Genomic DNA, 144,179 nt, shown 5'->3' with positions numbered 1-144,179 from the left:
TCAAAATTATAACTTGAGATTTTTTTTATGAATTAAGATTATCTACTGTGATTCTTTCGTTTTGTTCTTGGACTTAACTAAATAAACCATAATATGTCACTTGACTTCACGATGTTTACAACTTGAGTTTCATTATATACAAATCCTTTGTGTTTATGGTTGTATATCATTTATCGTGATTTAAAAATTGATATAAAAAGAAAAGAATTATAACATTGTATTCTTCCCTTCTTTTTAACAATAGCTAAGGGAGAGAAAGTATTGCTAGCTTATATATTTCAAAGAGAAGAAAACTTGCTAGCTTGCACATTTCAAGGAGAAAAACTTACTAGCTTGCACATTACAAAGAAAAGCAAAATTTCTAAACTTGTACATCTCAAAAGAAGCAAAGAATTGCTAGCTTACACATCTCAAAAGAAAAGCAAGAATTGCTAGCTTGCACATCTCAAGAGAAGCAAAATTGCTAAACTTGCACATCTCTAAAACTTGCTAGCTTGCATGTTCTAAAGTGATGTAAAACTTGCATGTTTCAAAAAACTTGATAGTTGCACTTTCTCATTTTTATTGATGATAAATGAGGAGAAGTTATGATGATGATTTGAATCATGCATGGTATGATGTAACTTGATATATTTTAAAATTATGATAAATTAAAATTATGCATGCAATACTCATGATTTTATGTGCATGCATTGAAGCAAAATTGTTAAATTTGCTCATCTCTAAAACTTGCTAGCTTGCATGTTCTAAAGTAATGTAAAACTTGCATGTTTCAAAAAACATGATAATTGTACTTTTCTACTTTTTGTTGATGACAAAGGAAGAGAAGTTATGATGATGATTTGAATCATGCATGGTATGATGTAGCTTAATATATTTTAAAATTACGATGAGTTGAAATTATGCATGCAATACTCATGATTTTATATGCATACATTGATGTGAAAGTCATGGTTTCAAAGGTTATCATTCTTTTTTAATGAAAGTTTATTTTCTTTTAATATAGCATATTGATAGGGGGAGCTTAGTTTAAACTCTATCATCAAGTTGTCATCATCAAAAAGGGAGAGATTGTTGAATCTTGGATTTTGATGATCAAATCATTTGATGAAGTTATGATCTAATATACGTTTGAGTGATGTAGGACTAACCTCGATCAAGAAAAAATAATTCAATTAAAAGTAGGAAAAAACAAACTTTGGGCCGGAGTAGAACATGTAGAAGATTGGACATCAGGCCGGATGAATGGTCGATGTGCTGGAGGGAGTTCGGGCCATGAGTTCGGGCATCGGGCCGAAGGATCGAACATTGTGCAAGGAGATCGAAAGTTGCGGGAGGTCAACATGCTGATTAAGCAATATGCTAAAGGAGAAGATGATGCGTCGAAGGGTCGAACGAAGGCTGGATGAACTAATGATATGCCGGACAAAGGATTCATACTTTGTAATCATTTATCTAGATCGAAGTAGTTTAGGGGACTAATTGAGTTAATTTTTTATATAATCATGCTAACTCAATTATAAGCTAATTGGACCTAAATTGGGACTGATTTGGGCTTATTAGAAGGCTCATTTAGTGACCTAAAAATTGGGTCAGGTGGTGGAACTGCTTATGAGATGGAAAAGTCAAAAGCCTAATCTCTGAGGCTGTCATGTGGTGATACCATTAGACTGGGCGATGGTACCACCCAGTATCAATGTGACAGGTGATGGTATCGCCTAATGTCAGACTAACAGGTGGTGGTACCTCCCAATACTAGGCGGTGATACTGCCAATACTCCGAAAACCCGAGAATTTAAATTTTACCTTCAATTTTTAAAGTCATTTAGGGTCTATAAATATCCTACTAATTCTTATATGGGAAAGTAAGGAAAAAGAGTAGAAAGGGGAAAATAATCCTTGTGAAAAAAATTGTGTAATCTCTCTTTAATTAGTCTCTTCCTCCTAGAGTTAGAAGTTTTATAATGGAGGAGTAAGATATAAAAAAGATGTGTAAAAGTTCTCTTCTGAGCCTATCAAAAAAAGAAAGAGTTGTAAAAGTGTAGTTGATCTTCGTCAATTGAAAGAAGATCGTTAGTAAACGTTGGTGGCCTCGATAGAAAAGGAATCGAGAATAGACGTAGGTCGCAATGACCAAATCACTATAAATTCAGTTTACATTTTTGTTCTACTCTTCATCGCTATTACTTTCTAAGTTAGTTACTTAGTTTACTTACTTTAAGTCAAGCATGTTAGGATCAAAATTAGTACTAAGAGGGGGGGGGGGTATTAATTAGTGCTTTCAGAGAACTACATCGATTCGAAAATCTCATTCGATAAAATCATATCAGAAATATGTTTAACTTGAAAATATTCATAAAAATATAATGAGCAAGTAAAGTAGTTTGTAACAAAATTAAATAGCAAAATATAAATACAAACCGAGTTTTATAGTGGTTTGGTCGTCGCGACCTACATCCACTCTCGATTCCTCTTCTATCGAGGCTACCAGCGTTCACTAATGATCTTCTTTCTAATGAGCAAAGATCAACTACCCTTACAACTCTTTCTCCTTTTCACGGGTTCAGGAGAGAACCTTTACACCCTTCCATTACAAGTATTCCCTCACATTCTCCTTTAGAACAGCCTCTAAGTATATGGAGGAGGGAACTCAACTTTCTAATAGGGTTTACAATATTAGAATCACAAAGTTTTGTTCTATTTAAAGACTGGGGTATTTAAAGACCTCAAATGGTTTCAAAAATTAGAGTTAAAAATTTAAATTCTCGAGATTTCAGGGTACTAGTGGTACCATTGCTTGCAGTACTGACACTAGGCGGTACCAATACCCAGTCTGATAATACTACTGCCTAGTTTGACAATACCACCGCTTGACATTGGGCGATACTACCACTCAGTCTGGTGGTACCATCGCCTAACATAGTCTTGAAGATTGTGTCTTGGAGACTAAGCTGCTAATGGTTCCACCACTTGAACCAACGATGCCACTGCCTGACCCAACTTTTATGTCACTAAATGGGCTTTCCACTAGGCCCAAAACAGTTCCAACTTAGGACCAATGGGCCCCTAATTGAGTTGACATGATTACATTCAAAACCAACTCAATTACATCTTAACTATGACCAATTAAGACAACTAATTATAAGACTAAAAGTATATATTGTCCGAATGTCATTGGTTCATCCGACACTCGTCTAATCCTTCAACACATCATCCTCTCCTTCGGTGTATTGCCTAATTGGCATGTTGACCTCCCGCAACTTCCGATCTCCTTGGCACAATGTCTGATCCTTTGGCTCGATGCCTAACCTCGTAGCACAAAGTCCTACTAGCATGTTGATCGATTCTCCAGCTGGCGTCCAATCTTCTGACATATTCAATCGGACCCAACATCTGATTCCTCCTACTTTAATCGATTTATCTTTTCTAATCAAAATTAGTCCTATGTCACTCAAAACATAGATTAGATTGTAAACTCGTCAATTGATTTCATTATCAAAATCCAAGATTCAACAAACCATACTTTCATTATCAATTTTCATTGAATGAAATTTTTAAACAGACGTTTTTTTTATAAAAGCACTAATTCAAACCACCCCCTCCTCCTCCTCTCATAGTGTCGATTTCTATCCTAACAGATAAAGCAGGATACAAATATCTTATTTTTATAATAATCTAATAAAAAATTAGTATTCTAACTAGACTTGTCATATCTATTATAAAATTAACTACCCTTGTAATATCTAATAATTTTTATTTTTTTATTGAATTGTTTCTCAACCTTATTTATTACACCTCAAGAGTGTTAATAGTTTAAGACTTTTCATATATTAGATACATAGTAATATATTGACAAGTAATCTATATGTGATCAAATACCTCTCTTAGCTGAAATAGAAAATATGAAATAATTCATATATATCAGTATAAATAATCTCAAAAAGTTCTTTACTTCTCATAGTATTTTTCTTTATATGTTTAGTCTACTCTCCTTTTATGCAATATATACAAACATCAAAATCAGTAAAGTCCAAATATTTTAAAATATTATCTTTCATTAATTTTTTTTAACTTTTATATTGAAGATATACCCCAAATGTATGTGTCATAATATAAATTTTTTTTATTATTGAAATCATGTTTGAATCCAATATTTGATTATAGGGTCACAAATATCTTTACAAACTAAGTTTACCATTACAAAAAGAAATATAATATACTAACTTATTAATTCTATATAGAGAAACTAAATTTCTAGAAATAGTAAGAACATCAACAAAATCCATCAAATGATCCATCTATTGGCATAGGCGATAAGTTCTCATTGTTATCACTTTTGCTTCAAGATGATTCCCCTTAACCGAGTTGAAAAAATCTTTGCATGTTATTGGTCACATGAGTTAAAGTATCAAAATCAATCTATCAAGTATTAGAAGGAACCTTTATAATATTTGATTCAAAACATATAAGAATTGAGTTTATACTTTTCTTTTCGAGCCAAGTCTTATGTTTAATCTAGTCCCTTTTTGCATGTCCTTTTTGTCATAAAAAAAGTAATTTACTATAAGGGTTTCTTTTCATTAGTTTGCTTAGCATCTCTAGGCTCGACAAATTTATTTGAAGAGTGATGCTTCAACCTTCTTTTCTTATTATTAGCCTCTTAAATAAGTCAAAATATTATGAGATCTTTCCTATCTTAATTTTAATTCTTCTTAAAAATACATACTAGTTAGCTTATTCAAGTCTCACTTATTCATATTTTATTATAGTGAACCTTGCATAGACGAAAAAGAGAATTAAGAATGAATTGAAAAAGAAAATATACATTTATATTTATGTCTGATGCTTTAAATTTTATAATCTTATCAATCATATTAAAGCTATGATCCTAAATCCCTCAATTATCATCATATTGAGCCATAGTTAATTCATTTATAAACGTGTTAGCTAATGACTTATCAATATATTTAAATATCTTTTATAGCCCTTAAATATTTCTATACACTAATTATATGTGATAAACAAAATTTTTATGTTATTTGTAATTATCATTCTCATAAACATTAAACTTAGTCTATTAGATTTTTCTTAAGTATTCATTTTATTAATTTATTCTAAATTACATTCATCTGTTAAGTGTATAAGTCTTCAACAAGTAATGCCAAGTCAAGATCTAATACACTCAGTATGAATTATATATACTTTAATTATTCTAAATAATTTAAACTAGAGAGTATAATGATACTAGAAGCAAAAGAGTGTATGAAAATAAATATTATTATAAAATATAAAATAATATTAATATTTTGAGTTTCTCAAAATATGATGAACTATTGATATTATTCATATTTCACTAGTGAAATATAGATATATCCAATTTTCACTCAAAATTATTTATAAAGGACTCGTATCATCCTTGTGGAATAGTAAAATAATATTATTATTTTTGATCATATAATCCTAAACTAAAAGGATATGAAAAATAATATTATCCTACCCCATCATATAATTATTCGAAGTAGATACGCGGGATTACCTAAATCTCCTAATTATATGTACTATGAATATTATTTTCTTAATATCATTTAGAATCAATTCTTTAATATAATTTTCGAAGTTATTGGTCTAAACTATAAGACCAATATAATAATATAAATATAATTTAAAATATTTTATAAATGATAAATTATTTATAATAATTTATATCCCATAAGTTTACCATCCTAATCCACTTTGATAGTTGCCAATTAGATAATACTTAGGGATGTAAGTCACAAATAATATTCACTATGTATCCTTTAATCTAATTTATACCGAATTAGATTAAATAATAAAATAATAATCATAAAAATTATTGAACATTAATAAACATAAATTAAAAACTTACATGACAGTTATAATTAAGTTAAAATATAAATCATGTCTATATATGAAAAATATATGTTATTTTACAATCTCAAAAGATATACATGTGAATAACTAAATAAATATCAAAAAATAATAATTAGAGTTTAATTATCATATGAAAAAAATTATCAATATGTCATATGAGAAAACTATAAAAAAAATATATACTTTATATTTTAAATTTGGTATGAATCCTAAATTAGACTAGTCAACCCTATTGAATTGGAAAGGTCTAAAATTGGGCTAAAACATCAACCTAATTAAGTCAATGAAAAATTAAAGTAAATCAAAGTCAAAATTGATCAAAATTTAACTTTTCTAAATTCGATCAAAACTTGATTAATCAAATCTAAATCCAATCAAGTAGTTAAAATATAGTCATGATCAAGTCCAATCAAAATATTTAATTAAAATAAATTATATTAGTCAATTTTATAATTAAGGACATAAGTTAATTTTATTTATTTTTTGAGGGGTAAAATTATAACTTTTCATAAGATATATAATGAAAATGTATTGTTTATGAAGATTAGAACTATTAAAAGGATATAATTAGAATTAAAATATTTATAAGGGTAAAACTATAATTTTAAAATAAAACCCTAATTTTTTTCTTCCTTTTCCATGATCGTTGCATGAGGCATGCGGTCGTTGTAGAGTATGGCAATCACCTGTGTGTTGCCTATGGCTGCCACTTTAGGTGGTGGCTATCCTTCATTTGTCAACCGACGACCTCATTGGTCATTGTGTTATGTCATGTCTTCGTGCCCATGAGCGATTGTGGACATGTGCCAATCGATGAACCCCGCGATCGTTGTGACACATGACTATGCCCGTGCATCCACCCGATCGTGATTGTTTCAACATCCAATTAATATTAGTTGAAGCCAACAAATGTTGTCGTAGTGGCATTGTTGTAACCACCACAAGCAGTAGCACTACTGCACTCCCCTACAACCAAGGCAAGTCGATCGCTATAAAGCTATTGCACATAAGCAGGTATACATATAACTACCATCAATTGTTGTATGCCATGGCATTTTCATTGTGTATAGTAGCACCTATATACAGACGCTACTTATGATTGGGCTGACGACTATGACAAGCCACCGCCCTCAATAATATTGTTGCCAACAACAAGCTATCAATGGTAGTCCATCGATCAAACATGAGGAACCCGACATCACTCCGCAAACAGGTGGCAGGACGAATTAGGTAGAAAAGTAAATTGATAATACAGATCGATCGTTCAAGCATCATAAATCAAAGTCGAATAACACCATTTCACAACTAATGGGTGTGAATAAATAGATCTAAAGTATTTTATTTTAAAAATATGTCTCCAATACTAATTATTAGACCCATAATTATGCTACTATTATGCGAATAACTTTAATGTCTGAAACTAAATCAAATAACAATATATCAAATTTACAACATATATCTTTCGATATCATTCAAAAAGTTCTTATCTAATCTACAAGTGCACCATCATCGAATCTGAAACTTTCAGCGATGTCGATCTATAATGAGAACTACACTTGTCTTCTCTTCTCTTCCTATCCTTTACATAACCATTATGGACGATAAATTAGGGACAAATGAATATTGAGAATAAATCTATAATCTATATGATTTCGTCCATATGATATTCTATTCTTTTATAGATGAGAATAAAGGATCTATGATAATAATTAAAAGAGTCTCCCATCAAAGTCATCTCTTAAGGAATCTTGCTATGATTAAACTTTCTTTTTATTTATCGATAACCGTAATCAGAATTCAATTAAATCTATAATATATTTTACTTAATTATATAAGTTCATATAATCTAATAGAGGAAGGAGAAGGATGCTAGGTGCAGGGGGTGGAGCTGATGAATAGAGACAATAGGTGAAAGTAGCAAAGGGCGGATGATGTCGCCTTGAGATAGGGTGAAGGTGATAATGATAAGGATAGGAAAAGGGGAAAGGGTATTTAGAAAATGATAAAAAAAAAAAAGAGAGATGTTAAACAAAAATGGGAGGCACCATATTGTAAAAAATGAAAATAATTTTTTTAAAAAAATTACCCTATTATTTTTAACTATAAAATATGATGTTATAATAGATAATGAATGCATATACCTTAACGACATAATTCTTAAGTTATGACTAATTAGATTCACTGATTCTGTTTTAATTATCAAATCACCCAAAAGAAATTTTCGAAAATGTTGTCTCTCATAAACTTAATATGTCGAGTTCAGACCTACTAGCCTCTCAACGTCAAGCCAGTGAGAAATCACATCACTCCGTAAACTTTTTTTCTAAGGTGTGATTCAATCAACCTAAATACCATGATGTTCCCTACCATAGTAATGATGTTCCCTACCATAGTAATTCCACATTTAAGATGCTCAATCTCAATGCATACTCCTTATAGTATAATCTGATCTATACTTTTATGTAACTACGCAAACATGTGTATTTCTAAACACTACTAATTCTCATAGAAAAACCAGGTGTATTTTATAAGTGCCCTTTGTCATATTTCGTAAGACGTGTCCCTATTTTTTCATATTCCTTGAAATACTCCTAAAAACCAAATTGGTCCATTGATTTTAGACCAATCTAATTCTTAATTTTTGAATAGGCTTATAGTATTTTGAAATATACTATAAATATATTTAAAAATATTATAAATGATAAAAAAGTCTCCTTATTTGTTCGTTCTTGTTCTTAAATCAATAATGATATATATTCAAAATTATTTTTATATAAATTAAATTTTATGGGGTATTTAGTTCACTTGCTTCAATTAAAGTGTTTTTGAATTAGGTTTATAGTGTTTCGGTGGGTATGTCAAAAACATTATAACACTATTAAAAAACATTAACTAACACATAACTCCCCATATTTGATTGTTCTTTTTATAACTAATAAAAATAATTATTTAAAATTATATATATAAGTTGATTTATGTTGAATCTCGGATTTTGATGATGAAATCAATTGATAAAGTTATGATCTAATGTGCATTTAGGTGACGTAGGACTAGTTTCAATCAGGAAAGATAAATCGATTAAAGCAGTAGAATCAAAAGTTGGGCCAGAATTGAACATATCAGAAGATTGGACGTTGGACTGGAAGAATGTCAATGTGTCAACAGAAGACTTTGTGTCATAAATTCGGGCATTAGGCCAGAAGAATCAAACATTGCGACAACGAGATCGAGTGTTGCGGAGGTCAACATGCCGATTGGGCAATACGCCGGAAGAGAGGATGATACACCAAAGGTTCGGACGAAGTGCCGGATGAACCAATGACATGCCATACAACTTAGTATTCTTAGTTGTAATAATTTGTCTAGATTAAAGTAGTTTAGAGGGCTAATTAAGTTAGTTTCAGGTGTGACCATGCTAACTCAATTAGGAGTCAACTGGCCTGAATTGGGGCTATTTTAAGCTAAGAGAAAGGCTCATTCAGTGACCCAAAAATTAGGTCAAACGGTGGCACTGCTAGTCCAGGCGGTGGCACCACCAGAGGCTCAGTCTCCAAGGCATAGTCTCCGAGACTGTATCACGCGATAGTACCACCAAACTGGGCGATGGTACCGCCTAATGTCAGGCGATGGTACCGCCAGTCTGGGTAGTACCAAACTGTATCAGGTGGTGGTACCACCAGACTAGGTGGTGATACCACCAGATTAGGCGATGGTACCGCCTAGTGTTAGTGTTGTAGGCGGTGGTACTGTCAGGACCCGGGAAACTTGGGACGAGACCTATTTTGGCTCCATTTTTGAAGTCATTTAAGGTATATAAATACCCCAATTGTTTCTGCTTGGCATAGCACGAATTAGAGTAGAAAGGGGTTGCTATTCTGGGTTGTAAAATTGCTAAGTGTCCTCCTCCTCCCTTTTAAGTTTTAAGATCATTCAAGAGAGGTGTGAGGCTTATAAGGGTTGTCTCCTAAACCCGTGAAAAGGAAAAGGAGTTGTAAGAAAGTAGTTGGTCTTTGCCCATTAAAGGAAGACCAGTAGTGGAAGCCGATGGCCTCGAGTGAAGAGTAATCGGGAGTGGATGTAGGTCACGATGACCGAACCACTATAAAACTTGGTTTACATTTACTATAATCTCTTTACTTTCATTGCAAACTACTTTACTTACTACTTTCACTACGCTTATGAACGTGCACTCTAAGTCAATCTCATTTATGATATCAGCTTTTATCAAACGAGATTTTTGAATCGACATAAAATTTTACATTAGCACTAATTTACCCACCCTCTTAGTGTCAACTTGATCATAACAATTAGTATAAGAGCTATGTTTCTCTCTATTTGGATTAACACCCAAGAGATATGGCTTTTTTTGACTTTCAAGAGGGTTACTCTATCATTCGTCCTTCTATATTCAATGGGAAGGACTATACATATTAGAAAACTCGAATGAGAGTTTTCTTACTTTCTTTATATTTCAATTTATGGAATATCATTGCAAATGGTTTTCAAAAGTTTTCTCTTCTAATGAACGAATGGAATGATTTGGAGAAGAAGACTTTCTTTTTTAATGTCAAAGTTATGAATGCTTTGTTTTGTGCTTTGAATAAAAATGAATTCAATCGAGTTTCTATTTGCGAAATGGCTTATAACATTTGGAACACTCTTAAAATGAAACACGAAGGCATTAGTAGAGTTAAAGATTCAAAAATTAATCTTTTGATGCATGATTTTGAATTGTTTCGAATGAAGCAAAGTGAAATTATCATTGACATATATACCTGTTTTACGGATGTCATTAATAGTTTGAAAGTACTTGGTAAATATTTTTCTAATTTTGAATTTGTTAATAAAATATTAAGATCCCTTCTAAAAAGTTAAGATCTGAAAGTGATGTTAATATAAGAGACAAAAGACTTAAAAAAATTTCCACTTGAAGAACTCATCGGGTCTTTAATGACCTATGAAATGATTTATATTAAATATGATGAACATGAGAACTACCTTCCAAAGAATAGGAATGATTTAGTACTTCGAATAATAGAATACCACTTAGAGTGATAACTCAAGTGATGATGATGACTTTGAATTTCTCACTATAAAATTTAAAAAGTTTATAAAATAATAATTAAAGAATAAAAATGAACTTAAAAAAAGGATAAAACAACTTGCCAGAAGTTGGGTTAGGCAACGACACCGTTAGAGGCTCAGTCTCCAAGACACAATATCTGAGACTATGTTAGGTAGTAGTATTGTCCAGTGTCAAGCGATAGTACCACCCAGACATAGTCTCACTAACTATGTCAGGCAGTGATACCGCCCAACCATAGTCTCTCAAATTGTGTCAAGTGGTGGTACCGTTAGATTGGGTAGTGGTACCACCTAGTGTCTATGCTGTAGGTGATAGTACCGCCTTGTATTAGTGTTGTAGGTGGTGGTACCACCAAGACCCGGGAAACCTAGAATGAGACATTTTTTTGCTCTATTTTTGTGTTGAATCTCATATTTTGTTGATGAAACCAATTGATAAGTGTTTATGATTTGATCTGCATTTCGAGTGACGCAGGATGCTTTTATCAGGGAGAGACAACTAAAGCAGGAAGAATCATATTGGGCTAGAGGAAAACAATGTCAGAAGATTGGACGTCGAGCCGGAGGATTAGTCGACGTATCGACAAATGGCTTCGGGCCATGGATTCGGGAATCGAGCCAAGAAGAGCGGATATTGTGCCAAGGATATCAGAGTTATGGAGGTCAACTGGCCGATTGGGCAATACGCCGTAAAAAAGGACAATATGCCGAAGAATCGGTTGAAGCGTCGATAGACCAATGACATGCCGAACAACATGATTCATGCTTAGTAATAATTGTCTAGATCGAAGTGTGTTTTATATGTGCAGGATTAACTACGATAGCAAGGCATAAAGCAAAATGAAGTCTCGGAGTCAAGAACGCGATTTTGTTGGGAGTTTGAGAGTTCATCGGAAGTCCAAACGTTCGTCGAAAGTTCTATCGGAACTAACCGAGAAGTCCAGGAGTTTGCCAAAGAGGCTTATTGGAAGTCGCCAAGAAGATTGTCGTGAAGTCCAGGAGCTTGCCGGGAGTCCGCTGGAACATTTCTGAGAGATGGTCGAAAGTTTGCCGGAAGTTCGCTGAAAGCTCGCTAGAAGAAACCGGACTTATTTAGCTTATTGTATGCTTTAAATTTTATAGTTAGCACATAATTGGAGTTGGAATTGAGAGGTAATCCCATCAACTCTGTTAAAGGCCAACTAGGCCCAAAGTTAGGTTAGTTTGGGCCGGATTCAAGGCCCAACCAGGATGTTGAAAGCCTAGCTGGCGGTGGCATCGCTTGGGAAACAACTGCTAGTCATAGGTGCCCAGCAAGCCAATCACGTGAGTGATGGCACGTGTGACTTGATACAGAATCTTTTTGCTTATTATATTTTGGCGTATATCACTTTATAACTATTGCATAAATGCATACATATTTTGTGATGTCCTTGGATTTGTGCAATGGGAATCGGATCGTGATGAGATCACGATAATGAGATCGATTCACCTTTAAACACATATCCTAAATGATCCCGGTCATAGGTTACTCGAGAGGGACATCGTGATAACCGGATAGACTGGTGTGCTGTATACCCATCCATATGATGGATGCAGCTGGTCTCATAGCTGCTCGTGTAGGGACACTAGGGATACAGTACAGGTGCTCATTGGAGAATGAGTTCACTGATTGATCCGCTTACGGAATGCTGGATGGTTGATGATGCCTTATTGTCAGACAGCGATTCCGTAGTCCTAGTGGTGTATCTGGTCCTTAGACTTGAGGACACCAAGGATGTCCTGTATGAGTACTCCACTCTTTGATACCAGACTTATAGGTTTGGCTATCCCAAATCTAGTACAACTGGTCATTGGGAGTGGTAGTCGACCTTACGAGGGCTATTGAGTGTCGATAGAGGATCATCCACTCTCGGCGTCATGAGAGGAATATCTCATGTGTTCTTGCTCAGACAAATCCCTGGCCAGGGTCATTCGGGTTGAGAGAGAAAGAGTTCTCCGGGAGAATCCGATTAGAGCGAGACTCGAGTAGAAACCATATGGGTCTGGCAACACCATGCTCGATATACGGTCTCTAGGATATTAGATGGATGAGGGACTATAGGTACACGGTAACTGAGGACAGATAGGTCCAATGGATTGGATTCCCCTGTATCGTCTGGGGACTACGACGTAGTGGCCTAGTACTTCCGTAGTCGATGAGTCAAGTGAATTATTACAGAGATAATAATTCACTGAGTTAGAAGGAGTTCTGACAGGTATGACTCACGGCCAGCTCGATATTGGGCCTAGAGGGTCACACACATATGGTAGGCATTGCGATGAGTAGAGGTTCGGATATGAGATATCTAACGGAGCCCTTGTCTTATTGGATGCAGATCCAATACCCACTAGGGGAGGACCCATTAGGGTTTGACAGAGGACCTCTATAAATAGGAGGGATTCAGAGCCTCATAGGCTAGAGTCTTTGCTTGCCTTTCCTATTCTCCTCTCCCTCTCCACCTCAGAGCAGGCCTGGAGTTTTGAGGAGCGTCGTGGCAACCCTACTATGTAGAGGAGGACGCTTGACCTCCTTCACCCTCTCCTAAGGATCTGCAAGGTAATAGGGATATACGATCTCCCTAGGTAACACAATCTACTTTATATGTAGTTTCATGTTTCGCGGATTTTTACGTACCAATCTTCGCACGACGACGAACATCTTTTTGGGAATCGGGGATTTTGTTTTCTTGTTCTTCCGCTGTGCATGTGATGTCGCCCCCATGATTTCCCAACAGTGGTATCAAAGCCAGGTTGTTCGTGTGAATGATTGGTTTTGAACTGCGTGTGTTGTGTTTAGGAAGAATTTTGACGTCAAAATCGTTGACGCAAAAGCGAGAAAGGGCAGCAACAGTTGCTGCCCTCGATCTGCGTGCGTGAAGCGCAACCGAAGGCGAGCAGCACAGGGGCTGCGTCTGCAGTAGCCGGCCGGCGACCTGCTTGCAGCAGGCTTGCTGCCGGCGGGGTTGGCAGCCCACGGGCAGAGGCGCCGCAGGGCAGCAGCGCTTGCCGCTGCAAGGAAGCGGCGCTTGCCGCCGCAGGGCAGTGACGCCTGCCGCCGCTGCTCCCGCGGGCGAAACCCCCCCCCCCCACAGGGGCGGCCGCCCGGCGGGACAGCACCGCCTGCGGAGGCAGCGACGCCCACACGCAGCGGCAGCGTCGCCAGCGGGCGAACCGCCTGCAGGCGAGGGCAGTGCCCTCGCCCCGCCGCACAGGCCGCCGCCAGCAGGGTGGCGGCGGCGGCAGCAGCGAAAGGTGGAAAGATAGGGTTTTTTTGGGAAAAAGACAATTTTGGCCTCGGAATTTGAGAAATTATAGTTTCTGTCTTTTGTCCAAATTATGAAAATACCCCTATCAATTAAGAAATTCCCTACATGTCTCTGATTTCAGAAAATATTAATTAATTAAAAGGTTTAGTTGATTATTATTTTTATTATTATCTAGTAGTCCTACATGATGATGATTATTTATACATGTGATGTATGATATGTGGACGGATGATCATGGACCGTGTGGTGATGTGTGTACTTGTGACTATTATTATTGAGGTCTGCGAGCCTTCATTATATTTCTCGTTTATTGTCGGGCCTGCGTGCTTATGATTAAGTTGTAATCACATGAGGAGGCGCAGCGGGAGCGTGGATGCGATAGCGGGACCCACGAGACGGACGATCGCGATGCATGAAGATGCATCAAGATGTCGACGGAACCGATGAGGACGAGATGGACGATCACAGGGCATGGAGATGCACCGTGGCACACATAGTGTTAGGATCGAGAGCACTAAGAGGGGGGGGGTGAATTAGTGCAGCGGAAATCTTACAGTAATTTAAAAGCTAAAGCTGCGTTCATCCGATAAAAAACGATTTCGATATAAAAGCAGAATCACAGTGCAGTTTGCGTCTAAGCGCAGTTTTCGTCTAAGCGCAGTTTGCGTCTAAACTCAGTTTTACGTCCAAACGCAGTTTTACGTCTAAACGCTGTTTTGCGTCTAAACGCAGTTTTGCGTCTAAACGCAGTTTTACGTCTAAACGCAGTTTTACGTCTAAACGCAGTTTTACGTCTAAACGCAGTTTTACGTCTAAACACAGTTTTGCGTCTAAACACAGTTTTACGTCTAAACGTAACTTTACGTCTAAATGTAGTTTTGCGTCTAAAAGCTGTTTTGAACCTTGAAAAGCGTTTTACGTATAAAGCAGTTTGCAGTTATAAATGGAATCCGAATGTAAGCGTAAACTGCAGTGTGAAGATCGTACGAAAACACGATTTACGTTTGAATGCAGATTCTGAAAGATCAAAGCTTAGAAACTCGTTCGTAAAGGCGCAGAGGGCAGTAGCAATGTAGGAGGTTTGCAGTAATGATAAAGTGCTCAAGGTAAAAGCAAACCAGAGATTTAGAGTGGTTCGGTCAGTCTTGACCTATTCCACTTTTGGCTTCCTCCTCCAACGAGGTCACCGACGTCAACTAGCTGCCTTCCTTCAATGGGCGAAGGCTAACTGCCCTTTTACAGTTTCTCTCCTTTTGACAAGCTTAGGAGACAACCTTTACAGATCCTTTCTCTCCTCTCTTTACAACTCAAGACTTAAAGAACAGAAGGAGGAGAACTTTAGGACTTTACACAAATTTGAGCTCTTAGAATCACTGAAAAGATCAAGAATTCGATGTGGATCTGTTGTAAATTCAGTGTTGAATGGGTGGGGTATTTATAGGCCCCAACCCAATTCAAATTTGGAGCTCAAAACGATCAAATCCCGGAATTCCGGGATCAGGCGGTTGCACCTCTTGACTGGAGAGGTGGCACCGCCTGGCAGAGCTCGAAGACTGAGCTCAGGCGATTGCACCTCTCTGCCAGAGCTCGAAGACTGAGCTCAGTGGTTGCATCGCCTGGCAGAGCTCGAAGTCTGAGCTCGGTGGTTGCCTCACCTGGCAGAGCTCGAAACTGAGCTCAGGCTGATGCACCTCTCTGCCAGAGGTGGTTGCACCTCTCTGCCAGAGCTCGAAGACTGAGCTCAGGCGATGCATCTCCTGTCCAAAGAGGTTGCACCTCTCTGCCAGAGCTCGAAGACCGAGCTCGGTGGTTGCACCTCTTGGCAGAGCTCGAAACTTGAGCTCTGGCGGTGCTACCTCTTAACAAAGGAGGTTGCACCGCCCAGTCTTGCTTGGAGACAGAGCCCTGGGCGGTAGCACCTCTTGGCTGGGGCGGTTGCACCGCCCAGTCCCGCAGGAAGACATGGCCTGGGCGGTTGCACCTGTTAGGATCGAGAGCACTAAGAGGGGGGGGGTGAATTAGTGCAGCGGAAATCTTATAATAATTTAAAAACCAAAAGCTGCGTTCGTTCAAAAACTATTATGATGCAAAAGCAAATTCTCAGTTTGTATCTAAGTGCAGTTTGCGTCTAAGCGCAGATTGCGTTTAAGCGCAGTTTTGCGTCTAAGCGCAGTTTTGCGTCTAAGCGTAGTTTTGCGTCTAAACTCAGATTTACGTCTAAATGCAGATTTACGTCTAAACGCAGATTTACGTCTAAACGCAGATTTACGTCTAAACGCAGTTTTACGTCTAAACGCAGATTTACGTCTAAACGCAGTTTTACGTCTAAACGCAGTTTTACGTTTAAACGCAGATTTACGTCTAAACGCAGTTTTACGTCTAGACGCAGATTTACATCTAAACTTTGAAACTCGTTTGTATACTCGCAGAAGGCAGTATGCAGTTGAAATCAAGACGTAAACGTGAACTGAAATCTGATGATTGAGCGAGGAAAGCCGATTTACGTCTGAATGCAGTTTTACGTCTAAATGTTGAAACTCGTTCGTAAAATCGTAGAGGACAGATTGCAGTTATTAATAGGATTAAAATGTAAGCGTAAACTGCAAAGAAGCTCGTTCGTAAAAGCACGGAAAACAGTTCTGCAGAATCAAACGTAAACGTAAACTGTAATGTATGAAAATACGAATTTACGTCTGAATGCAGATTTGGAAGAACAACACTTAGAACTTGTTCGTGAAAGCGCAGAGAGCAGTAGTGATGAGGGAGGTTTGCAGTAATGATAAAGTGCTCGAAAATAAACGCAAACCAGAGATTTAGAGTGGTTCGGTCAGCCTTGACCTACTCCACTTTTGGCTTCCTCCACCGATGAGGTTGCCGACGTCAACTAGGTGCCTTCCTTCAATGGGCGAAGGCCAAACTTCCCTCTTACAGTTTCTCTCCTTTTGACAGGCTTAGGAGACAACCTTTACAGACCTTTCTCTCCTCACTTTACAATTGAAAACTTGAAGAACAGAAGGAGGAGACTTAAAGGCTTTACAACACTTTTGAGCTCTTAGAATCACAGAAAAGATCAAGATTTCGGTGTAAGTCTGTATCTTTTCAGTGCTGAATGGGTGGGGTATTTATAGGCCCCAACCCAATTCAAAATTCGAGCTCAAAACGATCAAATCGATCAAATCCCAGAATTCTGGGATCAGGCGGTTGCACCTCTCGACTGGAGAGGTGGCACCGCCTGGCAGAGCTCGAAGACTGAGCTCGATGGTTGCATCACCTGGCAGAGCTCGAAGACTGAGCTTGGTGATTGCATCACCTGGCAGAGCTCGAAACTGAGCTCGGTGGTTGCATCACCTGGCAGAGCTCCAAGCTGAGCTCAGGCTGATCCACCTCTCTGCCAGAGCTCGAAGACTGAGCTCGGTGATTGCATCACCTGGCAGAGCTCGAGACTAAGCTCAGGCTGATGCACCTCTCTGCCAGAGCTCGAAGACTGAGCTCGGTGGTTGCATCGCCTGGCAGAGCTCGAAACTTGAGCTCTGGCGGTGCTACCTCTTGGCAGAGGAGGTTGCACCGCCCAGTCTAGCTCGAAGACTGAGCTCTGGGCGGTTGCACCTCTCGGCTGGGGCGGTTGCACCTCCCAGCCTCGCAGCCCTGGCGGTTTCACCTCCTGGCTGGGGCGGTTGCACCTCCCAACCCCACAGCCCAGGCGGTTGCACCTCCTGGTGCAATCAGGGTCCGAATGGTTCACTCCATTCGGCCCACTTTGAATCTTTTCAGGGGCCCAATTGCCCCAAGATTAAGCTAATGGGATCACCTCCCATTTTCATGCTTAATCATCATGCTAACTACGATTAACTCTAAGACAACTTCTGCAGCTTTGCTCTGATGCGTCAATCGCTTCTTCCGGCGAGTTTCCTGCCAACTTCCGTCGATCAACCGATAACCCTCGGTGATCCTTCTGCGGACATCCGGCATACTCCTGGACTTTGCGACGATCCACTTGGCGAGTTCCGACGAGCTTCGCTTGGCAAGCTTCTGGACATCTCGGATCTGTTCTCGCTGAACCTCCGACGACTGTCCGAACTTCCGTCGAACTCTCGAACTCCCAACGTGATCATGATCTTGACTCCGGCGCAACACCTGCTGCTTGTCTTACTCTCATCGTAGTTAATCCTGCACACTTATCTCAACACATAGATTAGATAACAAATGACAATTGACTTCATCATCAAAATCCGAGATTCAACAGCACCGCCTGGCTGGGGCGGTTGCACCGCCCAGTCCCGCAGCCCAGGCGGTTGCACCTCCTGTCCTAGGCGGTTGCACCACCTGGTGCAATCAGGGTCCGAATGGTTCGCTCCATTCGGCCCAATTTGAATCTTTTCAGGGGCCCAATTGCCCCAAGATTAAGCTAATGGGATCACCTCCCATTTTCAAGCTTAATCATCGTGCTAACTACGATTAACTCTAAGACAACTTCTGCAGCTATGCTCCGATGCGTCAATCGCTTCTTCCGGCGAGTTTCCGGCGAACTTCCGTCGATCATCCGATAAACCCTCGGTGATCCTTCTGCGGACATCCGGCATACTCCTGGACTTTGCGACGATCCACTTGGCAAGTTCCGACGAGCTTCGCTTGGCAAGCTTCTGGACTTCTCGGATCTGTTCTCGCTGAACCTCCGACGACCGTCCGAACTTCCGTCGAACTCTCGAACTCCCAACGTGATCATGATCTTGACTCCGGCGCAACACCTGCTGCTTGTCTTACTCTTATCGTAGTTAATCCTGCACAACAAATCAAAACTTCGATCGAGACAATTAATCCTAAGCAATTAACCAAGTTGTCCGACATGTCATTGGTCCCTCGACGCTTCGTCCGATTCTTCGGCGCATCGTCCTCTCGTGCAGCCTATTGCCCAATCGGCCAGTTGACTCCGCAACTCCGATATCCTTGGCACAATACCCGCTCTTCTTGGCCCGAAGCCTTTTGTCGATACGTCGACCGATCCACCGGCCCGACGTCCAATCTTCTGACACGTTCCTTCGCCACAACATGATTATCCTGCTTTAATTGTCTCATCCTGATCGAAGCATCCTGCGTCACTCAAAACGTAGATTAAATCATAAACATATATCAAGTAGTTTCATCATCAAAATACGAGATTCAACAATCTCCCCCTTTTTGATGATGACAACCACTTGATGACGGAGTTAAACTTAACTCCCGGAGTTTAAACAAACTCCCCCTATCAATATGCCATATTGATAGAACCTTGAATTCAAACTGAATTCAAGTCATTGCAATATTCATCATGAATACTTGCAATACGTCAACATGAACATATGCATAAACTTATGCATCACATGTCATGTCATCAACATACTTTCATCAACATACTTCTCCCCCTTTGTCATCAACAAAAAGGAGAAGTATCACAATCAAGTGTTTGTGTGTGTTATTGGTTCAACTCTTTGCATGAAAATCATAATATCAAGTTTTATCATCATGCAATCTTGGAGCTAGAAGATTTAGCAAGTGTTATATAATGCTTAGAACATTCATGCTATCAAGTTTTAGATATTCAAGTTTTATAACATATAAGATAGCACTTTTGGTAATGTTCAAGATAGCAAGTTCTATATCATGCAAGCTAGCAAATTAGAGATGTTCAAGAAGGCAACTCTTGCTTCTTGAAAATTTTGCTCACTTTGCTAGATGCGCAAGTTAGCATTTTTGCCTCTTGAGATAGGCAAGATAGCACATTTGCTTCTTTTGAGATAGCAACTTTTTGCTTCTCTTTAGACCAACAAGCTAGCAATTTTTATGATATACAAGTTTCACAATATATAAGCTAGCAAAAATTTCGAAAGCAAATGCAAGATAGCTTTCTTGTGTAAGCTCATGATTCTTGCTTCCTATTGCAATGTGCAAATTGCAAGTTTTGCTTCTTGAGATATTCAAGATAGTGATGTTCAAGAAGACAATTTTTCTTTTTGAAATAAGCAAGTTAGCAATCTTTGCTACTTAAGATAGGCAAGCTAGCAATCAAGTTTTTGCATCTTCTTGACTTGTACAAGCTAGCTATCTCCCCCTTTGTCATTGAAAAAAAAAGAAAGAGAGAATACAGTTTTGTAGTTCTCTTTTCCTAAGGATTTCAAAATCATGACAAATGATGAATAATCAAGTTATGGATGTCAAGATAATTTTTCATCATGAATATTTTATCATTGCATGCATCATTATCATAAATTGAAGTATTACATGCATGATATCATATCACCATTCATAATTACATTAATATTTCAATATAACAATTTCTTCTCAAAATGTGTAACTTTGCACTCATAGCATTTTAAATCATGATTTACATCATATGCAATACATCACATCATAATTAGAAAGCACAAGTATTGCATGCATAATTGCACATCATAAATGTTTCATATCATGATGGTATCAATTTTGTCAAATTATATCCTACCATGCATGATCAAAACTTCTCCCCATTTTATCATTGAAAACAAGAAGAAAGTAGGGGGATAGAGCATAAAAGTGTTAAATATTTCAATCATTTCAAGGCATTTATATCATAGATCAAGTCATGATTCGTAATTCATCATAAAGCATATTAGTTTTCAATCATCACATAAGGCATTTTTGAAACATAGGAGAATGATTAAATTAAGCATACAATGTTTCAATCCAATTCAAGTCATGAATATCAATGCTTTCATATTGTGAGTATCAATTCATGAATACCACAAGATATTATTTGTGACTTCAATTTTGCAAGATCAAGATTATGATTTAGATAAAACTTATTCAAATCAAATCATTAACTTGAAATTCATAATCAAGTCATTAAAATTAATTTCGAGATTCACAAAATATCATGAAATCATTAATCTCGATCAGATGGGAAAAGCATTTTTTAAGAGATTCTTTTTCATCTAAGCATGCCTTAGTCTTTATATGCCAAATTAAGATAAGCATTAAAGTTCAAGACATAAGGCAAAGAAATCTTGTATTATGAAATATATGATATCAAGGCTCATGATTCATTCGAAAAGATATAGTGCAAAGAGCAACTTGAAACATTCTTATCAAGATCACATTTTAAAATATTCCAAGTTTCAAGATATCAATATGACACTTCATTGAATTGCATTTCATTTGAAGAACTCCTTTTTGATAAATGTAGGGAGCATAATGAACGATCTTGATTTATAAAGAGCTTCATGTTATCAAGATCATGATTTTAATAATTATTCTCTTTAGCAAAGAATCACAAAAGCACTTTATTTTTGCATAAGAAATCACATTGTGTTATGATTTATAAATTCTTTTTCTACATACGAATCATAGGAGATATGAATGTGAAACAAATCTTTGCAAGCAAAAACACTATCATTCATATTTCAAGATGGAGTTTATAAGCATGAATCATTTTATCAAATCCATTTTAGAAAAATATTTTTCATAAGTGTATGAGAAAATCCGATTGTTAGGATACCAATTGTTAACTGAATCCGAAAATGAAATTAACACTTTCATATATTCAAACATGATTTTTGCTATAGATCTTGAAATTAAGTCAAGAAGATCAAACAAGCTCATGATCATGGATAACTTAAAATCACATGCATAAAATTGTTAATAACCATTTCATATTACATCTTTATGCATTACTTTAAATCAAACGTGATTTCATTCAACAATGTTAATCAAACATGATACACATTATTACTTCTTAACCATGATCAAAATCATTTTGTTTGTTTATCATAAAATATGCAATATTATTTTCGAAATTATCAGCATGATCATAATTTTTGTATTTTTATTTTTAAACATGTAATTTTCAAGAAAATTAATTCTAAACTAAAAAAAAAAATATATCATGAAAGCATCAAGTAATTTCAAAATAAACCAAAGGCATTTTAATTACCTCAACGTCGTAGGCTAGTAAGGCGTAGTTTGCCGCCTCGCTTTTGTTGACTTTCTCGTCTTCAGATGAGCTCGATTCATCCAAATTTTTGTTCTTCTTCTTGCGTTTAAAGCAAGTAGTTCCATTCTTTTTGCTTTTTAATTTTCGTTTCATTTGTAGTTTAAGTTCACCATCACTTGAGCTTATGCTCGAGTGGTCTTCAAATGTTCTATGTCCCAAATCCTTCACGTTCTTTGGAAGGTGGTTCTCAAGTTCTTCACGTGCATTGCACGTCATTTCATATGTGATCAATGAACCAATTAGTTCTTCAAGTGGAAATTGGTTCAAGTTTTTCGATTCTTGAATAGCAGTTACTTTTGAATCCCAAGTTTTAGAAAGTGAGCGCAAAACTTTGTTAACGAGTTCAAAATCCGAAAAGCTTTTACCAAGTGATTTTAAACCATTGACGACATCCGTAAAACGGGTGTACATGTCAACAACGGTTTCGCTTGGTTTCATATGAAAAAGCTCGAAATCAAGCAGTAAGATATTAACTTTCGAGTCTTTGACTCTACTAGTTCCTTCGTGCGTGATTTCAAGAGTGTGCCAAATATCGAAAGTCGTTTCACACGTAGAAATCCGATTGAACTCATTTTTGTCCAATGCGCAAAATAAGGCATTCATAGCCTTTGCGTTTAAAGAAAAATTCTTCTTCTCCAAAACCGACCATTCGTTCATCGGTTTGGAGGGAAGTTGAAAACCGTTTTCAATGATATTCCATAAATCCAGATTTAGAGAAATTAAGAAAACTCTCATTCGAGTTTTCCAATAAGTGTAGTCCAATCCGTTAAAGAACGGTGGACGAAAGACCGAACAGCCCTCTTGAAAAGTCATTTCTCTCGGGTGTAAATCCGAAATGAGAAATACCCCGCTCTGATACCAATTGTTAGGATCGAGAGCACTAAGAGGGGGGGGGTGAATTAGTGCAGCGGAAATCTTACAGTAATTTAAAAGCTAAAGCTGCGTTCGTCCGATAAAAAACGATTTCGATATAAAAGCAGAATCACAGTGCAGTTTGCGTCTAAGCGCAGTTTTCGTCTAAGCGCAGTTTGCGTCTAAACTCAGTTTTATGTCCAAACGCAGTTTTACGTCTAAACGCAGTTTTACGTCTAAACGCAGTTTTACGTCTAAACGCAGTTTTGCGTCTAAACGCAGTTTTACGTCTAAACGCAGTTTTACGTCTAAACGCAGTTTTACGTCTAAACGCAGTTTTACGTCTAAACGCAGTTTTACGTCTAAACACAGTTTTGCGTCTAAACGCAGTTTTACGTCTAAACGTAACTTTACGTCTAAATGTAGTTTTGCGTCTAAAAGCAGTTTTGAACCTTGAAAAGCGTTTTACGTAGAAAGCAATTTGCAGTTATAAATGGAATCCGAATGTAAGCGTAAACTGCAGTGTGAAGATCGCACGAAAACACGATTTACGTTTGAATGCAGATTCTGAAAGATCAGAGCTTAGAAACTCGTTCGTAAAGGCGCAGAGGGCAGTAGCAATGTAGGAGGTTTGCAGTAATGATAAAGTGCTCAAGGTAAAAGCAAACCAGAGATTTAGAGTGGTTCGGTCAGTCTTGACCTATTCCACTTTTGGCTTCCTCCTCCAACGAGGTCACCGACGTCAACTAGCTGCCTTCCTTCAATGGGCGAAGGCTAACTGCCCTTTTACAGTTTCTCTCCTTTTGACAGGCTTAGGAGACAACCTTTACAGATCCTTTCTCTCCTCTCTTTACAACTCAAGACTTAAAGAACAGAAGGAGGAGAACTTTAGGACTTTACACAAATTTGAGCTCTTAGAATCACTGAAAAGATCAAGAATTCGATGTGGATCTGTTGTAAATTCAGTGTTGAATGGGTGGGGTATTTATAGGCCCCAACCCAATTCAAATTTGGAGCTCAAAACGATCAAATCCCGGAATTCCGGGATCAGGCGGTTGCACCTCTTGACTGGAGAGGTGGCACCGCCTGGCAGAGCTCGAAGACTGAGCTCAGGCGATTGCACCTCTCTGCCAGAGCTCGAAGACTGAGCTCAGTGGTTGCATCGCCTGGCAGAGCTCGAAGTCTGAGCTCGGTGGTTGCCTCACCTGGCAGAGCTCGAAACTGAGCTCAGGCTGATGCACCTCTCTGCCAGAGGTGGTTGCACCTCTCTGCCAGAGCTCGAAGACTGAGCTCAGGCGATGCATCTCCTGTCCAAAGAGGTTGCACCTCTCTGCCAGAGCTCGAAGACCGAGCTCGGTGGTTGCACCTCTTGGCAGAGCTCGAAACTTGAGCTCTGGCGGTGCTACCTCTTGACAGAGGAGGTTGCACCGCCCAGTCTTGCTTGGAGACAGAGCCCTGGGCGGTAGCACCTCTTGGCTGGGGCGGTTGCACCGCCCAGTCCCGCAGGAAGACATGGCCTGGGCGGTTGCACCGCCTGGCTGGGGCGGTTGCACCGCCCAGTCCCGCAGCCCAGGCGGTTGCACCTCCTGTCCTAGGCGGTTGCACCGCCTGGTGCAATCAGGGTCCGAATGGTTCGCTCCATTCGACCCAATTTGAATCTTTTCAGGGGCCCAATTGCCCCAAGATTAAGCTAATAGGATCACCTCCCATTTTCAAGCTTAATCATCGTGCTAACTACGATTAACTCTAAGACAACTTCTGCAGCTATGCTCCGATGCGTCAATCGCTTCTTCCGGCGAGTTTCCGGCGAACTTCCGTCGATCATCCGATAAACCCTCGGTGATCCTTCTGCGGACATCCGGCATACTCCTGGACTTTGCGACGATCCACTTGGCGAGTTCCGACGAGCTTCGCTTGGCAAGCTTCTGGACTTCTCGGATCTGTTCTCGCTGAACCTCCGACGACCGTCCGAACTTCCGTCGAACTCTCGAACTCCCAACGTGATCATGATCTTGACTCCGGCGCAACACCTGTTGCTTGTCTTACTCTTATCGTAGTTAATCCTGCACAACAAATCAAAACTTCGATCGAGACAATTAATCCTAAGCAATTAACCAAGTTGTCCGACATGTCATTGGTCCCTCGACGCTTCGTCCGATTCTTCGGCGCATCGTCCTCTCGTGCAGCCTATTGCCCAATCGGCCAGTTGACTCCGCAACTCCGATATCCTTGGCACAATACCCGCTCTTCTTGGCCCGATGCCCGAGTTCACGGCCCGAAGCCTTCTGTCGATACGTCGACCGATCCACCGGCCCGACGTCCAATCTTCTGACACGTTCCTTCGCCACAACATGATTATCCTGCTTTAATTGTCTCATCCTGATCGAAGCATCCTGCGTCACTCAAAACGTAGATTAAATCATAAACATATATCAAGTAGTTTCATCATCAAAATACGAGATTCAACAATCTCCCCCTTTTTGATGATGACAATCACTTGATGACGGAGTTAAACTTAACTCCCGGAGTTTGCGTCTAAACTCAGTTTTACGTCCAAACGCAGTTTTACGTCTAAACGCAGTTTTACGTCTAATCGCAGTTTTACGTCTAAACGCAGTTTTGCGTCTAAACGCAGTTTTACGTCTAAACGCAGTTTTACATCTAAACACAGTTTTGCGTCTAAACGCAGTTTTACGTCTAAACGCAGTTTTACGTCTAAACGTAGTTTTACGTCTAAACGCAGTTTTACGTCTAAACACAGTTTTGCGTCTAAACACAGTTTTGCGTCCAAACGTAGTTTTACGTCTAAACGTAACTTTACGTCTAAATGTAGTTTTGCGTCTAAAAGCAGTTTTGAACCTTGAAAAGCGTTTTACGTAGAAAGCAGTTTGCAGTTATAAATGGAATCCGAATGTAAGCGTAAACTGCAGTGTGAAGATCGTACGAAAACACGATTTACGTTTGAATGCAGATTCTGAAAGATCAGAGCTTAGAAACTCGTTCGTAAAGGCGCAGAGGGCAGTAGCAATGTAGGAGGTTTGCAGTAATGATAAAGTGCTCAAGGTAAAAGCAAACCAGAGATTTAGAGTGGTTCGGTCAGTCTTGACCTATTCCACTTTTGGCTTCCTCCTCCAACGAGGTCACCGACGTCAACTAGCTGCCTTCCTTCAATGGGCGAAGGCTAACTGCCCTTTTACAGTTTCTCTCCTTTTGACAGGCTTAGGAGACAACCTTTACAGATCCTTTCTCTCCTCTCTTTACAACTCAAGACTTAAAGAACAGAAGGAGGAGAACTTTAGGACTTTACACAAATTTGAGCTCTTAGAATCACTGAAAAGATCAAGAATTCGATGTGGATCTGTTGTAAATTCAGTGTTGAATGGGTGGGGTATTTATAGGCCCCAACCCAATTCAAATTTGGAGCTCAAAACGATCAAATCCCGGAATTCCGGGATCAGGCGGTTGCACCTCTTGACTGGAGAGGTGGCACCGCCTGGCAGAGCTCGAAGACTGAGCTCAGGCGATTGCACCTCTCTGCCAGAGCTCGAAGACTGAGCTCAGTGGTTGCATCGCCTGGCAGAGCTCGAAGTCTGAGCTCGGTGGTTGCCTCACCTGGCAGAGCTCGAAACTGAGCTCAGGCTGATGCACCTCTCTGCCAGAGGTGGTTGCACCTCTCTGCCAGAGCTCGAAGACTGAGCTCAGGCGATGCATCTCCTGTCCAAAGAGGTTGCACCTCTCTGCCAGAGCTCGAAGACCGAGCTCGGTGGTTGCACCTCTTGGCAGAGCTCGAAACTTGAGCTCTGGCGGTGCTACCTCTTGACAGAGGAGGTTGCACCGCCCAGTCTTGCTTGGAGACAGAGCCCTGGGCGGTAGCACCTCTTGGCTGGGGCGGTTGCACCGCCCAGTCCCGCAGGAAGACATGGCCTGGGCGGTTGCACCGCCTGGCTGGGGCGGTTGCACCGCCCAGTCCCGTAGCCCAGGCGGTTGCACCTCCTGTCCTAGGCGGTTGCACCGCCTGGTGCAATCAGGGTCCGAATGGTTCGCTCCATTCGGCCCAATTTGAATCTTTTCAGGGGCCCAATTGCCCCAAGATTAAGCTAATGGGATCACCTCCCATTTTTAAGCTTAATCATCGTGCTAACTACGATTAACTCTAAGACAACTTCTGCAGCTATGCTCCGATGCGTCAATCGCTTCTTCCGGCGAGTTTCCGGCGAACTTCCGTCGATCATCCGATAAACCCTCGGTGATCCTTCTACGGACATCCGGCATACTCCTGGACTTTGCGACGATCCACTTGGCGAGTTCCGACGAGCTTCGCTTGGCAAGCTTCTGGACTTCTCGGATCTGTTCTCGCTGAACCTCCGACGACCGTCCGAACTTCCGTCGAACTCTCGAACTCCCAACGTGATCATGATCTTGACTCCGGCGCAACACTTGCTGCTTGTCTTACTCTTATCGTAGTTAATCCTGCACAACAAATCAAAACTTCGATCGAGACAATTAATCCTAAGCAATTAACCAAGTTGTCCGACATGTCATTGGTCCCTCGACGCTTCGTCCGATTCTTCGGCGCATCGTCCTCTCGTGCAGCCTATTGCCCAATCGGCCAGTTGACTCCGCAACTCCGATATCCTTGGCACAATACCCGCTCTTCTTGGCCCGATGCCCGAGTTCACGGCCCGAAGCCTTCTGTCGATACGTCGACCGATCCACCGGCCCGACGTCCAATCTTCTGACACGTTCCTTCGCCACAACATGATTATCCTGCTTTAATTGTCTCATCCTGATCGAATCCTGCGTCACTCAAAACGCAGATTAAATCATAAACATATATCAAGTAGTTTCATCATCAAAATACGAGATTCAACACATAGATCTTGATGTGAGTGATTAGGCCTACTGGCTCGGGCCTAATCACATTAGGTTGTGGTCCATGATCATATGGTGTGATTGCTTATACACATACTAGATATGTATATATATTTGCATGCGATGTAGATATATATTAAATATGTATATGTGTGACATGTCATATTAGGAGACCAAATCATAGAAACATCTCTCGATAATATTAAGTCGGTAAACGTGAGGCAATTAGATTGACCCACGTGGCCTTCCATCGTTATGAGTAGGAACCGATTCCCGGTGTAGGTTGAGTTGGTCGAGTCCCTCGAGACTCACCTATATCGCGATTCGATATCTTACTTACGACATAGAGATGTCACCGGTGACCTAAGGGCATGGTATACTTGGTCGAGTCCCTCGAGGGTATATCATCAAATCAGACTCATCTTGTAACGAAGGTGTTGACTTAACCGAGCATCATGGTTGGTCGAGTCCCTCGAGGCCATGGTGATTCGGAGGCCGAACAGGACGGGAATCACAAGGAGTTGTGATTGGTAAGAGTTGCCTACCTTTTAGGCTTAGTGTGATTGGTCGAGTCCCTCGAGGTTACACTAAGACGCTGATTGGATCCTGATCCCCACTAGAAGTCTGCCGGAGACTTCCGTTTCACGTGTTGAGGGTGTCGCGTGACTCGTTAGTAAAATAGTGGGAGCATATTAAGATAGAAGTCCATATCTTGATAATTTATTTCTTGCAAAATCTGCATGTTATTCATTTCTGCTGCATCTTTATTTTCAGAAAATGTCGGTTTCAAATCCCTTACGTGACATACTTGATGTCAACCGCCTCACTAGTCCAAATTATACAGATTGGCTCCGTAACTTGAGAATTGTTCTCACAGCGGAGAAAATTGTGTACGTCCTTGATACAGTGATACCTACGCCTGAAGAAGGGGCAAACGAGGATGAGATCGCTCGCTACGTGAAGTACATTGATGACTCTACTCTTGCTCAGTGCTATATGTTGGGCTCTATGACTCCTGAGTTACAGAGACAACATGAAAAGATGGATGCCCGATCCATTCTCCTACTTGTCCACAAATTGTTTGAGGAACAGGGAAGGACTCAGCGATATGAGATATCTAAGAGCCTTTTCCGCGCTAGGATGACTGAGGGGACACCGGTTCATAACCATGTCCTAAAGATGATTGAGTGGATAGAGAAACTCACAGGTCTAGGAATGGTCATAGAGGATAACTTGTGTGTGGACATTGTGCTTCAGTCCCTACCAAATTCCTTTTCACAGTTCATAATGAATTTTAATATGAACAAGCTTGAGGTGACTCTCCCAGAGCTCCTCAATATGTTGAGGGAGGCAGAGAGTACTATTAAGAATGAGAAGCCAGTTCTCTACACTAGTGAGACCAAAAAAAAAGAAAAGGAAAGCAGAAAGGTCCCTTAAGAAGGGAAAGGGCAAGGGCAAACCAGGTAAAGCAAAAGTTCCTAAGAAAGACCCAGTAAAGGACAAAGGCCAGTGCTTCCACTGTGGTAAAGATGGGTACTGGAAGAGGGACTGCAAAGAGTACCTTGCAGAAAGGGCGAAACAAGAAGCTTGGTGAAGCTTCAGGTACATTCATGATCAATCTCCAATTGTTAGATTTTTGTGATAGTGCATTGGTATTGGATACCAATATTGCTTATCACATCTACAATTTATTGTAAATTCTAGCAAAGCTAAGGGAAGATTGACGAGAGGAATATTGCATAAAGGTTTGTTTATGCAAGACACTACTCCACATATCATGAATGTAAGTGTCTAAGAGGAAACGAGATGAAGTGAACAGTGCATACCTATGGCATTGTAGGCTAGGTCACATCCATGAAAGAATGATTCAAAAGTTGCTAAATAATGGATATCTAGATCCATTCGACTACGTGTCATATGCAACTTGCGAGCCTTACCTTCGTGGAAAACGGACCAACTCTCCATTTAGTGGAATTGGAGAGAGAGCCACTGAGTTGTTGGAACTCATACATAGTGATGTATGTGGACTCATGTCAACTCATGCCATTGGAGGTTACTCCTACTTCATTACATTTACTAATGATTTCTCAAGGTATGGATATGTGTACTTAATGAAGTACAAGTCTGAGGCCGTTGAGAAATTCAGAGTATAGGAATGAGGTGGAGAACCAAACTGGAAAGAGTATCAAAACTCTTCGATCAGATCGAGGAGGTGAGTACTTAAGTACAGAGTTTACTCAGTTCCTCAAGGACCATGGGATATTATCCCAATGGACACCTCCTTATACACCTCAGCTCAATGGTGTCTCTGGAAGGAGAAATCGTACGTTATTAGATATGGTACGGTCCATGATGAGTTTCGCTGACCTACCCATCTTATTCTAGGGATATGCCCTAGAAACCGTAGCTTACCTTCTGAACAGAGTTCCAACTAAGTCGGTAGTGTCTACACCATATGAGATATAGAAAGGGAAGAAGCCTGATCTTAAGGTTGTTAAGATTTGGGACTGCCCTGCCCACGTTAAAAGACATAACCCCGACAAGTTAGAATCAAAGACAGAGCGACGTAAATTTGTGGGATACCCCAAGGAAACTTATGGGTATTATTTCTATCATCTCGAAGACCAAAAGGTCTTTGTAGCTAAGAGAGTAGTGTTCCTTGAGAAGGAACACATTCTTGACGAAGATAGTGGGAGAATGATAGAGTTGAGCGAGGTTGGAGAACCAAGCTCAAGCACCACTCTACAGCCCAAGTCTGTTCAGGTACCTAATACACAAGTTTCAACTTTACGCAGGTCTGATATCACATCCTCCTGAGAGATATGTGGGACATATTAGAGGAGAGGATGTTGAGGATATTGATCCTCAGACCTACGAGGAGGCTATTATGAGTATAGACTCCGGGAAGTGGCAAGAAGCCATGAATTCTGAGATGGATTCTATGTACTCCAATAAGGTTTGGAACCTAATTGATGCGCCCGAAGGTATTGTACCCATCGGTTGCAAGTGGATCTTTAAGAAAAATATCGGAGTAGATGGAAAGGTAGAGACCTATAAAGCAAGGCTAGTGGCTAAGGGGTATCGTCAAAGGCAAGGTGTTGACTACGACGAAACCTTCCCACCCGTAGCAATGCTAAAATCCATCAGAATTCTATTGGCTATTGCAGCACACTATGATTATGAGATCTGGCAGATGGATGTGAAAACTGCATTCCTCAACGGGAACCGCAAGGAGGAGGTGTATATGATGCAACCTGAGGGATTTGTGTCCAAGAACTGCCCAGATAAGGTGTGTAGGTTGCTTAGATCCATTTATAGACTAAAGCAAACTTCCCGAAGTTGGAACATAAGATTTGATGAGGCAATCAGATCTTATGACTTCGTTAAGAACGAAGATGAGCCTTGTGTATACAGAAAGGTAAGTGGGAGCGCTATCACCTTTTTGGTGTTATATGTGGATGATATCCTCATCATTGGGAATGACGTAGGAATGCTATCCACAGTAAAGGCTTGGTTATCTAGACACTTCTCCATGAAGGACTTAGGGGAAGCATCCTATATCTTGGGGATTAGAATCTATAGAGATAGATCCAAAAGAATGCTTGACTTGTCCCAGTCCAGGTACATAGAAACCATTGTCAAAAGGTTTGGCATGAAAAATTCCAAGAGAGGTCTCATACCGATGAGACATGGGATATTGCTTTTTACGAGTATGTCCCCAAAGACTCCAGAAGAAAGGGCAAACATGAATATGATATCTTATGCCTCAGCAATAGGGTCTATCATGTATGTCATGCTATGTACTAGGCTTGATATAGCGCATGCTCTGAGTGTCACGAGCAGGTATCAGGCGGATCCAGGCTTGGAGCATTGGAAAGCAGTAAAGTGTATCCTTAAGTACTTGAGAAGGACTAAGGATCTTTTACTAATATATGGAGGTAATAGCCTTAAGATTGAAGGCTACACTGACTCAAGTTTTCAGTCTGATGTCGATGATAGCAAGTCGATTTCAGGGTATGTGTACACCTTGAATGGAGGAGCAGTGTGCTGGAAGAGTTCCAAGCAAGATACCACTGCTGACTCGACCATAGAGGCGGAGTACATTGCTGCATTAGATGTAGCAAAGGAGGGAGTCTAGGTGAAGAAGTTCATCACAGATTTGGGAGTCGTGCCGGGTAGCGAGGAGTCGATCTCCTTATATTGCGATAACGGGCGATTACTCAAATAAGGGAACCCGGGTATCATCATAAGTGTTCTGAGGAGGTTCCAACTTATCAGAGAGATCGTAGCCCGAGGAGATGTAGTAGTGGAAAGAGTTCCATCCGAAGATAACATTGCAGATCCACTGACAAAGCCGTTGTCTCATATTGTCTTTGAGCGTCACAAGGGTCTGATGGGGATCAGACACATAGGTGATTGGCTTTAGGTCAAGTGGGAGATTGCTAGTCATAGGTGCCCAGCAAGCCAATCACGTGAGTGATGGCACGTGTGACTTGATACAGAATCTTTTTGCTTATTATATTTTGGCGTATATCACTTTATAACTATTGCATAAATGCATACATATATTGTGACGTCCTTGAATTTGTGCAATGGGAATCGGATCGTGATGAGATCACGATAATGAGATCGATTCACCTTTAAACACATATCCTAAATGATCCCGGTCATAGGTTATTCGAGAGGGACATCGTGATAACCGGATAGACTGGTGTGCTGTATACCCATCCATATGATGGATGCAGCTGGTCTCATAGTTGCTCGTGTAGGGACACTAGGGATACAGTACAGGTGCTCATTGGAGAATTAGTTCACTGATTGATCCGCTTACAGAATGCTGAATGGTTGATGATGCCTTATTGTCAGACAGCGATTCCGTAGTCCTAGTGGTGTATCTGGTCCTTAGACTTGAGACACCAAGGATGTCCTGTATGAGTGCTCCACTCTTCGATACCAGACTTATAGGTTTGGCTGTCCCAGATCTAGTACAACTGGTCATTGGGAGTAATAGTCGACCTTACGAGGGCTATTGAGTGTCGATAGAGGATCATCCACTCTCGGCGTCATGAGAGGAATATCTCATGTGTTCTTGCTCAGACAAATCCCTGGCCAGGGTCATTCGGGTTGAGAGAGAAAGAGTTCTCCGAGAGAATCCGATTAGAGCGAGACTCGAGTAGAAACCGTACGGGTCTGACAACACCATGCTCGATATACGGTCTATGGGATATTAGATGGATGAGGGACTATAGGTACACGGTAACTGAGGACAGACAGGTCCAATGGATTGGATTCCCCTGTATCATTTGGGGACTACGGCGTAGTGGCCTAGTACTTCCGTAGTCGATGAGTCAAGTGAATTATTACAGAGATAATAATTCACTGAGTTAGAAGGAGTTCTGACAGGTATGACTCACGGCCAGCTCGATATTAGGCCTAGAGGGTCACACACATATGGTAGGCATTGCCATGAGTAGAGGTTCGGATATGAGATATCCAACGGAGCCCTTGTCTTATTGGATGCAGATCCAATACCCACTAGGGGAGGACCCATTAGGGTTTGACAGGAGACCTCTATAAATAGGAGGGATTCAGAGCCTCATAGGCTAGAGTCTTTGCTTGCCTTTCCTATTCTCCTCTCCCTCTCCACCTCAGAGCAGGTCTGGAGTTTTGAGGAGCGTCGTCGCAACCCTACTGTGTGGATCACCGCTAGAGAGGAGGACGCTTGACCTCCTTCACCCTCTCCTAAGGATCTGCAAAGTAACAGGGATATACGATCTCCCTAGGTAACACAATCTACTTTATACGCAGTTTCATGTTTCGCGGATTTTTGCGTACCAATATTCGCACGACGACGAACATCTTTTTGGGAATCGGGGATTTTGTTTTCTTGTTCTTCCACTGCGCATGTGATGTCGCCCCCATGATTTCCCAACAACAACACCCTAGGAATTCTGGACAGTGGTACTACCTAGTGGCAGGGTGCCAAGCGGTGGCACTACCCTTGTCAAGCGATGGTACCGCCCAGTGCAGTGTTAGTGCCAGACTGACACTAGCGGTGGTACTGCCCAGCACAGGCGGTGGTACGGCCTGTACCCAGGAAACCCGAGATGGGATATTTTTAGGCTCCAAGTTTGAATCAACTTGAGGCCTATAAATACCCCTCTCATCCCTGGTTAAGAAACACAAAAATTGAGAGTAAAGAAAGAAAGAAACACTGTTGCAATCTTGTGTGAACTCTTCTCAAAGTTTTAAGTGTTAGAATAGTTTAAGAGAGGAGTAGCTAGGAGTGTAAGGGTTATCTCCTAAACCCAGTAAAAGAAGAAAGAGCTGTAAAAGATGGTTGGTCTCCGCCTATTGAAGGAAGACTGATAGTGGATGCCGGTGGCCTTGACAGAAGAAGAATCGGTGGAGTGGATGTAGGTCATGACGACCGAACCACTATAAAAATCTGGTTTGCATTTTATCTTGAGCAATTTACTTTAACTGCAAACCACTTTACTTGTTTATTGCTTTCAATACATTTACGAACGTGTTTTAAGTTAAGATCTTTACGAGACGATTTTCGTCGGAATCAGTTTTAATTGAAATGAAACGATTTGAACCTGTGATTTTACCGCTGCACTAATTCACAACCCCCCCCCCCCCACCTCCCCTCTTGGTGTCGATTAGTTTCTAATATTTTGAAGTCATTTGGGGTCTATAAATACCCCAGTTATTCTTGCTTAGTATAGCATGAATTAAAGCAGAAAGGGATTGTTATTCTAAGTTATAAAATTGCTAAGTATCTCCTCCCTTTAGATCATTCAAGAGAGGTGTGAGGCTTGTAAGGGTTCTCCTAAACCCGTGAAAAGGAGAAAGAGTTATAATAGGGTAGTTAGTCTTCGTCCATTGAAGGAAGACCCGTAGTGGAAGTCGGTGGCCTCGAGTGAAGAGGAATCGAAAGTGGATGTAGGTCACGACGACCGAACCACTATAAAACTCGATTTGCATTTACTTTAAGCTCTTTATTTTCATTGCAAATTGCTTTACTTGCTACTTTCACTATGCTTACAAACGTGCACTCTAAGTCAAGTTCATTTCCGATATCGACTTTTATCGAATGAGATTTTTGAATCGACATAAAGTTTTATGATAGTACTAATTCACCCCCTCTCTTAGTATTGACTTGATCCTAACAATTTATACTAAGTTTTGAATTTATTTGCCTTATTTATAATGTTTTTGTGGGTTTTTTTTTTAGGTACTAAAAATACTATAAGCTTCTTAGAAAAAACTGACTATAAGTTAGTTTCTATTGTGTTATTCATGTTCATAAACCAATAAGGATAATTATTTGAAATTCTATTTTTGTATATAGGTTGGTTTCTATTGTGTTTTGAGTCAATATATTTTAATCATAGACCTCTGATGTTTTGATGAAGATATAAAAAATGTCATAAACCTGTTCAAAATACTTTGTAAATCTTTTACATTGAAGATTGAATTGGCTCGATCAATCCATAAAATATGTTGGGTCATGTCGACGATATTATGGAGATTATGAAAAGGTAGGGAGCCAAATTTTGAAAAAGGAGACATCCCGGAAAATGTTTGAAAAATATTATTTTTTGGAAATTCACCCCTTCTAAAAACACAATTACTTTTTCAAAACTAAGAAACTCTATTAATTAGAGAAATATACTCAAACTACTTCTTCAGTGTCCTCTTAATTTAATCCTTAATTTATAATAATAAAATTAAATTAAAAATAGGATCCAGCGAATCAATCACAACATCTACATATTCATAAGTCATAGTGAAAGCATACCTTTCTATAGTGTTTTAGTTTCCCTGCTCATGCAATATAAAGATACCATTTCTATTTATTCATGTCATATGTTACACCAGTGGCCATCATGGAAGCAGGACGTCTCAATGTCCTCCTTTCCATTGTCAATCTTGGTGTGTGCGTGTGTGAGAGAGAGATTTGATGGATTGCGTTGATATTAATCTGTCAGATGCACGCAATCTGCTCACAGTGCTTCCTTCGTCCCTGTACGTGACTACATGCATGCACAGCAGAAAACAGCGTACGATCCCCCCATCTACCATCTTTCTCCCTGTCATCTGAGCGCTGCCTTCTCTTGTCCCTCTACTCTCATCAACACCGCACCAAATCAAGTACTGCAGATTTTGAATGGTGGCTTTCCATACGCATCTTTCCCCTTCCCCACCTCCCACAGAACGAAGGCCTGTTCATTTTTAGCATGCCTTCCGTTTCCCTCCTCCCATTTAACTTCTTCTGACCGCAGCAGGCGAGAACCAGATCACAAGCACAACATGCCCAATGAGCATGAAAAGAAAAGAGGGGAAACCACATCACGTGAAGTGGGAGTACTTCAGAAGCTGGATTGGACGCATTGAAGACGGAAGAGAAGACCGAGTGATGAACCAAGACAGTCTCCATCTTCCGATCCCTGGTTTTGCGGCTAGTCAAATGGTCATCCTTTAGAGCAGTGTTCTCCACTGTGGACCTGCAGAGCTTTAGATAGATATTTTGAGGTTTTCGAGTTAGTGAGCTCGGTCTGGGCGACAGGAATTCAGTAAGATCAACCCTGCCCAAGCCCCAGAGTGAGTGAAGTCTGCTGTTGTTACAACTGTTGCAGCACATAGAATCCAGTACATGTGTGTCAATCACATGAGAAGTGCACAAACTGGTACGTACTAATGATCACAAATGACTTCAGAGATTGGAGGAGACAAAAGCATGCGAATCTTACGACCCAACATGGCAAGCATAGAGAAGAATGTACCAGTATGGGAGGAGAGATAGAGAGTCATTATTCCGTTTCTAACCTTTCTTTCTTCATGCTCCGTCGAATATGCATCCATCCATGCATGGGTTGAGAGAGAGGTGGAGAAAGAAAGGGCAGTGCACGCCATATGACACCAACCATGGAAACAACAGCACGAGGCTCCTAAGTACTGATCAATTAGCAAAGCTTCCTAAGCAACAGCAAATTTGATGCTTTCATGTACCAAATTCTGCTCCCTCGGGCCTACAATGGAGTGATCTCCTCTTCCTCCAGGTCTTGAGATGCTTTGAAGCTTCCCCTACCTGATGCCGGGAAGGAACATGGAAGAGGTATGGAAAGACATCAGCCTCAGCACTCTCCACCAAGACGTGCCTTCAACTCCCGTCCTCGCCTTCCACCCCGCCACCACCATCTCCTCCTTTCGAGCCGTCATGCTGCAGGACTTCATCGCCGATGCCTTCAAAGCAGAAAATCGAGCTTATTCTCCGAGCACCCACAGTCCTCCTGCTTCGCTCAGTCCCACCTCTGACAACTCCCGGCAGTTCTTTGGCTATGATCTCAACGCCAGTGCCAGTGCCAGTGGCAGTAACGCAGCACAGTCTGAGTCAACGAAGAAGCGGTCGCCGGAGAAGCGGCCGAACCGGAGCGTTGACAGACAAAGCGGCGTCGAGCAAAGGAAGAAGCGGATGATCAAGAATCGAGAGTCGGCGGCTCGATCTAGGGCCAGGAAACAGGTGCTATCCCCTCTCCTTCTTCTCAAACGGGTTCAAGGACTCTAATCTTGAGCGCCTTCTACGAGACAGGCCTACAGGAACGAGCTAGAGCTAGAAGCCGCACGTCTGCTGAATGAGAACGAGATGCTGAAGCGAGAGTCCGAACAGGTAATCTTTACCACTATCAAACAAAACGATCCTATGCTTTCTTACAAGATTCTTCAACCTTTGCGGCAGCTGCGCATGACAGTGGCTGCTCAGAACCCCACGGCTTCCAAGCCTACGCTGCAGAGAACCTTAACAGCTCCGTTTTGAGTGAGAGAACTGATAGAGAGAAGTTTCCTTTCACCAGCAAATCCTACACTTCCATTGTCCACAGTAAGCTCAAGTGTTCCAGATTTGTGATCGCCTACATATAGCAGAGTCGTCCAACAAAGAACAGACCAGTTTTAGGTACGCGTGTGTACATGTATACGTCTGCAGTGTTTGCCTTCTTCCAACATGTATAATTCTCGCGATGCTGTTTGGTTTGTGCTTGTGTTGATATGGCAAATTCCTAGAACAAAAGTACAGCATTTTAGTTGCATAATGGTCTATGTTCTTTACGTTTGCCAGTGGTCGCACTCTGTGTTTATTAACCTTGCATTATTGTATTTCTAGCCGTTGTTCTTTTATTTATTCATTAAATATTTTCTTTTTTTTAGTTTTTTGGATTAGATTGACTTGGACAGGTTTTAATGATGTTGTATAAGATGGTAAAAATTAGCTGTTTGATGGCTTTATATGATATCTTTTCTCTTGTCATCGTCCTTTCCGACCTAATGTTTTTTTTTATCTATTTGTAAAATTTTATATATTTTTATGTTTCGAATATGAGACATAATTATATTTTAAAAATATTAAACATACATCCATGGGATCAACTAATGATTGAATGACTTAGATTCGACCTAATCGATGTTTGATTCGATTCTGATAAATATGATTTATCGTCTTTTCAAGTTATTTGAAGTTTGAATGCATATGTAATTATTGAGGTAGTCTGCTCGTTACCACTCGATCAATGTAGGAGGTGGAGTTCCTCAGCATGCACACACCTACACGATCGGTTTTAACTGGTTGGAGTATTTATTATTTGGATTGAAATATGGTTACATTAAAGGGTACATCATCCCTTGTCATCATTTTTATTCTAATATGTCAAATCTACATCTATCCATGGTGTCCGTATGTATACCTTCCAACAGCAATAGTATCAAGAACAACAACAAGAATTAACAACGCCAACCACAACAATAAATGATTAACATCACTATCTTAATTATCATTATCGTTAGCCCTATCAACAATAGCAAGAAAAATAGCATCATCTTTATCATCATTATTATCAACAAAAGCACCACCATCCAAAAAACATAAAAATAAAAGAACAGATCATGGTCAGTGAAGTGGAAAGCTACCTCACCTGTGCATAATAGTTGACAGGGGAGAGAGAGAGGACTACCTGGTTGGGATGAGAGAGAGTTGAGGGCGCATATACAGAGATCATTTGTTGAAGGGGGTGAACGGTGAAATAAAAGTTTTACAGCCATGGGTGGAAGTTGAAGAAAAAGAAGAAGAAATCAGAGGTTTTGGCATTTACTTGCAGTTCAAAAATCAGGTGTACTTTATTCGCAATGGTCAAAAAAAGACTAATACTTTATTTGAAGCAAAGAGTCTCCATAGCATCATCATCCATCTCAGGTGTCAAAAAGAAGGGGAAAACATATATTAAAATTAAGTTATGATCTAAAATTAACAATCGGGGAGATGAGGCTCATTTAACAAGAAAAAGTCTAATGAAATGAGTTCAACAGCTTATGGTTCAAAAGAACAAAAAATTCAAGCAGCAATGAGCAAGCATGACAGAAGATAAAATGGCCTATGGTAATCAAGCAAACATGTGCGCAAGTAGTAACTATAAGGTCAATAGAAAAGTAGAATTAGCAAATAAACCATATCATCCTGAACAAAATGATAAGGAAAGAACCAGGGAAAACTTGAGGATCAAGCCAAGCATTCCAGTTGTGACACCCAGATTCTGGTGATTTTGAAGAAAAATCCTCAAAGCAAGCAACTATTGCAAACTTAAAAAGCCATTTAAGTGAACAAATTGAAATACAATAAACTCAGTATACCATCTTAGTGCAATGAAAATAAATCCAAACAACAGTCCCTAACATTAATGTGAACTAGTCATCCGAATAAGGAACATGCTTTGCCAGGTCAATTGCAGATCACCAAAGTCAAAAGGAGAAACAAACCATTTGACGCACTGATAATGCTGCTGCATTTGTTGGTTGTGTGCTGGTACCAAATTCCCTGAATTTGAACGAGTCGCTCGAATAAATCGCTGGCTACCACCTTTTGCACGCTAGATTATCACAATATGGAGCAACCTTTCTGTTGCTTTTTTTTCTTCTTCTGCTTGGGTGGCTGAAGCACGACCTTGATGGCCGCATCGAATACCGCCTTGACATTCTACATCACATAATTTTACATTGCGGCAGGAATCCATCAGAAAAATGGAAATGGATTAAAAACGATCAAGAGGAAAAATTAGGGGAACACACTTGCTGAGTCTTTGAACTGCACTCTATGTACGAAGCAGCACCTATTTGCTTCCGCAGCTCCTCCCCCTAGAACATTGTGAGACCCACTTATTATTGTAAGAAATTCTGATTGAAAAACCACAAATAAGATGCATATTGACATAGGAACATGGTTAAGCTTTCTAACATGTCAACAAATTTACCTGAGCGGTACTTATGGGAACAGCACCTGGGTGATCTATAAAGAACTGCTGCTCATCCCGAAGATCTGCAAACAAATCCATTGCAGTTATTGTCACATGAGAAAACTGTGAAGCCATAAGACGGGCTGCAATGTAGCATTGTTAAACATAAAAAGTTATATACAATTAATTCCATAGAAGAAAGACAATGAATAAGCTTGAAGCAAAATATGTGAGACAACAATGTTGTAGAAAATATGTGCTCTATTGGAATTCCATCACCCAAATATTAGCTCTTTTGCACGAAGATCACCACTTGGCACTCTGAAGATGTAAATCATCATATATGTGACAACAAGAAACTAGTGTAGCATCCCTGTCGACATTAATATCTCCCCTGTGTTTTCATTGTCAGCAATTAAAAACAATAAAACATTCATTAAACCAGAGTTAAGAAAAAGAAGGGAACTTGTGCACACATAAGGAAGATTCCCTTGAATATGCTACATATTGCACAATATATATTAACCGAGAAAAAATGTGAGCATAACTAGGTCTATACATGCCTTTGAACTTTGTCAAGTTTTCATAGACATATTCAACTAAATCATCATACTTATTTCCTCAATTAACCCTAATTTTTCCAGTTCCACCCAACTCTTCTAAGTGTTACCAATTGCATCCATTTAGTGTGAATATCATGCGCCATCATCTTAGTGTCAAAACGTTCCTCAAAATAATCAAAAACTTTAGTGAGATACATAAATCAAATGACTCCGCTTCTGTGAACTGTGTATGAGAATTTCACCTCAAACTGTACATAGATGGACTGACGAAAATTACATAAATAATTGACAAGGGATCTTTTCTATGTAGTTCAATCAATCAAGCATTCCAGTCTGCAGAGTTATCCTTAGATAAACTCTTGAAAATCCTTTGGCTAGCCAAAGGATTTTCAAGGCAACTTAACCAAAATGCATGATATTCATTTTTCCATTTGATGTTCACTGCCTCATTGCCAAATATCGAAAAAACGATTCTGCTTCACTCTAAACACGATCATCATCAAAGACCTGACATGCTCAAATATCATGTAGACATTATTTTGCTCAGATAGAACATATCTTATCATCAGTCACATAGCCAACCAATAAAGTGTCAACTATTTCAAAAAAAATGGAGAAAAAACACAGCTTTGACTCATCTATTGTTATAGATCTCTAACATTCGCCCAGGCTCCTTTGTTTGTTCAGTGAAGTGCCAACATAAATCTTTATTAGTATCCCTTGCTAACTGCTTTCCTCTATGACATTGTGATGTTTGATTCTAAACCAAAGATTACATTCCATATGAACACTATAATTTGGTTATACGAACTTCATGCAAGTAATTTCAGAAGCATCCTTCACAACCAACTTCATAAAGAAAGCTTCATAAAGAGGGACAATATACACCAATTCTTTACCTGACATTTAACTTGTTTGGGAAGCATATGGAGGGAAGGAAAAATCTAAACCTTAGACAACCAAAGGCTAATAAAATATTCAACTTTTCACCAAGTTCTGCAAACCTTAGTCTTATAATAACGAAAAGGATCAAGAACATAGAGGGCAATGAGAAAACAAAAAAATAGATCCAATAGGAAATGACGCTACAAGAGGGAAGAACTAAGTTCTTTTGATAAGATAAATGAAAAAAAGAGACAAAACTAGAAAAAACAAACAGATAGTAAAAAGTTATATAGATAAGCATGTGTTTCATTGCATGGAAACTTCAATGGGAAACTATTATACCACAAAACCTTCTTTTCCAATGTTTGACCAAAAAAAATCTGGAAACAAGAATTCAGATTTTTATAAAAATAGCCTTTTGTTTCACTCATTTTCTCTAGAGATTGAAAAGGTTTCTCTAAGACCCCCCCTGCTTATGTCTTTCCAACGGTTCTTTCTAACACAAAATAACTTCTTTTCCTGATCAGGACGATCTCAACACCATTCAACCAATTTGGCCGACCCCTATACAAGGGCACCTTGAAGACTCAAATCCCTGGTTGGCCAAGCAAAGCCCAAGTCTCAGCAGCCCACTTAACTCAATCCAAGTCCTAATATGACTCGGATTAGGAAAGCCCACACCCCAATAGAAGCAACCACCAAGTAAAGGGGGTGTGGCAACCCTACAAGGAAAGTACTAGTTATGCACACTTTACAAGGAAAGTCCTTAAACTCCAAGGACTTGGGTCATCCCTTACCCTATAAAACAAGGGATGTACCCCAATCTAAAGGCAATCAAACAAAGTCCCATCAAGAGCCCAACCAGCCCTAGCTATTCTAACCTCAAAAGAAAGAAGAAAGGAGAAGAGAAAAGAGAGAAGAGAGAAGGGAGGAACTCTGCAAGGTGCAACCAGTCCTTCCAGCCGTAGCCTTCTTCCATGAGTTCTAACAGACAAAGCTTTACACCAAGCTCTGCCCAGGTGCAGTGAGAAGCACCCAACGCCTGATGCTTGTTGTCCAAACCTCAGGAGGTGCTTCCAACAACGAGAGAGGAGGAGACTGAAACCGGCAACGACAAGCAATTTGCCAAGAGCACTCAAGTGTTGTCCAAAGACAATCTGCATTCTATGCACCTATTAATCTCCTTATGTGCTTTTAATTCTATTGCCTCAAGTCTTGTAGTTAGCACTTTAGCTGTATAAGCAATAGAAGTTGATCTTTTTTCGATTTTATGCTTGAGCTTCTACCAGTAGTTCTCTCTGCCAAAAGTTACATCCGAAAGATGATATCAAGTCGATGGATCATCGAACTGAACCCCATATAGATCAAGTGATATCATAGCAATGAACTCGTGGATGGTGACCATGAGACACAAATATGAAAGATTAAACCAAAAACTACAAGAGTTGGAGTTCACGATATACTCACCCGGAGGAAGAAACACCAACGGGATGGTGGCCAACAACCCAATAGCCTTGGTCAACCTTACTGCCCAGATGGCAATATTAGCCCAGTAGAAAGAGAGGGTCAAGCCAAACCAACCCTATAGCGAAAGATGACCAAGCAAAGAATGTCACTACAAAGGAGAGAGAGTCGTCTCCATCAGAGATGTGCAATCAGGAAGAAGATATTGTCAAACAAAATATCGCAGCAAGAACTCAACCATTTTGAGCTGAGGCACGCATAAACATACCCTCCTACGATGGCTCGATCAACACTGAGGTATTAGACTCATGGATTTATCAACTCGATACTTACTTTGATCTATATGATTACAACAGAGAGGATAGGATGATGCTTGTGCAACTCAAGTTGATTGGACAAGCTCTCGCATGGTAGAAAGCCTATCTTTGAACCAACGACGACGAAGACGTGTCATGGACACGATTCAAAAGGCTCATACAAGAATTTTATCCTATGGGGTATCTCAAAGAAAGATGGAGGAAGTGACACTACCTATGCGAAGGGACCATTATGTGCAAGAATGCACCGTCGATTTCGACAACAAGCGATAGCACTCGGTATCTCCCTTGACATTCACTCGATAGTGATGAAATACACCACCGGCCTCCATGCCCAAATCAACACAGAACTACGTCTCTTTAAAACTCACGACTTCACGACGACAAGTGTGATGGCAGTGACAATTGAGAAGAAGAATAGAACTTGTATTGAGAAGAATGGGAAGAAGGCTAAGGGAAGCACCCGAAAGCTAAGAACACCGAGAGCCATAAAGCCACATCTTCTTCCAAAAGAAACGATTTATTCTATGATCAATCAGAATCAGAATCACGAGAGAAGTGTTGGAAGGTCAAACTTAAACTCTTCCCGATTAAGTGGAAGAACAATTAGAATCAGTATACAGCAATCGCGACCGAGGAGATATCAAATCGAACTAGCACCGGCTTCACACTCGAATCCGAGTCTCTCACTAATGGCTAGACCAAAGGATATAGACTCGAATCCGACCCTCAATCTAGAAGTTCGAGAAAAATGGTTCACTCTCAAGATACTAGTGTAACAGATGCAATCGTCGACACTGGAAGCCAAAAGAACCTTATCTCAGCAAGCTTGATGCAAAAGCTGGGACTCGAGACCACTCCTCTATAAAGTCATATCCTTTGGTGTGGATCCACAAATACGTCGAGATGAAAATAGATCACCAATGCAAATTCAAATTTGCGATCACCAACATGTACAACGACAAGGTGACATACGAGGTGGTGCCCCTCAACATATGTCAAGTCATCTTCGGGAGTCCATGCTTGTGGGACCAAGAAGCCATCTACTATCATCGGCCCCAACAATACATGTTCTGAAAGGACAAAAAGAAGTTCATCGTCAAGAAGGACAGAAGCAGATAACCAATCAACTTAGTATTGATCGCCCAAGCAAAGAGGATGGTGGACGCATGCCGAAAGTTTGTGCTCCTACTCAACCGGCCAATTACAGTAGTGACACAAACATTAGCCTTGACTTCGGCACACAAAACCACAAAAAACAAAGGCCTACAGTAGCCATAAGCAAGTATCCAAATCTTTTTGAAGAACACAGTTGGTCTTCCCCTACGATGCCTAGTGGAGCACGAAATCTAGCTTATTTTTGACCTTTGTTGTATCTTAGCATGTACCAGAGTTCGATCATGGAGAACGACGAAATCCAAAGAAAGTTGTTGAGCTAATCGAGAGTGGTGTCATTCAACCAAGCAATTCCCCTTGCGGCTCACCGATGGCTCACCGATGGTGATAGCGCCAAAGAAAGACAAAGGTTAGCACATGTGCGCCGACTATCGTGCCTTAAACAAGATCGCAATGAAGAATCAATAACCGTTGCCACGGATCAACGATTTGCAAGAGCAACTACAACCTACCATGGTCTCCTCAAGGCTAGATCTCAAATCAGGATATCAAGTTTGAATCCAAGAATATACCTGGTAAACAACATTCAAGACAACGAGTTGTTCGAGTAGTTGGTGATGCCTTTCGGCCTATGCAAAGCATCGACCACCTTCATGCGACTCATGGACGATGTGCTGTCATTATATCGGAGATTTCGTCATCGTCCACCTCGATGACATCTTCATCTATAGCAAAAAGAACATGTTGAACACAAGCGACTCAAACAAGGTCTTGATGAAACACCAACTGCGACTCAACCTAAAGAAATACGAATTTGGTAAAAGAAAGCTCATCAACCTTGGCTTCATCATTGGTGGAGGAAGAATCTAGATCGACGATCGACTCAAACAAGGTCAAGGCAATCCGAGAGTGGCCAAAACCAAGGACGATCACAGAAATTTAAAGCTTTCTAGGAACACACCAATACCTAGTAAGTTCTCCAAAACTTCTCTACTCTTGCGACTCATTTACATTCCCTCACCAAGGCAAGGCAAAGATTCAAGTGGATGGAAAAGCATGATGATACGTTCTAGTGAGGCGCCCATGCTAACCTTACCAAGTCTGCAACGACCATTCCAGTTAGAGGTGGACACATTGAAATATGCAATAGGAGATGTTTTGATGCAAGATGGCCGACCCATGGCATACCACTCTAAGATATTCCTAGGATCTCAGAAGTCTTATCCCGCTTATGACAAAGAATTGCTCACGCCACACCAAACAATCAAACATTAGCGTGTGTATCTTTTGGGGAAGGAGACGATTGTCTACACCAACCATCGACCAGTTCAATACCTTTGAATGTAATCCAAATTGTAGCAAGCACGGCATACGAAGTGGATGTCATATCTGCAACAATTCAACTTAGTGATCAAGTACAAAAGGGTGGGCAAAACAAGGTAGCTGACATGTTCCATGATCCTCGATCGTGAGTCTTTACTTGTCAGTGCATATGTAGGACGAATCTAGTTTTCACGAAGACTATGCAAACATATACATTGAAGACCCAAAATTTAAAGACATCATGGAGAAAGTCAAATCAAGAATTGACATGAAATTCATGCTCCAAGGAGTGCTCTACAAGGGTGCTTAGCTTTGCATACCGCAGAAAGCAAATCACATGAATTAGATCCAACAAGCACACTCATCAAAAGTCGTAAAACACTTGGTGTGAACAAGACTTTGATGAACCTACAATGACATGTTTACTAGTCTCGGATGCAGCAAGATGTGGCGTAGTTCGTGCGAGGATGTGTCCTTTGCAACACTTTAAAGTCGACCAATCGAAAATTAGAATTGTACACTCTATTGCCCGTTCCATCACAACCATAAAAAAGCGTATCTATGGACTTCTTGGGAAGTCTCCCTACGATGAGACAGTGACACAACTATCTCTTTGCGGTGGTCGATAAGTTATCGAAAATGGTGGTGCTCATGCCTAGCAAGAAGATAATCACTGGAGAAGGAATAGCCCAATTATTCTTCTAACACATGTGGACACACTTCAGCCTTCGGAGTTCCATTGTGTTCAACCGTAACAAGCATTTCTTGACCAACTTTTGGAATTCATTTATGGACACCAAACTGGAAAAGAGCACAGCCTTCCATCCACAAATCGACGGCTAAACCATAGTGAACCGCACTATGGCTCATCTCCTTCGAGAATACAACTTCGACACTCGAAGACATGGGATGAAAGCTTATCGTACCTTTAGTTTGCTTTCAATCGAGCAATGCACAATTCTAGTAACAAATCACCATTCGAGGTATGCTCGAGTTATTTATCGCAAAGTTCTTTCGATCTGCAATTTATAATCGATTCAGAATCAGTTACATCCAACAAAAAGCAATGCAACACAACAAGCCTAGAAATTTCTAGAGAACATCCACAAGGTGCATGAAGAGATTGTGAAGCAATTTCAACGAAGCCAACAAAAATACAAATGACACAATCGACACCGTGTCAAAGGACGATTCCATGAAGGAGACCTTTTTTTGCTACACTTTGGGAAAGAAAGACTCAAAAGAGAAGGAAAGAAGCTAAAGGCCATCTGATATGGACTGTTCAAAGTCTTGGAGCGGATTCAAAATAATGCATGCCAACTCGAGTTGCCACCTTATATGGAGATGTACTCTGTTGTGAACGTCGAGAACTTGAAATCGTTCGAGCATTTGATGTTAGACGATGAGATGAATGAGACGCTATCATCCATCGAAGACTTGGTGACCGACCAAGAGAAGCCACTTGAAAAAGACACTATCGTCGAGAAGTTCACTACCACCCGGCAAGGCATCAAAGTTGTCTTCCAAATTGGACGCAAGGAGTAAAAACCAAGTGCAACAAGATGATTCTCCAAAGAAGCTACCGAAGCTAAGTTTTCCAAACTTCAAAGCAAGATTCAATGGGACGTGAATCACCTAACTAGGGGAGTCATAATCAAAGACGATCTTAACACCATTCAACTAGTTTGGCCGACCCCTATCCAAGGGCCTCTTGAATACTCGAAGCCATGTTTGGTCAAGTAAAGCCCAAGTCCAAACAACCCACTTAGCTCAATCCAAATCCTAATAGGACTCGGATTAGGGAAGCCCTCACCGAAATAGGGGTAGCCACCAAACAAGGGGGTTTAGCAACCCTACAAGGAAAGTACTATCTATGCGTGCCCTTCAAAGAAAGTCATTAAACCCTAAAGACCTGAGGCACCCCTTACCCTATAAAACAAGGGGTGTGTCAACATCTAAACTCTAAAGGCAATCAAAATAGTCTCTAGCAAGAGCCCAACCAGCCTTAATTGTTCCAATATCAAAAGAGAGAAGAGAGGAGAAGAGAGAAGGAACTTTACGCGGTGCAGCCAATCCTTCTGGCCGTAGACTTCTTCCTCGAGTTCCAACAGTCGAAGCTTTGCATCAAGCTCTGCCCAATTGCTGTGAGAAGTCGCCAACGCTTGTTGCCTAATGTCCAAACCTTAGGAAGAGGTTCCAGTAGTGAGAGAGGAGGAGACCGAAACCGACGATGAAATATAATCTACCGAGAGCACCCAAGTGTTGTTCAAAGACAACCTACACTCTACGTACCTATTAGTCTCTTTACACACTTTTAATTTCATCGCCTTAAATCTTATAGTTAGCACTCTTACGTTACAAACAATAGAGGTTGTTCTTTTTTCGATTTTACACTTGGTCATCTAACAATAGTTCTCTCCTCAGCCAAAACCTCCATCCGAAAGGTGGTATCGAGTCGACGGATCGTCAAACCCAAACCCCATACGAATCATTTCCTACACCTCAAACTCGGAAAAGGAAAAGGAAATTGATTTTCATTCCTATTTCCTATAAACCAAACTCCAACTAATTTTTTATGGAAAAAATTTACTGAAAAAAAGATTCTACCCTTTTCCTTGTATTCAAATAGGTCCAAACTGAAGAAACATATAATATCCGATCAGCCAAGAAAATATCATTAATCAAATTCCACCAGTACAAGACTTGTATTGTTAACCACTATAGATTTCATAATCCAAGATAAATTTATGTTTGAAAAAAATCATAATATAAGAAATCCTACATAAGGAGGCCTTTGCAACTCCCTAAATCCTAATCTGACAGTTGATATGACTCTAAAGGCACAAGAAAACTACCATAAAATTAATGACTAAAATACATTTGAAATTTTCTAAAAAATAAAAAAAAGATTTAGATAACTTGAACCTAAGCTCAAACTAACTTGATTATATCTAATTGAACTTGTCATGCTCATACACCACCATATTGCACATCCTTATTTTGGGAAAGACACCAAAATCACCTATAGAATTACATAAAAATGATCCTATTAGTATCACCAAGTTCTCAAATGCTAAATAAGAACACGTCATATACTTCCGACTTTGTAAGCCAACTTGATATACCTCCAACAGGAAACATTCATACACAATCAACTCTATGAAAAATAACTCAAATGACAGTTCTAAGATGCAAGAGAAGACGATATAAGAAGATGATAAAAGCTAAATGTGACCGGTCGTTCATAAAGAAATAATGCTCAGCGAATCATAGTAGCTCAACAGGGTGAAGATCAACAATGATTATACACTATTGTCAGTATCATCATCAGTGTAGGATGTGCAAGGATAAACATCAAAGCATTGCAATTTAATTCTGTAGCAACTTCACCGCAAGCATGTGTCAAAAAAACCTGGACAAACCACAATCCTCACAGATAACAAGAAAAGTAAACACAACAGATCCAAGTTTCAAAAAGTTACATGACTACTTTGGGTTGCATAGGTTAGGGTCGAGCTAGTGTTGAGTCAACATAAGTCTTGACCAGGTACGAAATCATGTTGAATAAATTTGGTCCTAATCTTAAAGGTCGCTGATATTTCCATAAGTCTGTAATCAGTCTTCTCAGAGTTGTAACAGAAATCAAACTATTGTATGTTCTTTGTCCACTAGCAATGGTTGCTCCAAGCCATCCTTACTTTCTCTCCATTCATTTTGCACTGAACATATAGTTGTCAAAGTTCTGTCTGGCTCATAACTACCAACCCTCAAAACAAAATTCAAAAGCAACTAATCTTGAATCTGATAGTTGTACACAAAGCGGATAGGAGACTTCTAAGTCACCAAGTCAAATTCCACCATAACCATAACAAGAAAAATGAAAATAAGAAGTGAAACAAATTAAAATATCATAATAACATTACCAAGCTTTGTTCCAACAAGAATTATGGGCACACCAGGTGCATAGTGCCTTAGCTCAGGAATCCACTGAGAAATCAGAATCAAAAAAAAAGAGGAAAAAAAGGAATCAGCAAACCATGCACCTTTTTTGTAACAAGTTGGATACTTTTAAACAAAGATGTAAGAATGAGGCAAAATCCATCACCTTCTTGGCAACATTTTCATAGCTGGCTTTACTAATGAGAGAGAAAGCAAGCAAGAAAACATCTGCACCACGGTAGCTCAAAGGTCTTAATCTATTGTAATCCTCTTGGCCTGTTTAAAGAAAACATAATATTTTACTAGTGTGGAAACTAAAATATACAAGGAATGCAGGGATTAAAACAAAAAAGGAGAGAATCAACAGGCAAAAGAGAGAAATAAAATTCAATGTACCTGCAGTATCCCACAAACCTAAGTTAACTGTGTTACCATCCACCACTACATTTGCGCTGAAATTGTCAAAAACGGTAGGAACATAATCCTGTTCAGAAGATAAGGAATATAAGTATCTGCAATTGTAGGCCTCCATAAACTCTCGTCCCTCAAAATGTGGACTTAACAATGATAGTCTCCTCTAGGAATAAAAGCCTTGAGTTAAAAATCCTAATTCAGGACTTATAAGGCCATGATTTGCACATTCTCATCCCTCAAAGACAAAATTAACAATAAAAATTTATCAAGAAATGATCATCTTGAATGAAAATCCTCTTTCAAAGAGGCAAAAGTCTAAAGTTATGGTCCATAAAGTGCAAACTAACAGTTAATAAAGATATTAAAAGATTGCCATTATAGAGACCACACTTCTGTCACCAGATAATGAAAAAGAAGGTGGATACGATGCTTAATTGGTCCATAAAGACAGTTACTAGAAGCATTAATGATTTTCCATTAAAAAGATAACATTTTTTCCCCCACATGATGAAAAAGAAGGTGGATTGGATGCTTGAATGGAACAACTAAGTGAAATGGTGTTGCCACATATTTTGCAGCATGGCATACAATACAATGTTCGACAGAAACTAACGGATTCTTTGGGAATAGAGAAATCAACATAGCCCTCAAACATATGGACAGCTTTCCTCGTAAACCAATAAAATATCAAACTTTTCAAGAAAACAGAACCAGGAATCATTCTGGCGTCTCCAGATCTTCAAACTACTGCTATTTTCAACATCATTTCCAAAAAAAAAAAAAAAAAGATTCAGAGGTTTCTTTATGCTATGCATAATAAAGACACATCCGTATAATTCACATACGTCAGTCCTGAAATACGTCCTAATTAGTTCAAGCGTACCATTTTCTATCACAAAGCCCCTTTTTCTAATCAGCAATCCACAAATTTGAATAGAATAATCCCACAATTCTTCGTTTCGTCAAATTATACACCTGAGAACCCTAGGGATTTGAAATTTCCCTCAGAAGGAATTTTACTACGAACAAGAGGGGAACAACAAATAAAACCTTTTCAACAAAAATTCAACCTCGTCAAGAGCAGATTTTTTTTTTTTTCCCCTACACCACGAGTGTCTTCCTCCCACAGGAAAATATCGAGAAGGTGACGGAAGCAAGAAAAGAACACAAAAAAAAAAGATCGAAATTTTCAGCACGCACCGTGGGGAAAGTGTTGCTGGTGTAGGAGATAAGCATGCAAGTCTTGCCGACGGCACCGTCCCCCACCGTGACGCACTTTATAAACCTCGACGCGCTCATCTCCTCCGCCGATCTCCTCCACCCTTACCCACCACAACACAGAACTCAAGGAAAAAAAAAAGGTAAAAAGAAAAAAGCCCCTCACTCTCTTCTCGGCCTCCAACTCGGCCGCCCGCTGCTTCTTCAGCTGCGCATCCGAGACAAACGTCCCGCGGCCAAATCAAAGACCTCCGCCATCGACGACACCGAGAAGGCAAAACAGAAAGGAGCGGCAGCCCTAACTCTCAGAGGAAGAGGAAGCAGATCTGCAAAAGAGATCTCCTTCTCTTTCGCGTTCTCTCCGAAAGAGAAAGAGGAGAAGGCCGGGAAATCGTGCGTTCAAAGCGGATTAGGGGAGAGAGAGGGCGGGGAGGGAGGGGGGGCGAGGCGGCCGGGAAATCGTCCGCTCGAAGCGGTCGCCCAGAGAGACCAACTCATTTATACATTTATTTTTTTCCTTTTTAGCACTTTTTAATTATTAATCAATTCAATATATATGTAAATATTCACATGTTATTTATATTTAAAATTCACATTAATAGTGTAAAAATATATATTTTTTTATTTAATTCATAAGCGTAAAATATATATATATATAGTGTTGATTTTACATATATTCTTTTTATTCATAAATCTATGAGCCCCTTCTCATTGTTTTAAAAAGCTATATGCTAATATAATTGTTTGATCATTTTGAATTATTGATCCCCTATAAGCTTAGAATATTTACAAGAAAATGGTCCATACAAAGAGATCAAAACTCTATTTCAAATTAAAATAAAATTTGTAAGATGTTTAGTACCTTTAGGAGGAACAGTATCGATGATATTAAGGTAGGAAAGGTGGGTTCCTTAATAAAAAAACACTCTCACATCACTCATGAGATGGATTATAAAAATAATATTTTTCTTTAAAACTAATCAAATGGACACTTACTAGCATCTACCGAAAATCTCATTTGCCTTTTATAAGAAATCAAATGTAAAACATGGAACATAGAACACAAACATTTTTAGTCTTTGAAAAAGTTTTCCCTTTTCTTTTTAATTTCGAATTATCTAATAACCTTTGTTTTATCTTGAAAAGAGAGTACTGGAAGAACAAAATAGATCGATTCATTTCCATCAAGTCAATTTAACAACTAATAATATTTACATATATTAGTGTTATAATTTCTAAATCCTATTCTCTCATGTTTCTTTAATTATTTATGTATTTAGAGATTTTTTTTTTCCTACAATCATTATCTTGACATCTACACTCGATATCATGGCGTCTTGTCTATTCTTGCACTCCAATGAAGCCACGATGGCTATAGCATGAGTTGTCCTACGAGGCCATTTTGAGACCACATCTCCAAGCTCTAAATGTTGGTCACGGGAAGTAAAATAGATTGGATGTGATGTTAAATGTGATCACGTACTTTGTTGCCCAAGTCTCTTGTGACCACATAAGACCGTATAAAAGGAGAACGCTGGTTTAGGAAAGTGAGCTCTTCTCACAGGAACCATGCAACGTCTCTTTAATTCGTACTTCGTGTTATTGTTTTCTCATTTACATTAATTAGATCTTGCTATTTCCGTGACTAATCTGTATTAATTAGCATGATGGATCGATGATTCGCCTACTCTTTTTGGATTTGATAATGTAAAAGGTAAGATGGAGTATGCTAGTTTTATTTGGACCTTAACGAGAGACTCAGACATCATTTTCGAAAACCTCAATCGAGAAGGTTAAATTCTCTCGAGTAACATTTATTTTATTAATTATAAACTTTGATTGCAATTTAAGGATGATGAGTATTAGCAAGAAGAGACGAAGTCATGACTATACCTAATAAAAAAAATTTTAGCGTAAGAACTTATAAAATAACAAAATTAATACTTAATATAGGGTGTGATTTTTTTTTTCGGGATCACATCTTTCTACACATCAATTTATTCATAATTTATAAATATTTTATTATAATTTATTTATTTGTTAAATAAGTTAAAAAATAAATATAGTGATGTTAACTCAATGAATCATCTAAGTGGCTCTACGTAGTGGTAGAGGAATGTCCATTCTTCGTTGGAATTCAATTTAGTGCTAGTAGGAGGTTGTTCTGAAAATTAAAAATAAAGATAAATCAGTAATACTAAGTAGGAACCCAAAAGTTAACTCAAAATAAAACATGATAAAAATCAATAATCTCATTGATGTATATAAAATACCCGAAAGAGTACTCCCCCAACAACGGATGGAAGCAAACTCATATCGCTCTCTCAACAACGGATGGAGTGGTGTCCCTCACACGCTAAAGTGGGGATATGTTCTTCCCAACAGCAAATGAAGATACCATCCAACTGCCACATCCGACGGCCTACTAATCCCCGAAGGGAATTACCCTACTTGCCCTTAGTAGGATAATAACACTATCTCATACTGGTCATGTCTACATCACGATGAAATAATATACCAAAAATATCTCTTTTAAACATTATTCATGTCAAATACTATCAATAGCCTCAATTTACTTAAACCATAGTTCAATCGATCAGATTAAACTCGATTTAACTACAACCTAGTTGAACCGATCTTTAATCCTCATTTAATTGATCTGGAACTACCATATATTAGTATAATTTGGACTAAATTAGGTTCAAATTAGGTAAAACTGACTTGAATAAGTCAATCAATTCAGAATCTAAATCGATCTAGACTAATTAAGTTTGGTTTAGTTCAATCAATATTTGAGCTCAAATCCAACAATAATATTGGGCTAGGCTAAGCTAGGCCACCTCATATACTAGTTTAGTGCATTGCACATGATTGTGCATGCATCATATTAGGTTGGACCAACCTTAGCCCACGGATTGATCATATGCATTGCACATGACTGCCTATGTTGGGCTAGGCTGGGTTAGCCTACGGGCTAGGGCTTGACCCGCGAGTTGAGTCTAGCCTACAAGCTGGGCCTGGTCTATTGATTTAGCCTAGCTAGTGGGTTGTAACCTGACCAATGGATTAGGTATAGCTTGCGAGCTATTTTAACCATATTCATATCTAATTTCATCAATATCAAATTATAACAATATATATTGACCGACCATAATACATTAAAACATAAATTAAAGAATAAGATTGAAATATAAAATTCAATACAAGGAAATGATATTTGTAATTCAAAAAGAATTAAAAATCATACTTTCAATACATATAATATATGCATAATTTCAACATAATCTAATCAAACAATAAAATTCTAAAGCTTAAAAGGGATCAAAATTTTTCAAATAATATATTAGAATCTAACAATAAAAAAAACATTTAAAGGATTAAAAAATATTTTTTGAACTACTTATAGTATATTTTAATCCGGATAAGATTAAAAGGTAAACGATAATACAATATAAGAAAATAATATTCTTAATCCAAATATGAAAAATCAGATATTATGTATTTAATACATAAAATATATATAATTTTAATATGTTTAAATCTAAAATAAAAACTTTTAAAGAGGATTGAACAATCCCTTAAAACTTTAGATAATATATTTTAATCCAACAATAAATATTCTGACATTAAAAGGATTGATAAATATTTTTAAACTACAAAAATTTTTACATTTAAGGAATTAAAATAAAAATAAAATATTTTTTTTTTTCAAAAAGGTAGGGAAACCTATCTCTCCTCAATATAATGTAACTCCTTGTTCCTCCCATTGTTGAGTTCGACTAGTGAGGAACGAAGGAAAGAAATTTCTTCCCTTAAATAGGAGGATATGAGCCTCTATTAAAGAAAGTTCTCCTTAATTTTTATATTTATTTCATATAAATTATTTTTTATTTAATATACTAACAAATGTGATATCATTGTATTTGGAATGCTTAATAGTCATTTCCTAATTCCAATGGCAAGTAAGGAAATAAAAGTTGATTCCTAAATTAAATATTTGATTTGATTACATTTCTCCCCTCCTAAAAAAAATTTGGTCCCCAAATTTAGCATACCTTAGTAGAATAAATGAGGATATTACTCTCGTATATCTGCTAGTCATAGGTGCCCAGCAAGCCAATCACGTGAGTGATGACACGTGTGACTTAATATAGAATCTTTTTGCTTATTATATTTTGGCATATATCACTTTATAACTATTGCATAAATACATACATATATTATGATGTCCTTGGATTTGTGCAATGGGAATTGGATCGTGATGAGATCACGATAATGAGATTGATTCACATTTAAACACATATCCTAAATAATCTTGGTCATAGGTTACTCGAGAGGGATATCGTGATAACCGGACAGACTGGTGTGCTGTATACCCGTCCATATGATGGATGCAGCTGGTCTCATAGCTGCTTGTGTGGGGACACTAGGGATACAGTACATGTGCTCATTGGAGAATGAGTTCACTGATTGATCCGCTTACGGAATGTTGGATGGTTGATGATGCCTTATTGTCAGACAGCGATTCCGTAGTCCTAGTGGTGTATCTGGTCCTTAGACTTGAGACACCAATGATGTCCTGTATGAGTGCTCCACTCTTTGATACCAGACTTATAGGTTTGGTTGTCCCAGATCTAGTACAACTGGTCATTGGGAGTGGTAGTCGACCTTACGAGGGCTATTGAGTGTCGATAGAGGATCATCCATTCTCGGCGTCATGAGAGGAATATCCCATGTGTTCTTGCTCAGACAAATCCCTGGCCAGGGTCATTCGGGTTGTGAGAGAAAGAGTTCTCCGGGAGAATCCGATTAGAGCGAGACTCGAGAAGAAACCGTGTGGGTCTGACAACACCATGCTCGATATACGGTCTCTGGTATATTAGATGGATGAGGGACTATAGGTACACGGTAACTGAGGACAGACATGTCCAATGGATTGGATTCCCCTATATCGTCTGGGGACTACGGTGTAGTGGCCTAGTACGTCCGTAGTCGATGAGTCGAGTGAATTATTACAAAGATAATAATTCACTGAGTTAGAAGGAGTTCTGACAGGTATGACTCACGGCCAGCTCGATATTGGGCCTAGAGGGTCACACATATATGGTAGGCATTGCGATGAATAGAGGTTCGGATATGAGATATCCAACGGAGCCCTTGTCTTATTGGATGCAGATCCAATACCCACTAGGGGAGGACCCATTAGGGTTTGACAGGGGACCTCTATAAATAGGAGGGATTCAAAGCCCCATGGGCTAGAGAGCTTTTGTTTACCTTTTTCCTTTTCTCCTCTCCATCTCCACCTCAGAGTAGGTCTGGAGTTTTTGAGGAGCGTCGTCGCAACCCTGTTGTGTGGATCACCGCTAGAGAGGAGGACGCTTGACCTCCTTCACCCTCTCCTAAGGATATACAAGGAAACAGGGATATACGATCTCCCTAGGTAACACAATCTACTCTATATGCAGTTTCATATTTCACGGATTTTTGCGTACCAATCTTCGCACGACGACGAACATCTCTTTGGGAATTGGGGATTTTGTTTTTCTTGTTCTTCCGCTGCGCATATGATGTCGCCCCCAAGGATTTTCCAACAATATCTTATTCTCTTTCCTACGTTGCCTCTTGGTCTAAATGGTATTGCCAATAAATCTTTATCAAATATATTATTTTATTCCTTATAACATTTCTTTCCTTTCCAAAGTTGGTTATTCTATAAAAGTTACATCATAGAAGTTAATAAAATATGTCATGTGATGGATCACTGATATATCTATGAAGTATAGATACGTGAAAATACATCATGGATGCCAGCCAAAACTAAAGGTAATGCCAACCGGTATGCCACAAGCCCGACTTTTTATAAGATCTCAAATAGGCTAATAAATCTAGGGGCTAACTTCCCCCTTTGACCAAACCTCATGACTCCCTTGGTTGTTAACACTTTCAAAAAGATGTGCTCACCAACTTCAAACTTTATATTTCTTTGCCTTCCATCTGCATAACTTTTCTGGCAACTTTGAGTTGTTAATAATTTTTGACGTATAATTCAAATATTATAAATATCTTTTTGAATTAATTTAGGTCTCAAAAGCTTTCGTTCTCCTACCTCATCCCAATATATAGGTGATCTACACTTTCCTCAATAAAGAGCTTCAAATTGGGCCATCTGTATACTAGAGTGGTAATTATTATTGTAAGAAAACTCAATTAGGTATAAATGTATATCCTAACTTCCACCAAAGTCTAAAGCATATGTTCTTAAGATGTCTTCAATAGTTTGTATTGTCCTTTCAGATTGACTATTAGGTTAGGGGTGAAAAGCTTAACTGAACTTTAATTATGTGCCTAAAGATTTTTGTAGACTTCCCCGAAACTTAGAGGTGAACCTTAGATCTCTATTTGAGATAATGCTTACTGACACCTTATGATATTGAATAATCTCCTTAATATATAAGCTTACTAATTTATCAAATAAATACTTCTTATTAATAGGAAGAAAGTGAGCAGGTTTAGTAAGTCTATCTATTACTACCCAAATTCTGTCATATCCTTTTGCAGTCTTGGATAATCCTGACAAAAAATCCATAGTGACTTGCTCCTATTTCTATTAAGAAATCGAAATCCTTTGTAATTTTTCCATAGGTACTCGATGTTTTGCCTTCACCTATTGGCATATCAGATATTTAGAAACAAACTTTACTATATCTCTCTTCATACCATACCACTAGTAGTTTTGGCATAAATCCTGATACATCTTGGTAGTCCCTGAATGGATATTAAATTTTGATTTGGGCGCCTCCTCCAATAATTGCATCTTTACTGGATGGCTTTTAGAAACACAAAGTCAGTTGTGGAGTGTAATAGAACCATCTTCGACTTAAAGGAATTCATGTCTAGATTCTTAAGTTATCTCCTTAACTATCATATGAAGATATGCATCTTCCTTCTTACCTTCTTTAACCTTTTCTACCAAATATGATTGTGCCATCAAACAAACAAGAAAACATTTATTTGTCTCCGATAAAAGTTTAAATTGTCAGTCTATCACTCTATCGTTATAGAATTCCTTTGAATATTCATATAGATTGCAAGACTAGAAGCATTTCTACTTAAGGCATCAATAACTATATTAGCCTTCCCAGGATGGTAGTTGATATTAAAATCATAATCCTTTGAAAGTCCAACTATCTTCTTTGTCTTATATTTAAATCTTTCTATGTAAAAATATATTTGAGACTCTAATAATCTATAAAGATTTCATTTATCCATAGAGATAATGCCTCCAAATTTTTAGTATAAAAATGATATCTGCTAGCTTTAAGTCATGAGTAGGATAGTTTTTCTTATTAGGCTTTAATTGCCTAAATGCAAAAGTAACTATCCTCTCATTTTGCCTTAGAACACAACCAAGCCTTTATAGTGAGGCATCACTATATACGACAAAACTTTTTCCCCCTGAAGGAATCACCAAGATAGGAGCACTGGTTAATTTCTTCTTTAATTCTTGAAAATTTCATTGACATTTATCATCCCATACGAACTTTATATTCTTTTATGTCAACCTGGTTTAGGGTTCTGCTATTTTTGAAAAGCCTTCTATGAATCTTTTATAATATCTAACCAAACCCAAGAAGTTTCTAATCTCTGAAACATTAGAAGGTTAATTCCATTTTATCACATCTTCAATTTTGTAAGGGTCAACAGATATACCAACACTCAAAATTACTGAGAAACATAACTTCAATGAGCTAAAAATTGTACTTGTTTAATTTGGCATATAGTTTCTCTTATCTTAAGACTTTCAGGATTATCTTAAGATGGTATTCATATTCTGCCTTGCTTTGGGAGTAGATCAAGATATCATCAATGGACATAAATATAAATTTATCAAGATAATAGTAGAATACTCTATTCATAAGATCTATGAAGATAGTCGGTATATTTGTAAGTCCAAAGGGCACTACTAGAAATTCATAATGATCATATCTTATACTAAAAGTAGTTTTCTATATATCTCATTCCCTTATCTTTAGTTGATGATACTCGGATCTTAAATCAATTTTCAAGTATACTTGAGTACTTTGAAGTTGATCAAATAAGTCATCTATTTGGGGCAGGGGATATTTATTTTTTATGGTCACTTGGTTGAGTTGTCTATAATTGATGCATAGCCGCATGGATCTTTCTTCTTCACAAATAGGACAATAGCACTCCAAGATGATACACTAAGTCAAATAAAAAGCATTTCCAAAAGCTCTTGAATCTGTTTCTTTAACTTCTCCAACTCAATTAATGTCATTCTATATGTGCAGTGCTAGGTAGAAGATCAATTGTAAATTCAATCAGCCTATTTGGTAGCAATGCAAGTAGATCTTCAGGAAAAATATCTGAAAAATCTCGTACAATAGGGATGTCCTTTAATACTAGCTTCTTAGACTCTTCTCTAGAAATGAAAGCTAAGTACCCCTGACATCCTTTCAGTAATAGTTGGATAACACTCAGGCTGAAATAATAGAAGAGAGATTTTCTTGAATCCTAATAAACTTGAAAGGTGGTATCTAGGGGCAAGAAAGTAACAGTCTTTTGAAAATAATCAACACTTGCATGGTATGCTAAAAGTCAGTCCATACCCAAGATAGCATCGAAATCTTGATATTCTAGTAGAATAAGATCTATTAGCAAATCGTGACTTTCAATCGTAATAATGTAGTTTCTATATATCTGATTTAAGTATCAAAGAGTTTTCAACTGGTGTTACTATCATTGACGCATTACTTATTATCTTACGATTCTTAAGCAATTTTATAGCAAAAATAGGGTGATATAAAAGAATATGTAGAACTAAAATCTATAAGCACATATGCAAGCATACCACAGAGTGTGATAATATCTTTAATAATAGATCCTGAAGCTTCAACATCTTGATGGGTCAATGCATAAACTCTCACTTGACCTCCCTCTCTAGGCCCTAGTTATTGTTGTCCAATTGTTTAGGGTGGAGCTCGACATATTGCTTCCAAGGGTAGTCCTTTAATATGTGCTCTGGTTGTTGACAATAAAAGTATACACACTATCTCATGGGGCATGAGGTGAAAACATAATTTGTCTTCCCATATAAATAGTATCTTATGATAACTTGATTACTAGGAGCTCCTACATGTTGATGCCAAAACTATTTGCCCTTGCTTTTTTTAAGGGTTTAGAATATAATTCCCCATACACAGATAGTGCAACACTAAAATATTGCTTTCGATCCTTTGCTTGTTATAGTTCATTATCCAATTTCTCTATCACCAAAGCTCGATTTAACACTTCAGTATATATTGGTAAAATCAATACTGTAATGGACTTTCTAATTGATGATCGAAGTCCCCTCTCGAAATGACGAGCTCTTTAATTTTCATTAAAAGCAATATGTGAAGAGAATTGAGCTACCTTAGTGAAATAATAATCATTTTCCATTATAGTTATACTTCCTTGGTGGATGAGGAACTCTTGTTATTTTTTAATGTGAACTGAATTAGGAAAGAACTGCTCATAAAATGCATCCTTAAACTGCTCCCAAGTCACCACATTACCTCCTATTAGGATCAAGAGCGGCACTAAGGGGGGGGAGGGGTGAATTAGTGCAGTAAAAAAATTACGTCGGCTTGAAAATCTTCATACGATAAAATTTGATTCTGACGAAAACTATTTCATTTTTCTTTAATGAGTAGAGGAGAGGGGATTGAACGAAAACCATTCCGACAAAAATCATTTTGGGTTGTATCCCACGAACTTGCATCGTGCCGTCCTTGATTCCAACTTATCGGGGTTGTATCTTTTAACATGGGCAGGGCAGCCCCAAATCTTAACAACAATAAGATCGGGCTTCTTCCCTTTTCATATCTCATATGGTGTAGATACTACCGACTTAGTTGGAACTCTGTTTAGAAGGTAAGCTACGGTCTCTAGGGCATATCCCCAAAATGAGATGGGTAGGTCAACGAAACTCATCATGGACTGTACCATGTCTAACAGCATATGATTTCTCCTTTCAGATATACCATTAAGCTGAAGTGTATAAGGAGGTGTCCATTGGAATAGAATCTCATGGTCCTTGAGGAACTAGGTAAACTCTATACTTAAGTACTCAGCTCCTCGATTTAATCGAATAATCTTGATACTCTTTCTAGTATGGTTCTCTACTTCATTCTTATACTCTCTGAATTTTTCAAAGACTTCAGACTTATACTTCATTAAGTACACATGTCTATACCTTGAGAAATCATCAATAAAGGTAATAAAATAGAAGTAACCACCAATGACATGAGTTGACATGGGTCCACATACATCACCCTATATGAGTTTCAATAGTTCAATGACTCTTTCTCTAATTTTACTAAATGAAGAATTGGTCAGTTTTCTATGAAAGCAAGGCTTGTAGATTGCATATGACTCATAGTCGAATGGATCTAGATATTTATCATTTAACAACTTTTGAATATTTTCCTCATTGATATGACCTAGCCTATAATATCACAGGTATGCACTATTCACCTCATCTCGTTTCCTCTTAGATACACTTACATTCATGATATATGGAGTAGTGTCTAACATAAATAAACTATTATGCAATGTTCCTCTCGTGATGATCTCATCATCCAATAATATTAAACAACTATTGTTCTCAAAAACTAATTTATATCCACTGACTATCAAACATGAAATAAAAATAATATTTTTAATAATAGAATGAATAAAATAACATGCATCCAATATAATAACAGCTCTACCAGGCAGATGTAGGGTGACCTCGCTAATAACTACAACAACTTTTGATCCACTACCCATCTTGAGGCCCATCTCGTCTCTCACCAATCTCGTAGGCCTTGTCAAAACCTGCAACGACTTATAAATATGATAAGCACTATCAGTATCCAATACTCATGTGTTATAATAAGAGTTTGACAAATGGAGACTGATCATGAATGTACCTGAAGCTTCTCCAAGCTTCTGTTTTGCCCTCTCTGCAAGATACTCTTTGTAGTTCCTCTTCCGGTGCCCATCTTTGCCATAGTGTAAGTATTGACATTTATCCTTTGTTGGGTTTTTCTTAGCAACCTTTGCTTTACCTGGTCTGCCCTTGCCCTTGCCCTTCTTAAGGGACTTTTCTGCTTTCCTTTTCTTTCTGGTCTCACTAGTGTAGAGAACTGACTTCTCCTTTTTGATAGTGCTCTCTACCTCCCTCATTATATTGGGGAGTTCTGAGAGAGTCACCTCAAGCTTGTTCATATTAAAATTCATTATAAACTGTGAAAAGGAATAATCTGGTAGGGATTGAAGCACAATGTCCACACATAATCATCTAGGATCATTCCTAGACCTGTGAGTTTCTCTATCCACTCAATCATTTTTAAGACATAGTTCTGAACTGGTGTCCCCTAAATCATCCTAGCGCGGAAAAGCCTCTTGGATATCTCATATCGTTGAGTCCTTCCATGTTTCTCAAACAAATTGAGGACATATAGGAGAATGGATCTGACGTCCATCTTTTAATATTTTCTTTGTAACTCAGGAGTCATAAAGCCCAATATGTAGCATTGAGCAAGAGTGGAGTCATCAATGTACTTCACGTAGTGAGTGATCTCATCCTCGCTTACCCCTTCCTCGGGCGTAGGCATCACTGTATTAAGGACGTACGCAATTATCTCCACCGTGAGAACAATTCTCAAGTTACAGAGCCAATCCGTATAATTTGGATTAGTAAGGCGGTTGACATCAAGCATGCAATGTAAGGGATTTGAATGCGATATTTTTTGAAAATAAGGATGCAGTAGAAATGAATAACATGCATATTTTGTAAAAAACAAACAATCAAAATATGAACTTCTATCTTAATATGCTCCCACTATTTTACTAGCAAGTCATGCAACACCCTCAGGATGTGAAACGAAAGTCTTCAGTAGACTTCTAGTGGGGATCGGGATCCAATCATCGTCTTAGTGTAATCTCGAGGGACTTGACCAATCACACTAAGCCGAAAAGGTAGACAACTCTAGTCGATCACAACTCCTTGTGATTGTCGTCCTATTCGACATATATATATATATATATATATATATATATATATATATATATATATATATATATATATATATATATATGTATATGTATATGTATAGGGAGATCGTATATCCTTGAATCCGTGAAATAAAAAACTACGTGTGTGAGAGATTGTGTTACATAGGGAGATCGTATATCCTTGAATCATTGCAAATATCTAAGAGAGGGTGAAGGAGGTCAAGTGCCCTCCTCTCGAGTGATGATCCACACAACAGGGCTGCGATGACGCTCCTCAAATCTCCAAGCCTGCTCTGAGATGGAGAAGAGGTGGAGAATAGAAGAAGACAAATAAAAAGCTCTAGCCTATGAACCACCAGTTCCCTCCTATTATAGAGGTCCCATATCAATTTAACCATAATGGATCCTGCCCTATTGGGTATTGGATCTCATCCAATTATCCAAGTCTCTTAAATTAGTAGATCTTTATCCAATAATCTCTCATGGGCTCTTATTGAATCTTATTAAGAAGATCCAATAATTCAGGGGCTTATTGGATATCTAATAAGATAGGAGCTCCGGTGGATATTTCATATCCGAACCTCTACTCATCGTAATGCTTACCATATGTGTCTGACCCTCTAGGCCCAATATCAATTTATCTTTTTTGATTGAAATTAGCCCTACGTCACTCAAAACGTAGATTAGATCAAAACTCATCAATTGATTTCATTATCAAAATCTGAGATTCAACAATCTCCCCCTTTTTTATAATGACAATCAATTGATAACAGAGTTTAAACTAAACTCCCCCTATCAATATGTTATATTGATACAAATCTTGAATTCAAGTCAAAGCAATTTTAATCATGGAGCCAAAAATTTAAATTTTTGGGTCTTCCGAGTACGAGCGGTACCATTGCCTACAGCTTGACATTGGATGGTACCACCGCTTGTAGCCTGACATTGGATAGTACCACCACCCAGTCTGGCGATACCACCACCTGACACACTATCACTAGGCAGTACCATTGCCTGACAGCCTCGGAGACTAGGTTTGTTTAGTTTTCCAACTCACAGATGATTCTACCGCCTGTTACGATGGTGACACCTCTTGACCCAACATTTGGGTCACTGAATGAGCCTCTTAATAGGCCCAAAATCACTCCCAATTTAGGCCCAATTGGCTCATAATTGAGTTACATTATTTCACCCCAATGCCGATTCAATTAGACCTAAACTAACTCGATCTAGGAAAATTATTACAAAGCACTTAATCATATATTTTTCAGTATATCATTGGTTCTTCTAGCACTTCATCTGATCCTTCGACGTATTGCCCAATCAGCATGTTGACTCCCGCAACTTCCGATCTCCTTGGCGCAATGTCCGATCCTTCGACCCGATGCCCGAATTCACGGCACGAAGCCTTCTGCCGACACATCGACTGATCCTCTGGTCCAACGTCCAATCTTCTAACATGTTCACTTTGGCCCAACATCCAATTCTTCCTGCTTTAATCAATTTGCCTTTTCTAATCGAAGTTAGTCCTGCATCACTCAAAACGCAGATTATATCGAAACTCATCAATTGATTTCATCATCAAAATCCGAGATTCAACACCTCTAGCCTATAACAACCTCCTTGTTTAGGTCCACCAAGTGTCTATTTTCCCTTCCAAAATAAAAGAAGCGTAAGGCACCTTCTGATTTTCCTTACATTCAATAGCTTCTAATGTCTTCTCTACTTGACGAATCTAATATTTAGCAAAGATTGGATCTGGTTTGCCCTTAAAAACTGAGAGTCTCAATCTCTTAAAGTGATCCAAGGTATTATTTCCTCCCCGCAGAACTTTATCTCGCTCCTTCTAACACTCGAAGCATCATCTAATAGCATTGAGGACTTTGTGTACATTATTTGGAGTATTGATGGGTGCTAGGGCATGAGATGCATTCTACGAAGTCGGAGAAGCTGACATATAATCAGTAATAGGTATATGTAAGGATTGGGTTTGCTCTATGATGTATGGAACTTCCAGTTTATTATTTGCTCGAACACCTCTCCAAGTGTATAGACTAGTAGCATTGCGACCATGAGCACTCCAAGTGATAGGACCGCTATTCTTTAAAATTGGCTCAATTACTCCTATAATAGATTAAAAATAATCATCGGTCAAAGGCAATCAAAGGAGTTAAACACCTAAGGCCTTAGGCCATGCACTGATACCATAAAAAGATGTTACATCCTAGATTTTTTTTTTTTCAAGATCATATCTTTCTACACATTAGAGCTAAGTAGATAAATATCACTTTATTTATAATTTATAAATATTTATTATAATTTATTTATTTATCAAATTGAAAAGTAAACATAGTTATGTTAACTCAATGAATCACTCATATGGCTCTATCTAGTAGTAGAGGAAGGTTTGCTCTTCATAAATCTGATTTAGTGCTAGTGGGAGGCTACTTTGAAAATCAAAAATAAAGATAATTCAACAATGCTAATGCTAAGTAGTAACCCCAATAGTTAACTCAAAATGAATACATAATCAAAAATCAAGTATCCTATTGGCATATATCAAATACCCGAATAAGTACTCCCTCAACAACAGATAGAAAGACTTTATTGTATAGGATAAGTTTGTATTCTCCTAACAGAGGATGGAGGCAAACTTATATCACTCTCCTAACAATGGATGGAGTGGTGTCCCTCACCCGCCAAAGTGGAGATACGTTCCTCCCAACAATGGATGGAGGAATTGTCCATCCGCTACGTATAACGGTTCGTTAATCCCTGAAGGGAATCGTCCTATCTACCCTCAATAGGGTAATAACATTATCTCATACTAGTCATGTCAGGATGAAATAACATATTAAAAACATCTCTTTTAAACATTATTCATGTCAAATACTACCAATAACCCTCAATTGACTTGAATCCTAGTTCAATCGATTATATTAAACTCAATTTAACTAAAACCTAGTTGAACTGATCTATAATCCTCATTTAACTAGTCTGCAATTACTCTAGACTAGTATAATTTGGACTAGAGTAGGTTTAAATTAGGTAAACCTAACTTGAATAAGTCAATCAATTCGGAATCACCCTGAATTGACTAATCAAGTCTGATTTTGTTCAATCAATGTTTGGGCTCGAATCCAATAATAATATTGAGCTAGGTTGGGCTAGCCCATAAACTGGTCATGTGTAGGGAATTCTAGGGGCGACATCACATGCGCAACGGAAGAACATAAAATAAAATCCTAGATTTTCTAAAAAGGTATTCGTCGCAAAAAAACCCATAAAAATTAAAAATCACATGTAAGATAGTTTTATTACATAGAGAGATCGTATATCCCTGAATTCCTATAAATCTGTAAGAGAGGATTAAAGAGGTCAAGCGTCCTCCTCTCTAGCGATAATCCACACGGTAGGAGCTGCGAAGACACTCCTTAACTTGCTGCTCAAATCTCCACACCTACTAGTTAAGGAGAAGAAGGGGAGAGAAGAAAAGGAGATGGCAACCAAGAAGTCTAGCAACTCTTTGGTTCTCTTAAAGTATAATACCTTAAGCTTTGCTTTTGATGAGACTCATTAGCCACTTTGCATAATCAACACTTTGCATTTGATGAGACTCATTAGCCACTAAGCTTTGCTTTATAGGTCTCTATCTTTCTATCTACTCTGGTTTTCTTCTTGAAGATCCTTTTGCAACCAATAGGTATAATACCTTTATGTGCATTAACTAGGTTTTAAACCTTGTTGGAGTATATGGAATCCATCTCAAAATGAGTCATTTCCTGTTCCTTAAACAATTTATAGAGATGCAAAAGAATAGATTTGGCATCCATCATTTCATATTGTCTTTATAATTCAGGAGTCATAGAGCCCAACATATAACACTAAGTAAGAGTGAAGTCATTTATGTACTTCACGTAATAAGTGATCTCATCCTCGCATGCCCCTTCCTCGGGTGTAGGCATCACTGTATCAAGAATGTATATAATTTTCTCTATCGTGAGAATAATTCTCAGGTTATGGAGCTAATCAATATAATTTGGACCAATGAGGCGGTTAACGGTAAGTATGCCACGTAAGAGATTTGAAAACGATATATTTCTAAAAAATAAGAGATATAGTATAAATAAATAACATGTAGATTTTATGAAAAATAAATAATAAAAATATATACTTCTATCTTGATCTACTCCCACTATTTTCTCGCGAAACACAAAACTCCCTCAAGTATATTAATCGGAGGCCCCTAATGGATCTCTAGTGAGGATTGAGATCTAATCGGCATCTTAACATAACCTTAAGGGACTCGACTAATTACACTAAGTTAGTAAAGGTAAGCAACTCTTGCCAATCACAACTCTTTGTGATTTCTGTCCTATTCAACCTCCAAACCACTATGGCCTTGAGGGACTCGACCAATCATGATGTTCAGTTAAGTCATCGCCATTATTATAAAATGAGTCTGATTCGATGATATACCCTTAAGAGACTCGACCAAGCATAAAATATCCTCAGGTCACTAGTGACATTTCTGTGTCGTAAGCAAGATAATGAATCGTGATATATGTGAGCCTTGACCAACTCAACTTATGTCAGGAATCGGTTCCTACCTATAATGGTAAAAGGTCATGTGGGTCAATCTAATTGTCTCACGTTTATTGACTTGATATTATCAAGAGAGGAGATTTTAATTTGGTCTCCTATGATATGTCACACACATATATATTTAATATATATCTACATTGCATACAAATATATATACATATATATAGTATATGTATTAGTAATCATACATTACATAAGCAATCATACAAGATGATCATGGACCATAGCCTAATGTGATCAAGCCCGTGCTAGTGGGGCCAATCACTCATATCAAGATCTATGTGTGTAGCGACGTATCTCAATTCCCTATGATTGTCTATCTCATCATTGTCGGTTCCATCGGTATCTCGATACTTCCCCATGTATCACGATCATCCGTCTTGACCTCGTGGGTCTCGTTATCACCTCCATGCTCCTGTTGTGCCTCCTCATGTAATTACAATATAATCATAAGCACGCAGACCTGATAATAAACAAGAAAAAAATAGAGACTCGTAAACCTTAATAATAATAATAATGATGATTACATAATATCACACGGTCCATAATCATTTACCTATATCATATATCACATGTACATATTATTATATAGAACTAGTAGATAAATAATAATAGTTAATTAAACTTTTTAATTAATTAATATTTTTTTAAAATTTGAGATATGTGGGAAATTTTATAAATTATGAAGGGTATTTAGATAATTTATATAGAAAGGACATAACTCAAAATTTCTAAAATTCTAAGAGGCAAAACTATCATTTGCCCACAAAAACCCTAATCCCTTCTCAGTTGTTGCGTTGTGGCCACCGCCACCCTAATGGCGGCCATTGCGGAGGCGGGGGCGTCGCCTCTACCCGCAAGCGGCGTTGCCCCTGTGAGCGATTTTGCTCGTGAGCGCAACGCCCACAGGTGGTGTTGTCCCCACGGGCATCGCCACCCTTAAAGGTCACCTATGACTAGCAATATGCACTACATGACTATACATGCATCACACCAGGCTGGATCAACCCTGGTCCATGGACTGGTTATATGCATCGCACATAACTACCCGGACTCAACTAGATTAGCCTACGGGCTAGGGCTTGACCCGCGAGTTGAGCCTAGCCTATAGGCTGGGCCTGATTTGTTGACTAGGCCTAGCAAGTGGGCTATAACTTGACCTATGGATTGGGCGTGGGTTATTTTAACCATATTCATATCCAATTTAATTAATATTAAATTATAACAACATATATTCATTAAGAATAATATCTTAAAACATAACAACAAATTAAAGAATAAAATTGAAAGATAAACTTGAAACGACATTCATAATTCAAAAAGAATTAAAATTCCTACTTTCAATATGATAATTAATTTCAACATGATCTAATCAAATAATAAAAATTTAAATCTTAAAAATGATCAAAATTTTTCAGATAATATATTGTAATCTAACAATAAAAATTTTAATATTTAAAGGATTAAGAAATATTTTTAAACTACTCATAGTAAATTTTAATCCAAATAAGATTAAAATGACAATACGAGAAATTAACATTGTTAATCTAAATATGAAAAATCATATATCATGTATTCAATACATAAAACATGTATAATTTTAATATATTTAAATCTAAAATAAAAATATTTAAAGATGATTAAAGAATCCCTTAAAAACTTTAGATAATATATTTTAATCCAACAATAAATATTTTTAAACTATAAAAATTTTAACATTTAAGGAATTAAAGTAAATAAAAAATAAAAAAAATTATTTTCAAAGTAGGGAAACCAATCTCTCCTTAACATGACATAACTCTTCGTTCCTTCCATTTTCGTTATTGGGCTCGACTAGACTAGGAACGAATGAGAGAAATCACTCCCTTGAGGAGGTGAAACTCCATTAAAAATTTTTTTCTTAATTCTTATATTTATTTAATACGAATTATTTTTATTTAATATACTAACAAATATGATATCATATTTAGAATATTTAACAGTCATTTCCTAATTCACAATGATAAATAAGGAAATAAGATTAATATTTTTTAAATTACAATAGCAAGTAAGAAAATAAAATTTGATTCCCAAATTAAATATTTGATTTAATTACATAGAGAGTTCTTTCTCTCTAATATATATATATATATATATATATATATATATATATATATATATATATATATATATATATATATATATATATATATATATATATATATATATATATATATATATATATATATATATATATATATATCACCAAAATACTTTAGAAAAGACCAACCTTCCAAGATATTACTTGCATGCAACATAAAATACTTTAGACCAGCATTCCTTGCATGCAACATAAAACTCTTTAAAGAGCGACTCATGAAGGTGTCCCAAAACATTTTGGAATCTCAACTTTGTTCATCAATTCCATCTTCACCAGCCAACTTTATTACTGTTCAAGAGATCAACATTAATTCGTAAATTTTACCCTCAAAACATAATCATTTCACCCATTCCCAAGTGAGTTCACAAACAATGCCTTGCAAGAAACATGATCCGTTCAATGTTCGACCGAGAAGATAAAGAGACGGTAGAATCCAACATAGAGGGAGACAACAGTAGGTATGGAAAGTGAGTCCAAAGCCATTTCATACATACAAGCTCCTTCCATTCCACACATATGTTAGGATGGTGTACACTTAACACTTCATAAATAACAAAGTGCTCGTGTGAATGGCATGTAGTCCCTATTATGTAGCATATGACTTCGTTATTGATAGACACTGTAAACTATTCACAATCAATGCAACTAATTATTTATTGCATAAAATGGCACAATATCTCAAAAGCTTATCTCTTTTAAGTCTAAACCACCCATCCAACCAACATAATTAAGCTCAAGTTAATAATAAACTAACATAAAATTCTCCTTTCATATCACATTTACGATTAAATTATGATAATATATGTTCGATCAGGTTGAGTTTCGTTTATATCACACTTTGCGTCAGGACAACAAAAATAAGTTGACCAAGCAAAAACCTGATAGAACATCAAGTCCATGATATAATAATAATTTCTCAAAAATTTATACATTTTGGGTTTGAGACGTGCACGAACCCAAAATTCCTTTAAGCATGAAAAAAATCCATAAAATAAAATAAATTGATTATGTTATAGTATATATTTTTTCGATATTATTGAAGACACTCATAATATAAAAATATTATAATCAGATTGGTTCATCCAATATATCATCGTTCCATCGGAAAGTGATGGAAAACAAAAAGAGAAAAGGAGAGATAGGTCGTTGGCTATCAAATCATGATATTTCAATTCGCCCATTTATTTAATGAAAGGTAAAAAACACCTACCGTATTCATTTCAGCTCTCTCCTCCAAACTTCTATTCCATCCCTATCATTCTCTTTCATTATTTTTGTAATATTACAGTTTTATAATTTATATTTTAAATATAACATATAGCCAATTGACATAACGTTTCAACGACTCGAGACTTAGTCGAGTCAATATCCATCCGTTCCTGTTTTGTTAACTTTGCAACAAAGGCGGCCAATCGAGAATGTTAGGTACGCAGATCAAGAAAAAAAACCAAAAAAGAACAACTGACTGATCTCTTATGATTGGAATTTGGAATTTAAGATTAATTATTTAGATTTAAATGGAGGAAACATATGAATAATTACTAACAATATTAATTAATAATCAAACTTAACACAACAGTTAAATTGGAAAATTAGAATAACAAATGTCCAACACAAACCCACCATTTCAAAAGCAGTTCAATCAAGTCAACAGGCATAACGACAGGCACAACATCCACGCTTTCCACCACCACCCCATGCGCCCTCCGGCCGCCCCGTTGCCCTGCTCCGACGGCAACGGTGCAGCGGTGGTGGCACCGCCTCCGTCCGAGCTCGAGTTCGCCACGCTAACGGCGAGCCTCATTCCGGCCTGGCAGTGGCCGCTGATGGTGCATATGAACCAGTAGCTCGTGGCCTCGCCCAGCGTCACGCGGTCGTCGCCGCTGTCGTACGTCCTTGTCACGCCGGTGCTCGAGTCACATGAACGGTACGTCTCCTCCGTCACCTGGTACACGTTGTGCTGCACCTGCACGTACTTGAACACTGCGTGCGTCCGAACACATCGATCAGTAAACGAGAAATCCGAAGCGGCTGCTTGCAGGAGATGATCGACTATCATGACGTTACCTAACACGTCGCCGACGGTGAAGTTGTACTTATTGGACCAGAGGAGGTAGTTGATGCCGGTGTCCCATCCGTCGGCGTCGCCGACCGTGTACTCCGCAGCTTCTAAGTGGTGGCGAGCTACGAGACACAAGAAGAAGAAGAAGAAGAAGGAGGAGGAGGTAGCAGTAAGCCTGGAAGTTAACACGAGATGGGATGCCATGGCTTGCAATGCAATGAATGGAGATGTCTTGGTCTGTGCATATAAATATGATGAAGTCTATGGCGTGATGATAGACGAAGGGCAACTCCACAAGACACGTCCATATGACCTCTTCCAAGCAAAGAGCTTTCAGTCGTGATGGTCAGAATGGGTGTGCTCTTCTCCTCTTCTTCGCATTACTTCAACCATTGAAATGCTTATATTCTCCAGGATAAAGATTGTTTGACTTCAACACTACTAATTATTTTGAGCTGCTGACATCTCCTCATTAATCATCTAAAACTTAGATCGGATGATTGATAAGATTAAAAACATGGTAGCTTCTCTCCAAAGAAGAGTTCCCTGAACTGCCTTTATTTAGTGCAAGTTGGCTGTGGTTGGTGTGTTAAGACCAGGTCTCCATTTTGTTGGAGTTTTGACAGGCCATGGAGGCCACCCATGTTTTCTGCATTTATCTTTTACTTTCATTAATTGAGAATGTGGGAAGGATTTATTGGAAGCTTCATTTGTGGGAAAGACTTTGGAACTGATCCTTTGCCATGGACTTTAGTTCCAATTACAGTATCATGTTTAAAACAATTTGATAGCAGGCACTGCGATTAAATTAATTCTTGGCAGATCTCTCAAGCATGTGTGTGCAGGTTGTGATTTATATTAGCGTAATATACTTTCACTAAGAAGAAGATCATGAAATTGAATTTTAAGGAATAATGATCTGTACACATTCTACGCAAAATACAAGATAATTAGGCCCTCATTTTTCTCAGAACTGGTGCAGCCACAAATCCAAAATGGGGAAAGATGAGGAACATTGTATGCGAAGTTCATGCAACAATCTGAAAAATATTAATCTTAGAGATGTTACTATAATAAAAAGATGTCATTACAAGATAGCACTAAACCAATGCTAAAATGGGCAACTCATTAATAAGAAATTATGGCATGGCTAAGTATTTATCATGCTACCTTTACAAAAGAAACTAAATAAAAGAATGTACTGCTCTATTGATTAGACCTACTATTAGTCTTCTCATAGAAAAAAAACTAATGGCTGCCTAGAACTCTTGGGATCATAGTGATTCATTGTGATGCTATATCATGACACAGGAATGGCTAATCCAGCATTAGGAAACAAATGATGAACTCATCAGAGCAGGCATCCATCCAGACACAAAAGCAGAAATCATGCAGATGATATCAATCTGATTAAGCACCAACAGCACCAGCATGGATCAGTCCGTTCAGTTGAGAATTTCGACCCCATCCTCGGGTTTGGCCCCTACCACGACCACGACCTGAAATTAGACATCCTCAACAATGTTCAGACGTAGACCCACTTGATCATGAAAAACCTACTGAACTGATGCAAAAGGATTAAGATGGATCCATTAGGAACTTTCCAAACACAGCCCATGTTTCATTAGGATGGTCTTCACGAATTTGACTGTTAACCAATCTTATAAGCCTGAGAGAAACTTACCTCTGCCCCGAACAGGAATAGAACCCTCATTGTCATTGCCATTGGTTTCCTGCTGAAAATCAGGCTGGCCACCATAACCACCTTTGCCACGGAAACCTCGGCCTCTGCCACGGAAATAGCCGCCTCTACTGTATCCACGTCCCTTGTTGTCCCAGCTTCCATCACCATAATCCGCCGTATCATCTCCTGAACATATAACACAAAGGAACCCATGAGAATTACATATTACAGAATGGGCACAACAAAATATACAGAACATAGATATAATTGCTGAATAAAAAATCTTCCTGACCATCATAATTACCATAAGCCCTTCCCCTGCCACGGCCACCGTGGCCTCTACCTCGACTCATGGGTGAGCCCTCTGCGTTTGTAAATAAGTTGTCAGAGAAAATTGCATGAAAATTATCTAAATAAATATTGTAGAGTGAAGTTTACAAAATACCTCCTCCATAGCCGAATTCACCCAAGGGTTTAACCTCATCTTTGGGCAATGGAGGTTGAAACCTAGGGAAAGAAATAATGCCTAGTCAATATGAAGTCTAAAACTAAAGGAAATCTAAAGGAAAGTTATTATGATAAGGGAAATCTAGAAAGGAAAATATCATAAATCATTTCCTCTCTTGAGCCTCTAATGCACTTATGATTCATAATATGAAAATAAGATTAGTCATCCCATCCAGGTTATTTTATTTACTCCCAAACTGGATCTTGAATGGATCTTACTGAATAAATGGAGGAAGGAATTACAAGGCATGCAATAAATTGGAAGATGGCAATTGCTGGTTAGATGGTAAAATAATGTTTCCTTCAACTCCTAGTTTCTCCAAGAAAGTTCTTGGAAAGCCACAAATCAGGCAATCGGTAAAAGACAAGTTTTTAAATATAGAAAAAGTAGGAATAATATAAATGAAGCTAATTTTGACAGACTTGTTCAACACATCTCCATTAAAGTGCAGAGATGCTTTGAGGACAAAAGCTGGATGCTAATTCATAAAGCCTAACCAGCATAAGCTTCAACCTAGTAGCCATGTTAATAGACTTCATACTCAAATGTCATACATAGACATATCAATACTGAGAGGTCATTTAGTACATTGACATATCAATACTGAGCGGTCAGCCTACACAAAGTTTGAAAGAAACTTGAATACAATAAAAACAAGTCATGAGTTCCCAACTAATTGGGGTTGACTACATGGATCAGTTTCTGTCAATTGAGTCCTGTATAAGGTAATATCCTTAGTTAAATCAAAATCATTTAAATCTTTATTTATAGTCACTAATAAAATCCTTTTGAGTCTCCCTCTATTTCACACACCAGTATTAATAATTATCTCACATCATCTAACAACATCTATAGATCTCCTTAGAGCGTGCCTATACCATCCGAATGATTCAACCTCATTTTATTTGCAATTGAAGGCATGTCTAATTGTTCATGAAAGAAAATAGTTCTTTTTCTTTCTTCCTTAGACAGACAACACATTCATCTCAACATTTTTATCTTAGTGATACAAACATTTTTTGGACACATTACTTATCAACCATCCAACACTCAGAGTCAAAGCTAGAAGTAAGAACCTCTATTCACAATTTAGAAAGGGCCATATTTATAGCTTTAAATACATTTTTAAGAGAGTAGGAGTCGAAGCTCACTATCTCTTTTTGTTACAAGAGACACATTTTGCAAAACAAAACAGGATGGATGCCCCCAAATCAAAAACCAAGTTTAAGATCAATACTAGCGGAACATGGAAATAAAAGAAGTCTAGTGGCAAATATAAGCAAGAAATAATTTGATTTTGAAACTTCTGAAAATTAAAGCAAACAACTAACTAATGCACTTCCAAGTTACCTCCCACTATGACTAGGTTACTCTTATACCAGTTTTCTTGCCTCAATATATTTTGGTTGGTGTACAACTTAACTGTTTAATAAAGGATTTCAACTCAAAAGCACAGGCACACAAGCCCAAAATAATGACTTGCTGACCAAACATGTGGAGCAAATACCAAAAAAAAAGAGATATTTGCATGACTTACAATAATAAAATACTTTCACTTGTAATGAAGTTATATCTATTCCAATAATAGTGCCAGAGTAACAAATGAACATCCAAGAAACACAACAAGTGTAACAACAAACTTTGTAGCAAACCTACATAATTTGAGACTCAAGGCCATAGAGCAAAGAGAAGAAAATATTAATTAACAGATATCACACAACTGTTTAACTCCAAAAGAAGCTCCCGCCGTGGGAGAAGAGAAAAACTTGTAATGACTTGTATGTGGTGCTAATGTGTAAGTCAAGGAGAAAAGTATAAATTGTTTATTATTATATCTTCAAATTTCAGCACATATGCTCCAAAAGAATAAGGAGATGCCTGTTGAACTAACCCAACAGCAGATGTATCCAGCTCTTTCTTTGACAAAGTTATACTGATCACAGAGACATGTCTAGTTGTCTCAAGCCTGCAAATAATAACAGTAAGATATAAAAAACGAAAATTTTCAATGTTTAAACATGGAAAAATACATCTAACTTTGCAAGTTATGGACATGCCAACATCCATGAAAACTTTGATGTTTTGACATTAAAAGTAAGTCTTCTTACAGAAGTAAGCCTTCCTCTAATGGTTCCCATGTATCAGTTATGTCAGCAGATCCAATAGCTGTATTTTGATGTAGATCAACTATCCTTCTCTGTGTCATCATTATAATGAAACAAAAAAGTGGGAGTTTCAAACACTTATTCTCATTTAATTGGGAAAAAGAATAAGCATAATTGAATTTACCAGAAAACCAATAAGATTCTTGTGTATAACACAATTAATCCTTGAGAGCTAGAGAATAAAGCAGATCACCGAAAGCTAATAACTTGATCAGTTCCACAATCATAATAGTCTTGTTGATAGCTCTACCCATTGCCTTCAAGATGATTTCATTTGAATCTTTTTCCTTTGGAAGTGAACACAAAAATATTTTAGAAATACTATAAACAGCCAACCTGAGAAGCTTTACTTGATACTAATGCATATAAGACAAAACATGCTGAGCTGATCTAAGTACCATTATTTGCAATTTTGAAGTCCACTTAAGCCAATTCATCATTGTCGCCACCAGGAAAATTTGTGAAAGTAAATTTAGTCAGTTAAGCATAAGCATTAAACATATTGGTTCTTTCTGAAAACATAACCTACATGCCATTGAAAAATAAAATTAGATGAGCTGACATTTTAATCTTCAAGAGATATAACTACTACTCATGTTGCTTTTCTCTTGTATAAATCTAGATGGATGACATGAAACGGTTGCAGACCACTGAATATTGCAACAATGACCAGGATATACACAAGAAGAAAAATAACTTAGACAACTAATTTACATGCACTGGGCCTTCAGAAAGGACATTTATATTGTAGGTCGTTACAGTGACCACCATTCAAGCTTAAATGTTAGTAGAGTATATTTCATAATCTTGCTTCCGCACAATATCATCAGTAGAGCTTCTTAATCTCCCATAAACTAGTATTATGATCAAAAGAACAATAAACGGCAAACCTGAAACAAAACTACAAGACTCAAAAAAAGTATCTTTTTTTTTCTTTCAGATGGCGCATACCTGAAGCATGCTGGTGGCATACGTGATGTAGTTGCGCATCCTCCCCTGAGACGTGATACGGATCTCATTTTCGTTAATCGGGGTCTCCTCCCTTGGTTTCTCCACCCTCTGGTACCGATCCATCTTCCCATCCACCAAAAATCATAAAAATTAAAATTTTGAGCGATAAAACTACACAAACCGATAAAAACCTCAGACCACTCATCATAAATCCAACACAAGAAAGAAAAGGAAACACCAACACCTACGTTCAAACGGGAAAAAGAAAATTCCCGCTACAGCATATAGAACCAACAATTCCAAAATAAAAACCGAACCAAATCACAGAAATGGAAACCAAGAAATCATTTTGAGAAGATAGGACCCAAAAAGAGCTGGACTGCCAGGGAGAGCAGCCACGACCGAATCAAGCAACGGAGACAACAGAACACAAAGAAAGAACAAGATTAAGTGGGTTCCCTCCACTCCCCTACCTCGGTCCCGCCGCCTCTCGTCGCCCCCTACGGCTTGTATACTTCCTTTCCGCCCTGGAGAAGGTTTAGCCGCCGACCGCTTCTTCTTATATACTGCAACTGGCGAGGGAGCGGGCGAACTGGTCTTCTTCCGGCTTAGGGTCGAATTAGCCGGATGATGGCCCCTGATGGAGTAGTTAATTACCATCAAGTCCAATAAAGCCATCACCGTAGAATTATCAAGATGTACGGAGATCAAGAGCCGTATACATTAATGTGTCTTTGGAGTCTCCGTATACCCTTTTATTAATCCCTATCCCTGTCCCTTGGATTTGTCCTAATCTACCACTTCGTACAAGAGACGTATTTGTACTAGAAATACTAGTCTGTGACAGGTAAGAGTAGATAAAAGGAAAAACGAGTTAAATTTGCAAATATATATCCAAAATAATTAATTATAATTTGATTAATAAGTGAACTTATTGTATACTTATAATTTTCCAACAGTATACTTATTGTTTTTATAAGTAATTATGTCCAATTTGACATAATTAATTTTCGATTTCAGTAGAATCAAAAGGTCGGACGAGATCGAAACATTAATTCATATTCAGAAAGTCATAATAAATAAAATCAAAGTTAAAGGACTGAATTGTAAATTGTCAACATCACAACCTAATCCAACGGCAGAACCGTTATCACCACACGGTTGGATGTGGCCACGTGTCCATTATCTGGCCTAGTTATTCTGACTAAAAAAGAAAAGAAAGAAAAAAAACCCTAAATTGGAAGAAATTTAAAGAAGGGGAAAGGGTCGGCGACGGTGCTCCGATTCTCGTTCGAGCCCGATCCGAGACTCGCGTTCTGCTGAATTCGAGAGTGAGAAGTGGAAGAAGGCGATCGGTCGATGGATTGATAGATCACGATCGAAGGCCACGGCATTTACCGGCGACCGGTCTTGCTTTCGCGTTGATTTCCCCTTTCTAATCCTTGCCCGATCTCCAGGGCGGTCTAGATCTATACTTTAAGCAGGAAACAGAATAGGATTTAGGATATGAGGAAGAAGCTCGGCACAAGATTCCCTGCGGTAATTTTCCCTTGTTTGATCATTTCCCTTCTTTTTTGCCTCGTATGAAACTGCGTTTTGCTGGTACCGCGGAGGTTCTTTGATGGAGATGTCGTTTGATTTGTAAACTGGCCGTTCTGCTTTGGAATCTCCAGTTTGCTTAACGGCTTGTTTGATTGATGAAATCCTAAACTCCAATCTCGTTGATTCGTTCTTCTGCTGCTATCATTATGCTCTTTTTATCCCTTAACCACGGTCAAATTGCAGACACGACCTAATTTCTGATCGAGAGCCTTGTGCTACTGGTAAAATCGGTGCTTTATCATTGGACATTGATGTGGAACTGATGGATTTTGTTTGATTTTGCTCTAACAGTCACGAATAAAGAAGATAATGCAAGCGGATGAAGATGTTGGCAAAATCGCGTTGGCTGTGCCTATTCTTGTTTGTAAGTTTTTGTGCAACTCCATATTCTATAATTTGTCATGTACTAGGATATTTTTCTGTATCTGACTAAGCAAAGTATCTCATCCCATTTAATATATAAAAGTTACGAACTTGCATAGCTTCCTTTACTTGCTGATTGTTCTTTTTATTCCTTCATTAAAGTTATGTTTTGCTTCGACATCGCAAAGATAGTCTATTTGTTTTGTGATTATTATTCTTCTTAGCTAGAATTTAGTGGAATTTTTCCTCTACGATCTGAATATATCAGCTTGATTTGGCCTTTACTGAATAGTATTGAAGGAAACAAGTACTTGGAACAAAGCTTAATCTAGTGAAGTTGCAATTTAATTCGTGGTCTAAATTCATGAGCAGTTTAGGGAAAGGAATGACAAATTTTCGTTACTTCTTAAGGCTTAATTTTGAAGGAAGTCTTGTCTTGCTGAAGAATTAAAGTATTACTCTCTATTTAACAGTTCTTTTAGTGCGTGTAGTTTTAGATTACAGTATATTGGATTGGAGATTTTTCAAAGGAAGTTAAGTGTTTGTTCCATGAGGAACTACTTGAATGAGTGGTTTTTTGCGAGAATTCTAGGGAATCTCTTAATTTCCGTATTGTTATTCCTCAGGAATACATGTAGGCCTTGGATTCATCTGTAATGGTGTGTCATTTGTTATGCTCCCATGGCTAATGTTACTTTCTTTTTTGTGTGCAAGTTGGTGCAATAATAATTTACTTCTCAGAGTCAAAATGCCTATCATGAAAGCATAGATTGAACTTATCCAATACTTTGGTTTCTTATTTTCAAAAGATTTTAGTTTTTCTCTTTTGTTTGTGATAATAGTAGCCATTTATTAGTAGCTGATCTATTCTTTGTTGACTGGCTGGCAGCAAAAGCTTTGGAATTGTTTTTGCAAGATCTTTGTGACAGGACATACGAAATTACTCTCCAAAGAGGAGCCAAGACATTGAATTCTTTACACTTGTAAGAAAATTCATAATTACCTTTTTTTTCTTTTAGTGAACTTGCAGCAGTGTAAATTCAGCAGAATTGTGATTATTGCTGTATCTCTAAGGTTCAAGTGTTGAGTTGTTTGAAATATGATCATTGTTTTGATTAAATGATATATTTGACAAGGGCATCGAGAGGATTTTAATTTTAGTACTTAAATTTACTTCATTTTGTACTGTTTGGTTGCATTCTCGTCTGATCACTAATGTTAGATATATGAATATGCCTGAATCACATTTCAGTGTGTGTGCTTTATCTTGTTTAACATTTTATTGTGCAAGGATCAAGATTTGTTATACACATTTTCCTGTATGCTGCCACGTGCTTTCTGCCAACTGAAGTTCTGCCACAACTTAATTATGTCAACAGAAACCCTATTAGTCTAGAATTTGCATTACAGAATTCCTGGATTTGGCACAGTAATCAGCAGCAACCCTCTTGCTTGAATAAGCTTAAGTTGTGGTTTGTAGAATAACCACTGTGAGGTTCTTCTGCCTCTAATTTCATTATCGAGAAATTTGCACAACTTTAAAGGAGTTATGGCAATGGCAGGCGATCATGACATTTTCAGTCTTCTGTCTTGCCTTCTTTTATGTTGTTCATAGTAGAACCCATTTTTGATGTGATAGGTCTTGGACAATGATGATGAAGTTTTGAGGTTTGTAAAAGTTTAGGTCTGCAGAAATCTTTCACTACTGTTTAGTGAATCAGTTTTTCTTTACTTCAGCAAAGTAAATTCCTGAGTTATTGTTGCTTCCATTCTCAGGTTTTGCTCTTCTCTGTGCTACCATTTGCATGTACCTTATAAACTTTTTAGTCAAAGGATTTGTTGGAGGCTAGTAAATGGTAACTAATGATCTGAACTCGGTTTGGCTAAAAGGGTAGCTTAATACTCAAGGCTCCTGCCAATATGGGATTTAAGAATGGTCAACATATGGAGCTTTATCTGCATATGGAAAGCAATTTTCATGACTTGAACCTTGATCACTTGGTTGCAATGAACTAACTTTAACATGGTGCCAAGGCTCGCGATTTCTAAATCAAGATTAATCAGCTTCTGTTGTTGAAACCAAAATGACAGTTGCCAATTCTCTGATGTTACATCTGCTAGGAATAATGACATTGTAAACAGTACAAGTGCAGTGGGAGTGTATTGATTGACTAGGTTAGCAAAAAGAGTCTGTTCAAGAATAGAACAAATAAGCATGCTTGTAGAAGTGGATCTCAGTTAATGGGTAGCCATCAGGTGCTTTATGGTAAGTGGTAGGTTTGATTGCCTGGTAGTGATTTCATAGTGTTTGTGTGAGACCGACAACTGTAATGGCAGTGCATGGAGGTTGGAAACTTACATTTATTGGTACATTGTGTTTCTGGAATTAACATGAACTCATCTAGTTGTTGTCATAGTTTCTGCTTTTAGACCAAATGAGATTTGTCTCTACTTAGCTTTTAGCATACTTGCTGTTTCCACCTTGCATCAGAGACGTGTTTAATCAGGCTCTCAGTTGGAAGCTTTTTGGGGGGATAGGATCTGAATTTTGAGGATTTGACACCATAAAGTTTGATCTAACTCTTTGGCGAACCAGGAAACTTTGATATTTTCAGAAGTTAAAGAGTAGTCCTTCAACCAGTCTTGAGTGATCTTATGAAGTTGTTGCATGTGAAATTCAATACATAACTATTCCACTTAGCTGACAAAATTTTGACTATCTTTTGTTAGCTGAGAACATTATGTGAGAAGTAAGGTTGGAAATCGATTCAATATGTGTTATAAAATGGAAGTCCAAAGACAGTTATGTTTAGAAGCAGCAGTGATAAATAGATGGAGAAGATTTATATGGTCAACCTTAGATTTTTATACATCATTCAGGTGTGGTCAATTGCACAACAAAAAGAGAGATATGCCCAAATATGAGCTGACCTTGACTAGGATTTATTTCTGCATTCATTCATTTGCTATGTTGCCTTTTTATGTGGGTTGTAACTTAAATTTGCTGTTAACATATTCCTGAACTAGTCCTATTCTTTTTGCAAATTTTTATAACATATTTCACTTATTACATTTGAAATGATATATCTTATGTTGGAAAAATTATCTTATATATTATGTTCAAAAAATTTATCTTACATCTTATGTTTGAAAATTTATTTCATATATTATGTTAAGAAAATTAAACAAGTTTGTGTCTGATTGGACCAGTGAAAGTCACTAGTAATAGTTTATCATTGTCTTCTCCTGAGCTCTCCAGAAAACAATGTGTGAGGACTTATAGTGCTTATGATTTCTTAACTGGTGTTGTCAACAAGGTACCAAACCTTGGTGGCATGGAACCTTGTGAAGATGAAAAAGGAATTTGCCGTAGAAGGTAATTTGTCGATCATGTCCATTTTCTACCTTTTGTACTATTCTTATCGATGATAAAGCACTGATTAATACAGAAAATGCTCAGGAAGACACTACCACGTGGTGATGAAGTTGAGAGCAATGAGAATTGCCAGTTGAGGTCCTCCAAGATGGTAGTATAATAGTATTTGCTTGATGTTTCTGCAAAGTCATAGTTCTGTTCCTTTCTCTGATAGCTGAGTATACTTTACAACAGGCTATGACGAATACTAGTGTTAGCCCTAGAGGACGCGGAAGGGGTAGAGGAAGAGGTAGAGGACGGCCACCTACAAGGGCAAGAGATGTAGGACATGTGAAATTTGAGGATGACAGTAGCATGTTTGGTGATCATGACGAAATCCCTTTGGGGCAGCCTGAAGGAACGAAGGAAAACAGTCATCAGAGTGCTCTTCCTTCCTCAACTCCAGTCATGAATGGATCTGCAACTTCAGCTGTGGAGACAAAGCAAGAACAATGTTCAGCTTGGCCTCTCCCTGGTGGCGTGGACAACATCAGCATAGAACCATCAAGACTTGTACAATTAACCATGCAGATAGATGAGGATGAGGATTATGACAATGAAGATTAAAGAATATAATTCCCAGCTACTACTAACAAAGCCACCTGATTCTGTAAATAATTTTACTTTCTTGACATCTAGCCCTTTTTTTACATCCAGTGCTCTTGTGGCAGGAAAGTGTTTTGTGGTTCTTGTTTCGGTTGTTGGATCTACTGCTGCATGTTTCGTAGCGGCATTTGTCAGGCCAAGAGTTCAATGACTGCCCTGTAACGGGTTTTCACTGTTCAACAGTTGTTGTTATTGTATAGTTCCTAAACATTTCCAGTTAAATTGTCAGGGAGAATACGGGTACATGACTGAGCACGATCAGATCAATACTCTTTTCTAGCTACTTCGAGCAATGGATAATTTTGTGACCGAGGACTAAAGAGGCCTCAAGATGGAAAATCAATTCATGTAAATCCTTCAGTTTTGTTTCTAATATATGCAAGTAGTTGGTTTACAAAAGGCTATGAAGTTTTGAGTCCTGTATGTTGTACCATTTCATGTCATGCAACTTTGATTTGGTGTTGAAATTAGACCCCTATCAATTTTCCATTCAACTACTTGAGAAAGTGGATGCTTAAAAGGTTTTCCTTGGTATTTAATTTGACAAATTGGATCATCTAAAATTGCCAGAGTAATATGGAATCTTCTGATTCACTCCATGGATAAGAACAGTTCTGATGGTGTGCTCTTCTTGTTCCCAGTCTTCTTGAGTTTTATGAGTGTCTTGAAAGATATAGCACCATTCCAGTTTCTATGGTTTTGTGAAACACATCAACTCCTGCTCAAATTTATTTATGGTAAAACAATTCCAATGATGCAAAAAACCAAATTGAAGATGTCAACATGGTTTCCTTGTATATCTAAACTGTTGAACACTGTTTGACCTGTAAAATAAAGAATAAAAAAGCATGATAGTAAACAGATAGAAAAGAGAACCCTTTTTATCTAATGCACAGAAAATAAGTGATGCAAAGAAGCCTCGACACAAGTAATTAGTTTTGGATCCCACAGATGAAATACTCATCTAATATATCAGTATGCAATATTCTGTGCTTACAGTTCCATAATTGAAGAAAGAAAAGTTTTATTTCATTTAAATTCATATTTAAATTCTTTGTTCCATCACTAGATTTAAACTTTTGCTAGCGATCAAAATTTAGGTCGATCCTCTTAAAGTAATCATACTTTTTTTTTTCTATAATAAAACCTTAGAGTCTTATTAATATCCTTCCTCTGGCCTCATGGTCCAACCATACAAAACTTAAAAAACTATAATACTCTTGATAGCTATGCTTCGAATTCAGATGCTACGAACATTTTTCATGGATTTGTGGCATTAGTCCTTGACAAATCTTGCTTTTTGTTGTTGATTTTAGGCTTGAACAGGATTCTCCTAGATTAACAATCTTGCAGATCTCTGTCTAATCCATTAACTTCTCAACTGTTGAACCATTTCCTTTTAATATTCAATAGATGAACTGAATCACTCTTAAGAAGTGTCAATGCCTGATGAGTGGTTTTCATGTTTGTTGATCCCAATGTATCTTTCTCGTCGAGGACCACAACAGCATTAAAGCTTCCAACAACGATTTGGTCCAACTAAATTCCAATCTCTTCAGGTAACCTATCACATCCATGATTTCTAATTCATTACCAGAAAAATCTAATTTTCCAGTCCTAAGATTTCTATATTCAGACTTGCTGCTGCCATAATACTCACCCACTTAAAAAAATACTTACCTACTTTCTTTAGGTGCATATATATATATATATATGATAAAATTATCATTCTTGCTGATAATAATCTTCCTACACTCAGAAATGCAATATTCACATAAAAAATTCTTATTGTAAATCATAATATCAACACCGGTGTTTAGAATCATAACAGTCAAAAGGTAGGGATGATTTGTGATCTTCTAAATCAAACTTCAGATAGAATCATAACAATCGACTCCGGTGTTTAGAAAGGAATTATTAGAAACCATCCTCTTGAAGGCTAGAAGTTGGAAGTACCCATCAAAAGTGATTGCCATTAACAAACAGTTCAACTATATGAGGCCTCAGAACATATAAACTAAACTGTAATTTCTTGAACAGAAACACAATTGTTCCAGAAATTACAGTTATATAAATACATATACACACATTAGAGTACACTTTAATGAATGAAAGAACAAAATTTGTTCTCCTCTCTCTCTCTTCCTTACTTCAAAGATGATATATATATATATATATATATATATATATATATATATAACTTTCAACTTTTTTGTTCAATTTTTGGATCAAGTGTTTTGGTTCCCAGCATCATAAATTCATGCAGCCATCAGAGTAACCAAAGTGCAGAACTGTGTCTCATGGAGAAGCAAATTACAAGATCCAACCGTCCATGGTGGGAATATTATTGCCTCGAAGAGACAGCTTGTGCTGACATTGATTGCCCATCCGTCTCTCGTGTTTTTCTTCTTGTCATTTTCAATTCCTATCATCATAATTTTAGCATATAGAGGGCAATGAATAGCAGGATTTGTGTTAAATGGAAATGCTCAAAACTATGAACTAAAATCATTCCTAACAAAGTAAAGTCATGACAAATATTCCCATTGGTCACTGGAAAAATCTCAATAAGTCATGCTACAATCACCCATTCTTCATGCACCAGAAGTTTCTCCATAGAAGTTGACAGTGATGTATCTCAGGTTGCATGGATTCTGCAACATATGCATTGAAGGGCTGTTTTCTCTGTATCCATTTCAAGTGTTGCAGCTGCCCATTCTTTGGTACAAGATTTCAGATATCATTTAACTAGTGCAAAATCAGCTCTATGCAGTTCTCTCAATCATTAACTGTTATTTCTGCAGGTCAAAGGCAAGAAAGGGTAGAATATGAAGTTGTCACGACTAGTGTTTCTGCAACTGCAGCTCTACGCAGTTCCCAGTCTTTGGATCTACAATTATCAGAAGCCCGGACTAACACGTCTTTGAACAGTGGTTCAGGCACTAGCTTGTTGTTAGAGAGATGGTGATATTACAAGTCAAACTGAGGCCAGGAGCAAAACTATAGCATAGCAGACTCAGACTCTTTAAGGCATGAAATGAGACAACTGTTTCTCTGCCTCTTGAATGCTTCACTTTCTGCAGCACAGCAGAAGGTCAGTTTTGTACGGATCATTCATACATGTTCTATTGCTGAAACACTGCAACATGAGCATGGCTTGAAGAAAGCCAATGTGGAGAACAACCTTGTATTCAAGATTTTATACATAGAGACATTGCCTACTGTACCAAGTATGCTTCTGAGAAATTATGCCTGCATAATGGACAGGAACCATGCCTTATGAGCCAGCTATCAATGCAAGGCAAGTGGAATATGTGCTGACACTGAGGCAAAGTCCTTGCTGCCTCACCTGCTTGAAACTCCTGAAGAGGGAGAAAAATCAAACAGTCGTTAATTCATCAAACACCACATCCGCATCATATGTGAGAGAGTCCAGGAAGCACAAGACGCACCTGAAGACAGACTGCACAGCTGATGCTTTCGCTCCTTGCATCCACACAGTCCTCCACATGGATGTTGATCTTGGGGAGCTTGTCGACGGAAGCCTTGGGCATGCCTTTCGTGCCACCGCCGCCAGCCTCGAAGATGTCGTCAAGAACCTCCAAGAAGGGCGCGCTCAGAGCACACAGCTGCTCACCATGGCCAAACCCTTTAGCAAGAAGCAGGCATAAGCTGAACAGATCAGCTTTGCAAAATCTACTCGGAGTATCCACCTTCTCATTAACCAGTCTTCCACTCATAAGGCTATACAGTATCTCAGTCTCAAAGAATCCAAAACAACGATCAAAACTATGCTTCAAGATGGATGACTGAATCATGTCACTCACCAAGTACAAGATGCTCCATTGTCCGGACCCGTTGTTTCGCCATATAGCAAGAGAGTCTTCCACGACCTCCACCGACGAAAGCGCTCCGGAGATGGCTCCACTGATGCTTCCACGTACCACGCCGCTCGCGGTCGCTACGCCGATCAAGGCGCCGGCCAGGGCTCCCAAGAGCACTCCCACTGACACACAACAGGAAGAGAGAAGACGGTGCTGAGCGACGCCAAAAGCAACAAATTGGACACAAACTTGTTCTCGTGACGGGCACGCTTGAAACCATGGAAAGAAACACTTGAGACGGTAGCAGAAGTTGGACGAAGGAAATGCACAGTGCTGATCAAGGAACAAGCATAAACCTGTGGCGAAGACGCAGGTGAGGGTGGCACGGATGAGAAGAGCAGATAGTCGCGACAAAGAAAGAGGAGAAGAGAACGTGCGTAGAGCAGTGCTAATGTGATCCATGGTTTTAGTTCTCGGTAGAGTCGCAGAGAGACGGCAGCAGCCCAACATAAGGTGGTATATAGGAAAGATAAGATGTTTAATCTCATATTTTAGTCTAAATATATATATTAATTACAGTCTTCTATGGTTTCCCCGTAATCGAAGGGTGATATGCATAATTTAACCGATACAAGACTTTGAGAGTTTAGCTTTCAAAAGAAATCTTTATTCTAATTTGGTTTATAAGCTCCATTACGAACCTATTTTGTACCATTTTTCGAACGAAGTTTTTTTTTTTAAATAAATAAAATTAAATAATAAAATTATGATTTAATAGGATGAGCTCTCACATTATATAAATCCATATATGATTAGATTTTATATTGACATATCAAAATGATATAATTAAAATTGATTAAGTCGTGTCGTACCCAAATGGTACCGACTAAGAGATTGATGGATGATAAACGAACACTCTGACAAAGATCACTTCGGATATCATAAATGTTCATATTAAAATTTTTGTCGATGATATTTAGAACAACAAAAATTCTGGCATCATATTTACAGTTTCACATACCTAAAGATATTTTATATTTTTGTAGATTTTTTTCCTCCATAAGAAAACATAAAAAGCATAAGCATAATTTGGATTGAGAGTTAAGCCTGCATGGAACCAAACGAACAAAGACAATTGGCGTTCGAGTTGGATTTAGAGGCTATTTCATGTGATTTCCCTCCCACGGCTTTCCTCTTGCTCCTCTGCTTCCATAGTTCCATGGCGGCATTTCACACACACACACACACGGACTCAACTGGAAGCAACAGTCTCTCTTCAAGAAGCTCATGTTCTTCTTGGCTGAGACTCCACATGAGCTTGGCAGGCGACCATTGAATGGCTGTAAGACTCCTCAAGCAGTCACGAACACCAGTTCACTTGCTTTGCTGCTGCAATCACATCTCTCTCTCTCTCTCTAACATTCATGTTGAGGGCCGTATCAAGATTCCGGTTTCATGAAACGCCATTGTCCTCCGTCCTGCCCTCATTAACTTGGGAGGGAAACAGTAGCAGTTAATTGGTGCAGCGATGTGGAAGGGGATTGATTGAGATCATGTCTTACTTGTTTCTCGTACCGCCGTGCCATGGTGAAATCGATACAGCGGCAGTGCCGTTTCGGCGAGCCGTGCACATCATATTTAGTTGGGTTTGGTGCTCCGCCGTACTCGCGTCATTAAGTCGAACGCATTGCAGATGCTTGGCCCAGGAAACAATGGGATCGTATCACTCGAGGCATTTGCGTCAAGAGCATGACAGCTTCGTCCCCACATTTCAACTATTTTTCTTCTTACAAGAAAAATAAGAAGGAGAACAAAATTTACTTAATTAACAAAAGGCACTTGAATCTAGAGAACTTTTTGTTGAAGCAAAACAAGAGACAGAAAATTAAGGATTGATAACTTTATAAATGCTTTTATGTATTTTAGGGTACTCATAGGGTTTTCTTTAGCTAATCGATCGAAGAAATTTAAATTTGAAAAAAAAAAATTTACTTGAAGCAAAAAAAATTAAAAATTAAAATTACATCATCTTGTGTGTAATATCTTATTTATATTTAATTTACTATTCTTTTGATTGTTTCTTTGGTAGTAGAAGAGTTTGTTTCTTTTTAAAATGGTATCGAACCAAGAAATATCCAAGAAAATGATTTTTAGATTTAAATACATTTAGATCCGGAGATAATTCTAATTACCACAACAACAGTCACTATAGAAAAATTATCCATGTTGGTCTACCGATCATCATTTACACCTTTCATCATTAATTATGTTCATTATGACTTAAACCCATAATTATTCTCAGTTCGCTTAAACCTCTACTACATACAACCAACGAAAGGAACGAAAGAGGAGACCAAACGCTGGACCACTCTCAAGGGAGAGAAATGCCTCTATCACCCAACGCAATGGACAACTACCTATTGATCACAATAAATTGAGCCTTAAAATGTGGATTAAATGAGACGTAGATTCCATCGATTCCATTGGTGGCTTAGTTAAAAGTCCATATCGATTAAAATTGACCAATCTTTAATCAAGTTTTGTCAAGAGTAGGTTCAGTAATAGATAGAAACACATCATATAAACTAAAAATCATAAATACTAAAGCCAAATGACAACTTAAATCAATTAATGCAAGTAAGGTGCAATCTTGCTATCTCATGGTAGGCTTTACGAACCCCATGTGGTCATGACAGTCTTTCATGGGTCATGTGGGCTTTAAGAGAAGTAATTGGTTCTTGTACTTTGTACATATCATCAAGGATTGCTTTGTGATAGGCTGATTGCCCCTAGTAAAAAGAAGGTGCCAATAGGTGTTTTCCAAAATTAATTCATATATCAAAACTTCATGATTAAGGTGTTCAAACTAATGAAACACTTGTAAGCAATTGAAGCACATACTTCCAATGAGAATCTAAATTATGTGAGAGTATCAATTAAACTTATGAAAAAGATAGATAGAAATTATTATACTTCACAAATGAATCTTCTTTATTTGCAAAAAATTCTAAGGTTACAACTGACAACGGTCAAACTTCCATTTGGGCTAAGAAAATGGCGGCAACGCTCACCTTATCACCCCCAACCCCCTCCTTCCCGCCTTTTCCCAAGTACCGCAAACCCTCGGAACCTAACTTACCTGCTAGTCTCCTCCATTTCCTCCTCACGATAACCGGGTGTTTCCCCTGCAATGCCGCCCTCATGCTCGCCTCGAAGGCTACGTCTCTTCTTCCATTCGCCCGTGGAGGCAGAGCCGTCCATGCTCGCGTCCTCTAGGCCGGACTCGGGACCGATCGACTCGTGCTCACCAGGTGTTTGATACAGTGCTTGTTAAGGGCATTTGATACAATAGTTATAGCTTGGGATCACCGCGGGGTTTCAGAGGACACCGACTGAGTTTATGCTCATTGGTGCCTTTTGGGGTTTGGGTGAATGGACATGTTTATCTCATTAGGCATCCGGAAGTGAGGCATATACAAATAGTGGAAGGTAGGATTGAAGCTGTTGATTTGGGATTTGTTTTGTTGAGTACAATTCTAGGAACTTGGAATCTTGGAACACTATGTTGGCTGGATTCGTGATAAATGGATGCGTAACTATTATTATACTCTTCTCTTCTAGCAAATGATGAAGTTTGCAGACAAGATCAGTTTGGTATAACGGAGAATGCGGGCCGTGAGGAAGAGAATGGTGTTGTATTATATGGGTATCAAGCAATGCCAAAGAACACTGACAACCAAACAGTGTTTATAATGGTAAGTAAATGTACAGCGTATTAATATGTTGAATCTCCGAAGAAGCTCAAAAGAATGATGTTAATGAAGACACATTGGCATGTAAAATTGGTATGGGTATCAACCAATGTTCAGGTACAAGTATGATTGAAGGTATTGCAGCATGGGTTCTTAGCACACTGACAATCCAACCACTGTTTATAGTGAATGTAATATGTTTCATATCTGAAGAAGCTCAAAAGAGGGTTGATAAAGAACATTGACATGTGTATTACTGATATGGATATCAAGCAATTGTCTAGGAACAAGTGTGGTTGAAGATGTCGTAACATGAGTTCTTAGCAGAAAGTATATATGATACTCTGACAATTCAAATACTGTGTTTATAATGGTAAGTGCGCACTGTTCTTACATGCTTCATCTCTGAAGAAGCTCAAAAGAAGGGTGTTGATAAAGAGAGATTGGCATGCAAAAATGACATGGGTATCAAGCAATTGTTGAGGAACAAGTATGTTTGAAGGTGGCATCAGAGCTGATTCTTTTCAGGACCTTAGAAATTTTCTTATTCGAATTATATATTGAACTAAATATATTATTCTTTTTGCATCATATATATTAAACTAAAGTTAGTAGGATACTGTGAACTAGATTTTACAAATAAGATCATGTCAATTAACAGTGGTAACTTGTACATGGTGCTTGATAGAATGTGGAATCTGTATTTTTATATCGGCCACTACTTTATTTCAGGACTTATGATCTGTTTAGTGGCATGGGAACGTGTCATAGTCACCATTGCTGCTTGAGCCGTGCATTAAGTGGTGATATGAAATATATATCTTTCAATTTAAGACTAAATTTGTTAGTGATAAATTATAATTTATATTATAATCAATCCTATGGTATAGGACAAGTCTGCTTCCTAATCGATGTTGGAATAAAAGGCGAGCCCATACCTCGTTGGCCCTCCTAAGTTTGCTATTCAACCGAGTTGTCGTTCTTATAAGAGACTAAATATGATTATCCGCAAAGTAGATATATTTGTTAGTATTATTAATAAAAGAGTTAAGATCTAATGAGCTCGCGAATTATCCCTTTTATTTTATTTTGTTTTGGGGGAAAGAGATCGAGGGCTGATACCTACAATGATTAGAGAGAGAAAATATTTTATTATATTTATTTTGGTGTTTACGTTTGTTTATTTATATTTGAGGGAGTGCATACGGCCAATTCATGAAGGCGTGGCGGGAAATCAGCCACTCCTGCTGCTGGCTGGTGGACCCGACCAGCGCAGCTCGCGTGACCTGTCCACACTCGTACGTGCGACGGTTACATCCGGCCCGCACGTTGAATTCATGGAGATCGGGGACGGAGATCCCATTCGCATTTACTTATATACCCTTCAATGATTGTCAATTCCCATTCCACTGCGTCTAAAGTCCCGTCCCACATGCGAGACGGTTCCTGCCGACACTCGTATTGCCTACCTGCTTATCAGTAGAGACGATGGGGCCCACAAGTGGCGCCCACAGGACTGCCGTTGAAACGAGTGACACGTACGATTAAAGAAAACCAATGACGATTCGTACGAACAAAATTTTCGATTCGGTAACTGTGCTAAATAATGAATTCACATTTAATGGATATATCTGGATGCGTATTTAGAGGTTTGTCTTTATTACAAAATCTAGAATTTCTTTTGTTTTTTTCATTGCGTATTGAATTTCTATTCATAATATCCCATTTACGAGAGTTGAAAAAAAAAAGTCACCCACTCATGACTTGGATGACGACTTACGACACAACTTGGACGATCTGGTTTGCGTCGGGATAGAAAGTCATTAAAAATGAAACATTTTTAAATGTGAAAAATCTAAATTGGTGGGAGGGATAGTGACGACATTTTCGAAAAACCTTCAACAGTAGTGATGTAAACTGGCCCATCTTGATCATGTTCGGTTCCGATATGATCCCACCCTCATTTCTGTTTGGAGAAGAAACCCCCCAATCTCCTCCTCCGTCCCCCGTCCCCACCGGAGCGCGATGGAGTCTGCTTCCGCCGTGGAGGACGTCCTCCTTCACGGAGACCTCCTCCTCGCCGTCATCGAGGCCTGCCGTCTCCCCAACATGGACTATTTCTCCGAGCACCTCCGCCGTTGCTACACTTCCTGCTGCCCGCCCATCCCCGGCTCCACCGCTTCGAAATCCGGTCCTGACGCAACACAGCACCACCAGAACCACCACCACCGAAAGATTATCACCAGCGACCCCTACGTCACCGCCTCCCTCGCTGGAGCCACCGTCGCCCGCACCCGTGTAATTTCCAACTCCGAGGATCCCGCTTGGAACGAGCATTTCAACATCCCCGTCGCCCACCGCGCTTCAACCCTCGAGCTCCAGGTCAAGGACAATGACGTCTTTGGCGCGCAGCTCATCGGCATCGTTTCCATCCCCACTGCCCGTATCGCCGCCGGCAAGAAGATTCAGGACTGGTTCCCTATAATCGGCCCCAAAGGAAAGCCGCCGAAGCCGGAGACCGCTCTCCACCTTTCCATCGAGTACATTCCCGTCGAGGAGGAACCAGAGTACCAGCACGGGATAGCTGGGGATCCCGAGCAGCTCGGGGTGAGGAATACCTACTTCCCGCTTCGGAAAGGGGGGTCGGTCACGCTCTACCAGGATGCTCATGTGCTGGACGATGAGCTACCGGAGGTGACGCTCGAGAAAGGTGCCGTCTTTAAGCACGAGAAATGCTGGGAGGATATCTGTCATGCGATTCTTGAGGCACATCATCTGATTTATCTCGTTGGCTGGTCGATATATCACAAGGTGAAACTGGTGAGAGAGCCGACACGGCCGCTGCCCGACGCTGGTAAGCTCACACTAGGGGATCTGCTCAAGTACAAGTCGCAGGAGGGGGTGAGAGTCTGCATGTTGGTTTGGGACGACAAGACATCTCATGACAAATTATTCATCAAGACGGTAAGATCACTCACACTCAAGTATTTTCTTTGGCAAATCATTTGTTTGCCAAACTTTAGCAAACTGAGTCGTGATTAGTATCTTCATCTTCATGCAATGGACGGTTGCTCTGTGTTGTGAATTTGTCTTTCCTGTTTCAATCTCTTCATTTTATTCCCTTTCTGGATTTTGCAAAATAATGGTCTTGTATTTTTCTTGTAAGAAGTCCAAGTTACATGACACTTTTTAAGTATCAATATTCTCTTGTTCTGAGTTTTACTGTTCACTAATTATAACATGACCATCCAATTTATATCAAATTGTCAATAAAACTTGTATATACGAAAAATTGCATGTAATATATCAAAATTGGACTTTTACTGATTATAATATAGAACTCAGAGATAGGGAAATTAATGGATCTAGATGGTGGATTGGTTGATCGTGTATAATTTCCATACAGTGCACTTCTTCAGTTTTGTTGTGTTCACACCAAGTTCCTCTTCTGGCATATATTCTCTATACTAGCTACATTTTTTCTTTATTTTTTTCATTTAATACATTTGTAGGCACTTATTCTATTGTTGTCAGGAATTTAAACAAAGAGCTATTTTAATGTTGTAGGAATAGTTGGTTATAGTTGTTTGTTGTAGGCAGAGCTATGTAGATTTGACTTGTTGAATCGCTTGGGGCTCGAGTATTATTAAACTATATTGATAAAAAAATCATAGTCGTGTGTGTTTGGTTAAATCTGCCACATTCACAATGTATTGTTGCTTGCTTTAGAGCTATACATTGTTGACACACTTTGGCAAGCTTAAATATTAGAATGCATGATGAAGATACTTTTGTTGAGAAAACTAAATAGAGTTGTGTTTGATAAAAATCTATGATGAACTTTACCCAATTTCTCAAATTGCTTATTTCTAGATTTTTAATAAATTAACTAGATTTATGTGAATTAGTTCAACAAGGATGTCAATTCTATATGTATAAATATTTATGAAATATCGACAGATCCAATGATTAGGCTGCTTTTGGATCAACTATTGGAATTAGATGATTTAATGAAATCAGTTTATCTGCATGTGCATTTAATTTTGCAGGGAGGTGTAATGCAAACTCATGATGAGGAAACTAAAAAGTTTTTCAAGCATTCCTCAGTTATTTGTGTGTTATCTCCACGATATGCCAGCAGTAAGCTTAGCATTGTCAAGCAACAGGCAAGCTTTACACCACCAAATTCTCTCTGATCTGTTCTACTTTGTCTAGAGCAATCTGGTTAGGTTGTAAGAAAGATCCCTTTGACTAAATAATCGATTATGTGAATAATTAATTTAAATCACATACCCTACTTTATGTGCATAATCTTGGAGAAATGCTTGAGTTCAAATGTTTTAGACTGAAAACTAGTAAATTTAGTGAACAGTACAGTTGACAAAGGACTGAAAATTTTATCCTTCTGAGAACTAAATATGATGGCTTATCTTGTATTTTATCTGAGGTTAGTGTTAATATAAACCATAAAGACTAATCAACAATGTTATAGTTACAACTTCCAACTACTGATAATTAGTGCATATTATTTGACCATATACCATTTGTAACCATCGATTCTGTTTTCTGTGATATACTAGAACTTATATCATTTCATATGAGAAAGAGTGTTTAGGTAATGCAGGTGCCACTTAGCCTGAACATATTATGGATTTAGGGTTTATATAGGGAACTACTTTGTAATTACATAATTGGGGTTTCTTTATTGTTATGATTTTTGTTTTTCTTTTGAAGAAATTCCCAGTTGATCTCTTTCCTTAAATAGGATCCTGAAACATTTTACTCTAAATTTGCTTTTGAACCAAACTCTTTTATTTCTTTGATGATATTAAGCTTATATTTTTATTAGTAAGGCCTGAGATTCACTTTAACTGTTAAATGCTTTCATTTAATACTTAATCGTTAATCAATATCTTTTTTTTTGTATTCTAATTATGTTTTATATTTTCAACTAGTAATATGTTTCATTGGCTATTATATTATATTATGAGAATCATCTATGCACGTTAAAGGTGGTCCTTCTATTGTTTTCTTTCTTAACATGGAAGTCACCTATCTTCACAAATACCAGCCTATGTCAAATGGTAACATCCATTCTTCAAAAGGTTCAGGTGGTATCCATTCTTTCTTGCTGGATTAAGGTTTACAAAACCAATAAATTGGTGAATATTCTTTGCAAGTTGTTCCAGAAGATAAATTGGTGAATATTCTTTGTATCATGCCTAAAAAATGAGCCGAAGCAAACCCATTGAATACCCATGGGTTAGGCTCTCTTAAGTCTAACTACATTTAGTCAACTAATTCAATCCACAGTCATATATGGTGAAATCATACAATTTTCTCATGTGTTCCTATCATATATAACATAATTTAAAGCAAAGCCATTATTTGAAAGACACTACAGTTTGTTAAATAAGAAAGAGACTAAAGCACCATATCTAATGGATTAAGTGTGTATAGAGGTCATTATAATAACCATTAAGTGAGCAAGAGACCAAAGACACTACAGTTTATTAAATAAAACTATTTTATATTTCTCAAATCATCTTTATAATAACCATCCACTTGCATCAATCTTCAATAAATCATTGGTTGCATTGAAGGATAGGGTTGGAATAAGAAACCCATAGAAATTGTCTTGACTTTATTTAGAATTCAGTTAATGAAAATTTGATTGAATAACATATCGATCAATTTTAGGTTTAAAAATTTTAAAATAAGAATAATATGATTATGATCCCAATAAAAATATTAATATAATGTATCTAAATAACTAGAGCATTAAATTTGTATCATATGTAGAAAAATAAAAAAGAGCATAAATAACATTAAATATAATCAATCTATATAAATATATCCTTTTCTCATCAAAAACACTATCAAAGTATAATCAAATAATATAAATTATATGAGTATAGAAATGGTTTTCTAATATGAACACATTATAAAATCATCATTGAGATAGATTTCCAAACAATACTAAAAAAAAAACTAAAATTATATATTTTTTCCAGAAAAGGGGCTTACCCATTAATGAAATTTTTTTAACCTCAAAGGTCAAATAAGTTAAACTCAAATTAATATAACAACAATAATAATAAAGCGAAAGTTTCAATTATTTGGGCTCAACTACATGGATCTTTTATCGTCATTGAGATATGTAAAAAGCCTTATGTTTAGTTAAATTCAGAGTACTTAAATTTTTATTTATAATTTCTATTAAAGTATTTTTAGGCCTTCCTTTATCTTTCCTCGTACCATTAACATTAATTATTTCATCTTTTCTGACTATTGTATCTGGAGGTCTCTTAAGCGTATTGTCACGGACTTAGCTGATTTTGCCTAAGTCGTGCGGCATCCTTGCGTGTCCGTCCGCAAAGGTCAGCCTCCCCGAAGTCTCCCATGGTCCCTTAGAACCCACAAAAGAGAGAACGGGTTAGAGAAAATGCCTCATTCGGGATCCACAAGCAAACATTTCCGAAAACACTTCATAGACAATGCAAATTACAAACAGACATTACAAGCTCTGAACAGTTGCACAACAAAGGGTCAAAATGGTCCATTACAAATCGAAAATCTCTCATAAGTGTCAATATGACACAACCTTTATTTATAAGTCTAAAGTGGCCACCAAACCCAACTAAAATGGGATTATTAAGCCTTCGGCCGTCTCTCTACATGTTGTGCAAAGCATGAACATACCAAAAGACACGGACATACATAAGCATTACATCAAACATCTTGTTTAGAAGTTTGTCCATGACATGCTCCCCCACTTATTCCTTTGACGTCCTCATCGAAGCCTTTGTCGACACTGCAACTCCTCATCTTTGTTGAGTCTTCAATCTTCTGCTCTAGCTGCAATGTGTCTCTTGGCTCCCAGCCGGCGATTTTAAAAGGCGCTCGGGTGAGGCGAGGCGAGGCCCGAGCGCCTCGCTAATCTCCCAGGCGGCGTGCTTCAAATAGGCGCCTGGGCACTCGCCTGAGCCCAGGCGCTGGGCGCTTCGGGCGAGCGCCCGGGTTAACCAAGGCGACCGAACCAAGATTTTAGGTCTGGTTCGGTCCTGGCTCGGTCTATGATGGTTAGTTGGTTCAATCGAACCAACTAAAACTGATATAAGTGACAACCGAACCCTAACCCTCGTCGCTGTCGATCCCGATCCCGTTGCTCGCCGCTGTCGCTGCTCGCAAACGTTGCCGCTGTCGCTACTTGCAAACGCTGCTGCTGTTGCCGCTCGCGCCTCCCGCTGCTCGTCGCTCCTACTCCTGCTCCCGCTCCTGCTCCCACTGCCGCTGCTTGCCGTTGTCGCTGCTCGCAAACGCTACTGCTGTCGCCGCTCATGCCTCCCGCTGCTCGCCGCTCCTGCTCCCGTTGCTCGCCGCTGTCGCCGCTCGTCGCTGCCGCTTCATCTTTTCTTAGTTAGCAGGCTCAGCACCCCTTTACACTTCCTTTTAACAGTATACGTATACTGTATACTGTTAATATTATTAAGTTTATTTGAAATGATTAATTTTCAATATTGTTAATAGATTAATAATATATTATTTTAATTTTAATACTGTTAATTTTTATTTATTTGAAACTTTTTGTTAATGTGACATTGTGATTTTGTATCTTAGATTTTCTTAATTTAATAGCATATTTTTATTTAAAATTTTAAATAATTATATTTATTAATTATATTATATATTTTTATATTTTAGCGTCTCGTTTCGCTCGGGCGAGTGCCTAGCGCCTCGGGTGTTTTTGGACATTGGCGTCTTTTGGCGCATAGTGCTTTTTAAATCACTGCTCCCAACTGCTCTCCGTTGCTGTTTTTGAGTAGTCGAACCTTTTGATCCGCTATGCTGCTTCAACTCGCCAATGACTCAGACTCTAGTGTGGGGTTGGCTGAGTTGTGTTAATCCCTGTTGGTTCTTGCGGATCCTCCAGATGAAGGAAAAGATCATTCTTACTATGCGTCAGTCTCTCAAATGCCTTATGCTGCTTGAACTCGGTGGATGCTTGTTGGAGATTTAACGAGCATCGCCTCGCAAACTTATGATGTTTTGGGTCCTTCCTCCACAAAATTTGCTCATTGACTCTTCTTTCACTTAGTTGTCACTTCCAAGTAGATTCGTATCACTTCCGCTTTCGATTGGCATTTCGTTGGCAAATGAAGCGGACAATCTACTCTCAGTAGCACTGATCACCGTTGGTGAGGATTTGACAACTATTATCTTCTATTATCTTCGAAGGGTCTTTGAACTTGTGCAGAGCTCCTTTGCTGGATAGATAAGAGAATTGGGGTACTCGGTTTTGCCCATTCTCTTAAGAGTTAGGAATGCAAAGGTTACTTGACTTCGCCCGCCTCCTCGAGGTTGTATTCCATGCATTGAGCTGGTTACTGGCCTTCGCCTGCTCTTTGCTCACACTTCTAAAGCACTTGAAGTATTTGCACTCCTTGCGTTGAGTTAGTTACTATAATTCACCTTCTCAATGCCATTGAACTTCTGGAACGCATGAAGTTTTCACCCTAACTTGGAGTAATTCTCTAATAGATTTGGTCGCCTTTGGGATTGTACCATCTTCTCCATCAACCCGGCCACCTACTCCACTGAGTAGCAAAGGTACAACACCGCGTACTGCCTGCTTCGTTTCTTGGTCGTGCACTCTTGCATGACTGGAAGTCCTTCACTTTCGGTTATTTTGATGAGAAGCTCGTTGACACCGGTCTTACAAAGTTCCTTGGCCTCTGCCCTTCAGCCTTGTCTCGGTACTTGGAGTTTGCCTCTGCATGCTCCAACTCCTCGACCCCTTTCATGACCAAGCGCTCTCCCTCTATGAGAGCAAGGGATCAATGACTTTCACGGAAGTCCCGCCTCTGCGGTACCATGGCGCTGCCATGCCCATGGCCCTACTATCCGTTGCCTCGCATCTGCATCCTTTCTTTTCATGATCAGTAGATATGTCTCTGTGGCACTCCTCCGAGTCCACCTCCATTCTAACTGATGCTTGATTTTGGGTAGCTAAGTCCATTTGGACTCGTCGTCGCTTCTTCGCCCCTTTCGATCTCTTGCTTCAACACCTCTGTGTTATCTAAGCAGCTCCCTTTGGTCGATGGAAAGACAGACTGCAACTCCCATGCTTGGCCTCTGCTATCACATTATAGGGTTTGCACCGATTTTGTTCTCCTTAGCTTCCTTGGTAGCAACGTTCGCTTACTCGACCTTGTCCTCTGACTTGTCGAGCTCCTTTAAGCGAATATGGGCTCTGGAGCGGTCTAACTCTCCAGCTGCTTCGATCATACCTCTACATGATCAAGTCCCTCTCATGAGACTCACTGGTACTTGCATTCGAACTTTTCCCTTGGTGGAACACAGTCCCCATATGCTGATAACCAAGGCTTTCATCGGATGCAAAATTCGATACATGCACGGAAGACCCGCCCGCCTCTGCGGTACTATGGCCTTCACTCCTTGAATCCATAGCCCTTCTTGCCGTCGTGTTGTTCACCGAAGTGGAGCTTCCAGTAGCTTCCGATCATACCTCCTTATAATCTAGTCCCTTACGGGACTCATTCATGTGTATCGCATTGCCATGAACTACTCCACCACGATCCGCTGCACCATGTCGCCTCCTGGTGACATTTCCATTGCATTCTGATCCCTGTGGGATGAACTCAAATTGTGATTCCTCCATGTGTGGCCTCTGCCAATACATCGCAGGGGCTCTTCCACCTTTGATTTTGTTTGCTCCTTTGGCAATCGACCTTTATCCACCCACTCTTGGGTCACACCTAGATGAAGCACCGTTCTAGGACAGTCCATCGCCTAGTAGCTCCCGAAGTCCCCCGACTTCGTTGCAATTAGTGCAATCTCCGCTGTGCACCGCTTCCTTCATGGCAACTTGAATGGCAACACTGTAGCATATTCTTCAAGAGTACCTGCCTCCGCGTCCTCTTATCCCATGTCAAGGCCTTCTGAGCCCAACTTCGCCTCCGCAAGTTGAGTCGCCTTAGGTCCTCCATCAAATGCTTCTTCGAGATAAGGTGCATGTGCCCAGAAGCTCCCTTTGTCTTTGGCACCATGTAAGATGAGTCTGCTCTATCAGAATGAAGGATTCATGGAACAACATGATCCTGCTCTTGCCTCTGCAAGAGTTCATGTCCTTGACTTCTATCTAAGGAAAGCACTGTACCTTCGCTCCATATTCCATCTTCTATGCTGGCTCCCTTCATGCGGCTTGGGTACTTTGCCAAGTTACACCCAAGTTACTCCGCTCCTCGTTTTTGCATTGAGTTGATGGTGGCCATCGCGCCCACCATTTCACGGGTCAACCCTCCCTTGAGTCCGATCTCCATCTCGACTCCAAGTGTGCCTTTATTTGTGTTGCTTTGGGTCGCTCCCCCACTTGATCTCGCAATGCATCCATCAATGTATTCTCTCAAGTGAGATCATACGACGACTCCTCGCCGCTTGCTCGGTCCATTGAGCTTCGTGGAGTTATTTTTTGTTAAGGTACTCCTCCTCAACATGTGCAGTCTGTTGCACATGATTCTCCCTCTAGAGAGCCGCGATTTATCCCTCCTGGATATCTATCTCGTTGGAGCAACATCTCTTTTCGTTTTAGAGACCACCATCCCCTTCGGACTACTCTGATTTGCTGAACAAACTACGTATTGTTCTGCCTTCTGCAAACGCACTTGCTACATTGCGACTCCACGTCAATACAGCCCCCATTGCATAACTCAAGGCCTAGCAACATGCTGAACTCGCTGCATACTTTAACCTCCTACGGATGTATCCTTCACATGCCAAAGAGAAAGTTTCAATGCTCCATGACGTCGAGTTTCGATCGCCTTGGGATGGCCGCGAACATTCTGTCGTCCGCATATAAGCCCATGCATGAGTACCGAATTCTTCGAGTTAGCAATTCCCCTCACATCTGTGAGCTTTGCACAACTCTTTCGGTTGTTGAGCAACTCATTCTATCTTGCATGGTCTCATCCTTTACCAAGCGCCTTGCTTGCCTTGAGCACCATCAAGTATAGTTGTCAACGTCGAGCCGTATCTCGAACTCAGCCATCCCAACCTTTGTGCGCTCCGCATTCTTCCAAGCTTGCTTGTTCTCGTGGTGCCTCTTGCGCGAAAGGTTGGCCATTCATCTGAATGCTAATCTCAGATGCCCGCTCCTCCGAGCGACTCCTTTTCCCTACATCTCTATGCCTATTTTCCTCCAAACGGTCGCGTGTGTGCTGACTGCCCTCAACGCAGCCCCGCTAGATCCCCCACGTTTGCACGTCAAGTGTTTCTATGAGTGCTTGTCCCGCTCTTATACCATCTGTCATGGACTTAGCTGATTTTGCCTAAGTCGTGCGGCATCCTTGTGTGTTCGTCCGTAAAGGTCAGCCTCCCCGAAGTCTCCCATGGTCCTTTAGGACCCACAAAAGAAAGAACAGGTTAGAGAAAACGCCTCATTCGGGATCCACAAGCAAATATTTTCGAAAACACTTTATAGACAATGCAAATTACAAACAGACATTACAAGCTCTGAACAGTTACACAACAAAGGGTCAAAATGGTCCATTACAGACCGAAAATCTCTCACAAGTATTCACATGACATAATCTTTATTTACAAGCCTAAAGCGGCTACCAAACCCAACTAAAATGGGACTATTAAGCCTTCGGCCGTCCCTCTACATGCTGTGCAATAATGAACATACCAAAAGACATGGACATACATAAGCATTACATCAAACATCCTGTTTAGAAGTTTGTCCATGACAGTATGCCCATATCATTTTAAATGATTTTCTCTCATCTTATTCTCTATCGAAACGATACCTAGTTGTTTACGAATAAAAGTATTTTTTTTATCTTTCATAGTAACTCTACACATCTATCTTAGTATTCTCATTTTTGCAATATAAACTTTTTGTATATGATGTTTCTTAACTACCCAACACTCAAATCCATAAAACATTGTTGGTTTTACAATTGTCTTATAAAATTTTTCTTTTAATTTCAAAGGCATGATCACAAAAGACTTTTGACATCCCTAATCATTTTAACTATCCTGTTTTTACTCTATAGATAATATCTTCATCGATCTCTCCATCTGAAATAGTACTAATACTACTAATAATAGTAATATCATTATAAAGGAATTCATAGTAATATCAGTTGAATAAGTTTTGATTAAAGAGGCCATATCAAGGGCAAATCATTAATAAATAGGAATAAGTTTTGATAGGAATAACAGACTTCAATTGACCAATGATTACATGATTCGGACCCCTTAAGAAGAAGACAGATATTGATTTATAAATTGACTGTTTACCCTATTCGAACAAGTTTTGATTAAATAAGCCTTATTGAGGACTAATCATTAAAAAACAGGAATAAGTTTTGATAGGAATAACAAGCTTGAATTGATCAATGATTACATGATTTGGACCTCTTAAGGAGAAGACAGATACTGATTTATAAATTGACTGTTTAACCTAGTTGTGTCGAGGTGAGATTCATGGATAGACAATTTAGATCTAATTTGTTTATGTGAACACACTTCTTGTGTGAAAGTAAGAGCTACTCATTAGGCAACTACAATCCAGCCATAACTCCTAATAAGTTGTCTTATATGGTAAGCGGATAACATTCCTTAAGCAGAAAATGTTAATTTTTTTCTCCTATTTTGTTATGCACTATGTTACATTGTTTTCCTCCATCCACAGGTGGTAGGGACCCTTTTCACACACCATCAGAAATGTGTATTGGTTGATACACAGGCTTCTGGAAATATGAGAAAGATAACTGCTTTCATAGGAGGTCTTGATCTTTGTGATGGTCGGTATGATACACCAGAGCATAGACTTTTTCGTGATCTTGACACAACCTTTTTAAATGATTTCCATAACCCCACATTCGCTGTGAGTTCATTTAGCCTTTCTGCTTTCTTCTTTTAAAGTCCTCGAGGGTTTTCAGTCGTATACTTGCCAGGTTTGTTTGGTATGTAAATTTCATTTACTGAGTAGCATCTCAAAGTTTCAATAGTTGGAAATTTTTGTTTGTGACTATTATTTGTCTTTTTTATCAATTCTATCCTCTCTATTTTTCAGTCATTTAGTTTGATATGTTTATAAAGAGGAGATCTATCAAACTTACATATGTCTTTTTGGGCTTAGACATTCTATCATGCTACACTACTGAATACCGAGCAATTTGGACCTTTTGCTATTTCATAAACCTTTAGATCTTGGCAATGATATGTTTTCCAATTTATGTTGCAGTTGTAGTTAACAGTGTTATGCATTGTGTGGCAATATGAAGTTAAGTTACCATGCATGGAAATTTGTCAAAGTTTTTATTTTTGAAATGTTCTAATTAGCATAACAACGGATCAGTAAATTCCGGTCAATAAATGTTTTTATTTCAAATAATTGATGTCATAAAGCAGTTGGGATGCAACTAAGGGAATGTTCCAAATGGAGATTCACTTTACACCTCTATTCATTATCTTGGCTTCATAACTGGTTTCAGAACAAAATAATCATTTGATACCTATTTGGATATCATAGTTAATAATTCCAAAATAGATAACAGAATGCATGGAACTACTTTTTGGTACAGGTACCTGTACCATTGGAATAGTAGCATATGCTGTGATCATCAGTACCTGTGCCAATAGGATTGAACCAATAGAGTATGCTGGTACCATTAGTACTGGTTGGAAAAAGGAAGAAAATAGTAGGAAAAAAGAAATAACCCTCTCGACTTACACTTGATGCCTTGGAGGAATCACCAACAATTGCATGCCAGTGATGTGCAGAATCCTAGAAGGTGCTTGAGTCAGGGATTTTGATTTGACCAGTGGCAGTGGGAGGGTGGAGGTGGAGGAGAGAGCTCTTGTGCTCAAAGTCAAAGAAGGGATTGGGTTTGGTGTGTTTTCGTGGACCTTATTATGGTTCTCAATTGGTTTTAACAAAATTTTAGAAATTCTAACTGGTTTCAGGTGGTTTTTGACCAAGATTGGTTGAGAGGAGGATTGGTTTAGTATCATGGGAAATCAGGGGGTCTGCTCCCCGGACACTGGTTGGACTGATAAATATCACCTGGTTTTGGTGAATGATGATATGATTATAATTATTGTTCATATGTTTTAGTACAAAATTTAGGTTGATGAAATGAATTCCTGAGGAATACTTCATACTGGTCCAAGTTATAGTTACTAAACACCTAATCTTGGAGATAATTTCTCTGTAAAGCATAGATCGGAATTAAAACTGGTTGCATTTAGTTTCCTTGGTTGTGTGTGTGCCTTTTTTTTTTTTCTTGGATATTGGCTCACATATATATATATAATAGATAAATTTGCTTAAATTATATAGGCTACAGTGTCATAGCTATAGAAAGTAAGACGTCTGTGATAGATGTAAACATGTTTACATGTTTTTGCGACGTATAAATCCATCACCCTATCTATAAAAGCCCTAGATAAACATGTTTGCTCATTGGATTTCCAGGAGATTTGAGATTCTGTTGGTTCTATGTAATTTATTAGCTTTTCTTTTCATATTTCTGAATTTTTATGATGGCACTCAAGGCCAAGCCCAAGATTGCTCTTCATATGACCCAAGGTTTTAAATATGAAAAGAGTGATACATACTGACTGATATTACTGGTTCGATTAAGAAACAATAATGGACCTTATAAAGTGGTACCAAGCAGTGTAGGTCAGAATCCCCATTATACTGGTATATATTGGTCCAACAAGATATTGGAGTTGATATCAGATCAGGATTTTAACCTTAGTTTGACTCAGTAAACTAGGTAAGCTACTTGTGAAGGTCAGTAAACATGTGTGCTCAATATATTTCTAGGGACCTTCAGCAGTACTGGTTTTATGTAAATTTATCAGCTTTTTGTATTTCTTGTCTGTGTTAGGCAGGAATTAAAGCCCCAAGACAACCATGGCATGATTTACATTGCAAAATTGAAGGTCCTGCGGTTTATGATATCCTGAAGAATTTTGAGCAGCGCTGGCGGAAGGCAACAAGATGGCAGGAATTTAGTCTATGTTTCAAAAATCCATCCGGCTGGCACGATGATGCTCTAATTAGACTTGAACGAATTTCATGGATACTTAGTCCTTCACCTTCCGTTACAGATGATGATCCAAGTCTATGGGTTTCCCAGCAAGAAGATTCTGAACAATGGCATGTACAGGTTGTATGTCACTAATAAACTGGTGAATACCTTCAAGCAAAGTTTGTGTTAATACTCAAAGACTTTTGATATACTTTTTAACTTTTTCAGGTCTTTCGATCCATTGACTCTGGATCGGTAAAAGGTTTTCCTGACAATGTCCAAGAAGCTTCAAAAAAGGTCATTTTTTTGCCTTGATGCATATGCTGGCATATTTTCTGTTATGGAGCATTAACAAACTATATAGCTATATGTCATTGTTTCCTCGTGTGAATCAGTTTGAGCCACGATTTGATTTTACAAAAGCCATATGATTTCCTGTTTTGTACAATGTGCTACAAAATAATATATTAGTTCCAAAATATTATTCTGGTCTTATATACCATTTATTATCATCTGTTGCAGAATCTTGTCTGTCGAAAGAATCTGGTAATTGATAAGAGCATCCACACAGCATATGTAAAGGCAATCAGATCTGCCCAACATTTCATATATATTGAAAATCAGTATTTTCTTGGTTCTTCATATGGTTGGCCATCTTATAAACATTCAGGTTTGTGATAATCCCTTGATGTTATGATTTTTCAGTGATAACAATTAACATCTTCCTGCCTAAACTTTTTACCACCCTAATTGTTTTCAATTTTTTGTTACTTTGTTAGAAAAAATGATGTGGAACCTCCAAGAAGTGCATAATTGTGGATAGTTGATTCACTGACAGACTACAAAATTCTGCCATGCATGGTATCATGTTCATAAATAGCAACAAATCCTGAACCCTAAACTTTCCATCTAATGATACTAAAAATCACAAAACCAAAAGTCAACCATCTATCTTCTCTGTCAGTTTTTTGTCATTGGATGACAAGAAGCCCAAGGAATAATCTTTTGTAGGTATCATCAAGTACTCTAGAATTGTCTAGTCTAATATATCTCTTTAAACTAGGGATACTGTGTGAATGCATATCCGAAGAAGGATCCAAATTTTGTCCAATAGATTTGACAGAGATACAATACATGTTATCTGTGAGTTCTCGTTTCATAAATATTTTCACAGTTTCTGGTGTTACATTATATTTTAGCATTAGTAGTGTGTATGAATAATATAATAAGAGAATTATTAGATGTAAGTGACAGATTTGTTTTTGTATTAACCTTAACTTCTGTTATGTAAGGTATTAAATCTGAAAATCACTTGTTGATATTTTGGAGTTTGAAAAATGTGAAAACTAGTATAACAATTGTAATTGTCTGCAACAGCTATGGTCATGATGCTTCTATTTGCTATTAGTCAATGTTTTAGTATTTTTTTTTAATGTCCTGCTTAAGGTCATCCTTTCATAATATGATCTTTGCACATTTATATTTGGAATTCCTGTTTTTTAATTAAATTATTTATTTATTTTTGATCAAGGAATCATTGAATTGTAAGCACCAAGCCACCAACTAATTTTTCTCGGTTGCATTTGGTGGCTGCCAACATGCGTCGAACAGAATTGTTAACATTTTTTACTGCCCAAGTTCATTATATCTATTTTTTGCCTGTACTATATTTCAAAACAGAGTTATAAACTCCTGAGTATCAACAGGTGCTGATAATCTGATACCGATGGAGTTAGCCCTAAAAGTTGCCAGCAAAATTAGAGCCAATGAGCCATTTGCAGTTTATGTGGTTATACCAATGTGGCCTGAAGGAGTTCCAACTACAAATGCTGTGCAAGAAATTCTCTTTTGGCAGGTATTATTTTACTTTAGTTGAATTGTTAAATGCTTATCTTTCGAGAAGGTAAACATCTTTTGTTATGTTATTCAGTAAAGAATGATGTGATTTAGCCAATTTATGAACTTAAATTAAACTTTGCAATTTCCATAGACATATTGACTATTTTTTTAAAAAAATTATATCTTAATTCACAAGATATTTAGTACTTAATGATCATATTTTAAGTAAAGATTAAAATTAGTTTCCATTGATGGACAAATTTGTTTCTTCCTAAGTGAATTCTTTTTCTGTGATGAATCATCCATAGAATAGCATCTCAAATTCTTCACATGTTAATTCATCAAAAAAGTTGGTGAAAGGAACTTGGTGATTCCTACTTCAATTTACAAAATTTGCAAATGCTTTAAAATTTATCATTTTACAAAAATAACTTTGCTCATCAAACTTGATCTTAAAAATGTTATAGAAGGAAAATTTTCATAATTTTTAGGTAAGGCAGCAAATGCTGCAACTTTCAGTATGTGAAATATGTATATGAAGGAAAAGGTTAAAAAAAGAAGCCAGAAAGAAGAAGTAGAGCTTCTGTAAAAGCAAACACAAAAGGAAACACACTTTCAGTAACATGAATGTGAAGTTTTGTTTGGCATTCTTGATACCATCTGGCTTGCTGAACTGACTGACCAAATAATTTTGATAAAACAAGCATTTTCTAGAGACCCCTGCCTTGGTCATCTTTGCCTTTTACTAGAAATCTTTGCCTTTTGCTATTTCTAGCATCTTTTATGAGGGCGTACCTTAGTATAATTGGTAGGATGCTCCTCTATGATCTCGATGGGGGCTAATTACAAATTACCTCTTGTAGTTATACTTCCTTAGTATCTTGGTCCCTAAATTTGAAAAAATTTAGATTAGCATCCTTATATTTATGAAAGTGAAATATCTAGGTCCATTTATCCTAATGTCGTCGGTTTTACCGACGGAAACACGAAAATAATAGGCAAAAAAGTAATTTTAACTTTCCATTTGGTGATTACGGACGGTGTCGGCGGTGGCAGATGACAGATGAGAGATGAGGGCCGTTGGAGGCTGCGCGTGACTACTGTGGATGAGGAGAGCAACGATGAGAGATGAGGGCCGCTTGTATCTGCATCAACGCCGAAGTAGTTGCTGAGCGACCCTTTCGCCACTCTGCATATGTGTTGGTGTCGACGCAATTGCCAAGTGGCATCGCTCTGCATTTGTGTTAGTGCCGATGTAGATGCCAAGCTGACACGAACGATTGTCGCGCACCTGCAACAACTTCATTTAACAAATCGTTCGTTGCTTTTGCATGCTTGTACAGAGGCATGGTAGCCTGTTTTGCCTTGGTTTTGTGTGTTTTTGCTTGTAGAAATGCATGTTTAAACAGACTGCAATGCTATAGTGCGATCGCTCGTCGCACCGGGTCAAACTGCCCCAAAATGGCTTCGTTTTCGTGTGCCATGGCTTGTTCTCTGCAAGCCGCAGTTGCACACAAAACGTCAGCCATCTCAGCACCATGAAATCCCCCAAGTGCAACAGGGCTGGATGGAGCTTCGGTATATTGTTAGGTGTTGAACAATCTTCACAAGTTCGCACGTTATCTTGACGGGAACTTGCCTTCGCGCCCGGTACCCGGTGAGCAGTTGTTTGTGGACTTGCAACTGTTCGTTCTATCTTCTAAAGACGTTGGGACTTGTTCGCTGCTCGTTTTCGAACTAATCAACTTCTCTTTTAAAGGTCCTTCGGGACCTGAGAGAGGTTGCAAATTGGCTGACCCTTTGTGGACGCATATCGCAAGGGCGCGTCACGACTTAACAATCTCAGCTAAGTCCGAGAAGTTGGCGCAAAGGTGCTTCGTGACTTAGGCAACTCAAGCTAAGTTCGCGTCTTTGCCGCAAGGGTGCCTCACGGCTTAGGTAATTCTAGCTAAATCCGTGACATTGTGGTATCAAAGTGGGCAAGCAATTTGAGTAAGCAGCGAAGGAACTTTGTAGTCTCGCCATGGGAAAGCATCGTGGCGAATCAAGCAAGACGGGGCAAGTTGGACCCTTGCCCCAAGCAGTCGTAGGTGGACTACAAGTGCATATTCACTCTCATACTGTTGGAGCCGCTCAGGAGGAGCGTCACAGCGAACATGATCAACGAGAAGTTGGCTACTTTCTGGGAGCGAAGGAAGCGCAATTTGGAGCGCTAATCGGAAAAAAGAGCCATAAGGAGAGCCTCACAGTTGTGGAAACCCGCTTGGATGTTCTTGAAGAGAGCTTGGAGGAACACTACCATGGCCAATGAAGGCTTCTTGGGGTAGAGAGCTCGTAAGAAGCTGAATCCCGGATAGATAAGGTTGAGGCCCTAGTCGATCGACTATCAAATGACACCAAAGACTCCGTGCAACATCTGCACGAAGTCATGGCGGAACTCACTTCCAGGGTGACCATGCTCATAAGGGCAATGAATGTGGGAGGAAGTAGCACCCGCGTTACGTCGCCACAAAACTTGAGAGCACCTGAGCCACATTGTTATGGAGGTGCCAGAGATGCTAAAGAGCTCGAGAATTTCCTGTTCGATATGAAACAATAATTTGAGTTACGAGGCCTGATTATGAAGAAACCAAAGTTTTGATAGCAACCATGTATTTGAATGGGGATGCAAAATTTTGATAGCGAACCCGTTGGGAGGAGATCCAACAAGGTCGGTGTTGGGTGGACACATGGGAGGACTTGAAGTGGGAGTCGAGAACTCAGTTCCTACTCGAGAACACAGAGTTCGTCGCAAGGAGGAAACTAAGACAACTCCACCAAAGTACTTCCATTCGAGACTACGTGAAACAATTTTCTGCACTAATGCTGGGCATACAGGACATGTCCGAGAAGGGTAAATTGTTTTGCTTCCTCGATGGTTTGAAGCCATGGGCTCAACAAGAACTGCATCGAAGGAATGTCACCGATGTGATCGGGGCAATTATGGTCGCAGAAAGGCTCACCGACTTTGTCCTCTTAGGACTTAGGAAAAAGAAAATAATATTTAGGAAATCGCCCTCCAAAATACTCTCGAGGGAAGGAGCTCGGGGGTGAGCAAGGGAAGAAGAGCTCCCACAAAGGGCCAAGCTCAAAAGGCAAGGCCCCAAAACCTGGCGGATGCTTCTTGTGCAGAGGGTTGCACATGGTGAGAGAGTGCCCACAGAAACAGGCACTCAATGCTTTAACAGCTTCCATCCATCCCCCCAAATCAGACAAGGGCAAAGCCGTCGCTCTCAGTTTAAGTAGTTCAGAATCCAGTAGCGATGATGAGGAGTTGTAAGGACCCCGAATAGAAGCAATGCGTTTGTTGAATGCTATGCGGGGTCAAGTGAAAGAGAACATAAAGGCAAAGCCACAAAAAGCAGGAAGTAACGAGCTGATGTACGTAGACATGAAGCTCAATGGCCAAACGACCCGTGCAATGGTAGACATGGGCGCTATCCACAACTTTATTGCCGACCGAGAAGCAAAGCGACTTGGGCTGATCTTAGAGAAGAACCCAAGTCGGATGGAGGCAGTGAACTCGGAGGCCAAGTGAATCTTCGGGTTGGCAAAGGGAGTTCCCATCAAGATCGAAACATGGAGCGGGAGCACAAACATGATGGCGGTACCACTGGACGACTTTCAAGTGATTCTTCGAATGAAGTTCATGCACACGGCGAAGTTGATGCCAATGCCATTCATAAACTCTCTATATATGTTGGGAGGTGACGACCCTTGTGTGGTTCCCATTTCTCGAAGAGGAACCAGGGAACCCCAACAAATATCGACATTACAACTGAAGAAAGGGGTACGAAAAGGCAAATTGACATTCGTGGCTATTGTGAACTAGAGCCACTCGACGAGGAGGCCAATTAGGAATATGCTATGGTGGCTAACGTCCTGACGGAGTTTACAGATGTCATACCTCTTGAGTTGCCGAAGACTCTGCCGCCACGCAGAGACATGAATCATCATATCGAGTTGGAGACAGGAGTGAAGCCTCCAGCGAGACCACCATACTGCATGCCCCCTCCTGAGTTGGCAGAGCTCAGAAAGCAGTTAGATGAACTGCTAAGTGGTGGTCTCATCCGTAGTTCCAAAGCACCATTCGGAGCTCTAGGTCTCTTCCAAAAGAAATAAGATGAGACTATCGAGCCCTCAACAAGGTGACGGTGAAGAACAAGTATCCCACCCCGCTCATCGCGGACTTGTTCGACCAATTGGGCAAAGCAAAGTACTTCTCCAAACTCGACCTTCGGTCGAGGTATTAACAGGTGCATATTGTTCAAGGCGACGAAGCGAAGACTACTTGCGTGATAAGGTATGGAGCGTTTGAGTTCTTGGTGATGTCTTTTGGCTTAACCAACGCTCCGGCCACATTCTGCACTCTTATGAACCAATTATTCAAGGAGTTTTTGGATAAGTTTGTGGTCGTCTACTTGGATGATATTGTCTTCTACTTGGATGATATCGTTGTCTACTTTGTTCAAATACCTTCGGACAATTTTTAAGGTTTTCAAGGAGAACACTTTGTTCGTGAAAAGGGTGAAGTGCTATTTTGCTAAAACAAAGATCTTATTCTTGGGGCATCAAATCGGGGATGGCTCCACTCGAATGGACAAATCAAAGGTGCAAGCTGTTGTGGAATGGCGAACTCCAAAGAAGGTGTCGGAGCTGAGATCCTTCCTTGGTTTCGTTAATTACTATCGATGCTTCATAGCGGGGTATTCGAAGCGTGTAACTCCACTGATGAGTTGCTGAAGAAGGAGCAGCCTTGGAGGTGGTTTGACAAATGTGAAGCTGCATTCCAAGATCTGAAGGCTGCTGTGTTGGAAGAACCAATGCTCAAATTGTCGGACTATGGGGAGCCCTTTGAAGTCCATACAGATGCTTTAGACTTCGCTATTGGAGGAGTACTCATACAGGAGGGTCACCCGGTGGCCTACGAGAGCCACAAACTCAACGAGACCGAGCGACGGTATTTGGTGCACGAGAAGAAGATGACAGCGGTGGTCCACTGTTTATGAGTTTGGCAGCAGTACCTTCTCGGATCGCGATTTGTGCTGAGGACAGACAACATCGTTTTGAGCTATTTCCAAACTCAAAAGAAACTCTCCCCAAAGCAAGCATGATGGCAGGACTTCTTGGCTGAGTTTGATATGGCAATGAAGTACAAGCCCGAAAAAGCAAATGTCGTGGCTGATGCATTGAGCCGAAAAGTGGAGCGAGTGAATGCTATACAATTGGAGGGCAGAGGCTAAGCAAGTCGGTTGTACTCTAACTTCCTTTCCATGATCAGGGATTGATTGTATATGGATCCCCAAGCAGTAACCATAATGCAGCTCATCAAAGAAGGCAAGACACGACGATTTTGGGTCCAGAAGGAACTCGTTTACACAAAAAGGAATAGAGTTTATGTTCCTCGAGTGGACAATTTGAGGCGTGAACTCTTAAGAAGTGTCACGATTCCCTTTGGGCTGGACATCCGGGTATTCATAGAACCTTGACTCTCGTAGAGAGGGCTTTCTACTGGCCGAAGATGGGGACTGATGTGGAGGAATATGTTTGAACGTGCCTCACTTGCCAATAAGACAAGGTGGAGTAGCAGAAGCCGATGGGACTTTTGGAGTTGTTGCTTATACCAGAAAGGCCGTGGGAGAGTATTTCCTTGGACTTCATATCAAGCTTGCCGGTAGTAGGGGGACTCGATTTTCAAAGTATGTAACTTTCATTACTGCACCTCTACACTTTTCAGTAGAGGAGAAGGCCAAGCTGATGATGAAGAATGTGGTGAAGTATTGGGGAGTCCCGTACAATATCATTAGTGATCGAGACGCTCAATTCCTGGGATGATTTTGGATCGAGCCAAACTGAAAGGATAAACACGCTCCTTGAGCAATATCTTTGGCACTACATGAGTGCCACCAATGAGATTGGGTGAGGCTATTGGACATAGCCCAATTCTCCTACAACTTGCAACGGAGCTCTGCATCCAACAAGAGTCCCTTCGAGATCATTATAGGACAACAACCGTCAACTTCTCACACCTTGGCTATTGGGTATATTGGGAGTAGTCCGTTAGCATATCACTTTGCAAAAGAATGGCATCGAAATGCAGATATTGCGCGGGCTTACTTGGAGTAAGCGACCAAAAGGATGAAGAAGTGAACAAACGTGGGAAGGCGACATGAGTTCAAAGTCGGTGATTTGGTGTTGGTAAAGCTTCAACTAGCATCACTCTAATTCTTTAGGAACAAAGTACATAAAGCATTGGTGCGTGAGTATGAAGGGTCCTTTCCAATTATCAGTAGGGCGGGCAACGTCTCCTACAAGTTGCAGCTGTCGGTGTGGCTCAAAATTCACAATGTTTTTCATGCCAGCAACTTGAAAGCCTACCACTCAGATCTGCAAGATGCTTCCTGAAGTGTTCCAATTCGGCTACCTCCTACCAGAGCCTCCTACGAAAAGCGAGTTGAAATCATTTTAATGGATCGCAAGATAAAGCTACCTAATGGAGTTGAGCAGACCGAGTACTTGGTGAAGTGGCGAAAGCTTCCCTGAACCGAAGCTAGTTGGGAGCTCGACGATGCCCTACGACATGAGGAAGTAATCATCAACAACTACCAACAAGCGTCGACGAGGGCGTCGACAGTTTAAGTGGGGGAGAATGTCACGGACGGTTGTCGCGCACTCATAACAACTTCGTTCAACGAACCGTTTGTCGTTTTTGCATTCTTGTACAGAGACATAACAACATGTTATGCCTTGGTTTTATGTGTTTTTGCTTGTAGAAATGCATGTTCGAATAGGTTGCAATGCTGTAGTGTGAACGCTTGCCGCGCTGGGTTGAATTGCCCCAAATTGGCTCCGTTTTCGTGTGCCATGGCTTATTTTCTGCAATCCGCAGCTGCACACAAAACGTCAGCTATCTCAGCACCCTGGAACCCCGTGGGTGGCACAAGGTTGGATGGGGCTTCGGTATGTTGTCAGGCGTTGAACAATCTTCACAAGTTCGCACGTTATCTTGACGGAAACGTTCCTTCGTGCTCGGCACCTGGTGAGCAGTTGTTTGTGGACTTGCAACTGTTCGTTCTACCTTCTAAAGTCCTTGTTTTCCTCCTCCTCTTTTCTCTCATGCATGCAAGGTGCTCGCTGAATTGCTTGTAAAGCTTACCTTTCCGCGAGACGTCGGGACTTGTCCGCCGTTTATTTTCGAACTAATCAACTTTCTCCTTTACAGGTCATTGGGGACCTAAGTAAGGTTGCAAATTGGTTGACCTTTTGTGGATGCATATCGCAAGGGCGCAACTAAGTCCAAGAAGTTGGTGCAAGGGTGCTTTGCGACTTAGGCAACTCAAGCTAAGTTTGCGTCTTTGCCGTATGGGTGCCTCACGGCTTAGGCAATTCCAGCTAAGTCCGTAACAAAGCGGCCCTTTTATTGCTCGACAACTGCATTGACACCGACGTAGTGAGCGGCCCTTTCGCCACTCTGTCACGAATTTAGCTGATTTTTCCTAAGTCGTGCGGTACCCTTGCGTGTCCATCCGCTAAGGGTTAACCTCCCTGAAGCCTCCTATGGTTCCTTAAGGACCTGCAAAAGAGAAGACAAGTTAGAGGAAGTGTTTCACTCGGGATCTATAAGCAACTATTTCAGCAAACACATGATAGTCAATGCAAATTACAAACATAGACTTCCGCAAGCTTTGAACGGTTGCACAACAAAGGGTCTAAGATGATCCACTATAAATCGAAATACTCAAAAAGTGCCATATGACACAACTTTTGTTTACAAGCCAAAAGCGATCATGAAAGCCAATTAAAATAGGGTTACCAAGCCTATTGCCAGCCCTCTACATACTGTGCAAAGCATGAACAAAACCAAAAGACATGGACATATATGAGCATTACATAAAATACTTTGTTTACAACTTTGTTCATGATATTCTCCCCCACTCATTCCTTCGACGTCCTCATTGAAACCTTTGCAGACGCTATATCACATCATCTTTGCTGAGTCTTCAATCTTTTGCTCTAAGTTGTAATGCACGTTTTGGCTCCTAACTGCTCTTCACCGTTGTTGTTGAGTAATCGAACTTTGATCCACTATGCTGCTTCAACTCGTTAATGACTTTGACTCTGGTGTGAGGTCGGCTGAATTGTGTTGATCCTTGTTGGTTCCTACAGATCCTTAGATGAAGGAAAAGACCTTTCTTATTATGCGCCAGTCTCTCAAACGCCTCATGTTGCTTGAACTGGGTGGATGTCGGTTGGAGCTTTAACGAGCATCGCCTCGCAGACTTTGAAGTTTTTAGGGTCCTTCCTCCATAAAATTTGCCCATTGATTCTTCTTCCACTCATTTTTTACTTCCAAGTAGGTTCCCATCATTTTCGCTTTTGTTTTACATTCTGTTGGGAAATGAAACGTACAGTCTACTCTCTATAGTACCAGTCACCATTGGTGAGGATTTGATAACTATTGTCTTCTATTAAATTTATTTGAAGGGTTTTTAAACCTGTGCAAAGCTTCTTTGCTGGACAAATAAGAGAATTGGGGTACTCAATTTCGCCCATTCTTTTAAAAGTTAAGAAGGTAAAGGTTACTCGAATTTGTTCGCCTCCTCGAGGGTTATACTCCATGCATTGAGTTGGTTACTAGCTTTCGCCTGCTCTTTACTCACACTTCTGGAGCATTTGAAGTGTTTGCACTTCTTGTGTTGAGTTAGCTTCTGTGATTTCCTTCTCATTGCTATCAAACTTCTATAATGCAAGAAGTTTTGCCCAAAAGGAGTAAATTTTTTGTCCCGACTTGGAGCATGTCTCTAATAGTTTTGGTCGCATATGGGATTGTACCATCTTCTCCATCATCTTTGTCGTCCACTCCTTTGAGTAACAAAGGTATAACATTGCGTACTACTTGCTTCGTTCGTTGGTGAAGCATTTTTGCATCAATTTGAAGTCCTCCACTTTCGGCTATCTTAATAAGAAGCTCGTTGACACCGATCTTACAAAGTTCTTTAGCCTCTGCCCTTCAGTCTTGTCTCGATACTTAGAGTTTGCCGTTGTATTCTCCACCTCCTTGACAAGGTCTGCCGTACCGGACCGTACCGCCCGATACGGGCGGTACGTACAGGTCCGATAGGCCAGCGGTACGCGGACCGCCCTGTACCGAGCACTATAGCACTGTAGCAGTGCACTGTAGCAGTGCTATAGTTCTCGGTACACCTGGGTGTACCGAGCGGTATACCGTACCGTACCGGTATCGAGCTCGGGTCGAAACGCTGGTACGGTACGGTACGACAGACCTTGCTCCTTGACCCATTTCATAACCAGGCGCTCTCCCTCCATGAGAGCAAAGGATCAATGACTCTACGAAAGTCTCGCCTCTACGATATCATGACATTGCTATGCCTATAGGCCTACTATCCGTCGCCTCGCATTATCTGTCGCCTCACATTTGTGTCCCTTCGTGATCGGTAGATTCTCCTTTGCGGCATTGTGGCACTCCTCCGAGTTCACCTCTATTCTAACCAATGCTTGGTTTTGGATAGCTGAGTCCCTCTGGACTTATTGTCGCTTCATTGCCTCTTTTGATCACCTACTTCAACACCTTTGTGTTTTTTGAGTAGTTCCCCTTGGTCGATAGAAAGACAGACTGCAACTCCCATGTATGGCCTTCGCCATCATATTGCAAGGCTCGCATCGATTTTATTCTCCTTAACTTCTTTAATAACAACGTTCGCTTACTCGGCCTTGTCTTCTTTAATAGCAATGTTCGCTTACTCTGGAGCAGTCTCACTCTCTAGCTGCTCCGATCATACCTCTGTATGATCAAGTCCCCCCTATGGGATTCACTGGTACAAGCACTCTAAATTCCCCCTCGGCGGTAGATAACCCTTATATGTTGATGACCAACCCCTATATCCTTAAATTCATAGCCCTTCTTGTCGTTGTGTTGTTCACTGAAGTGGAGCTCCTAGTAGCTCCCGATGATACCTTTGTATGACCCAGTCCCTTACGGGACTTGTCTCGTGTGTGTCGCATTGCCTCGAACTGTTCCATCACGATTCGTTGCACCGTATCGTCTCCTGGTGACATCTCCATTGTATTCTGATCATTGTGGGATGAACTTGGACTACGATCTCTCCATGTGTGGCTTTTGTCATCTCCAATTGTGTTCGCTCCTTTAGAAATCGACCTTCGTCCACCCACTCTCGGGTCATATCTGGACAAAGCACAACTCTAAGATAGTTCGTCGCCTAGTAGCTCTCGAAGTCCACTGACTTCGCTGAAATTGGTACATTATTGTTTGGATTCTGGGCCTCTGACCCCCCTAGCACAATCTTCGCTGTGCACCGCTTCCTTCGCGGCAACTTGAATGGCAACATTGCAACATATTCTTCAAAAGTACCCACCTCCACATCCTCTTGTCCCGTGCCAAGGCCTTCTGACCTCAAATTCGCCTCCGCAAGTTGAATCACCTTAGTTCCTTCGTCAAATGTTTTGTCGAGATAAGATGCATGTGCCTCGAAGCTCCCTTCGCCTTTGGCACCATACAGGATGAGTTCGCTCCATTAGAATGGGAGACCCATTGTCACAGACTTAGTTGGAATTGCCTAAGTCGTGAGGCACCCTTACGGCAATTATCACAGACTTAGCTGGAGTTTCCTAAGTTGTGAAGCACCCTTTCGTCAACTTCTCAGACTTAGCTGGGATTGCCTAAGTCATAAGGCATCCTTGCGATATATGCGTCCGCAAAGGGTCAGTCTAGTTGCAACCTCATGCAGGTCTTGAAGGACTTGTAAAACAGCAAGTTGATTAGTTTGAAAACGAGCGATAGACAAGTCCCAACGTCTCATTAAGAGGGAAGGAAGCAGTGAAGTGTTCACTAGGTGTCAGGCGTGAAGGCAAGTTCCCGTTAAGTTAACGTGCGAACTTGTGAAGAGTGTTTAATGCTCGACGCTACCCCAAAGCCCCATCTCTCCTGGTGCAACCCGGGGGGTTCTAGGTGTTGAGATGGCTGACGTTTCGCTTGCAGTTGCGGTCTGTAGAAAACAGGCCGTGGCACGCGAAAATGGAGCCATTTTAGGATAGTTTTGCCCGGCGCAGTGAGCGGTCGCATTGTAGTGCTGCAACATGTTCGAGCTTACATTTTTACAAGCAAAAACACACAAAACTAAGGCAAAACATGTTGCCAAGCATCTGTATAAGTATGTAAAAACGATAAACGGTTCATTGAACGAAGTTGTTGCGGGTGCACAACGATCATTCGTGACACTATGGAATGGTGTGATCCTGCTCTTACCTCTACAAGAGTTCATGTCTTTGACCTCTGTCCAAGAAAAGCTTTGTGCTTCCGCTCCATATTCTGTCTTATATGTCGACTCTATTTATACGGCTTGGGCACTTCACTAAGTTATGCCTAAGTTGCTCTGCTTCTCGATTTGCATTAAGTTGATAGTGGCCCTCGCGCCCATTATTCCACAGGGTAGCCCTTCGTTGAGTCCGATCTCCATATTGGCTCCAAGTGTTTCTTCATTTGGTGTTGCCTTGGGTCGCTCCCCCGCTTGATCTCACAATACGTCTATTGATGCATTACCTCCTGCGAGATTATGCGACAACTCCTTGTTGCTTGCTCGGTCCGTTGAGCTTTGTGGAGTTGTTGTCTTGAGGTACTCCTCAACATGTGCAGTTCATTGCACATGATTCTTCCTCTGGAGAATTAGGACTTATCCTCCTAGATATTTATTCCGTTGGAGCAACTTCTCTCTTTGCATCCCTCCTTCTAATAGTTTCGGAGACCACCATCCCCTTAGACTACTTCGCTTTGCTGAACAAACTATGTATTATTCTGCCCTCGCAAATGCACTTGCTAGATTGTGACACTTCGTCAATATAACTCCTTTTGCACCCCTCAAGGCCTAATAACATGCTGAAGTCGCTACACACTTCAGCTTCCTATGGACGTATCCTTCCCACGTCGAAGAGAAAGTTTCAATGCTCCATGGCGTCGAGTTTCGATCACCTTGGGATGGCCACGAATAATCCATCGTTCGCATACAAGCCTTTGCATGAGTATCGAATTCTTCGACTTAGCAATTCCCCTCGCGTCTGTGAGATTTGCACAACTCTTTCGATCGCTGAGCAACCCATCCCACTTTGTACGGTCTTATCCTTTACCAAGTGCCCTGCTTGCCTTGAGCACTATCAAGTTTGGTTGCCAACATCGAGCCATAGCTTGAACTCAGCTATCTTAACCTTTGTGCGCTACATGTTCTTCCTATCTCGCTTATCCTTGTAGTGCTTCTCGCATGAAGGGTTGGCCATTCCTCCGAGTGCCAATCTCGGATGCTCACTCCTCTGAGCGACTCCTTTCTTATACCTTAATGCTCGTTTCCTCCAAACGGTTGCGCGTGCTGGCTGCCCTCAACGCAACCTCGATAGGCCCCGTACGTTTGCATGCCAAGTGTTTTTAAGTGTGCATGTCTCGCTCTGATACCATTGTCACGAACTTAGTTAATTTTGCCTAAGTCATGCGACACCCTTACGTGTCCATCCGCCAAGGGTCAGCATCCCCGAAACCTCCTATGGTCCCTTAAGGACCTGTAAAAGAGAAGACGAGTTAGAGGAAGTATTGGGGAGTCCCGCACAATATCATCAATGATTGAGACGCTCAGTTCCTGGGACGATTTTGGACCGAGGTATTCAAATTGTTGAGGTCTAAGTTATACTTCTCCACAAGCCTCCACCTCTAGACAGATGGTTAAATCGAAAGGATACTCATTCCTTGAGCAATATTTTCGACATTACGTTAGTGCCAACCAACGAGATTGAGTGTCCAATTCTCTTACAACTTGCAGCGGAGCTCTGCGTCCAACAAGAGCCCATTTGAGATCATTACAGGACAACAACCGTCGACTCCTCATACCTTGGCTATCGGGTATACTGGGAGTAGTTCGTCAGCATATCACTTTGCAAAAAATTGACACCGAAATGCAGATATTGTGCGGGCTTACTTGGAGAAGGCGGCCAAAAGGATAAAGAAGTGGGCAGACTTAGGAAGGCGATCGCAAGAGTTCAAAGTCAGCGATTTGATGTTGGTGAAGCTTCAACCAGCATCACTCCAATTCTTTAGACACAAAGTACACAAAGGATTGATGTGTAAGTATGAAGGGCCCTTCCCAATTATCAATAGGGTGGGCAACGTCTCCTACAAGTTGCAGCTACTGGCGTGGCTCAAAATTCGCAATGTTTTTCCCACTAGTAACTTGAAAGCCTACCACTCAGATCCGCAAGATGCTTCTCGAAGTGTTCCAACTCGGTTACCCCTCACGAGAGCCTCCTACGAGAAGCGAGTTGAAACCCTTTTAGCAGATCGCATGATAAAGCTACCTAATGGAACTGAGCAGACTGAGTACTTGGTGAAGTGACAAAAGTTTCCCCGAACCGAAGCTAGTTGGGAGCTTGAAGATGCCCTACGACATGAAGAAGCAATCGTCAACAACTACTAACAAGCGTTGTGAATTTAAGTGGGGGAGAATGTCACAAACGGTCATCACACACTCGCAACAACTTCGTTCAACAAACCGTTCGTCGCTTTTGCATACATGTACTGATGCTTGGCAGCATGTTTTGCCTTGGTTGTGTGTTTTTGCTTGTAAAAATGCATGTTCGAACAGGTTGCAGCGCTACAGTGTGACCGCTCACCACACCGGGCAAAACTACCCTAAAATGGCTCCATTTTCGCGTGCCAATGGCCTATTTTCTGCAGACTGCAACAACATGCAAAATATTAGCCATCTCAACACCCTGGAACCCCCCGGGTGGCACGGGGCTGGATGGGGCTTCGGTATAGTGTTGGTCGTTGAACAATCTTCACAAGTTCGCACGTTAACTTGACGGGAACTTGCCTTCGCACTCGGCACTCGGTGAGCAGTTGTTTGTGGACTTGCAACTGTTCGTTCTACCTTCTAAAGTCCTTGTTTTCTTCTTCCTCTCTTTTTTCTCTTGTACTCAAGATGCTCGCGGAATTGCTTGTAAAGCTTCCCACTTCGCGAGACGTCGGGACTTGCTCATCGTTCGTTTACAATCTAATCAACTTTTTGTTTTATAGGTCCTTCGAGATCTGTACGAGGTTGCAACTTGGCTGACCCTTTGCGGATGCATATATCGCAAGGGCGTCTCATGACTTAGGCAATCTCAAGCTAAATCCGAGGAGTTGGTGCAAGGGTGCTTCACAACTTAGGCAACTTTAGCTAAGTCCATGACTTTGCCGCAAGAATGCCTCATGACTTAGGCAATTCCGGCTAAGTCCGTGACACTACGATCAGCTCTTTACATGTTGTGCAAAGCATGAACAAAATCAAAAGGCACGGACATATATGAGCATTACATCAAACACTTCATTTACAATTTTGTTCGTGACAACTCGACATCTGTGTCGGTGCTAATGCAAATGCAGAGCGGCACCGCTTGGCAACTACGTCAATGTCGACGTAGATCCAGAGCAGCGTTGCTCTGCATCACATTGCTTTGCATCCCGTTACTTTGCATTTGTATCGACGCTGACATAAATGCTGAGTAGCCCTTTCATCGCTCGGTAACTGCGTTGATATCGACGCAATTGTTGAGTGGCCCTTTTGTCGCTCTGCATTTGCGTCGGCGTCAATGTAGTTGCTGAGCAACGAAAGGGCCACCGACACAGATGCCGAGTGACGCTTTCATCGCTCGACAACTGCGTTGACGTCGACGCAGATGCAGAGCAGTGAAAGGGCCGCTTGGCAAATGCGTTGGCGCTGACGTAGATGCAGAGTGGCACAATACAGAGTAGTGCCGCTCGACAACTACATTGGCCTCGACGCTGATGTCGAGCGGCCCTTTCGTCACTCTGCATCTATGTCGTTGTCGACATAATTGTCGAGTGGCGAAAGGGTCGGTGATGTAGAGCGGCCCTCATGTCTCGTCGCTACTCTCCTCATCTACAGTAGCCACCACCATCAATTGGAACGTTGAAATTATTTTTTTGCCCATTATTTTCGTATTTCTGTTGGTAAAACTGATGACGTTAGGGTAAATAAACGTAGATGTTTCACTTTCATAACTATGAGGATTCAAATATAAATTTTTTGAAGTCTAGGGACTAGGATGCTAAGGACGTCTAACTACAGGGGATAATATGTAATTAGCCCCCTGGATGAGCCTCGTGCATCGGTTCACCCTTTTATTTCTATTGTTTTTTAGCATGGAGATGATTTGTTTGAAGTTATAAGAATGGAGAGAGGGAGGAGGACATGTAAAGAGTTTGGTTTATAATATTCGCTTCTTTTTTAAAAAGTATAGCCCTTTCAGATTTGCTTTTCTAGTTCGCCTATTCTCTCTTGGTTTTCAGATTGTCACAACCTTATCGAAGGTGATTATGGGCCTCTTACTTTGATGAGCATGAATCACTAGCTGAGACTATGATGATAAATCCATCTACCCCTATAAATTAATTCAATTCTCCTCCTACATGTGATGTGGGACTAAATTGGGGTGACAGAGTTGGTCTATATTTTCAATCAACCTTTTCCTTCAAAGTCTATATGTACATAAGCTTATCTCTAAATAAGATTGTTTCCTTCAAAGTCTATGTATCAAGGCCTGCACTCATTTGCTACTTTTTTAAGCTCATCTTATTCTTGCTTAATGTATGATTTGGTTTTCCTTGTACTTCTGATCTATTATCTGTGTTATGTTTCTTTCTTCTCTATCTGTTCTTTATATTTTACTTATATCAATGTAACTTATCTTACTCTATTTTCTTCATTTGATACTGCTCATGTTTTCTTGTTTACTACACTTGTTATGTGTATCCTTTTCTTTTTTCATATGTACAAATTCTTTTATTGCTTCTTAAGTTTTGTCAATTTTAATTAACTTCAGTCAGAGTACCTTAAAAGTTTATGGAGCTAGTCATTTTTCTATCTGCTTCTCTAGAGGTGCAAACAGTACATGAAACATATTTGTGGACCATTATCTTCAGTGTATTTATATTGGTTTTGTCAAATGGGTTTGAGAATCTTCTTCGTTTTCTTAGTTAATGCAATAAGAAAATTTTAGTATTATCACTATTTTTATTAGATTGGAAATCCATAATATGATGAAATATGAAACTATGCTGCTTGGTTTTTGTGGATCGTTACATGCTTTTCAAAATAACATTTTGATGTCCACACAATATGTTGTGATATGCAATCCTATTGCTTGTTTCCCAAGGAAATCATTGTATATAATTCTTATGTTGCTATTCCTACACCGGAAAAGATCATACTCTTTAATAAAATGTGGATGTAATTTTATCTATGCAAAATTAACTTACCAACTATAATCAACATAGTTCTTAATAAATTCTGTACAATATGCATAAATAATAAACTAGTATGGTTCCATGAACTGAATGTATAATGTTTTGGAGTATGATGATTTTTGCCTTATGGTTTATCTGAAGTTTCTTTTTTGCTTCACAGGTTGTGCTTAGATTGTAGTCTGCTCGACAAAACAGTTTTATATTTTAGTCAATAAATTTCCTTTTAACTCTCCTTTGTTTCTTATCTGTGCGATGAATACTTTCATTGAAGGAACATGAGACCATGTCAGGAACTAAACAAAATTTTCTTCCCTAATTGTTTCAGTTCCCAACCAGAGATCAACCTATTGCTCTTAAGATGCCATATAAAATGAAACTGAATTAACCTGTTCCATGAGTACATTAATAAAAATAAATATTTTTTGGCCCCATCAAGATAAAGATAGAATTACAGGAGTGTCATTTTGGTTGGAAGTATTTCTGATGACTTCCAGCCTATCAGTGCATGCCATTTCGTGTATTGTTTACTTCGACAAGGGCTCTATACTCCACGCCATGTAATCAAAGTAACCATTTGCATTTCCATGCTCTTCCATCCGCGGTACAAACTACAAAGTGGATCAGGTCAAGGTTTAAACCCTGATACCACTATCTATATTGAATCTTGTCAGACTGATATTGTATTGACTAGAATGACAGAATTCACCATATAACAACAACAACAACAACAAAGTTGTAAGTTCCAACTATTTAGGATCGGTTATATGGATCTTTTCCCATCATTTTAGTGGTAACCAATATACCAAAAGCCATATTGGTAGTAACTAATATAATTAAGAATGTCACTTACATTGTCAACTTGATCTTGACAACATTAGATCCCATTATGCTTCTATGTAACTGAGGCTTCCTATGTTGATCATATTATCACAATCTTTTAACTTTTGAAACTTATGATTCCTGCAGGGCCAGACAATACAGATGATGTATGAAATTGTGGCACGGGCTCTTAAATTCATGAACCTTGAAAATGCACATCCACAAGATTATCTTAATTTCTATTGTCTTGGAAATCGTGAAGAAGCACCAAAAGATAACTTGCAACAAGATGATCAGTCCTTGGAAAAAATCCCAGAGGTAAAGTATCTATGGCATAATTTGAAATTGTTTTACTTGTCTTTCAGTCATCAAATGGAATACTATGAATCATTTACATTGTATGATAAATTCAGTGGCATGGGTTGCATGGCTGTACTTTGTTGGCACGGCATGTACTGTGCATTTTGTGCAATACAAGCCGTGTGCCCATGCATATGCTGAGTTTGCTGACAAGGACATGGTACTAGCATGCACCTCTCTGCGTTGCCTGTACAATTTTTTTGCCCCCATTTTCCTCGATTCTTTTCCTTATTCCTTCATCACGGATGGCATAGTGCTGACATAGGCATTCCACTCATCTGACACCTAATGACTACCTTAAATACTTGGAGCTTAGTTTAAAATCTTGGGTATCAAACCCATACCGGTCTCGACCAGACTACTATGGGTCCCGTATGAACCAGCATGCTGACATGTGGTGTGCTGCCGTGCTGGTACATAATGCACCAAAAAGGGAGAGGTGGAGGAGGAGGAGAAGGAGAAGGGGAGGAGGTGAGGAGAAGAAGAAGGAGAAGAGGAGTAGAAGCAGAGGAGGAATAGGAGGCGGACGAGGAAGAGGAGCAGTACTTGGTGAGCCGGTGTGTGGCAGGTGGCACGAGAGAGGTGAGTGCAAGAGAAATCGAAAGAAGGGAGCAGCGGTTGCTTTAACCCTAAATCAACAGGAAAAGAAAGGATCAAACCAATTCAGGAGAGTTAATACCTGGTAACCAATGAACTGGCCACAAACCACCTGGAAAGGAGTGGTACATATTTTGGTTCATGTCCTTGACCGGTAAATATCATTTGGTATGGTCAGGGCGAAAATTTATCATCAAATTCAAAATTTTCATTGATGTGATTAGAAGTTAGATCTAGTTTCCTATGTACCAAAGAGGATTTCGCTATAGCTTAACCTAAACCATGGGATGTTTCAGCTAAAAATGATCAAAGCCACTGGGGCCTTTTTAAAATATATAGTCATAAACATGGTTGCAATTTAAATCTGTTTAAGTATTTTACAATGCTTCACTGGACAATCAACAGAACAGATAAAAGATAATTCTTTTTTGTTGGCAAGACATATTCCACTATCATACCGGTTGTGAAAAGAAGACACTTATAAATTAGTTTAGAGATAATGATAAAGCCTCTTAAGAAAGTAATAATAATGCATCTGCATCCATAAATGAGTACTAGCAACGATAAGAAAAGTGCAATTATTGTAGAAACAGTACAAATTTTGCTCAAGTTTGAATATTTTATTCACTGGTATTATGCAAGCAATAGCCAATGCTGCATGGACATGGGCGTCCAAACGCACAATATATGTCAGATATCCACATTTTACAGTTACCCAACTTTTTAAGTATGCTATTTGAATGTCAAACAACAAGAACAATAGATGAAAGGGATCTTTTTATGATTTCAAAACTATTTATTCTAGTTCCCAACAGTGATTGAAAGAGGCGCTCGGGCGCTCGCCTAGGCGCTCGGGCGAGGCGAGGCGAGGCCCGAGCGCCTCGCTAATGTCCCAGGCGGGCGCTCGCCCGAGCCCAGGCGCTGGGCGCTTCGGGCGAGCGCCTGGGTAAACCAAGTGACCGAACCAGGATTTTAGGTCTGGTTCGGTTGTTAGTTGGTTCGATTGAACCAACTAAACCGATATAACCCTTACCCAACCCTAACCCGCTGCCGCTGTCGCTCCCGATCTTGCTGCTCGTCACTCCTGCTCCTGCTGCCGCTGCTCGCGCCTCCCGCGAGCCCTCCTGCGAGCCTTCCCGCTGCTCGTGACTCCCGCGAGCCCTCCCGCTGCTCGCGCCTCCCGCTCCCTTTCCCTTTCCCGCTGCCGTCACTCGCCGCTTCCTCGTTTCTCCGTCAGGCTCAGTATACAGTATACTCTTAATATTAAGTTTATTTAAATTTTTAAATGATTAATTTTCAATACTGTTAATAGATTAATAATATATTATTTTGATTTTAATATTGTTAATTTTTATTTTGATGTAAAATTTTATTGTTTTGAATTTTGAAACTTTTTGTTAATGTGACATTTTGATTTTGTATCGTATATTTTCTTAATTTAATAGAATATTTTTATTTAAAATTTTAAATAATTATATCTATTAATTATATTATATATTTTTATATTTTAGTGCCTCGCTTTGCTTGGGCGAGCGCCTAGCGCCTCGGGCGTTTTTGGACCTTGGCGTCTTTTGACGTCTAACGCTTTTTAAATCACTGGTTCCCAAGAATAGCATTATGATTGACTAGAGACAATATATTGTGGCTTATTTTTATACTGCCAGATCAAGGTGCTGGGATTGGAATTAGTCGAAGATCAAGCCAAACAAATGATAAAAAATAGAAAATTATTAAATGCAAAACGATTCTTTTAGCTTTTATTTCCTAAGATATTTAACTTTTAAAAATATATGAAATCAGCATGTGAAAGATTAAAAAAGTATGTAAAAATATTAACAAAAATAATGAAGTGTAGTTCATAAAAATATGATTGAGATATAATATATTTCAAATTAAAGACTCAAAATTTATTCATAGCTCTGAATATAGTGACAAATCTCATTATATCTCCAACACTCATCTGATCATCATATGAATAAAGAGTTTGGTAATGCAAAAACAAATAAATACATACTTTATTCCAATAAAGTGCTCTTGAAATTTTAGGTTAATAGGGAATCATTATTCTTCTCTAATATGGCATATTTATTTCCATAAAAGGTTAGGGGTTACCTTCTGTTTTTGTTGGCTTACACTAGTTAGCGGTGGTCAAATCCAGCTGTTTTTGTTGGTTTTTATCTTTTCCTGCCAACACGACCTTTTGATGGGAGCAAAAAGATTGAACTTAAATATTTTATATTTAAGTTGTTTTAAGTCAATAATGGAACTATTTGGTCATTTTTCAATTTAAAATCATTTTGGCAGAATCCCTCCTGAATATTAGAGCTGAACTGGAGTTATATATTATATATTCATTAAGACTCTCTTCCCTAATTTTCGGAGCACTGGTCTGGAATGAATACACCAAAACTTAATTGACATTTTAAACTGATTTCTTACATCACAACTTCCACCAGTTCCTGCTGCCAGATGAGATGAGTACCAACAACATGTTTTACAGAGTCTTGGCTATTTAAGGGTAAGAACCAAAGATCATTAGGTAATTTGTGCATGTAAGTAGTAATTTCTGTTGATTTTCAATCGTTACTGTGATGCTATTTTTTCTTGAAGTAAATCTTTGTTCTATGGCTGGCTTAGCAGTTGATTCATTAGTAGGATGATTGTTTAATTAATTATCTTTCATAGTTCATCGTTAATAATTTTCTTTCAGCGATGACAACTTCATATTTATAGTGTAAAGTGTAAACCCTTCATTAGTAATATTGAAGTATTGAACAACATTCTAGTTCACCTCCTTTTTTTCTCTTTCCTGTTTCTGTTATGTGGAAACTGTCTAATGTTGTGATCAACATGCTCCATAATATGCTGAAACCTACAATTACATAGATGTAATCATTATTTAGTTCATAAATTCGTTAATTTCCGTAAATGCATTGGAAATATCATTTTAAGGGATTAAAATGAATAAAAAGATCGTTATTCATTTAAATGAATAAAAATATCGTTATTCATTTATGAAGTCCTCAAACATTTTTATCAGATTCACTTCATATTAAATGACGAGCCATTTGAAAAAAATAAACACCAAAGTCCTGTATTGTACATGTTTGATGTGGATGTAATCAAGAATCATCATACCCAGGTGGTGTCGGTCCACGGGATGTACATAATGTCAGTACGCTAGTATGCACCAGTTTTCTAGAAAAGGCTGAAAAATGGTTGAAAGTTTATAGAAAAATCCTATGATAATTTTATTTTATTTAATTAAGAATAGAGTGTATATGAGGTGTAAATAAATGCATAAGATAGTGATTAACCTAAATACTTCCAATTTGGGTCTAAATATAAGACAATCGATCTAATTAAAACTAACACAAGAGAATGACCTTAATCATGTTTAATCTTTGTAAATATGTGTTAATACGTCTCTAATTATATTAAATGATAAATAAACATACAAAGAAGCAAAATACCTTTAAATTGGAGAGAAATTTCATTGGATCTTCAGTTTCAGTCTGTTTTTATCCAAATTAATAGCTTGATTACCACTAATTGTTGATTAGAAACTTTAATCACAAGCAAGAGTGTGAGAAAGAGTGAGAATGAGAGTGTCAATGAGTGAGTGTAAGTGAGTGAAATAGGGGGAGAGGGGAGGATTTAAAGCTCCAAATGAGGCCCCAATGGTCAATTTGATCGTTGGGGTCAAACTTGACCCAATTTGGATCGGTATTGGTGAAATTTCGATTGTACCAACTACCAACCCATATCAGTTGATACAACATAAATTTCGACTGTGTTGGCTGATACATCACCTGTACTTATCGATACATCACCCGTACTTATCGGTATTGGTGAAATTTCGATTGTACCAACCCATATCAATTGATACAACATAAGTTTCGATTGTTTTGGTTGATACATCATCCTCATACAGGTCAGCTAACGGACCGATATGTATGCCCATTTCGTACCATTTCGGGTGGTACGTCAAACCAAGGTCTGCAATACCGTACCTACTGGCATTTCGACGCTGGCTCGGTATGGTATGGTATAGTGTACCGAGCAGTACGCCTTGGCGTACAGAGCGGTACACCTAAATTAGGGTGTAAAACCCTCCGAAAATACCTGAAAATAAAAAAAAAGTTAGGATAGTGTTTTTAAGTTAGAAATAAATATAGTAATAATATAAGTTTAGCAAAATCAATGTAAATTAGATAAAAATAGTATCACATATATTTTTCGGGCTTCGAGGAAGTCTTGTTCCATCATATATATGTCAAACACATAAAAGAAACATTAAATATATAATTTTGATCCAATATGATTCAAATTATGATAAAATCATCGTTAGATACACTAATTACATGATTAACATAGTTAATTTTCCACTACTTACTTCTCTTTCAACACTATAAAAATGGCAAACACCCTAATAGGTATTAAACACATTGAATTGACATAAAATCGAATAAATTTTGATTAAATTATCATTAAAATGACTAATCACAGCATTAAATAACTTTATTAAAACCTAATTAAACCTATTTTACTATTATATATATGTCAAACACATAAAAGAAACATTAAATATGTAATTTTGATCTAATATGATTCAAATTATAATAAAATCATCATTAGATACACTAATTACATGATTAACATAGTTAAATTTTCACTAATTACTTCTCTTTCAATACTATAAACATGGCAAACACCCTAATAGGTATTAAACACATTGAATTGGCATAAAATCGAATAAATTTTGATTAAATCATCATTAAAATAGCTAATCACAACATCATAAATATTTTTCAATATTTAATATGCATGAAACACACTAATCATAATATTAAAGATCTTAATTACTCTTTAATTAAAGAAAGAGAATACATACCTCTTGATTTGAAAGTTCTTCCTCTTAATCTTCCCAAATTAACCTCGACTGAATTTATAAATCGTTGTTTTATAGAGTTTAGGAGAGAAAAAAGAGCTTAGGAGTGAAATAGAGAAGAAAAAGAGTTTATATACTATAAGTAGGGGCTCCAACGGTCAAATTGATCGTTGGAGCACTGTAGCACTGTTACAATGCGGGAATTGACCGTTGGAGCATTGTAGCACTGTTACAATACGGTAACAATCAATGTCGACCGTTGTCGAGTTGTGCCGGGCGGTAACGGTCGAAATTTTGACCGTTACCACTCAATATTGCCCTGTATTGTCCGATACGGGGCGTTTTTAAACGTTCTGTCCGGTTGCGGGCAGTTTACATACCGGTATCCCGTCGGACCGGTATGTACCGCCTATACCGAGCGGTATCATTCGGTATTGCCTACCTTGCGTCAAACATTGGATGTAATTTGAAAGCTGAATATTTATAGCTGGTGACTTTTTTGTATTTTAGCTCCATATTTGTCTTGTTGATGCTGATTTTGACATGTGAGATCACACTGTTTCCAATAAATCCTCTGTATCTTATGGATTGTCTCAAAATTGTTACGTCTGAAGTTTACAATTGGCATTATGATCTTCACATTGCGACAAGGCTACTTCTATTTTATTCTCTAATGTTCCTTGCTTAATATTATCTTTGTAGAGACTTACATATCATAGAGGTTTAACTCAAAGGAAATGAGTATCTAGGTTGTCATACTCTATAGAGATTACTTTTAGAAAATAACCAAGTGCTTTTGTACCATGCTTCACATTTAATATCTAAGTATTCCATCTTGAATGAACTCAGGAATTGTCACAAAAGTTTCGGCGGTTTATGATCTATGTCCATGCAAAAGGGATGATTGTAGATGATGAGTATGTTATAATTGGTTCAGCCAATATCAACCAAAGATCTTTGGCTGGTTCAAGAGATACTGAGATAGCCATGGGAGCCTATCAGCCTCATCATACATGGACTAAGAGAAAAAGACATCCACATGGCCAGGTCATTGCCATTTATCATCTTTTATGTTTCATCCTTCTGTATCACTTTATAATTCTAAATCTAAACTTTATTTAACCATCTCCAAACATTTCTTATACATTGAATATGTATAATAAATATATGAAAGATTTTAGTATCACTATCATAAAATATATGAGTCTGTATGTATTCTTCATCATGTGAAACTTGGTATTCCTTTCTAACTACCCTTATAGAACACTGTGCAGTTATGTTATAGTTCATTGCTGATTAAACTTCTTTCTACTGCTAACTTGAGGCATCGTTCAAAGAAGTTTGAGTTTAAACATATATTGAGTAACTTATCATGCTACTGTAAAAATGATAAGCTTTGTGCCTTTCCACCATATGAAGAAAAAATTATTGAGAAATACCATATTGTTTGGGAACTACAGGCATCTGGTCCAATTATCAAATTATCCATGAGATGAAACCTTGAGTCCCATGTCTGGGACTTCAAGATTATTTGGATCATTAATTGAGAATTGTTGTGATATACAGTTAATCATTTTAGAAACACATTAAATCATGCTTTTCCATGCTATCTCACAGGCCTGCTGATTGGCATAGTGACATCTGACAAGGACCTCTATGAGTGAATTGGTAGATCAACTTAGAATATTAAAGACAAGTCTCCTGTACAGTGGTGTTTGTCCCAACGAGACTCTAGTTTAGGAAAGCTTTCTAACTTGCAAAGTGCAAGAAAACAAAGAATGCATGTGTTGAGTGGAAGAATGAAACAGGAAAAGATTGTATTGTCAAAGAATGTGTTGGACAATATGACTACAACATGGATGTAGCTAATTAACTATGGTTCCACTTTTGTGTGACTTCATTTGAGTTGTTTCTATTTTGTTTTGTTTTTTCCTTGAAGACCACCCAAAGTACATAAAAAACTGCACAATGCTAGACATGTTTACCTTCAAAAAAGCAAGAGATAATTTGTTTTGGAAATTAGGGATTTTGCTGTGTCAAATCACAGAAGAAAGCTTGTGAAGAGACTGCTGGAACAAGTAAAGCTTTGGCATTTCCGATCCTATAGGTGGTTAAAGGTTTAAATAACACGTGTTGATGGCTAGAGGATAGGTGATGATGTGCTTGAACAGGTACATGTAAGTATTCTTTATTTTACAATAAAATACCAAATTACAATAAAATCCCGTCATAGTAAATCCTCAAAATCAATTCAATTCATATCAATATTCCAGTGACAAGAAACTCAACATCAAGTACCCTCTGATAGTTGAATACATAAAAATCAAAATTATAACAAATAACTTGATGTTGAATGAAAAATATGGAAAAAGTTAAAAGTTTGTATCGTTTTCCTACAGCATCTGAAAAATTTCATGATATGTGATGGACCTTAACTTTTTTCTGATTGAAAGAGAGTTCCTTGCCAATGATAAACCCTATGATAGATGTGGTGCTGATGCAGTGATAGAAATTTAAATGGAGAATGTTGGAGGTAGTCATATTATGCATTAGCTAGTTTGTGGGAATAGCTGATACAAAGTGATCCAATTTTAGTCGCCCTTCCAGGTGGACTAAACCAGGTGTTGGTGGAACCAAGTCACTCTACGCAAGATCAATTAAAAGTGTAACTGAAAAAATGGATCTCTCAATAGACTAACTTGCTGATGAATGGGACTCAAGATGCTTTCCTTAATTGGCAATCTAAAGCAGCTGATTGGTTAGCCAGATGGAAAGCTTTGGTGCTTTTGTGGTAATTGTATTAGTACAAAACCAGACAAAAGTTTTCTATTACTTACACATCTGTTCCTGCTTTTAGTTCTTGTTGTAGCACTTGTTGCATTTGCAAGGTGGTACTGAAGTACCATCATAGTTTACTTTTTTCAAAGAGAACTTTGATACTGCATATTATACCAAGCGCAATACATATTAACAAAATTTGAATTGCTCCAGGTATATGGATATAGGATGTCATTGTGGGCAGAACATCTCGGTATGATAGATGACCGTTTCAAGGAACCCAACAGTTTGGAGTGTGTAAAGTTTGTGAACAAGATAGCTGAAGAGAACTGGTCGAGATACACTGCAGAGGAAATAACACCACTGACAGGTCACCTACTGAAATACCCTGTCAAGGTGGAAGCTGATGGCAAGGTCGGGCCCCTGCCCAACCAGGAGTGTTTCCCTGATGTCGGTGGCAAGATTCTAGGAGCTTATACTGCTCTTCCTGATACACTCACCATGTAGCTAGTTTCAGTTCTTGAAAGTTATCTCAAATCCACCAACACAATAAAGTTTCTGTAAGAATATATTATTTGAAATATTGTCCTTGTGTAACATTATGGTGGCGGAGAGAAGGTTTTTAAGTGTTGTAGTGTTGTTCCTGTATATGTTATTCTCCTTTTGTATTCTACAATTTGTATTGAGCTGCAACTTTGACAAATAAAATTGAGGTTGTAAATGGATTACTAGTTTGTACTCTTATAAAGTAGAATGATGTGATGTTCTGCAGAGTGACATTTGATTTTATGTATCATGTTACCATTACGTCAACATTTGCATTGTTGTGTGTGATATAGTGATTCATTAGCTACTAAAAGCCTTCTCATGTCCACATCTCCAACATGGTGTGAGAGAAGAATTCCTGATCCAACGAAGTGCGAGGCATCTCTAAACCACTGTGATGTCGACGCGTTCCGTCTCCACTCGTCCTGATCCAATCAGGACTGTGCATCATTTGGATCTTCTAAGTTATAACGAGACGCATAACTGCAAAGCCGAACCGCGACAAGGAAGAGAGTTTAATGAGGCAGTTTGGGCTTCGAACAGCAGCAGCAGCTATACAAGACTCGGGTACAATGATTTCCTTCTCTTCTTTCCTCATTTGAGCCATAATAAATCTACATATAGTCTGCTCTGGTTGAGGGAGAACCTGGATACTTGCTAGTTAGGGGGGCATCAAGGAATTCCTTCTCTTCTTCTTCCATTACCACTGCTCTCTTTCTCTCTCTCTCTCTCTCTCTCTCTCTCTCTCTCTCTATCGATCTCTCTCTCTAACTCTCTCGTTTTGGGAGACAGATGAGTTTGGCCTCTATCTCTATCTCTAGCTCTGCAAGACTCACTTAGAGTGACTTCCTTCTCTTCTTCCCTTATCATGTGAACCACAAGATACACAGTCTGCTCTAGTTAGAGAGAGAACTGGATACAGGCTAGTTAGAGAAGTTGACTTTCTTCTATTCTTCCTTTCGCTCTCTCTCTCTCTCTCTCTCTCTCTCTCTCTCTCTCTTATTTTGAGACTGAACAGGGAGACGAGTTTGGCAGCTTGAGTTAGCTACATACAGGGAAAGAAGGTGGTGGTGCACACAGGCTAGTGAGATGTGCCAGTGTGCATCGTGTGGACAGAGCCGATGGGGGTGACGGTAATTATGTAAAATATGTAATGGATATGATTAGATTTTGATTATAGTTACCGATCAATTGATAGAAAATATAATTATAAAATAATTCATCAAAAGATAACCTTGATTGAGAGGGATTTTTCTAATTACTTATCATAGAATATCTATTTTCACCTATAAATAGATAAGACCTCGTAAGAATTATATACATAATGATTACTTATGCGGATATATAGATAAATGGATTGCATGATATTATTAAGAAATTATAAATCTTCTCTCGTCTCTCTTTAATCATGTGAATTAGTTATCAAGATATTATAAATATTCTCTTGTATCTCTTTATTCCTAAATTTAATGTTCATAATGGTCTTGTAAAAGATAAGAAAAAAGGAGAAGACGAATCTAATTCTCCTTATAGGTCGATATCATTACAGATCTCGGATCCGACGATGGTATGCTAGTAGATCAGAGAAAATATTTTAGTATCGAAAGGTACGTATCGTAAATTTAGAAATCTATTGTTATTTGATTTTAGATTTCGGTATTAAAGTTTTTTATAAAATAATAGCTTATGATTTTTATGTTTACAATTGATATCAAAGCAATAATTTTGAAATCAAATAATTTAGATCTATTTGTTAGTACATTTCACTCACGAAGAGGTGTTAATTAGTTTTTATTTACATCGCATGAATGAATCATCAATATTGCTAGTATGCTTTTCTATCCAATCCATTTTATCGCTTGCTTATGAGCGATGTAAGGTTCCTCATGTTTTATCGATAGTCCATTGTTGATAGCTTATTGTTGATGATATATTATTAAGGGTGATGGCCTTTGGTGATCGCTCGTCCAATTATAGCCAATGTCTATGCAGCACCACTATGTGCGGTGATTGCATCTCATGCAATAGCTGCGAATGCTAGTTACATCGCCACGCGGAGGTGATGGCCACGCACAACGACGATCGCATATAGAAAGGGAGGTTAGGTTTTTCTTTTGACTAAAACGATAGTTTTATCCTAAAAAATAAGAGAAATATGTGTCCTTAAATTTTAATTTTTCTTTATGCCCTTTGAAAATTATAAATTATCATTATATATCCTATGTCAAATTATAATTTTACCCTTTTAAAATTTAATTTTTTTTATTTATGCCCTCAATTATAAAATTAATTAATTAAATATTTTGATTGGACTTGATAATGTCTATATTAGACTATTTACTAGATTTTGATTTAATTAATCAAGTTTTAATCAAATTTAGAAAAAATAAAATTTTGATCAATTTTCATATTGATCAATTTTAATTCTTGACTTAATTGGGTTGATGTTTAGCCTAATTCTAGGTTTGCCTAATTAAATAAGATTTATTGGTGTAAGGGTTTCAAATGAAATTAAAAAAAATATAAATTATGATTTTTTAATTTTTCTCATATGACTTATTGATTATATTTTGCATACAATAAATAAAAAATCAATTATTATTCTTAGATATTTATTTGGTTATTCATATGTATATATATAAAATTATGAAATAATATTTATTTTTAATATAAAGGTATGGTTTATATTTTATCATGATTATAGTTATCATATAAGTTTTTCTTTTTGTTGATCAATATTCAATAATTATTATGATTATTATTTTATTATTGAACTATCTCTATATAAATTAAATTGAAATAATTTGATGAATATTATTTATAAATTATATATATAAGTTTTATCTAATCTATAGCTACCAAAGGGTGTTGGGATGGTAGCCTTATAGGATATAATTTATAATAAATTTTTTTTATCATTTATAGGATATTTTAAACTATATTTTATATTATTGTATTAGTCCTATAGTTGCCAAAGTGATCTAGATTAATAATTTATAAAATTATATTAAAATCCTTGTAATTTAGAGTTATATACCCAAAAGTAACAATACTATTTTATAAGAATCAATACGACACTAAGGGGGGGGGGGAGGGTGAATTTGTACAGCGATAAAAATGACGATTGCGATTCCAAATCTTTCTGAGTTGATAAAAATATAACGAAAAAATCGTATCAAGAAGATGTCGACTTGAAGTAAATTTACAATACAGAGTGCAGCTAAGTAATGAAAGTAAGCAGTAAGGAAATAACACATTAGATTTATAATGGTTCGATCATTGTGATCTACATCCACTTCTGATTCCTTTTCCGTTGAGGTCACTAACGTCTAATAATGGTCTTTCTTTAATGGGTGAAGACCAACCACCCTCTTACAATACTTTCTCATTTTCACAGGTTTAGGAGACAACCCTTATAAGCCTCACATCTCACTTAATGATTATAAGACTTCGAAAGGGAGGAGGACTCTTAGTACTTTTATAACACTTTTATACCCTAATACTTTAATATTTTTGTTCACACTTTGTTATACTTTTATGTAGAAAAGAGTGAGGTATTTATAGGTCCCAATGACTTCAAAATTAGAGTAAAAAAGTATCTCATCTTGGATTTCTAGGGTATTGGCAGTACCACCGTTATTATTGGGCGATACTATCGCCTACAAACTGACATTGGGTGGTACCACCACCTGATAGAGCCTTAAAGACTAGGCTTTGGCAATACTACTACCTGACAAGGTAGCATAATTGCTTGATAAAACAGTACCACCTCCTGATAGCATTAACTGTTTGTGGTGCCATCGATCAATCTAGGCGGTACCATCACCCATACCACTTAGGAGGCTGAGCCTCAAGCGATTCCACCACTAGCTTCGATAGTACCATCGCTAACTTCGACAGTGCCACCACTTGACATGGCTTTGGGTCATTGAATGAGCCAAATAATAGGCCTAATTCAGTCTTAATTTTAGCCTAGTTGGCCCCTAACTGAGTTAGTAGGATTTCTCCCGGACCTAACTCAAATTAAGACCTAACTACATCAATTAAGACCAAAACAATTACAATCAAGCAATCTAGTTATCCGACACGTCAATTGTTCAGTCGAACTCCAGGCAAAACTTCTAGCGCACTTCTAGTGAACTCTTGATGAGCTTTCGATGAACTTCCAGCATATCATTTAGATATTCGGCGCATCATGCGATCCTCCAGCATATTGACTCCTACAACATCCATTCTCGGTGCATACTCGGATTCTTCTAACCCGATGCCCGATCATGACTCCGACGCAACACACGATTCTTCCATAATTGATTTATCTTTTTTCATGTAGTTAGTCCTACATCACTTATTTCAACATATGGATTAGATCATTAATTTATCAATTGATTTCATTATCAAAATCCGAGATTTAACAATCTCCCCCTTTTTTTATGAAGATAACTAATTGATGATGGAGTTAACCTTAACTCCCCCTATCTATATGCTATATTGGGATAAAGCAAACTTGAATTCAAAAGGAATCATGACCTTTGAATTCAAGTGAAATAATTTCGATCTCTACGATCGAATGCAATATATTATATCAAAATTTTATATGTTATGTATCATTATAGTTTCAAATTAAAATATGCACAATTTTAAAACATTACATTTCATCCTTACTTTATGCATGATACCAAAAATAAATTAACATCACTTTTGGTATAACATACATGATACTAAAGTATTCATGATACCAAAATTAACATCATTTTGGACATACATACATGATGCTAAGACATTAAAATTTTAAGTATTTATCACTTTATGCATTAAATCAATATTTTGATCATGATACCATTCATCATTTCATGATACCAAACATTCATCATTTCTCCCCCTTTGTCATCAACAATAAAGAAAATTATTCAATAATACAAGTATTTTAAACTATTCAAATAAGTTTTTCACTAATTTATCCAATCTAGCAAATTTGTGAAATGAGAAGTTAAGTAAAAACTTTGCATGATAATTACTTTTGCTTTTTAAAATAGGTAAGCTAGCTTTATTGCTTTAGATGTGCTAAGTATTTTTTGGTGCAAGTTTCTTTCTTCCTTCTGTCATAAGAATAAAAAGAAAAGGAAGAAGAGTAAAGGAGAAATTCATTCATCATGAGAAAAATCAAGTTATAAGAACAAAATCCATGAACGGATTTGAACCATGTCAAATCCATGAACTAAATTAAATCAATGAAAACATTTGTTTCATTGAATCGAGCTTCTACTTTTGCATAGAGAAAGGATTCATGATAAAAAATCAAAATGTGCATACTAAAAATTCATGAATCAAATCCCTTTTCTTGTAAATAGAAGGAAGAAGGATTCATAGGAAATGATTATCATATAAAAGATCAAGTATAGCAAAAATCCATGAATAAAATATCTTCTTTAGTGAATTACAAGAAGAATGAATGAAGAAAATGATCTTGATTTAAAAAGAAAACTCAAAGTTATGAAAAATCGAGAAATCCAAAAAATGTATAGAGGAATTCATACATTTGGAAGATTTAACATGCCTAATTCTCTTCTAATAAAATCAAATTATTCCTTGTTCAATGGTTTTGTAAAAATATATGCTAATTGATGCTTTGTATCAATAATTTCTAAAGATATGTCATGATTATTAACATGATCTCGAATAAAATGATGCCTCATATCAATATATTTAGTTATAGAGTGTTGAATGATATTCTTGGTTAAATATATTGTACTACTATTATTACATTTTATAGGGATATTTTTCAAATAAATTCTATAATCTTCTAAAGTATTTTTCATCCATATAAATTGTGCACAACATGCACCTGCTACTATATACTCAACTTCGGTTATAGATAGTGCAATCGAGTTTTGTTTCTTGGAAGATCAAGAGACAAGTGTATGACCTAAGAGTTAACATGTTCTAGATATGCTTTTTCTATCTATTTGACAATTAGAGAATCAACATCGGTAAAAACAAGTAACTAAAAGTTTTTGAATTTTGGATACCATAATCCTAGATTAGGAGTTCCGTATCTAAAAATCCTTTAAATAGCTTTTAAGTAAGATTGTTTGGGATTAGATTAAAATCTAGTACATACTCCAATACTAAATATAATATCAGGTCTAGTTGCTGTGAGGTATAATAAATTACCTACCATACCCCTATAAGTCTTTTAGTCAAAATATTATGTTAGGATTAATACAACACTAAGAAGGGGAGGGGAGGGGTGGGGTAAATTAGTGCAGCAATAAAAGTTACGGATTTGAAAAGTTTCGTTCGACAAAGTCATTTCATCAAAGCCCATATCGGAAAGTAATGAAAGTAATGACTTAGAGTATATATAAAGCATAGAATGCAGATAAGTAATGAAAGAAAGTAGTAAGGAAAGAACATACTGGATTTATAGTGGTTCGGTCATTGTGACCTACTTCCACTTCCGATTCCTCCTCCATCGAGGTTACCAACATCCACTAATGGTCTTCCTTTAATAGGCAAAGACTAGCCACCTTCTTATAAAGCTTTTTTCATTTTTATGGGTTCAGGAGATAACCCTTATAAGCCTCACATCTCTTTTCTAATGATTATAAAGCTGAAGAAAGAGGAGGACCTTTAGCACTTTTACAACACTTTTACACCCCCAACATTTAAAGATTTTTTTACACTTTTCTGCTCTTTTTTTTTCCCTTTCATGCATAAAGGAGTGAGGTATTTATAGGCTCTAAAAGTTTTAGAATTTGAGCCAAAAAGTGTCTCTTTCAGATTTTCAAGATACTGGTAGTACCACTACCAAGTACTCTGACAATGGGTAGTACTACCTTCCAATCTTGTGGTACTACCACTTAACAGAGCCTCAGAGACTAGGCTTTAGTGGTACCACCACCTAACAATATTAACTGTTGACGGTTCCATTGCTAGTCATAGGTGCCCTACAAGCCAATCATGTGAGTGATGACATGTGTGACTTGACACACAATTTTTTTTCTTATTATATTTTGGTATTTTATCACTTTATTATATATGTTGCTTGAATATACTGTGATGTCCATGGACCTATGCAATGAGAATCGGATCGTGATGAGATCATGATAATAAGACCAATTTGCCTTTCAATATAGATCCTAAATAATCCGGATCATAAGTTACTTGAGAGGGACATCGAGATAATCGGATATACCGATATGCTATATACCCATCCATACGATGAATGTAATTGGTCTCATAACTACTTGTGTGAGGACATTAGGGATACATTACAAGTGATCATTGGACAATGAGTTCACTAATTGATCCGCTTACGGAATGCTGGATGGTTCATGATGCCTTATTATCATATAGCGATTTCGTAGTCCTAGTGGTGTATCTGGTCCTTAGACTTGAGACACCAAGAATGTCCTATATGAACACTTCACTCTTTAATACTAGATTCATAAGTCTGGTAGTTTCAGATCTAGCACAACCGGTCATCGAGAGTGGTAGCCAACCTTACGAGGACTATTGAGTGTTGATAGAGGATTATCCACTCTCAATGTCATAAGAGGAATATCCCATGTGTTTTTTCTTAGAAAAATCCTTGGTTAGGGTCATTCGGATTGAGAGAGAAAGAGTTCTCATGGAGAATCTGATTAGAGCGAAACTCGATTAGAAACCGTAGGAGTTTAACATCACTATACCTAATATACGGTCTTTAAAATATTAGATGGATGAGGGACTATAAGTATATGGTAACTGAGGATAGACAAGTCCAATAAATTAGATTCCCTTGTATCGTTTGGGGACTACGACGTAGTGGCCTAGTACGTCCGTAGTTAATAAGTTAAGTGAATTATTATGGAGATAATAATTCACTAAGCTAAAAGAAGTTCTAACATATATGACTCACAGTTAACTTGATACATGATAGGTATTGCGATGAGTAGAGGTTCGGATATGAGATATCCACCGGAGCCCCTATCTTATTGGATATTCAATAAGCTCCTGAATTATTGGATTCCATGGATGAGATCTAATAAGAACCAATAAGAGATTATTGGATAAAGATCCAGTAATCTAAGAGACTTGGGTAGTTAGATAAAGATCCAATACCCAATAGGGCAGGATCCATTAGGGTTAAGTCGATAAAGGACCTCTATAAATAGGAGAGAACTAATAGTTCATAGGCTAGAGCCTTTTTAGTTTGCCTCTCCTTTTCTCCTCCTCTTCTCCTCCTCAAAGTAGGCCTGGAGCTTTAAGGAGCATCATTATAGCCCTACTATATGAATCACTACTAGAGAGGAGGGCTCTTGATCTCGTTCACCATCTCCTAGAGATTTATAGGGACTTAGGGATATACGATCTTCCTAGGTAACATAATCTTTCATTTATGTAGTTTTAAGTTTCACAGATTTTATGCACTAATCTTCATACGATAAAAAAAAATATCTTTGAAAAATTTAGGATTTTATTTTCTGTACTTCCGCTGTGTATGTGATGTTGTCTCCTGAGATTTCCTAATAACCACTGCCTAGTTTGGGTAGTACCAATGCCTAGACCACTTGGGAGGTTAAGCTTTAGGTGGTTCCACTACCCACCCTAGGTGTTGCCATCGCTTGGCAAGGCTCCAAGTGGTCAAGTGGGCCTTCCATCTAACTCAACTCAACCTTGTTTTCGGCCCACTTAGCCCTTAACTAAGTTAGTGGGATTACCACTAAATCCTAACTCAATTATGGTTCTAACTATGACAATTAAGACATTAACTAAGCAATCTTTGTCCGGTATGTTAATTGTTCTTCTAGCGAAGTCTTGATGAACTTTTACTGAACTTTTCGGCATGCTTTTGGTGAATTCCTGACAAACTCTTGGTGAACTCTTGATGAACTCTTAGCGAACTCTCGACGAACTCTTGATGAGCTTTTGACGAACTCCTGACGAGCTCTCGGCGAGCTTTCGACACATCGTTAAAATCTTCATCATATCATCCGATCTTGGACTCTGACCCAATATCTACTTTATGTCTTATCTATTATCATAGTTAATCATGTAACACTTATCTCAACATATGGATTAGATCATTTATCAATTGATTTCATCATCAAAATCCATGATTTAACAATCTCTCCCTTTTTGATGATGACAACCAATTGATGATAGACTTACCTTTACTCCCCCTATATAAATGATACATTGAGATAAAGCAAACTTGAATTCAAAAGGATTCACAACATTTGAATTCAAATTAAACACTTTCGATCATTGTGATCAAATGCAATATATCATATCAACATATCAATATGATATGTATCATTAAAACATGCACAATTTTAAAACCTTACATTTTATACTCACTTCATGCATGACATCAACATCACTTTTGGGCATATCATACATGATACTAAAGCATTCATGATATTATTGAATCTCGGATTTTGATGATGAAGTCAATTGTAATTTGTTTGATCTAATATATATGTTGAGAAAAGTATGCAAGATTAACTATGATGGCAGTAAGATATAAAGTAGGTGTTGTGCTGGAGTCAAGATTGAGATCATGTTTGGAGTTTGAGAGTTTGAGAGAAGTCCGAACATTTGTCGGAAGTTCTACGGGAACCAACCGAGAAGTCCAGAAGCTTGCCATAGAAGCTCGTCGAAACTCGCCAAGAAGATCA

At 38.6% G+C, this 144,179-nt stretch overlaps 7 protein-coding genes across 13 annotated transcripts; 3 read left to right on the top strand and 4 right to left on the bottom strand.

Annotated features, from left to right (window-relative positions):
* The first annotated feature begins 37,090 nt into the window (after positions 1-37,090).
* Positions 37,091-37,813, top strand: LOC103998573 (bZIP transcription factor 27-like). Its single transcript, XM_009420075.3, has 3 exons — positions 37,091-37,519; positions 37,589-37,666; positions 37,736-37,813. The coding sequence occupies exons 1-3, from the start codon at positions 37,091-37,093 to the stop codon at positions 37,811-37,813; spliced, it is 585 nt and encodes a 194-aa protein (XP_009418350.2).
* Positions 37,814-39,601: 1,788 nt separating this feature from the next.
* Positions 39,602-51,967, bottom strand: LOC135623421 (rac-like GTP-binding protein 5). Its single transcript, XM_065126378.1, has 7 exons — positions 51,496-51,967; positions 50,278-50,365; positions 50,048-50,157; positions 49,866-49,929; positions 40,293-40,357; positions 40,111-40,176; positions 39,602-40,018 (listed from the first exon to the last, which is right to left on the bottom strand). Exons 1-7 carry the CDS (start codon positions 51,592-51,594, stop codon positions 39,920-39,922), a joined length of 591 nt encoding a protein of 196 aa, XP_064982450.1. The 5' UTR covers positions 51,595-51,967; the 3' UTR covers positions 39,602-39,919.
* Positions 51,968-71,852: 19,885 nt separating this feature from the next.
* Positions 71,853-72,772, bottom strand: LOC135621889 (chemocyanin-like). Its single transcript, XM_065123512.1, has 2 exons — positions 72,389-72,772; positions 71,853-72,304 (listed from the first exon to the last, which is right to left on the bottom strand). The coding sequence occupies exons 1-2, from the start codon at positions 72,585-72,587 to the stop codon at positions 71,964-71,966; spliced, it is 540 nt and encodes a 179-aa protein (XP_064979584.1). The 5' UTR covers positions 72,588-72,772; the 3' UTR covers positions 71,853-71,963.
* A 652-nt stretch (positions 72,773-73,424) lies between these two features.
* LOC103998540 (uncharacterized) lies at positions 73,425-78,267 on the bottom strand. Of its 3 annotated transcripts, XM_065126375.1 has the most exons (9): positions 78,165-78,267; positions 77,692-77,814; positions 76,948-77,027; positions 76,684-76,770; positions 76,467-76,541; positions 74,513-74,574; positions 74,372-74,431; positions 74,068-74,253; positions 73,425-73,882 (listed from the first exon to the last, which is right to left on the bottom strand). In XM_065126375.1, the coding sequence occupies exons 2-9, from the start codon at positions 77,812-77,814 to the stop codon at positions 73,794-73,796; spliced, it is 762 nt and encodes a 253-aa protein (XP_064982447.1). In that variant the 5' UTR covers positions 78,165-78,267; the 3' UTR covers positions 73,425-73,793. The 3 variants fall into 3 exon arrangements, with proteins under 3 accessions (XP_064982447.1, XP_064982448.1, XP_064982449.1); XM_065126376.1 differs by lacking the exon at positions 76,948-77,027 and having other exon boundaries at positions 74,360-74,431; positions 76,684-76,772; XM_065126377.1 differs by lacking the exons at positions 76,467-76,541; positions 76,948-77,027 and having other exon boundaries at positions 74,360-74,431; positions 76,684-76,772.
* A 648-nt stretch (positions 78,268-78,915) lies between these two features.
* LOC135584533 (uncharacterized) lies at positions 78,916-83,920 on the top strand. 2 transcript variants are annotated; one of them, XM_065126372.1, is made up of 6 exons: positions 78,916-79,230; positions 79,585-79,657; positions 80,546-80,639; positions 82,916-83,032; positions 83,117-83,183; positions 83,267-83,920. In XM_065126372.1, exons 1-6 carry the CDS (start codon positions 79,198-79,200, stop codon positions 83,636-83,638), a joined length of 756 nt encoding a protein of 251 aa, XP_064982444.1. In that variant the 5' UTR covers positions 78,916-79,197; the 3' UTR covers positions 83,639-83,920. The 2 variants fall into 2 exon arrangements, with proteins under 2 accessions (XP_064982444.1, XP_064982445.1); XM_065126373.1 differs by lacking the exon at positions 78,916-79,230 and adding an exon at positions 79,247-79,514.
* Positions 83,921-86,669: 2,749 nt separating this feature from the next.
* On the bottom strand, positions 86,670-88,025 carry LOC103998538 (NEP1-interacting protein 1-like). 2 transcript variants are annotated; one of them, XM_018818047.2, is made up of 5 exons: positions 87,858-88,025; positions 87,505-87,683; positions 87,130-87,306; positions 87,027-87,039; positions 86,670-86,929 (listed from the first exon to the last, which is right to left on the bottom strand). In XM_018818047.2, the coding sequence occupies exons 1-5, from the start codon at positions 88,009-88,011 to the stop codon at positions 86,877-86,879; spliced, it is 576 nt and encodes a 191-aa protein (XP_018673592.2). In that variant the 5' UTR covers positions 88,012-88,025; the 3' UTR covers positions 86,670-86,876. The 2 variants fall into 2 exon arrangements, with proteins under 2 accessions (XP_018673592.2, XP_064979577.1); XM_065123505.1 differs by having other exon boundaries at positions 86,670-87,039.
* A 5,167-nt stretch (positions 88,026-93,192) lies between these two features.
* LOC135623420 (phospholipase D delta-like) lies at positions 93,193-134,778 on the top strand. Of its 3 annotated transcripts, XM_065126369.1 has the most exons (10): positions 93,194-94,217; positions 95,303-95,419; positions 103,972-104,166; positions 106,181-106,462; positions 106,553-106,621; positions 106,847-106,994; positions 108,031-108,179; positions 125,493-125,663; positions 132,043-132,240; positions 134,185-134,778. In XM_065126369.1, the coding sequence occupies exons 1-10, from the start codon at positions 93,279-93,281 to the stop codon at positions 134,476-134,478; spliced, it is 2,562 nt and encodes an 853-aa protein (XP_064982441.1). In that variant the 5' UTR covers positions 93,194-93,278; the 3' UTR covers positions 134,479-134,778. The 3 variants fall into 3 exon arrangements, with proteins under 3 accessions (XP_064982442.1, XP_064982441.1, XP_064982443.1); XM_065126370.1 differs by lacking the exon at positions 132,043-132,240 and having other exon boundaries at positions 93,193-94,217; XM_065126371.1 differs by lacking the exons at positions 132,043-132,240; positions 134,185-134,778 and adding an exon at positions 128,607-128,774.
* Positions 134,779-144,179: the final 9,401 nt, after the last annotated feature.

This window comes from Musa acuminata, chromosome BXJ2-9 (genome assembly GCF_036884655.1).
Source record: "Musa acuminata AAA Group cultivar baxijiao chromosome BXJ2-9, Cavendish_Baxijiao_AAA, whole genome shotgun sequence".
In the NCBI taxonomy this organism is placed as follows: domain Eukaryota; kingdom Viridiplantae; phylum Streptophyta; class Magnoliopsida; order Zingiberales; family Musaceae; genus Musa; species Musa acuminata.
This window is presented reverse-complemented; position numbering and strand designations above follow the sequence as displayed.

What these genes read in the sequence shown, in the direction of transcription:
- LOC135584533 (XM_065126372.1), top strand. Translation starts at nt 79,198, where the DNA reads ATGAGGAAGAAGCTCGGCACAAGATTCCCTGCG. An exon ending in GGCTGTGCCTATTCTTGTTT is followed by an intron (nt 79,658 to 80,545) that starts GTAAGTTTTTGT and finishes ACTGGCTGGCAG; the next exon opens with CAAAAGCTTTGGAATTGTTT. An exon ending in AGTTGAGGTCCTCCAAGATG is followed by an intron (nt 83,184 to 83,266) that starts GTAGTATAATAG and finishes ACTTTACAACAG; the next exon opens with GCTATGACGAATACTAGTGT.
- LOC135623421 (XM_065126378.1), bottom strand. Translation starts at nt 51,594, where the DNA reads ATGAGCGCGTCGAGGTTTATAAAGTGCGTCACGGTGGGGGACGGTGCC. An exon ending in ATGAAAATGTTGCCAAGAAG is followed by an intron (nt 49,930 to 50,047) that starts GTGATGGATTTT and finishes CTGATTTCTCAG; the next exon opens with TGGATTCCTGAGCTAAGGCA. An exon ending in GCAGTTCAAAGACTCAGCAA is followed by an intron (nt 40,019 to 40,110) that starts GTGTGTTCCCCT and finishes TATGTGATGTAG; the next exon opens with AATGTCAAGGCGGTATTCGA.
- LOC103998538 (XM_065123505.1), bottom strand. Translation starts at nt 88,011, where the DNA reads ATGTTGGGCTGCTGCCGTCTCTCTGCGACTCTACCGAGAACTAAAACC. An exon ending in CACCTGCGTCTTCGCCACAG is followed by an intron (nt 87,684 to 87,857) that starts GTTTATGCTTGT and finishes GTTGTGTGTCAG; the next exon opens with TGGGAGTGCTCTTGGGAGCC. An exon ending in AATGGAGCATCTTGTACTTG is followed by an intron (nt 87,307 to 87,504) that starts GTGAGTGACATG and finishes CATGGTGAGCAG; the next exon opens with CTGTGTGCTCTGAGCGCGCC.
- LOC103998540 (XM_065126375.1), bottom strand. Translation starts at nt 77,814, where the DNA reads ATGGATCGGTACCAGAGGGTGGAGAAACCAAGGGAGGAGACCCCGATT. An exon ending in ATGCCACCAGCATGCTTCAG is followed by an intron (nt 77,028 to 77,691) that starts GTATGCGCCATC and finishes TCACTTCCAAAG; the next exon opens with GAAAAAGATTCAAATGAAAT. An exon ending in TGGCAGGGGAAGGGCTTATG is followed by an intron (nt 74,254 to 74,371) that starts GTAATTATGATG and finishes TTATATGTTCAG; the next exon opens with GAGATGATACGGCGGATTAT.
- LOC135623420 (XM_065126369.1), top strand. Translation starts at nt 93,279, where the DNA reads ATGGAGTCTGCTTCCGCCGTGGAGGACGTCCTCCTTCACGGAGACCTC. An exon ending in ACAAATTATTCATCAAGACG is followed by an intron (nt 94,218 to 95,302) that starts GTAAGATCACTC and finishes TTAATTTTGCAG; the next exon opens with GGAGGTGTAATGCAAACTCA. An exon ending in TTAGCATTGTCAAGCAACAG is followed by an intron (nt 95,420 to 103,971) that starts GCAAGCTTTACA and finishes CTCCATCCACAG; the next exon opens with GTGGTAGGGACCCTTTTCAC.
- LOC103998573 (XM_009420075.3), top strand. Translation starts at nt 37,091, where the DNA reads ATGCCGGGAAGGAACATGGAAGAGGTATGGAAAGACATCAGCCTCAGC. An exon ending in GATCTAGGGCCAGGAAACAG is followed by an intron (nt 37,520 to 37,588) that starts GTGCTATCCCCT and finishes TCTACGAGACAG; the next exon opens with GCCTACAGGAACGAGCTAGA. An exon ending in TGAAGCGAGAGTCCGAACAG is followed by an intron (nt 37,667 to 37,735) that starts GTAATCTTTACC and finishes CCTTTGCGGCAG; the next exon opens with CTGCGCATGACAGTGGCTGC.
- LOC135621889 (XM_065123512.1), bottom strand. Translation starts at nt 72,587, where the DNA reads ATGGCATCCCATCTCGTGTTAACTTCCAGGCTTACTGCTACCTCCTCC. An exon ending in CACCGTCGGCGACGTGTTAG is followed by an intron (nt 72,305 to 72,388) that starts GTAACGTCATGA and finishes GGACGCACGCAG; the next exon opens with TGTTCAAGTACGTGCAGGTG.